The sequence below is a fragment of the Microtus pennsylvanicus genome, chromosome 8 (assembly GCF_037038515.1).
Source record: "Microtus pennsylvanicus isolate mMicPen1 chromosome 8, mMicPen1.hap1, whole genome shotgun sequence".
NCBI lineage: Eukaryota > Metazoa > Chordata > Mammalia > Rodentia > Cricetidae > Microtus > Microtus pennsylvanicus.
In genome coordinates, this window is record NC_134586.1 from 56,368,580 (window position 1) to 56,472,696 (window position 104,117).

At 42.3% G+C, this 104,117-nt stretch overlaps 1 protein-coding gene and 7 pseudogenes across 1 annotated transcript; all 8 read right to left on the bottom strand.

Annotated features, from left to right (window-relative positions):
- Positions 1–1,235: 1,235 nt before the first annotated feature.
- On the bottom strand, positions 1,236–2,791 carry LOC142855327 (vomeronasal type-1 receptor 47-like; annotated as a pseudogene).
- An 18,157-nt stretch (positions 2,792–20,948) lies between these two features.
- LOC142855328 (vomeronasal type-1 receptor 92-like) lies at positions 20,949–22,473 on the bottom strand (annotated as a pseudogene).
- A 9,197-nt stretch (positions 22,474–31,670) lies between these two features.
- On the bottom strand, positions 31,671–33,256 carry LOC142855329 (vomeronasal type-1 receptor 44-like; annotated as a pseudogene).
- A 9,240-nt stretch (positions 33,257–42,496) lies between these two features.
- Positions 42,497–44,659, bottom strand: LOC142855330 (vomeronasal type-1 receptor A11-like; annotated as a pseudogene).
- An 11,005-nt stretch (positions 44,660–55,664) lies between these two features.
- On the bottom strand, positions 55,665–57,187 carry LOC142855331 (vomeronasal type-1 receptor 92-like; annotated as a pseudogene).
- Positions 57,188–73,403: 16,216 nt separating this feature from the next.
- LOC142855332 (vomeronasal type-1 receptor 44-like) lies at positions 73,404–74,379 on the bottom strand (annotated as a pseudogene).
- Positions 74,380–74,626: 247 nt separating this feature from the next.
- LOC142855333 (vomeronasal type-1 receptor 48-like) lies at positions 74,627–75,564 on the bottom strand (annotated as a pseudogene).
- An 8,608-nt stretch (positions 75,565–84,172) lies between these two features.
- On the bottom strand, positions 84,173–85,105 carry LOC142855534 (vomeronasal type-1 receptor 44-like). The gene has a single exon (XM_075982011.1). The coding sequence runs from the start codon at positions 85,103–85,105 to the stop codon at positions 84,173–84,175; it is 933 nt and encodes a 310-aa protein (XP_075838126.1).
- Between the last annotated feature and the right edge of the window lie 19,012 nt (positions 85,106–104,117).

Below are 104,117 nucleotides of genomic sequence, written 5' to 3' on the forward strand. Positions count from 1 at the left end.
GTGTCTTTGACTCTGAAGCCAGAACCACTTGAATGAGGCTGCCAAGTTCTGTTGCTTGCTGGAGCTGGAACATGGCCCCTTTGTTCAATCACATCTTCGCCATCTTTCTGGGTTTGATGGTTTTCTTCGCTGCCTAAGCTTGGCTGTCCTGAAATGTGATCTCATTTAAGCTTTCTTGAACCTCCAAAATGACATGATATTTTGTCACTCTGAATTTAAATACTGTGTGTTCCACCCTCTCTCGGTCAATTTACATAATATTTGTTTTTCTCTCACAGACTTATCTTACTTTGTGTAGCAACTTCATGGTTTGTCTATGTTCCAATATGGCAGAAAAAAAGCAAAGGAAGAGACACCCAAGCTGAAGTTTGGTTGTAATTATGTGTGTAATTTCTTTTCTTTTGGAACAATGACTATTTATGACAAGATATGTTAAATAGATATAACAGAGGAAGTTGAAATATTGAGACCTAATAGAAGTTCTCTACAGAGATAAATTTCTTTCCCAGAAAGTGCCACAGTCATTCAGTCCCAAAGACATACAGAGTCTTATATTAATTATCAATTGTTTTGTCTAATAGATCAGGCTTATTTTTCTCTAGCTCTTACAACTTAAATTGAACCATAATTCTTATCTATCTTTAGCCATTTGGCTTGGTACTTTCTCTCACTCAGGCATTCTCATCTTGTTTCTACTACATCTGGCTGGTGAATGTATCTCTGTTCCTCTTCCCAGAATTCTCTAGTCTGGTATCCCTGCCTATACTTCCTGCCTGGCTACTGACCAATCAACATTTTATTAAACAAATACAAGTGATGGATCCATACAGTGTGCAAAAGCATTATCCCACAATAGTGGTCACATACTTAAAAGTAGTATGGGATATCCCTGGTCATGATATATAAGAGCCTTCTCACAGGACTCACTTAAAGACTCATTGTTATGTATATATAAATTCATATATAGAGAAAGATAGATAGATACAAAGCAATGTTATATATCATGTATATTACATGTATGATATAAGATATACATCTTACCACATCTCCAAGGGCATGTGGTTTAATTTCCTGTTACATATTTGCCACCACATAGCGTAAAGTAAATAATTATAATAGAAAATACACAACTTTATATTTTCCTGTACACCAAACCACAGAGGTAGTATGCCATCATTGACAGCTCTAATGCCATCACATTGGCTCTTCATAAAATAATAGCAAACATTGAATATTTAGACATTTATCAGCCTCTCATACAAGGACATGAAAAATGATCTATGTTTTTCAGTGCTCATAAACACCAAAGGACAGACAGTGCATAGCTATGGATGACAAAGAGTTGGATACAGTAAAATGTTGGATCATCCAGGAACATAGCTCTTGATGAGAAGACGATGCTGTCCAGAATGGACATCAACACAAAGACACTCAGGAGCAGCAGGATGGTCCAGGTGGCCCTTGGCTCTGGAGATGCTGTTGGAGAGAGGCTGGTGCTGTGAAGACGCCGGGACAGCTTCTTGTGCCTGCACAGGAGAGTCAGCATGTACCCGCTGGAGAGGGCCATAAGATTAATAAGAAAGGCTTCCCTGAGGGCCAGCAATGTGGAAAATTTACTTCGCATGACGTAACTCATTGGTAAAGATACTAGAATTTGGTATCATACATATAGTTACCCAAGGTCAAAATGTATGTGGTCGTATTAGATGCTAAGAGGTGATTGCCAATGGACCTATAAGAGACACTCATGGGTAGAAGAGCAAAGAGATGTGAAAGAAAGATTTGTGCTTGACCTTTGCTAAACAGGAGCTTCTGGGACTGAGGATGATAGCCTGGAGGACACTCAACAGGCTGGTGGTACACAGAGCAAGACCCTGAAATTCTGTACAAGTAAACAAGGAATTGACATATAATGTTCCTGTCCCTGCAGGAAATAAAAATGTCTATGGCTACGACTACAGTGATCAGAAGCAATAATATGTGCATTAGGGCCAAGAGATCAATAGGCAGGTCACCAATTACTTGGATGACATATTAGTTGACTCAAGTATAAATACTTTACAAAGAATTTTGATTATGCTTGCCTCTGTAGTAAAGTCTGAGGTTTAGTGAAGGCAGAGGCAGTCTGGGGATGCAGTCTGAGGGCAGGATCACCCTTCAGTTTGAGTACTGGTAGAGGTAAAAGAGCTCTCTAATGACTGGCACCATGCTTCTCTGGTCTTCAGCATTAACACCTATATGTGCCTCTGGATTTTATTATTAATACCAATTAGAATTCATACTGCAGGTGTTCTTCTCTTTCCCTATCTTTCTTATCCATCTAGACAAATTCTCTCATCCAGCCTATTGAGTACCAGAACCCGAGGATCCTGCTATCTCTATATCCTGTTGTTATAGATGCTTATACATGGTCAATACCCAGTGCTTTGTGTAAGCTGCGATATTACACTCTGGTCACTGTCCTCTCACACATGGACAAGAAAAGGCCAATGATATCCTTTTCAGTGCTGATGAACACAAAAGGACTGACTGAGGCATAGCTATGGCTCACATGCAGAAGGATAAAGTAGTATATTGGATCATCTTTGAACATATGGTTTGAAAATATCATAATGCTATCCAAGATACACATGAGCACAAAGAAGCACAAGAGCAGCAGGATGGTCCGTGAGGCCCTTTGCTCTGGTGATGCTTTTGGAGAAAAGTTTGTGATGTGCAGATGCTGGATCTGCTTCTTGTGCCTGCACAGGAGTATCAGCATGTACCCGCTGGAGAGGAACATGATACCCATAACGACAACTTCCCTGAAGAAGATCAATGAGAACATTATGTATTTCATTGGAAAACTGAAATGTACAAGAGAGCAGGATTCAGTAACATACAGTAGGTGTTCTGAGGTCACATTAGGAGTCTTAACCATGGATATGAAAAGGTAAGTGGAAAATGATGAATAGAAGGAACAAAGGGCAAACAAGGACCACAAGTTGTGACATGGGGATAATTTTCTTTTGAACTTTGCTAAACAGGAGTTTCTGGGGCTGAGAGTGATGGCCTGGAGCACACTCAGCAAGCAGGTGCCACAAACAGAGAGACCCCTCAAAAATCTGTATAAGAAGAGAAGAGATTTACATGTGATGTCGTCCCATCCATGATGAAACATGAAAATATCAGTAGCTATGATGCTCGCAACCAGCAGCATCAGAAGGTGGATTACAGCCAAGAAGCCAATGGGCAAGTCAGTGAGTCTGGGCTTGTGCTCACTACTGAGTGTGAGGACGTGGAAGAGGAGAAGGACACTGTTGCCTGAGATTCCAATGCTTATCTCAGAGAAGACAGTGTATCTAAAGTTAGTGTAAGTGTACAGCTTTCTGTTCTGACTCATCTTATGTGGTCAAGAAGCACAGAGTAAACCTTGTGGGGGAAAAGCAAGAGACCCCTCATCTCAGACAGCCTTGATTGTGAATCTTAACCAATGCTATCACCTTGGGAATACATGACAAGTTGAGCTCAGTTCATCCTTCTCCAATGAATCCTCTACATCAGCTCACCCCAACATCAGAAGACACCCGTTGTCCTCATTGTCCTAGTGCTTTCCCAGTGTCGTGTTTCTCTTTCCTTTGTGAGGCTCCCTTGCACATGGGCATTCATGGAAACCAACAGCTGTGCATCACAGCACACACTGCCGTCCCCACAGCTGCTGTGAGAGCATCCCCATGAACTGTCCTGTTCTCCCCTGCAGAGTTCTCATCATCGGGGTCACAAGCAGCTGTTTTGTGGGAATATGAATTAGGAAGACTACATAAACTAGAAATGCTACCTACCTGAGGACAGAAACGCCCATGGGCTGACCTGGTCAGGATCATTTATTTCAGTGCCCTCTTTGTTCTGTTCCTTTACTACCAATATTCGTAATAAAGTTTTATTACAAAAGTTGAAAATTGTGATCCCTAATAGACTACTTCAATTTCTCCCCGTGACCTGCCATTGTCTCAGAGTGTAGCTTTGAGAACTCTGAGGCTGATTTCCAGTCACCTCCTCTAGATCATGTGGACAGCCATGTTCCTGTGTCTGGAGTACATCATCAGTGACATGCAATGAAGTCTACACCCCAGGCATGAAGTGTGTCCAGCACATGATGGTCTCTGTGAAGTGTTGGCTGATGCCTTTCTCATGTATGCCTTATGCATGTAGTATTGGAGAGTGAAGGCAGCTCTGTTAATGCCTGTTCAGCTCCGTCCCTACCTGAAGTGAAAAAGACAGAAATGAGGGAAGAAAGCGAGGGCAATGTAACATCTGCACAAACTTCGACAGAGCTCCAATGTGCTTTCCTTTTTTGAATGCTGCTGTTTCTCTGCTCTCCTTGACCATGTTTAGTACAAGCAAGTTTTTAGTCACTATCAAACATTAGGCACACACAGGTTCTAATTTTTTCTCATTTAGTATGAGAATTTAGAGTGGCTCTAGAGGAATTCAAACAGAATACCATTACAGTACCATTCCATAATGTGGTTCCAGAGGAAGGAAAAGCCCTTAGCATTCTGACGTCATCTCTCCTGCAAGTGAGTGCTGTTATTTCTCCAGACTCAAAGGTCATGAGTCTAAAATTTCTACAGGGAAGGTTGTGAAATGGTCTGCTGGCAGAATGTCTCTAATAGAACACATGTGTTTGATTTCATGTAGCATCATCCATACAGAGCAAGTGATGCAACAATAAAGGACATGTGTGGTGGTGGGCGCTGGTAGGCTCGTCTTAAGGGGTAGAGACAGGAGGATGACAACTTTACACAGTGGATATGAAAGCTTGATCCTGAGTCAATCCTAATATCCATGGTAGGTAGAGAGAGAACCGACTCTACAATGTTTTTCTAGCACACATGAGAGCACTAACATTTTATAGTTTGTCCAGCGAGATGGCATTAAGAGAAATGTCATTGTAAAATTAAGGTTATAGGATGAGGCTATTATATAATATTTTAGACCATGTGACCATAGCATTTGATATTAAGGGGAAGAAAACATATTATAATCCATAAACATACGTGTTCATTGAAGAATTCAGAATTGTGTTAATTGTCAAAAATATTTTTTAAAGACAATATCCAAATATAAAAATTTTATAGTATCACAAGAAAAGTTAATAGATTAGCAGATAAATAGACTGGGTATTCTATATAGCAATAGTATTTTGGGTGAATAGTTTTATTAAATTATTTCCACTCAATTGGGAATGTTCCTATACCATATAAAGGTATTTCTCAGGTCCCAGTCAGTGGTGGAAAAGGGACGGAGGAGAAATATCAATTTTCCCAAAGTAAAGAGAAGCAAAATAATTTTCTGTGCACATATGTTTTGTACAGAATGGATTCTCTTTTGATGAACCTGGGGAAATCACAGTGAAGTGGAATAAAGGTTCCATGAGCCTCCAAGTGGTGACATGTAACACACTGTCACCAGTCCATGATGACCTCTGTAGACTTACAGAATAAATGCTGTGAGTGCAAGCATGTGTGTGTTTGTGTGTTGAAATACATGTAGTTCATGTTAAATAACGCATGCACTGACACGCTCTAAAAGACTAGCTTGAAGGGGGCTGGGAATGGCACGAAGGATAAGAGTACTTGTTGAGGAAGCAGAAGATCTGAGCGTGGGTGTCAACACCCAAATAAAAAGACTAAAAAGCCTGGGAGCTGGAGAGAAGGGTCAGCAGTGAGGAGCACATACTGCTCTAGCAGAGAACACAGGATTAGTTCCCAGTATCTACATCAAGAAGCTTACAACTGCTTCTGACTTCATCTTCAGGGGATCTGATGCCCTACTGTGGACATCTGCACACATGTGAACACAGATGCACGTAATTAAAAATAAAAAAATCTGGGCTGCAGAGACTGCTCAGAGTTCAATTTTCAGTAGCTACATTGAGGCTCACAACTGTCTAGAACTGTAGGCCCATTCAATCTGATGCCCACTTCTAATGAGCAGATGTACATGCAGACACAAATTCCATACACTTTAAAAATATACATAAGCAAAAATAAAAATCTAAGGAGAATCATGTCGGAAACATACACTTTAGCTTTGGTAAGTAGCATGTTATTCCTTTGGAATACCCAGGTTTCCTTTGTTCTTTTTAGCTCATGAAAAGAAAGAAGAAGAGAAGAAGAGAGAAGGGAGAGAAAGAGGCATTAGTGTGAGGAACATTTATTCATACACACACACACATATATATGTATGTATGTATATATATATATATATATATATATATATATATATAATTGTCAAAATCCTGTGTGCTGTGTTTCATTACTATAAAACCTCATGTCCATTGTCACTTCAGAAACCACAGCCCTGAAACCTTAAGCTCTTCAGAAAGCAAGGCAGGGGCAGAGACCTTGAACCTTCAGTGATAATCTCAACATCTTGTCTTCAAGGAACCCTCTTTGAAACAACAAAAAGAGCTTTTCTGGAGGTGAAATTCCACAGCACCAAGACAAAGTTTTCTTTCTTTCTACAAAGCACAGACCAAGGATGGGAACATGATTTCTTATAATAATGGGTACCAGTTTGCCAGGGACAAACAACTCCCTCGAGTTACATACTACGTCCACATTCTGCATGACACACAATTGCATTCATTCAATTACCACATCAAATCATACATGGTGTCAAATTCTCTACATACTACAAAGTAAGTCTTGCAAGGAAAGATGCTGCCATCTTGACTAATGTGTCACTGCTATAGAGAGCATTCTCAGAATTGTGCACCCTTCAGAAAACAAGCTATAGGGCCTCTCGTAGCCTGTCCTACCCTCCCTTATCAGGCCCTTCAGTTTACATCTGCCCTGCTCAGCATGGACTTTGTGGTCAACAGAAACAACTGATATTCTATGACCTCAGCAAGGTAATTTAAGAGGCACTTCTCAACATAGAACTTGAGAGGGAATATGATGAGATAGCTCTGGGCAGACTTCTTGTATCATGCAAAGAGAAAGGGTTGGTGTTCTGAATATAAGACCTTATATAACAGAGAAATGATGGGGCTTTGTGAAATAGGTACCATGAAAGAGGCCACACTAGGGAAGATATTAGAAAGACTTAAAGGACAGAAGACAAGAAAAAACCACACCTGGATGAAGAAATGTCCAGAAGGATCCTGAGCATTTCCTGCTAGAAACAGCTGTGAAGGCTTCAACTGCTCAGGGCAACAAAACTAGAATCCTCTCCCTGTAGTGCACAGAGCCTGGAACTCATGACTGTAGATACCGCATCATTCTAAATTTACCCAAATCACAGACAACGTGAGGTCAATGACATCATCACATAGGGCTCAAACCAGTGACCAGAGGTCAGGACAATGACATAAACTTGTGATCTGGAGGGAAGTGGAGATTGGAAGGGAAGGAAAAAACTTTGCAGTCCCTAGTGCATACTGGTTGCCTACTGCATCCAGGGAGAAGACAGTCAGGAGTAATGTCTGCTTCCTCCTCTATAGCTATAGCACATATACAGCCCACCCATCATCTGTTGCTTAAAGCAAACAGAACATGGTTTATGTCAGGGCTGAGGGATACCTTCCACCCTTATTTTTATGGAATATGCTCTTTATTTTGCCATCACATACAGCTCACCTCTGCTCTTTTTATCTAGATTTAAATCTTCTGATTTTGCCAGTGCTTTCCCTCTTTATCCTCTATGGCTAATTCCTGTCAACTAGCAACTGGTTCCACCTCATGACTTCAGGTTTTCATTTAATTAACACAATCTCAGCTTTACACTATGATCAAAATCCAGCAATGCACCCTTAGCATGTGGTCATTGTTCTCACCCCTGCTGTGAGACAATACAAAATGCATGGGGTGGTCTGGAAAGGGAAACTGCTCCTGCCTCCTACATGTGGGCTTAGGAGGAGGTGAGGCCAGTATCCTCTGTGTGTTGCACAGTTCAACCTGCAAAGCTGGAGCTCTACTAGAGAGATGGTTGGTGTATCAGGAGAGGCAAACCATCACCAAGAAGAATCCAGCTCTGTGTTCAGAGAGGCCATGAAGTAAATCAACATGAGTAATAGGATGCCCAAAATCCTGAGAAGTGACAGCTATTCCTGCAAAACTGCTGAAATTAGCTTTCACGTTTGTTTTTGTAATTAAAATGATTACAGGTCTTCCCAAGGCTCAAGCCTGCAGCCAGAATGTTCACTAAGTATTTGCATACTCCTCCAGAAACTGAGGTAGGGCAGCTTTCCCTTAGAGTGAGAGAGAGAACTCTGCGGAGCCTGGCCACAGATGCCACGCTCAGCTCTGGGAAACTCACATGGGCTGCAGAAGAAGCTGCCGTCCTGACCCTCCCCACACCGCAGTCACAGCTGAGACTGGCTTTCTCCCTAAGTGGCTTTGCCCTCCTTGTCACATGCACTGTGAGTAACAGTAAAAGTACGGAGGTTTGAGTTTATCTCTAGAAAGATGCAGTTTGAAAAATATGAAAGCTATGCAAAGAGCAAAGGAAATGAATGAGATAGTCTGTCCCATCGGCTTCTCTGAAGAGAGGAAGGACCATGAATTTCCCCTAGCAGAGGAATTGGAAGTGATTTTTATTTCAGTTCATAGAACATAAAGATTGATTCCCCCATGCTCTGCACTTACCAGTTCCTGGTTCCTCAGGGTCCAGAGAGATCATCATATTCTCTCTGTGCTGTATTGTTAGTTGTCTGCAGTTTCTCCATGGTCTCCTCCGCTGACATTTTTTTAACTTCTAAAGCCTGGGAAGAGACCAACACCACCAGTTGGCAACTTCTGAAGGTGAACTGAGGAAGAAAAATATAAGAGAAAACTTGGTTATATTCTTTTTTGTAGTGAGACAATATTCTCTAAGAAATGAAATAGGGGATAGACTCATTTCAAACGATCCTGAAATTATTTTTAATTACACTATCTACCGAAGTCACTCATAATACTCATATTTGGGATATGACAACCACACATGCTAAGAGGGTTTAATTGATATGTAAAAAGGAAACATCGATTCTCTTATTTTATATAAAAGTACACACATGAAACATGCATGCTGACACAGCTAGTCAATCTGAAATTTTACAATCAAAAAAGGAATACAGGCTTAAGATTAATGCAATGTAATTGAAAGATTCTAAATTACAGAGACAAACATCGTTGACTGCAAATCCCTCATTCGTGCAGTACACAGTCCCCTGTGCTGAGGGGCTGCCAGAGCTCAGCATCTCCTGCAGATACTGAAAACCTCCCTGAGCCCACTGCTCTTCCTCCTCAGCCTGCCTGGGACCCAACCACCTTCCGAGTCTGCACTGTGTGCAGAGCACTTACCCAGATGGACATGACAGGGGAATTCTCTGCCTGAGGAGATCCTCACAGGCTTGGGTTACTGGTGCCTTTAATGCCTCTCTGAAACCTGCAATTCTAATGCCTCTGTGTGACTAAGATCCCGTTGGGGCCCTGAGAAACATGGCATCCCTGGTGGGAATTTTGTCTGTCTGTTAGTTTTACTCCATTGCATCCTAGAAAACATCAAACTGAGGTGGTGGGGCGGGAGCTGGGCTCAAACTTTCCTCATAAACTCCCATGACACATCTGTCAGAGGAGTGTGAGTGTCACATCACATAGGCGACCAAACTTGGCTCATTTTTAACTTCATACGTAATTGGTCTCTACCAATTTTAGACTTTTTAATTTCTCTCCATTAGCATGAGGGGTTTGGATGCTCCCATGAGTTGTCTTGACTCTGAAATTCCCATACGTTTCCACATAGCTCCTCGTATTTGCCATTCCATCTGACAGTCAGTGTCGGTGCTGCTCTGATGTGTGATTGTGGTGTCTCATTGTGTGTCTCATGCTCTTCACCCAGGGGCATGAAGCAATACTAAATCTTTCCCTTGCATATTTTCCATATGTTTATTTGGGGATTTTTTAATAAATATACTTTCTTTTTGTTTTTGGTGTTGTATCGTTGTGTGTTGGCCTGGACGCACTCCTGTCTCTCACGCTGTCCTTGCTCTCACCACCCTCCTGTTTCCGCTTCAGGGCTACAGACTTGAGCCACCAGGCCCCTCTGCTCACGTGTTTTATGCATCTTACTGCTGTGTGGTTTCTTTCTAGTCAACCACACTCTTGATATTTTAAAGGAACATCACCTTGCTAAACACCATTCCGTCGGGTAACATGCAGGCTGATCTGAACGCTGTGACTCACTCAAAGTGTACACAGGACATGGAACAGACCTCTGGTCTTTCTCTTCCCACTCAACTCTAGGTGTGAATGGGTGCCTCACACTTTTGCTGGGTGAAGTGTGCCTCTGAGTGCGTGCTAAGCAGTGTGAATTGTTTCACTGAGTATATGTTCACCTGTGTGATGTGTTCCTATGAGTCTGTAAGCTGTGTGAAATGTTTGGGTAAGTGTGTCCATCTGTGTAAAGGATGTTCTGAGTGTGTGTTGCGTTGTGTGATGTGTGCCTCTAAGTGTGTTAAGTTATGTGAACTGTGTCTAAGTATGCTGGTCTGTATGAAGTGTGCCTCCCAGGACGTTGATCGTGTGAAGCGTGCCTCTGAGTGTGTTCAGCTGTGTGTGACTGTTTGTGTTCCCCTGCATGAAGTGTGTCTCTGAAGAGGTCCTAGATACAAATATGTAGGCACACTAGAATCTGACAGTTCTCGCTGACTTGTATTGATGTTGCAGCTAAGTAATTATCTATGTCTAATCCAGTATTTAAATTTGTATGTTTTGACCCCATAAAAAGTACTTTGTTCTTTATTTCTATCAATTTGGCTCCTTTAAGCTCTGTCTTTTTTAGTAATTCACTGAGGTGTGGACTCCTGTCTTTCACTGGCATGGTAAGATGTTGAAACTATTCCTTGTGTACCAAAACTAACATTCTTTAGCATTGGGAAACCATGTCCTGGCACCTTAGACAGTGGCTCTTCTACCTTTGAATACGACTATTTTAAATAAAGTTATAGGAGCATCATTGTGCAAATAACAGTATGGTCGTCTGTATATAGTTTTTTTTTCTCCATGCGTATGTGTTTATTGATCATGTAATAATTTATTCTAAAAACAACATGTGGTTATGTAGCTTTTCAAAATATAAACAACGGCAGCAACTGAATTATTGAAACTGTCATAAGCTCTCCCATATTTAAAGTATTGGACTGTGCTGTAGAAGGAGGGGTGGGCTGCCTTCCTGCCACCCATCTCATGACTAGCTTTCCCAAAATAATGACACGGAAACTGTATTCTTTTAAACATTGTATGTTCTATCAGTTCCAGCCTCTTATTGGCTAATTTTCTTTTTTTTTTTTTTTTGGTTTTCTTTCTTTTTTTTAAAATTTATTTATTTATTAACGATTTCTGTCTGATGTGGGAGTGTCATATATCAATCTGTTGATTTCATTGGCTAAGCAATAAAGAAACTGCTAGGCCCATTGGATAGGCCCACCCTTAGGTGGGTGGAGTAAACAGAACAGAATGCCGGGAGGAAGAGGAAGTGAGGTCAGACTCCGCAGCTCTGCTCTCCGGAGCAGACGCAGGAGAGACGCCATGCTACCCGCTCCCAGGCAGACACATGCCATGCCCCAGCTCCGACCCAGGATGGACTTAGGCTAGAATCTTCCCGGTAAGACCGGTGCTCACAGATTGTTAGAGATGGGTTGATTGGGATATCAGAATTAGCCAGTAAGGGCTAGAGCTAAGGGCCAAGCAGTGTTTAAAAGAATACAGTATCTGTGTAATTATTTTGGGGCATAAGCTAGCCGAGCCAGGCGGCTGGGGATTTGGGGACGCAGCCCTGCCGCCGCTCCCTATTACTACATCTGTCTCTTCCCCGCCACCGCCTCCCATTTCCCTCCCCCTCCCCCAATTAAGTCCCCCCCCTCCTCAGCCCAAAAAGCAATCAGGGTTCCAAGGAACCCCCACCTCCATCCAGGTCTAGTAAGTTGAGCATCCAAACTGCCTAGGCTCCCACAAAGCCAGTGCGTGCAGTAGGATCAGAAACCCATTGCCATTGTTCTTGAGTTCTCAGTAGTCCTCATTGTCCGCTATGTTCAGAGAGTCCGGTTTTATCCCAGGCTTTTCCAGACCCAGGCCAGCTGGCCTTGCTGAGTTCCCAATAGAACATCCCCATTGTCTCAGTGTGTGGGTGCACCCCTCGCGGTCCTGAGTTCCATGCTCTTGCTCTCTCTCCTTCTGCTCCTGATTTGGACCTTGAGATTTCAGTCCTGTGCTCCAATTTGGGTCTCTGTCTCCTTTCATTGCTTGCTGAAGGTTAATATTCAGGAGGATGCCTATATGTTTTTCTTTGGGTTCTCCTTATTTAGCTTCTCTAGGATCACTAATTATAAGCTCAATGTCCTTGGTTTATGGCTAGAAACCAAATATGAGTGAGTACATCCCATGTTCCTCTTTTTGGGTCTGGCTTACCTCACTCAGGATAGTGTTTTCTATTTCCATCCATTTGTATGCAAAATTCATGAAGTCCTTGTTTTTTATTGCTGAGTAGTACTCTAATATGTATAAATTCCATACTTTCTTCATCCATTCTTCCATTGAAGGGCATCTAGGTTGTTTCCAGGTTCTGGCTATCACAAACAATGCTGCTATGAACATTGTAGAGCATATACGTTTGTTGTATGATAAGGCCTCTCTTGGGTATATTCCCAAGAGTGGTATTGCTGGGTCCAGGGGTAAGTTGATCCCGAATTTCCTGAGAAACCGCCATACTGCCTTCCAAAGTGGTTGCACAAGTTTGCATTCCCACCAGCAATGGATAAGTGTACCCCTTTCTCCACAACCTCTCCAACAAAGGCTATCATTGGTATTTTTGATTTTAGCAATTCTGACAGGTGTAAGATGGTATCTTAAAGTTGTCTTGATTTGCATTTCCCTGATTGCTAAGGAAGTTGAGCATGACCTTAAGTGTCTTTTGGCCATTTGAAGTTCTTCTGTTGAGAATTCTCTGTTCAGCTCAATGCCCCATTTTATAATTGGGTTGATTAGCCTTTTACGGTCTAGTTTCTTGAGTTCTTTATATATTTTGGAGATCAGACCTTTGTCAGTTGCGGGGTTGGTGAAGATCTTCTCCCAGTTGGTGGGTTGCCTTTGTGTCTTAGTGACAGTGTCCTTTGCTTTACAGAAGCTTCTCAGTCTCAGGAGGTCCCTTTTATTCAATGAGGTCCTTAATGTCTGTGCTGCTGGGGTTATACGTAAGAAGTGGTCTCCTGTGCCCATGTGTTGTAGAGTACTTCCCACTTTCTCTTCTATCAGGTTCACTGTGTTCAAACTGATATTGAGGTCTTTAATCCATTTGGACTTGAGTTTTGTGCATGGTGATAGATATGGATCTATTTTCATTCTTCTACAGGTTGACATCCAGTTTTGCCAGCACAATTTGTTGAAGATGCTCTCTTTTTTCCATTGTATACTTTTAGCTCCTTTATCGAAAATCAGGTGTTCATAGGTTTGTGGGTTAATGTCAGGGTCTTCTATTCGATTCCATTGGTCGACTTCTCTGTTTTTATGCCAATACCAAGCTGTTTTCAATACTGTAGCTCTGTAGTAGAGTTTGAAGTCAGGGATGGTAATGCCTCCAGACGATCCTTTGTTGTATAAGATTGTTTTGGCTATCCTGGGTTTTTTGTTTTTCCATATAAAGTTGATTATTGTCCTCTCCAGATCTGTGAAGAATTTTGATGGGATTTTGATGGGGATTGCATTGAATCTATAGATTGCTTTTGGTAGAATTGCCATTTTTACTATGTTGATCCTCCCAATCCAGGAGCAAGGAAGATCTTTCCATTTTCTGGTGTCCTCTTCAATTTCTTTCTTCAAAGACTTAAAGTTCTTGTCAAATAGATCTTTCACATCCTTGGTCAGAGTTACCCCAAGATATTTTATGCTATTTGTGGCTATCGTGAAAGGTGATGCTTCTCTAATTTCCCTCTCTGTTTCCTTATCCTTAGTGTATAGGAAGGCCACTGATTTTTTGGAGTTGATCTTGTATCCTGCCACATTACTAAAGGTGTTTATCAGCTGTAGGAGTTCTTTGGTAGAGTTTTTGGGGTCGCTTATGTATACTATCATATCATCTGCAAATAACGAGAGCTTAACTTCTTCTTTTCCGATATGAATCCCTTGATCCCTTTATGTTGTCTTATTGCTATTGCTAGAACTTCAAGCACTATATTGAAGAGGTATGGAGAGAGTGGACAGCCTTGTCGTGTTCCTGATTTTAGTGGGATGGCTTTGAGTTTTTCTCCATTTAATTTAATGTTAGCTGACGGCTTGCTGTATATAGCTTTTATTATATTTAGGTATGACCCTTGTATCCCTAATCTCTCCAAGACTTTTATCATAAAGGGGTGTTGAATTTTGTCAAATGCTTTTTCAGCATCTAATGAAATGATCATATGGTTTTTTTCTTTCAGTTTATTTATATGGTGGATTACATTGATAGATTTGCGTATGTTGAACCAGCCCTGCATCTCTGGGATGAAGCCTACTTGATCATAATGGATAATTTTTCTAATGTGTTCTTGGATTCGGTTTGCCAGTATTTTATTGAGAATTTTTGCATCGATATTCATGAGTGAGATCGGCCTGTAATTTTCTTTCTTGGTTGGGTCTTTGTGTGGTTTTGGTATCAGGGTAACTGTAGCTTCATAAAAGGAATTTGGCAATGACTCTTCTGTTTCTATATTGTGAAATACATTAAGGAGTATAGGTATTAGCTCTTCTTGGAAGTTCTGGTAGAATTCTGCATTGAAACCATCTGGTCCTGGGCTTTTTTTGGAAGGTAGATTTTTGATAACGGTTTCTAGCTCTTCGCGACTAACATGTCTATTTAGATCGTTCATCTGGTCTTGGTTCAGCTTTGGTATGTGGTACTTATCTAAAAAAATGTCCATTTCTTTTGCATTTTCTAGTTTTGTGGCATACAGGCTTTTGTAGTAAGATCTAATGAGTCTCTGAATTTCCTCTGTGTCTGTGGTTATGTCCCCCTTTTCATTTCTGATCTTATTTATTTGCGTGTTCTCTCTCTGTCGTTTTATTAGTTTGGATAGGGGTTTGTCGATCTTGTTGATTTTCTCCAAGAACCAACTTTTTGTTTCATTGATTCTTTGGACTGTTTTCTGCGTTTCTATTTTGTTGATTTCCGCCCTCAGTTTGATTATTTCCAGTCTTCTACTCCTCCTGGGCGCATCTGCTTCTTTTTTTTCTAAAGCTTTCAGGTGTGCTGTTAAGTCTCCGATGTATGCTTTCTCTGTTTTCTTTAAGTGGGCACTTAGTGCTATGAACTTTCCTCTTAGCACTGCTTTCATTGTGTCCCATAGGTTTGAGTATGTTGTCCCTTTATTTTCATTAAATTCAAGGAAGACTTTAATTTCTTTCTTGATTTCTTCCTTGACCCAGGTGTGGTTCAGTAGTTGACTGTTCAGTTTCCATGAGTTTGTCGGCTTTCTGGAGGTAGGATTGTTGTTGAATTCTAACTTTAATCCGTGGTGATCTGATAAGACACAGGTGGACACTGATATGTTTTTGTATCTGTGGAGGTTTCCTTTGTTTCCGAGTATGTGGTCAATTTTCGAGAAGGTTCCATGGGCTGCAGAGAAGAAGGTATATTCTTTCCTATTTGGGTGAAATGTTCTATAGATGTCTGTTAAGTCCATTTGCTTCATTACCTCCAGTAGTTCTCTTACTTCTCTATTAGGTTTCTGTCTGAATTACCTGTCCATTGCTGAGAGAGGTGTATTGAAGTCTCCTACTACTAGTGTGTGTGGTTTGATGTCTGCCTTGAGTTTTAGTAATATTTCTTTTACATACGTGGGTGCTTTTATATTAGGGGCGTAAATATTCAGGATTGAGACTTCATCCTGACAAATTGTTCCTGTTATGAGTATAAAGTGTCCATCTCGATCTCTTCTGATTGATTTTAGTTTGAAGTCAGTTTTGTTAGAAATTAATATGGCCACACCTGCTTTTTTCTTAGGACCATTTGCTTGAAAGATCTTTTCCCAGCCCTTTACTCTGAGTAGATGCCTGTCTTTGTGGTTGAGATGTGTTTCTTGCAAACAGCAGAATGTTGGATCCTGTTTTCGTATCCAATCTCTTAGCCTGTGCCTTTTTATAGGTGAATTGAGACCATTAATATTAAGTGATATTAATGACCAGTGGTTGTTTACGCCAGATATTCTTATTGTTTTTGGAAGTAGAATTTGTGTGTCTCCCTTCTTTGAGTTGTGCTAGTGAAGGGTCGCTAGATGCCTGAGTTATTGTAAGCAGTGTTGGCAATGTTGGATTCCTTGGGTTGCGATTTTCCTTCTATTACTTTCTGTAGGGCTGGATTCGTGGCTACGTATTGTTTAAATTTGTTTTTATCCTGGAATGTCTTGATTTCTCCATTTATAGTGAATGAAAGCTTGGCTGGGTATAGTAGTCTGGGCTTGCATCCATGGTCTCTTAGCTTCTGCAGTACTTCTATCCAGGACCTTCTGGCTTTCATTGTTTCCATAGAGAAATCAGGTGTAAGTCTGATCGGTTTACCTTTATAAGTTACTTGGCCTTTTTCCTTTGCAGCTCTTAGTATTCTTTCTTTAACCTGTATATTTTGTGTTTTGATTATTATATGGCGAGGGGATGTTTTCCTTTGATCCAGTCTGTTTGGTGTTCTATATGCTTCTTGAATATTCAAAGGAATATCTTTTTTTATGTTGGGAAAGTTTTCTTCCATAATTTTGTTCAAAATATTTTCTGGGCCTTTGAGCTGTGACTCTTCTCCTTCTTCTATTCCTATTATTCTTAGATTTGGTCTTTTTATTGTGTCCCATATTTCCTGAATGTTTTGTGATGAGAATTTGTTGGCTTTGCAGTTTTCTTTGATCAGAGCGTTTATTTTCTCTATGGTGTCCTCAGAATCTGAGATTCTTTCTTCTATTTCTTGTATTCTATTGATTATGCTTGTTTCTGTAGGCTCTGCTCGTTGACCTAGATTTTCCATATCCATCTGGTCCTCAGTTTGTGTTTTCTTCCTTGCTTCCATTTCAGTTTTCAATTCTTGAACTGTTTCCATTACCTGTTTGATCGTTCTTTCTTGGTTTCCCAGGGTATTATGTACGTATTTACTCATTTCTTCAAATTTTTGGTTATACTTCTCATCCATTTCTATAAGGGCATTTTTCACATGTTGTTTAAGGGACTCTACAGCTTTCATAAAGTCAATTTTTTCCACTTCTTCTGTGTTATGGTGTTGGAGACCTTCTGTTGTAAGATCGTTGGGTTCTGGTGTTTTCATGTTGTTTTTCAGATTATTGGGTGAATTCTTTCCTTGGCGCCTGCCCATCTTCTCCTATCGATGCTATCTAAGGGGTCTTTTAAAACTGGTTCAGGTTCCCCTGCTGGCCAGGGGCTCCTCTTACAAAATGCCCTTGCTCTGTTTCCTGGTTCCTGCCGGGGGCCAAGATCCCACTCACCCCTCAGAAAGGTCTTCAGGAATAGGACCCGGCTCCTCCTTTGCCAGGGACCTCCCCAACCGAAGGCCTACCTCTTTGGTTTAATTGTAGTGGGGTGATCTGTTCTTGGTGTTGCACGCGGTCCCTGCAGCCTGCTTCTGCTGCTGGGACGGTTCCCGCCACCAGCAGCCTGTGTCCTCTGCTGCCGCTCTGGTCCCAGTGGGTCACCGCCGGCTGCGCTGGGCGTCCTCCGGCCGCGTTCCGCCGCCCGGTGTTCTTATTGGCTAATTTTCACAGCTTGCTTTAACCCATATTTACTAATCTGTTCAGCACCACAAGGTGGTGGCTTCCCGGGAAAGATCTTAACCTGTGTCCTTCTCTGAGAGGAGAGATTTGGCCTTTGCCTCATTGCCTTCTTCCCAGCATTCTGTTCTGTCTATACTTTGCCTACCTATGTTCTGACCTATCAGGCCAAGCAGTTTTCTTTATTAACTAACCAATGAAAGCAACAGATAGATAGAAGACCCACCTACATCATTTCCCATTTTTCTAATTAAACAAGAAAGAAAGGCTTTCACTTTAACATAGTAAAATAACAAAACAGTTATCAAGCAAGAATTACAGTTACAATATTTATATATACTTTGTCTTTTATCATAACTAAGGAAAAATATAACTATCTATCCATTCTTCAACTCCATTAAAGACTCCAGATGGATATAATATTACCTAAGTAAACGAGAAATAAGCAACTTCCAAACTCTAGAAAGGACAGAGACATCTCGTTGTCTGGATAGTTATCCAAAGTTTTTTGTACCATTGGGGAATCCATCTTCAGCCTTCAGGCCCACAGTATCCAGCAGACATTTTCATGAAGCAGGAAAATTCAAAGGCAGTTAGTCACTATCTGCTGTGTTCTTCAGAATGTCTCACAGACTCTTTCATGAATCAGGAACCCGGAAAGGCTATCTCACCTTTAGGAAAGTTCAGCAGTCCTCTCTCTGCAGGTTCTTTGTGTCCAGTTTATGCAAGAGTCCAGGCAAGTGCAGTTTCTTGATCAAATGGCTACCAAATTCCATAAGGAGCCTCTTCAATGCCCATCTTCCTCTTTAAGTAGCTAGTGCTGTTAGTAGCAGACGTGTCTCACCGTCATGAAAAGCCCTAAGTTATTAAAACATTTAAAATGCCATCTTCTACAGTCTTTGAAAGATATGAAGAATGCCTATCTGAAATATATCTATGTAATCTAGAAAATCTAACTAAAATGACTACAAACTTGACTATTATCGATGATTATGTATTAACCTATATTTCTTAATTATACATTACATTTTTAAATGAACTATACAATCACATACCTTAATCAAGATCAGAAAAACATATACATATAACAAAATTGACCTTAAAAGCCATACCAATGCAAATTATTCATATCTATATCATATCCCCCTTTAAATGTAAAAGAACATTTAAAAACAATATTTGGGAATATGGGGGCAGTCATTTCTCTCCAAAATGCTTTGTGCTGAATAGGGACACTGTTAATCAGATCTTTCATGGTGTAACCTGTATGCCAGTTTCATCTAAGTCAGCAGTTGAGGGAAATATTTTTTAAGGGCGTTCACAGCAACCTTTCAGGAGGCTGTGGTCTATCGTAGCATATTAAGATAGAAGCAATCCACAGGGTCTCATCCTCTGTGAAAACAAAAGAAGACCCTCTCCAAAACATGATATCCTTAGATCCAAATTGTGAAGTCAAGATACCTTTAGAACATATATGCAGGTTCAGCTTAGCAGCCCATTTACTGAAAAGGTTTTTGTACTTAGCTCCTTCCCAGTCAAAAATTTTAAAGAAAACACAATAAAATACATAATCCAGACCCTCTGCTAATTTTCAATTTTTATGTGGCTTATTTTTCTTTATTTCTTTTAGTCTTTAACTATCTTTACTCTGTCTCTTTAAAGACTTTACCCTCTTTTTTAAGATAACTTTGTTTATGACTCTTTATACTCTTTATATTCTCTCTCCCAAACCTACGTTTATCTAACAGTATGACCCATTTAGAAGTATTTTATGTCAGAATCTGTCCAATTGTGAATCTGCAATATTTTACTATCCAGGAGCATTATATGCTTTGCAGTTCTAAACCACTAAGCATGTAAGAATCTAAGCTATGATATTCACAGGTCAAATATAGATATTGCGGGCAGAGCCGCTTGTGACTGAATCAGTTGTGCCTCTGAGCTGCAGAGTGACAGGCTGCTCTGAATGTTGGCTCCAACTGTCTCCAATTTCAAAATGGAGGATGTACAATTTTACACTAGCTCAGGGGCCACTAGGTAGGAGCCACACTCAGTACTTTAACTCTGAGACTGAGTGTGCAGCCCAGAAACTCTTTTCATCCAAGTTACAGACAAATCTGACAGGCAGAGCACTGTGCAGCCTGGAAACATCTTTCTGTATGGTGGCAGAAATCTGCCATGCACTCCTGCCTGCCTAATCCTGATCCCACAGTCTGCCTAGGCAGCAAGCACAGGCATGCTCTCAGAGTACTTTCTTCCCAATTAAGTCCCTTAAAAGCCATTGAAATGCTTTATAGCCAGAGTTCGCGCTGGCAGCAAAACCCAGGAAGCTGCATTTTAAAATGGCGTGGCTTTTTTCCTGCTGAGGCTGAGTCAGGAAAAATTCTCTGCACCACACTCTAGCAAACAGCAAAAAGCTGTGTTACTCTCTCTCTCCGTTTTTTTAAAGCCCTCTCAGGTTTTTAAGTGGATTTAGTCCATCATGTTGGGTGCCAATTTGTTCCTGCTGCTTGGTCCCGGCCGCCTGGCTAGCTTATGCCCCAAAATAACCATACACAAATTGTATTCTTTTAATCTCTGCTTGGCTCATTAGTTTTCTTTATTAATTAACCAATGAAAGCAAAAGATAGATAGAAGACCAACCTACATCATTGTGCCAGAGAGATGGCTCATCAGGCAAGGATACTGCATCCTAGAACACTCGAATTTGATTGCCTTCTCCTACATTGGGTGGCCCACAATGGCGCATAACTCTAGCTCTAGAGTATCTGATAGCTCTGACATCTATGGGCATCCGCATCCATGGAGACACGCAGAAACACACACACACACACACACACACATGCATTCACACGCATGGACACACACACACACACAAAGAGTTAAAACTTAAAAAGAAATTTTTATTTAAAAATTAAAAGCAATGTGCTAACTCAGGTCAACTGTGAAACACCTCACAGGTCTCCTTGAAAAACCCATGGAGAAATAAAAACTTCAAAAGACAACTGAGGGCAAGGCAGTTAATTTTCTATATATAACCTGCCATCCACATAGTAAACAAGTTCAACAGAAAAATGATGATTTCATATTTTAATTTAAGGCACAGATTGTTCCCACCATGCCACAATTCGCAGCTCTGATGACAGCATATTGTTTATATTAAGGGATCATACCCATCACTGAATGATCAAATATTTATTGTCCTCCAACACATTGATCTCAAAAGGTTAATTATATCCTTTTCAGTACTAATCAGCACAAAGGGACTGACGGTGGCATAGCTATGGAACACAAGAATCTGGATACAGTAGAATATTGAGCCATCCTTGAACTTCATTCTTGAGTGGAAGATAACAATGTCCAAAATGTAGAAAACCACGAAGAAGCTCATGAGCAGCAGGATGGTCCGGGTGGCCCATAGCTCTGAAGATGCTTTTGGAGAGAGGCTGTTGCTGTGAAGATGCTGGGACAGCTTCTTGTGCCTGCACGGGAGAGTCAGCATGTACCCGCTGAAGCGGGCCATGAGACTAATAAGAAAGGCTTCCCTGGGGGCCAGCAGTGTAGAAAATGTACTTCAAATTACATAACTCATAGACAAAAGATACTAGAACTGGGTACCATATGTGTAGTTACATAAGATCAAAATGATTGTGGTCAAAATACACACTAAGAAGTGATTGCCAATAGCCTACAGGAGACACTCCTGGGTAGAAGACCAATGAGATGTGATAGGGAGATTTGTGCTTGAAATTTGCAACCAGGAGCTTCTGGGACTGAGATTGACAGCCTGGAAGACATACAACAGGCTGGTGGTACACAGGGAGAGACAGCTAAAAATTCTGTATGAGTAGACAAGGAATTTACATATAATGTTTTTATCCCCAACAGGAAATAAAAATGTCTGTAGCTATGAATGTGGTGCTGAGAAGCAATAAAACATGGATTAGGGCCTAGACATCAATGGGCAGGTCATCAATTACTTGGATGACATATTAGTTGACTCAAGTATAAATACTTTACAAAGAATTTTGATTATGCTTGCCTCTGTAGTAAAGTCTGCTTTGGTGAAGACAGAGGCAGTCTGGGGATGCAGTCTGAGGGCAGGATCACCCCTTCAGTTTGAGTACTGCTAAAGGTAAAGGAGCTCTCTAATGACTGGCACCCTGCTTCTCTGGTCTTCAGCAGTAACCCCTATATACGCCTCTGGGTTTTTATTATTAATACCAATTAGAATTCATACTGCAGGTGTTCCTCTTTCCCTGTCTTTCTTAACCGTCTAGACGAATTCTCTCACTATCTCTATATCTTGTTGTTATAGGTGCTTATGCATGGCCAAAACCCACTTTTTTGTGTAAGCTGCAATATTACACTCTGGTCACTGTCCTCTCACACAGGGACAAGAAAAGGCCAATGATATCCTTTTCAGTGCTGATGAACACAAAAGGACTGACTGAGGCATAGCTATGGCTCACAAGCAGCAGGATAAAGTAGAATATTGGATCATCTTTCAGCATATGCCATGAAAATACCATAAAGCTATCCAAAATACACATGAGCACAAAGAAGCACAAGAGCAGCAGGATGGTCCGGGTGGCCTTTTGCTCTGGTGATGCTTTTGGAGAAAATCTGGCGATGTGAAGATGCTGGACCTGCTTCTTGTGCCTGCACAGCAGAATCAGCATGTACCCGCTGGAGAGGAACATGATACCCATGACGAAAACATCCCTGAAGATGAACAATGTGAACATTATGTATATGATTGGGAAACTGAAATGTACAAGAGAGCAAGATTCAGTAACATACAGTAGGTGGTCTGAGGTCACATTAGGAGTCTTAACCATGGATATGAAAATGTAAGTGGAAAATGATGAATAGAAGGAACAAAGGGCAAACAAGGACCACAAGTTGTGACATGGGGATAATTTTCTTTTGAACTTTGCTAAATGGGAGTTTCTGGGGCTGAGAGTGATGGCCTGGAGCACACTCAGCAAGCAGGTGCCACAAACAGAGAGACCCCTCAAAAATCTGTATAAGAAGAAAAGAGATTTACATGTGATGTCATCCCATCCTTGATGAAACATGAAAATATCAGCAGCTATGATGCTCGCAACCAGCAGCAGCAGAAGGTGGATTACAGCCAAGAAGCCAATGGGCAAGTCAGTGAGTCTGGGCTTGTGCTCACTACTGAGTGTGAAGACACGGAAGAGGAGAAGGACACTGTTGCCTGAGATCCCAATGCTTATCTCAGAGAAGACAGTGTATCTAAAGTTAGTGTAAGTGTACAGGTTTCTGTTCTGACTCATCTTATGTGGTCAAGAAGCACAGAGTATACCTTGTGGGAAAAAGCAAGAGACCCCTCATCTCAGACAGCCTTGATTGTGAATCTTAACCAATGCTATCACCTTGGGAATACATGACCAGTTGAGCTCAGTTCATCCTTTTCCATTGGAATCCTCTACATCAGCTCACCCCAACATCAGAAGACACCCGTTGTCCCTGTTGTTCTAGTGCTTTCACAGTGTCGTGTTTCTCTGTCCTTTGTGAGGCTCCCTTGCACATGGGCATTCATGGAAACCAACAACTGTGCATCACAGCACACACTGCCGTCCCCACAGCTGCTGTGAGAGCGTCCCCATGAACTGTCCTGTTCACCCCTGCAGAGTTCTCATCATCGGGGACACAAGCAGCTGGTTGTGGTGAATTCGAACTAGGAAGATTGCAAAAACTAGAAATGCCACCTTCACAGGACAGAAATTACATGCGCTTGCCACGGACAGGGTCCTTTATTTCAGTTTCCTCTTTGTTCTGTTCCTTTACTACCAAATATTCTTAATAATGTTTTATTACAAATGTTGAGAATTGTGATCCCTAATAGACTACTTCAAATTCTCCCCGTGATGTGCCATTGTTTCAGAGTGTAGCTTTGAGGATTCTGAGGTTGAGTTCCAAACACCTCCTCTAGAAATGTGGACAGCCATGTTCCTGTGTCTGGAATACATCGTGCGTGACATGCAATGAAGTCTACACACCAGGCATGAAGTGTGTCCAGCACATGATGGTCTCTGTGCAGTGTTGGCTGATGGCTTTCTCATGTATGCCTTATGCGTGTAGTATTGGACAATGAAGGCAGCTCTGTTAATGACTGTTCACCTCCGTCCCTGCCTGAAATGAAAAAGACAGAAATGAGAGAAGAAAGTAAGGGCAATGTAATATCTGCACAAACCTCTACAGAGCTCCAATGTGCTTTCCTTTTTTGAATACTGGGGTTTCTCTCTTCACCTTGAACATTTTCAGTACTAGCAAGCTGTTGGTCGCAAACAACATTAGCCACACACAGGTTCTAATTTTTCCTTATTTAGTATGAGAATTCAGAGTGACTCTATGTGAATTCAAACAGAATACCATTACAGTACCATTTCATCATGTGGTTAAGAGAAAGGAAAAGCACGCAAGCCAACATGAAATGTTGTTTCTGACGTCATCTCTCCTCAAGTGAGTGCTGTTATTTCTCCAGACTCAAAGGACATGAGGCTAAAATTTCTACCAGGAATTTTGTGAAATGTTAGGCTGGCAGAATGTCTCTAATAGAATAAATGTGTTTGATTTCATGTAGCATCATCCATCCATAGCAGATGATGCAACCAACAAAGACATGTGTGGTGGTGCACGCTGGTGGGCTAGTTTTAAGAGGTAGAGACAGGAGGATCACAACATTAGACAGTGGACATGAAAACTTGATCCTGAGTCAATCCTAATATCTATGGGAACTAGAGAGTGAACCGACTCTACAATGTTTTTCTAGCACACATGAGAGCACTAACATTTTATAGTTTTTTCAGTGAGATGGCATTAAGAGAAATGTCATTGTAAAATTAAGGTTATCAGATGAAGCTATTGTATTATCATTTAGACTATGTGACCGTAGCAACTGACATTGAGGGAAAGAAAATATATTAAAATCTATAAACTTATGGATTTAAGAATTCATAATTGAGATGAATAATTGGTGAAAAAAATTTTGATATAAAAATTCTATAGTATCACAAGAAGAGTTAATCAATTTGCCTGATAAAGGGACTGGGTATTTTATATAGCAATAGTATTTTGGGTGAAGAGTTTTATTATATTATTTTCACTTAATTGTGAATGTTTCTATAACATATAAATGTATTTCTCAGGTCCCAGTCAATGGGGGAGAAGGGAAGGAGGAGAAATATCAATTGTCCCAAAGTAAAGAAAAGAAAAATAATTTTCTGTACACATATGTTATGTACAGATTGGATTCTGTTATGATGAACCTGGGGAAATCACAGTGAAGTGGAATAAAGGTTCCATGAGCCTCCAAGTGGTGACATGTAACACACTGTCACCAGTCCATGATAATCTCTGTAGACTTACAGAATAAATGCTGTGAGTGCAAGCATGTGTGTGTTTGTGTGTTGAAATACATGCAGTTCATGTTAAATAACGCATGCATTGAAACGCACTAGAAGACTAGCTTGAAGGAGCCGGGGAATGGCGCCGAGAATAAGAGCACTTATTGAGGAAGCAGAAGATCTGAGTGTAGATGTCAACACCCACATAAAAAGACTAAAAAGCCTAGCGTGGGAGCTGGAGAGAAGGGTCAGCAGTTAGGAGCACATACTGCTCTAGCAGAGAACACAGGATTAGTTCCCAGTATCTACATCAAGAAGCTTACAACTGCTTCTGACTTCATCTTCAGGGGATCTGATGCCCTACTGTGGACAACTGCACACATGTGAACACAGATGCACGTAATTAAAAATGAAAAAATATGGGCTGCAGAGACTGCTCAGAGTTCAATTTTCAGTAGCTACACTGAGGCTCACAACTGTCTAGAACTGAAGCGCCATTTGATCTGATGCCCACTTCTAATGTGCAGATGTACATGCAGACACAAATTCCATACACTTTAAAAACATACATAAGCAAAAATAAAAATCTAAAGAGAATCTTGCCTGAAACATACACTTTAGCTTTGGTAAGTAGCATGTTATTCCTTTGGAATACCCAGGTTTCCTTAGTTCTTTTTTGCCCATGAAAAGAAAGAGGAGAGAGAAGAGAGAAGAGACAGAAAGAGGCATGGGTGAGAGGAAACTTTATTCTTACACAAATATCTCATTTACTATCCAACCTCAAGTCCATTGTCACCAGAAACCACACCCCTGAAACCTTAAGCTCTTCAGAAAGCAAGGCAGGAGCTGAGGTATTGATCCTTCAGTGATAATATCAACATCTTGTCTTCAAGGAACCCTCTTTGAAACAACAAAAAGAGCTTTTCTGGAGGTGGAATTCCACAGCACCAAGACAAAGTTATCTTCCTTTCTACAAAGCACAGATCAAAGATGGGGACATGATTTCTTATAATAATGGGTACCAGATTGCCAGGGACACACAACTCACTCGAGTTACACACTACGTCCTCATTTTGAGGGACACACAATTGCATTCATTCAATATCTATGTCAAAGCATACATGGTGTCAAATTCTGAACATATTACACAGTAAGTCCTGCAAGGAAAGATGCAGCAGGCTTGGCTAATGTGCCACTGCTATAGAGATCATTCTCAGAATTGTGCACCCTTCAGGAAACAAGCTACAGGGCCTCTCGTAGCCTGTCCTACCTTCCCTTATCAGGCACTTCAGTTTACATCTGCCCTGCTCAGCATGGACTTTGTGGTCAGCAGAAACAACTGATAGTCTATGACCTAAGCAAGGTAATTTAAGAGGCACTTCTCAACATAGAACTTGAGAGGGAATATGATGAGATAGCTCTGGGAAGACTTCTTGTGTCATGCAAAGAGAAAGGGTTGGTGTTCTGAATATAAGACCTTATATAACAGAGAAATGATGGGGCTTTGTGAAATAGGTACCATGAAAGAGGCCACACTAGGGAAGAGAATGGAAAGGCTTAAAGGACAGAAGAGAAGAAAAAAACCACACCTGGATGAAGAAATGTCCAGAAGGATACTGAGCATTTCCAGCTAGAAACAGTTGTGAAGGCTTCAACTGCTCAGGGCAACAAAACTAGAATCCTCTCCCTGTAGTGCACAGAGCCTGGAACTCATGACTGTAGATACCGCATCATTCTAAATTTACCCAAATCACAGACAACGTGAGGTCAATGACATCATCACATAGGGCTCAAACCAGTGACCAGAGGTCAGGACAATGACATAAACTTGTGATCTGGAGGGAAGTGGAGATTGGAAGGGAAGGAAAAAACTTTGCAGTCCCTAGTGCATACTGGTTGCCTACTGCTTCCAGGGAGAAGACAATCAGGAGTAATGTCTGCTTCCTCCTCTATAGCTATATCATATATACAGCCCACCCATCATCTGGTGCCAAAAGCAAACAGAGCATGGTTTATGTCAGGGCTGAGGGATACCTTCCACCCTTATTTTTATGGAATATGCTCTTTATTTTGCCATCACATACAGCTCACCTCTGCTCTTTTTATCTAGATTTAAATCTTCTGATTTTGCCAGTGCTTTCCCTCTTTATCCTCTATGGCTAATTCCTGTCAACTAGCAACTGGTTCCACCTCCTGACTTCAGGTTTTCATTTAATTAACACAATCTCAGATTCACACTATGATCAAAATCCAGCAATGCACTCTTAGCATGTGGTCATTGTTCTCACCCCTGCTGTGAGACAATACAAAATGCATGGGGTGGTCTGGAAAGGAAAACTGCTCCTGCCTCCTACATGTGGGCTTAGGAAGAGGTGAGGCCAGTATCCTCTGTGTGTTGCACAGTTCGACCTGCAAAGCTGGAGCTCTACTAGAGAGATGGTTGGTGTATCAGGAGAGGCAAACCATCACCTAGAAGAATCCAGCTCTGTGTTCAGAGAGGCCATGAAGTAAATCAACATGAGTAATAGGATGAGCAAAATCCTAAGAAGTGACAGCTATTTCTGCAAAACTGCTGAAATTAGCCTTCACATTTGTTTTTGTAATTAAAATGATTATAGGTCTTCCCAGAGCTAAAGCCAGGAGCCAGAATGTTCACTAAGTGTTTGCATACTCCTCCAGAAACTGAGGTAGGGCAGCTTTCCCTTAGAGTGAGAGAGAGAACACTGCAGAGCCTGGCCACAGATGCCACTCTCAGCTCTGGGAAACTCACATGGGCTGCAGAAGAACCTGCCGTCCTGACCCTCCCCACACCGCAGTCACAGCTGAGACTGGCTTTCTCCCTACGTGGCTTTGCCCTCCTTGTCACATGCACTGTGAGTAACAGTAAAAGTACGGAGGTTTGAGTTTATCTCTAGAAAGATGCAGTTTGAAAAATATGAAAGCTATGCAAAGAGCAAAGGAAATGAATGAGATAGTCTGTCCCATCGGCTTCTCTGAAGAGAGGAAGGACCATGAATTTCCCCTAGCAGAGGAATTGGAAGTGGTTTTTATTTCAGTTCATAGAACATAAAGATTGATTCCACCAAGCTCTGCACTTACCAGTTCCTGGTTCCTCAGGGTCCAGAGAGATCATCATATTCTCTCTGTGCTGTATAGTTAGTTGTCTGCAGTTTCTCCATGGTCTCCTCCGCTGACATTTCTTAACTTCTAAAGTCTGGGCAGAGACCAACACCACCAGTTGGCAACTTTTGAAAGTGAACTGAGGAAGAAAAATATATGAAAAATCTTGATTATATACTGTCTATTAGTGAGACAATATTCTCTAAGAGTGGAAAATGGGGTGGGACTTATTTCAAAAGATCCTGGAAAATTTTTTAAATACCCTATCTACAGAAGTCACTTATAATACTCATATCTGGGATATGACAACCACACATGCTAAGAGGGTTTAATTGAAATGTAAAAAGAAAACATCAATTCCCTTATTTACATATTAAAAGTACACACATGAAACATGCATGCTGACACAGCTAGTCAATCTGAAATTTTACAATCAAAAAAGGAATACAGGCTTAAGATTAATGCAATGTAATTGGAAGATTCTAAATTACAGAGACAAACATCGTTCACTGCAAATCCCTCATTTGTACAGTACACAGTCCCCTGTGCTGAGGGGCTGCCAGAGCTCAGCATCTCCTGCAGATACTGAAAACCTCCCTGAGCCCACTGCTCTTCCTCTAAAGCCTGCCTGGGACCCGACCACCTTCTGAGTCTGCACGGTGTGCAGAGCCCTTACCCAGATGGACATGACAGGGGAATTCTCTGCCTGAGGAGATCCTCACAGGCTTGGGTTACTGGTGCCTTTAATGCCTCTCTGAAACCTGCAATTCTAATGCCTGTGTGTGACTAAGATCCCGTTGGGGCCCTGAAAACATGGCATCCCTGGTGGGAATTTTGTCTGTCTGTTAGTTTTACTCCATTGCATCCTAGAAAACATCAAACTGAGGTTGTGGGGCGGGTGCTGGGCTCAAACTTTCCTCATAAATTCCCACGACACATCTGTCAGAGGAGTGTGAGTGTCACATCACATAGGCGACCAAACTTGGCTCATTTTTAACTTCATACGTAATTGGTCTCTACCAATTTCAGACTTTTTGATTTCTCTGCATTAGGATGAGGGGTTTGGATGCTCCCATGAGTTGTGTGTGACTCTGAAATTCCCATACGTTTCCACTAAGCTCCTCGCATTTGCCATTCCATCTGACAGTCAGTGTCGGTGCTGCTCTGATGTGTGATTGTGGTGTCTCATTGTGTGTCTCATGCTCTTCTCCCAGGGGCATGAAGCAATACTAAACCTCTCCTTGCATATTTTACATATGTTTATTTGGGGATTTTTAATAATAATATTCTTTCTTTTTGTTTTTGGTGTTGTATCGTTGTGTGTTGGCCTGGACGCACTCCTGTCTCTCATGCTGTCTTGCTTTCACCGCCCTCCTGTTTCCGCTTCAGGGCTACAGACTTGAGCCACCAGGCCCCTCTGCTCACGTGTTTTATGCATCTTACTGCTGTGTGGTTTCTTTCTAGTCAACCACACTCTTGATATGTTAAAGGAACATCACCTTGCTAAACACCATTCCGTCGGGTAACATGCAGGCTGATCTGAACGCTGTGACTCACTCAAAGTGTACACAGGACATGGAACAGACCTCTGGTCTTTCTCTTCCCACTCAACTCTAGGTGTGAATGGGTGCCTCACACTTTTGCTGGGTGAAGTGTGCCTCTGAGTGTGTGCTAAGCAGTGTGAATTGTTTTACTGAGTGTATGTTCACCTGTGTGAAGTGTGCCTCTGACTGTGTAAGCTGTGTGAAATGTTTGGGTAAGTGTGTCCATCTGTGTGAAGGATGTTCTGAGTGTGTGTTGCGTTGTGTGATGTGTGCCTCTATGTGTTTTAAGTTATATGAACTGTGTCTAAGTGTGTTGGTCTGTATGAAGTGTGCTTCCCAGGGCGTTGATCATGTGAAGTATGCCTCACATGATAAACTTTGTTTATGACCCTTTATACTCTTTATGATCTCTCTTCCAATCCTACGTTTATCTAACAGTATGACCCATTTAGAAGTCTTTTATGTCAGAATCTGTCTAATTGTGAATCTGTAATTCTTTACTATCCATGAACATTATTTGTTTTGCAGTTTTAAATCACTAAGCATGTAAGAATCTAAGCTGTGACATTCACAGGTAAAAAACAGTTATTGCGGCTAGAGCCACTTGTGACTGAATCAGTTGTGCCTCTGAGCTGCAGAGTGACAGGCTGCTCTGAATGTTGGCTCCAACTGTCTCCAATTTCAAAATGGAGGATGTACAATTTTACACTAGCTCAGGGGCCACTAGGTAGGAGCCACACTCAGTACTTTAACTCTGAGACTGAGTGTGCAGCCCAGAAACTCTTTTCATCCAAGTTACAGACAAATCTGACAGGCAGAGCACTGTGCAGCCTGGAAACATCTTTCTGTATGGTGGCAGAAATCTGCCATGCACTCCTGCCTGCCTAAGCCTGATCCCACAGTCTGCCTAGGCGGCAAGCACAGGCATGCTCTCGGAGTACTTTCTTCCCTATTCAGTCCCATAAAAGCCATTGAAATGCTTTATAGCCAGAGTTCGCGCTGGCAGCACAACCCAGGAAGCTGCACTTTAAAATGCTGAGGCTGAGTCAGGAAAAATTCTCTGCAGCACACTCTAGCAAACCGCAAAAAGCTGTGTTAAACTCTCTCTCCGTTTTTTTAAAGCCCTCTCAGGTTTTTATGTGGATTTAGTCAATCACGTTGGGTGCCAATTTGTAGAAGGAACATGGGGCTGCGTTCCTGTTGCCCAGCTCCCAGCCACCTAGCTAGCTTATGCCGCAAACATACAAATTGTATTTTTTTAAACACTGCTTGGCTAATTAGTGTTCTTTATTAATTAACCAATAAAAGCAATAGATAGAAAGAAGACGAACCTACATCATTGTGCCAGAGAGATGGCTCATCAGGCAAGGATACTGCTTCCTAGAACACACAAATTAGATTGCCTTCTCCTACATTGGGTGGCCCACAATGAACCCATAACTCTAGCTCTAGAGTATATGATAACTCTGACAACTATGGACATCCACATCCATGTAGACACACAGAAACACACACATGCACTCACATGCACGCAAACACACACACACACACAAACACAAAGAGTTAAAAGTTAAAAAGAAATTTTTATTTAAAAATTAAAAGGAATGTGTTAACTCAGGTCAAGTGAGAATAACCTCACAGGTCTCCGTGAAAACCCCATGAAAAAATAAAAACTTCACATGATATCTGAGGGCGAGGCAGTTAATTTTCTTTATATAACCTGCCATCCACATATAGTAAACAGATTCAACATAAAATGATGACTTTATATTTTAATTTAAGGCACAGATTGTTCCCACCATGCCACAATTCACAGCTCTGATGACAGCATATTGTTTATATTAAGGGATCACACCCATCACTGAATAATCAAATATTTATTGTCCTCCCACACATTGATCTCAAAAACTTAATCATATGCTTTTCAGTACTAATCAGCACAAAAGGACTGACTGTGGCAAGCTATGGGACACAAGAATCTGGATACAGTAGAATATTGAGCCATCCTTGAACTTCATTCTTGAGTGGAAGATAACAATGTCCAAAATGTAGAAAACCACGAAGAAGCTCATGAGCAGCAGGATGGTCCGGGTGGCCCATAGCTCTGGAGATGCTGTTGGAGAGAGGCTGTTGCTGTGAAGATGCTGGGACAGCTTCTTGTCCCTGCACAGGAGAGTCAGCATGTACCCGCTGGAGAAGGCCATGAGACTAATAAGAAAGGCTTCCCCGAGGGGCAGCAGTGTAGAAAATGTACTTCAAATTACATAACTCTTAGATAAAAGATACTAGAATTGGGTACCATACGTGTAGTTACCCAAGGTCGACACTAAGAAGTGATTGCCAATGGACCTATAAGAGACACTCATGGATAGAAGAGCAATGAGATGGGATAGGCAGATTTGTGCTTGACCTTTCCTAAACAGGAGCTTCTGGGACTGAGGATGATAGCCTGGAGGACACTCAACAGGCTGGTGGTACACAGGAAGAGACCCCTAAAAATTCTGTACGAGTAAACAAGGAATTTACATATAATGTTCTTAATTCCACCAGAAAAAAAAAGTCTGTACCTATGTCTGCGGTGATCAGAAACAATAATATGTGGATTAGGGCCAAAAGATCAATGGGCAGGTCACCAATTACTTGGATGACATATTAGTTGACTCAAGTATAAATACTTTACAAAGAATTTTGATTATGCTTGCCTCTGTAGTAAAGTCTGCTTTGGTGAAGACAGAGGCAGTCTGGGGATGCAGTCTGAGGGCAGGATCACCCTTCAGTTTGAGTACTGCTAAAGGTAAAGGAGCTCTCTAATGACTGGCACCCTGCTTCTCTGGTCTTCAGCAGTAACCCCTATATACGCCTCTGGGTTTTTATTATTAATACCAATTAGAATTCATACTGCAGGTGTTCTTCTCTTTCCCTATCTTTCTTATCCATCTAGACGAATTCTCTGACTAACACCACAACCAGACTATTGAGTACCAGGACCCAAGGATCCTCCTATCTCTATATCCTGTTGTTATAGATGTTTATGCATGGCCAAAACTCACTTTTTTGTGTAAGCTGCGATATTACACTCTGGTCATTGTCCTCTCACACATAGACAAGAAAAGGCCAATGATATCCTTTTCAGTGCTGATGAACACAAAAGGACTGATTGAGGCATAGCTATGGCTCACAAGCAGCAGGATAAAGTAGAATATTGGATCATCTTTGAACATATGCCTTGAGAATATCATAATGCTATCCAAGATACACATGAGCACAAAGAAGCACAAGAGCAGCAGGATGGTCCGGGTGGCCCTTTGCTCTGGTGATGCTTTTGGAGAAAATCTGGCGATGTGAAGATGCTGGACCTGCTTCTTGTGCCTGCACAGCAGAATCAGCATGTACCCGCTGGAGAGAAACATGATACCCATAACAAAAACGTCCCTGAAGATGAACAATGTGGACATTATGTATTTCATTGGGACACTGAAATGTACAAGAGAGCAGGATTCAGTCATATAGAGTAGGTGGTCTGAGGTCACATTAGGAGTCTTAACCATGGATATGAAAAGGTAAGTGGAAAATGATGAATAGAAGGAACAAAGGGCAAACAAGGACCACAAGTTGTGACATGGGGATAATTTTCTTTTGAACTTTGCTAAATGGGAGTTTCTGGGGCTGAGAGTGATGGCCTGGAGCACACTCAGCAAGCAGGTGGCACAAACAGAGAGACCTCTCAAAAATCTGTATAAGAAGAAAAGAGATTTACATGTGATGTCATCCCATCCTTGATGAAACATGAAAATATCAGCAGCTATGATGCTCGCAAACAGCAGCAACAGAAGGTGGATTACAGCTAAGAAGCCAATGGGCAAGTCAGTGAGTCTGGGCTTGTGCTCACTACTGAATGCGAGGACGTGGAAGAGGAGAAGGACACTGTTGCCTGAGATTCCAATGCTTATCTCAGAGAAGACAGTGTATCTAAAGTTAGTGTAAGTGTACAGCTTTCTGTTCTGACTCATCTTATGTGGTCAAGAAGCACAGAGTAAACCTTGTGGGGGAAAAGCAAGATACCCCACATCTCAGACAGCCTTGATTGTGAATCTTAACCAATGATATTACCTTGGGAATACATGACCAGTTGAGCTTAGTTCATCCTTTTTCATTGGAATCCTCTACATCAGCTCACCCCAACCTCAGAAGACACCGTAGTCCCTGTTGTTCTAGTGCTTTCCCAGTGTCATATTTCTCTGTCCTTTGTGAGGCTCCCTTGCACATGGGCATTCATGGAAACCAACAGCTGTGCATCACAGCACACACTGCCGTCCCCACAGCTGCTGTGAGAGCGTCCCTATGAACTGTCCTGTTCTCCCCTGCAGAGTTCTCATCGTCGGGGACACAAGCAGCTGGTTGTGGTGAATTCGAACTAGGAAGATTGCAAAAACTAGAAATGCCACCTTCACAGGACATAACTCCCATGTGCTTGCCACAGACAGGGTCCTTTATTTCAGTTTCCTCTTTGTTCTGTTCCTTTACTACCAAATATTCTTAATAATGTTTTATTACAAATGTTGAGAATTGTGATCCCTAATAGACTACTTCAAATTCTCCCCGTGATGTGCCATTGTTTCAGAGTGTAGCTTTGAGGATTCTGAGGCTGAGTTCCATACACCTCCTCTAGAAATGTGGACAGCCATGTTCCTGTGTCTGGAATACATCGTGCGTGACATGCAATGAAGTCTACACACCAGGCATGAAGTGTGTCCAGCACATGATGGTCTCTGTGCAGTGTTGGCTGATGGCTTTCTCATGTATGCCTTATGCGTGTAGTATTGGACAATGAAGGCAGCTCTGTTAATGACTGTTCAGCTCCGTCCTGCCTGAAATGAAAAGGACAGAAATGAGAGAAGAAAGTAAGGGCAATGTAACATCTGCACAAACCTCTACAGAACTCCAATGTGCTTTCCTTCTTTCAATCCTGGGGTTTCTCTCTTCACCTTGACCATTTTCAGTACTAGCAAGCTGTTGGTTGCAAACAACATTAGCCACACACAGGCTCTAATTTTTCCTTATTTAGTATGAGAATTCAGAGTGACTCTATGTAAATTCAAACAGAACTACCATTACAGTAGCATTCCTTCATGTGGTTCCAGAGGAAGGAAAAGCACCCAAGACAACATGAAAGGTGAACTCCTTAGGATTCTGATGTCATCTCTCCTGCAACGAGTGCTGTTATTTCTCCAGACTCAAAGGACATGAGGCTAAAATTTCTACCAGGAAGGTTGTGAAATGGTAGGCTGGCAGAATGTCTCTAGTAGAACAAATGTGATTGATTTCATGTACCATCATCCATACAGAGCAGATGATGCAACCAACCGAGACATGTGTGGTGGTGCACACTTGTAGGCTAGTTTTAAGAAGTAGAGACAGGAGGATAACAACAATAGACAGTGGACATGAAAACTTGATCCTGAGTCAATCCTTAGAACCCATGGGAAGTAGAGAGAGAACCAACTCTACAATGTTTTTCTAGCACACATGAGAGCACTAACATTTTATAGTTTGTCCGGTGAGATGGCATTAAGAGAATGTCATTGTAAAACTAAGGTTATAAGATGATGGTATTGTATAATAATTTAGACCATGTTACTGTAGTATCTGATATTGAGAGAAAGAAAACATATTAAAGTCTATAAATATACGTGTTTATTTTAGAATTCATAATTGTAATGAGAAATTGGCGAAAATATTTTTAAAAAAATTATCCAAATATAAAAATTCTATAGTATCACAAGAAGAGTTAATCGATTTGCCTGATAAAAGGACTGGGTATTTTATATAGCAATGTATTTTGGGTGAATAGTTTTATTAAATTATTTCCACTTAATTGTGAATGTTTCTATAACATATGAAGGTATTTCTCACGTCCCAGTCAATGGGGAGAAGGGAAGGAGAAAGATCAATTTTCCCAAAGTAAAGAAAAGAAAAATAATTTTCTGTACACATATGTTGTGTACAGAATGGTTTCTCTTAATGAACCTGGGGAAATCACAGTGAAGTGGCAATAAAGGTTCCATGAGCCTTCAAGTGGTGACATGTAACACACTGTCACCAGTCCATGATGACCTCTGTAGACCTACAGAATAAATGCTATGAGTGCAAGCATGTTTGTGTTTGTGTGTTGAAATACATGTAGTTCATGTTAAATAACGCATGCACTGAAGCGCTCTAAAAGACTAGCTTGAAGGGGGCTGGGAATGGCACGAAGGATAAGAGCACTTGTTAAGGAAGCAGAAGATCAGAGTGTAGATGTCAACACCCACATAAAAAGACTAAAAAGCCTAGCGTGGGAGCTGGAGAGAAGACTCAGCAGTTAGGAGCACATACTGCTCTAGCAGAGAACACAGGATTAGTTCCCAGCATCTACATCAAGAAGCTTACAACTGCTTCTGACTTCATCTTCAGGGGATCTGATGCCCTACTGTGGACAACTGCACACATGTGAACACAGATGCACGTAATTAAAAATGAAAAAATATGGGCTGCAGAAATTGCTCAGAGTTCAATTCAGTAGCTACATTGAGGCTCAGAACTGTCTACAACTGTAAGCCCATTTGATCTGATGCCCACTTCTAATGTGCAGATGTACATGCAGACACAAATTCCATACATTTTAAATACATACATCAGAAAAAATTAAAATTCTAAAGAGAAGCTTGTCTGAAACATACATTTTCGCTTTGGTAAGTAGCATGTTATTTCTTTTGAGTACCCAGGTTTCCCTGTTCTTTTTAGGTCATGAAAAGAAAGAGGAGAGAGAAGAGAGAAGAAACAGAAAGAGGCATGGGTGAGAGGAAACTTTATTCTTACACAAATATCTCATTGTCAAAGTCCTGTGTGCTTTGTTTCATTACTATAAAATCTCATGTTCTCTGTCACTTCAGAAACCACAGTCCTGAAACCTTAAACTCTTCAGAAAGCAAGGCAGGGGCAGAGGCCTTGAACCCTCTGTGATATTCTCAACATCTTGGCTTCAGGGAACTCTGCTTTGAAATAATAGGAAGAGCTTTACCGGAGGTGGAATTCCACAGCACCAAGACAAAGTTCTCTTTCTTTCTACAGAACACAGACCAAAGATGGGGACATGATTTCATATAATAATGGGTACCAGTTTGCCAGGGACACACAACTCCCTAAGTTACACACTACGTCCACATTTTGCAGGACACCCAATTGCATTCATTCAATTTCTACATCAAGCATACATGGTGTCAAATTCTTTATGTATTACAAAGTAAGTCCTGCAATGAGAGATGCTACCATCTTGGCTAGTGTGTCACTGCTATAGAGAGCATTCTCAGAATTGTGCACCCTTCAGGAAACAAGCTATAGGGCCTCTCGTAGCCTGTCCTACCTTCCTAGATCAGGCTATTTACTTCACATCTGCCCTGCTCAGCATGGACTTTGTGGTCAGCAGACACAACAGATATTCTATGACTTCAGCAAGGTGATTTAAGAGGCACTTCTCAAAATAGAACTTGCAAGGGAATATGCTGAGATAGCTCTGGGAAGGCCTCTTGTATCATGCAAAGAGAAAGGGTTGGTGTTCTGATATAAGCGCTTAAGTAACAGAGAAATGATGGGGCTTTGTGAAAGAGGTACCATGAAAGAGGCCACACTGGGGAAGAGAATGGAAAGGCTTAAAGAACAGAAGAGAAGAAAAACCACACCTGGATGAAGAAATGTCCAGAAGGATCCTGAGCATTTCCTGCTAGAAACAGCTGTGAAGGCTTCAATTGCTCAGGGCAACAGAGCAAGAATCCCCTCCCTGTACTGCACAGAGTCAGGAAGTCATGACTGTAGAAACCGCATCATTCTGTCTTTACCCAAATCGTAGACAACCTGAGATCATTGACATCATTAAATAGACCTCAAACCAGTGACAAGAGGTCAGAACAATTACCTGAATTTGTGATCTGGAGATGAGTGGAGATTGGAAGGGAAGGAAAAAAATTTGTGGTCCCTAGTGCATGCTGGTGGCCTACTGCATCCAGGGAGAAGACAATCAGGAGTAATGTCTGCTTCCTCCTCTATAGCTATAGCACATATACAGCCCACCCATCATCTGGTGCTAAAAGCAAACAGAGCATGGTTTATGTCAGGGCTGAGGGATACCTGTCCATACTTATTATTATGAAATATGCTCTTGATTTTGGCATCTTCATAGCACTCACCTCTGCTGTTTTTATCTAGATTTAAATCTTCTGATTTTACCAGTGCTCTCCTTTTTGCCCTCTATGGCTAATATTATCAGCTAGCCACTGGTTCCACCTCCTGACTTCAGGTTTTCATTTAATTAACACAATCTCAGCTTTACACTATGATCAAAATCCAGCAATGCACCCTTAGCATGTGGTCATCGTTCTCACCCCTGCTGTGAGACAATACAAAATGCATGGGGTGGTCTGGAAAGGGAAACTGCTCCTGCCTCCTACACGTGGGCTTAGGAGGAGGTGAGGCCAGTATCCTCTGTGTGTTGCACAGTTCGACCTGCAATGCTGGAGCTCTACTAGAGAGATGGTTGGTGTATCAGGAGAGGCAAACCATCACCAAGCAGAGGCCAGCTCTGAGTTCAAAGGCCACGAAGCTAATCAACATGAGTAATAGGATGAGCAAAATCACTAAGAAATGACAGCTATTTCTGCAAAACTGCTGAAATTAGCCTTCACATTTGTTTTTGTAATTAAAATGATTACAGGTCTTCCCAGGACTAAAGCCTTCAGCCAGAATGCTCACTAAGTGTTTGCATACTCCTCCAGAAACTGAAGTAGGGCAGCTTTCCTTTAGAGTGAGAGAGAGAACACTGCAGAGCCTGGCCACAGATGCCACTCTCAGCTCTGGGAAACTCACATGGGCTGCAGAAGAACCTGCCGTCCTGACCCTCCCCACAGCGCAGTCACAGCTGAGACTGGCTTTCTCCCTAAGGGGCTTTGCCCTCCTTGTCACATGCACTGTGAGTAACAGTAAAAGTACGGAGGTTTGAGTTTATCTCTAGAAAGATGCAGTTTGAAAAATATGAAAGCTATGCAAAGAGCAAAGGAAATGAATGAGATAGTCTGTCCCATCGGCTTCTCTGAAGAGAGGAAGGACCATGAATTTCCCCTAGCAGAGGAATTGGAAGTGATTTTTATTTCAGTTAATAGAACATAAAGATTGTTTTCCCCAAGCTCTGCACTTACCAGTTCCTGGTTCCTCAGGGTCCAGAGAGATCATCATATTCTCTCTGTGCTGTATAGTTAGTTGTCTGCAGTTTCTCCATGGTCTCCTCCACTGACATTTTTTTAACTTCTAAAGTCTGGGCAGAGACCAACACCACCAGTTGGCAACTTCTGAAGGTGAACTGAGGAAGAAAAATATATGAGAAAACTTGGTTATATACTTTTTTGTAGTGAGACAATATTCTCTAAGAGATGAAATTGGGGATAGACTCATTTCAAAAGATCCTGAAATTATTTTTAATTACCCTATCTACAGAAGTCACTTATAATACTCATATTTGGGATATGACAACCACACATGTTAAGAGGGTTTAATTGAAATGTAAAAAGAAAACATCAATTTTCTTATTTACATATTAAAAGTACACACATGGAACATGAATGTTGACACAGGTGGTCAACATGAAATTTTACAATCAAAAAAGGTATACAGGCTTAAGATTAATGCAATATAATTGGAAGATTCTAAATTACAGAGACAAACATCATTCACTACAAATCCCTCGTTCGTGCAGTACACAGTCCCCTGTGCTGAGGGGCTGCCAGAGCTCAGCATCTCCTGCAGATGCTGAAAACCTCCCTGAGCCCACTGCTCTTCCTCTACAGCCTGCCTGGGACCCGACCACCTTCTGAGTCTGCACGGTGTGCAGAGCACTTACCCAGATGGACATGACAGGGGAATTTTCTGCCTGAGGAGATCTGCACAGGCTTGGGTTACTGGTGCCTTATGCCTCTCTGAAACCTGCAATTCTAATGCCTGTGTGTGACTAAGATCCCGTTGGGGCCCTGAAAACATGGCATCCCTGGTGGGAATTTTGTGTGTCTGTTAGTTTTACTCCATTGCATCCTAGAAAACATCAAACTGAGGTGGTGGGGCGGGTGCTGGGCTCAAACTTTCCTCATAAACTCCCACGACACATCTGTCAGAGGAGTGTGAGTGTCACATCACATAGGCGACCAAACTTGGCTCATTTTTAACCTCATACGTAATTGGTCTCTACCAATTTCAGACTTTTTGATTTCTCTGCATTAGGATGAGGGGTTTGGATGTTCCCATGAGTTGTGTGTGACTCTGAAATTCCCATACGTTTCCACAAAGCTCCTCGCATTTGCCATTCCATCTGACAGTCAGTGTCGGTGCTGCTCTGATGTGTGATTGCGGTGTCTCCTTGTGTGTCTCATGCTCTTCACCCAGGGGCATGAAGCAATACTAAACCTTTCCCTTGCATATTTTCCATATGTTCATTTTGGAATTTTTAATAAATATTCTTTCTTTTTGTTTTTGGTGTTGTATCGTTGTGTGTTGGCCTGGACTCACTCTTGTCTCTCACGCTGTCCTTGCTCTCACCACCCTCCTGTTTCCGCTTCAGGGCTACAGACTTGAGCCACCAGGCCCCTCTGCTCACGTGTTTTATGCATCTTACTGCTGTGTGGTTTCTTTCTGGTCAACCACACTCTTGATATTTTAAAGGTTCTCTCGCATCACCTTGCTAAACACCATTCTGTCGGATAACATGCAGGCTGGTCCGAACGCCGTGGCTCACTCAAAGTGTACACAGGACATGGAACAGATGTCTGGTCTTTCTCTTCCCACTCAACTCTAGGTGTGAATGGGTTCATGTTCGTGATAGTGCCTCACACTTTTGCTGGGTGAAGGGTGCCTCTGAGTGTGTGCTAAGCAGTGTGAATTGTTTCACTGAGTATATGTTCACCTGTGTGATGTGTTCCTATGAGTCTGTAAGCTGTGTGAAATGTTTGGGTAAGTGTGTCCATCTGTGTGTAGGATGTTCTGAGTGTGTGTTGGGTTGTGTGAATTGTGCCTCTAAGTGTGTTAAGTTATGTGAACTGTGTCTAAGTATGCTGGTCTGTATGAAGTGTGCCTCCCAGGGCGTTGATCATGTGAAGCGTGCCTCACACTATAAACTTTGTTTATGACTCTTTATACTCTTTATGATCTCCTCCCAAACCTACGTTTATCTAACAATATGACCCATTTAAAAGTCTTTATGTCAGAATCTTTCTTATTGTGAATCTGTAATTCTTTTCTATCCAGGAGCAATATTGGTTTTACAGTTTTAAATCACTAAGCATGTAAAAATTTAAGCTGTGACATTCACAGGTAACAAACAGATATTGCAGGCAGAGCCACTTGTGACTGAATCATTTGTTCCTCTGAGCTGCAGAGTGACAGGCTGCTCTGGATGTTGGCTCCAACTCTCTCCAATTCTAAAATGGAGGATGTACAATTTTCCACTAGCTCAGGGGCCACTAGGTAGGAGCCACACTCAGCACTTTAACTCTGAGACTGAGTGTGCAGCCCAGAAACACTTTTCATCCAAGTTACAGAAAAATCTGACAGGCAGAGCACTGTGCAGCCTGGAAACATCTTTCTGTATGGTGGCAGAAATCTGCCATGCACTCCTGCCTACCTAAGCCTGATCCAACAGTCTGCCTAGGTGGGAAGCACAGGCATTGTCTCAGAGTCCTTTCTTCCCTATTCAGTCCCATAAAAGCCATTGAAATGCTTTATAGCCAGAGTTCCCACTGCTAGCACAGCCCAGGAAGCTGTATTTTAAAATGGCACAGTTTTTTTCCTGCTGAGGCAGAGTCAGTAAAAATTGTCTGCAGCACACTCTAGCAAACAGCAAAAAGCTATGTTAACCTCTCTCTCCTTTTCTTAAAGCCCTCTCAGGTTTTTAAGTGGATTTAGTCCATCACGTTGGGTGCCAATTTGTAGAAGGAACAGCAGGCTGCCTTCCTGCTGCCTGGCTTTCGGCTGCCTGGCTAGCTTATGGCTTGAAATACCAACACACAAATTGTATTTTTAAACACTGCTTGGCTAATTAGTTTTCTTTATTAATTAACCAATGAAAGCAAAAGATTGAAAGAAGACCCACCTACATCATTGTGCCAGAGAGATGGCTCAGCAGGCAAGGATAATGCTTTCTGGAACACTCAGATTTGATTTCCTTCTCCTACATTGGGTGGCCCACAATGGCCCATAACTCTAGCTCTAGAGTATATGATAACTCTGACAACTATAGACATCCACATCCATGTAGTCACACAGAAACACACACACAAGCACTCACATGCACGCAAACACACACACACACAAAGAGTTAAAACTTAAAAAGAAATTTTTATTTAAAAATTAAAAGCAATGTGTTAACTCAGGTCAAGTGAGAATAACCTCACAGGTATCCTTGAAAAACCTATGGAGAAATAAAAACTTCACAAGACAACTGAGGGCAAGGCAGTTAATTTTCTTTATATAACCTGCCATCCACATATAGTAAACAAGTTCCACAGAAAAATGATGATTTCATATTTTAATTTAAGGCACAGTTTGTTCCCACCATGCCACAATTCACAGCTCTGATGACAGCATATTGTTTATATTAAGATATCATACTTATCACTGAATAATCAGATATTTATTGTCCTCCAACACATTGATCTCAAAAGGTTAATTATATGCTTTTCAGTACGAATCAGCACAAAAGGACTGACTGTGGCAAGCTATGGGACACAAGAATCTGGATACAGTAGAATATTGAGTCATCCTTGAACTTCGTTCTTGAGTGGAAGATAACAATGTCCAAAATGTAGAAAACCACGAAGAAGCTCATGAGCATCAGGATGGTCCGGGTGTCCCATAGCTCTGAAGATGCTTTTGGAGAGAGGCTGGTGCTGTGAAGATGCTGGGACAGCCTCTTATGCCTGCACGGGAGAGTCAGCAAGTACCCGCTGGAAAAGGCCATGAGACTAATAAGAAAGGCATCCCTGAGGGCCAGCCGTGTGGAAAATGTACTTCAAATTACATAACTCTTAGATAAAAGATACTAGAATTGGGTACCATACGTGTAGTTACCCAAGATCAAAATGTTTGTGGTCATAATAAGCACTAAGAGGTGATTGCCAATGGCCTACATGAGACACTCATGGATAGAAGAGCAAAGAGATGTGATAGGGAGATTTGTGCTTGAACGTTGCTAAACAGGAGCTTCTGGGACTGAGGATGATAGCCTGGAGGACACTCAACAGGCTGATAGTACACAGGGAGAGACACCTAAAAATTCTGTATGAGTAGACAAGGAATTTACATATAATGTTCTTATCTCCACCAGAAAAAGAAGTCTGTAACTATGACTACGGTTATCAGAAACAATAATAAGTGGATTAGGGCCGAGAGATCAATGGGCAGGTCATCAATTACTTGGATGACATATTAGTTGACTCAAGTATAAATACTTTACAAAGAATTTTGATTATGCTTGCCTCTGTTGTAAAGTCTGTGGTTTGGTGAAATCAGAAGCAGTCTGAGGATGCACTCTGAGGAAAGGATCACCCCTTCAGTTTGAGTACTGCTAAAGGTAAAAGAGCTCTCTAATGACTGGGACCCTGCTTCTCTGGTCTTCAGCATTAACACCTATATATGCCTCTGGGTTTTTATTATTAATACCAATTAGAATTCATACTGCAGGTATTCTTCACTTTCCCTGTCTTTCTTATCCGTCTAGACGAATTCTCTCACTAACACCACAACCAGACTATTGAGTACCAGGACCCAAGGATCCTCCTATCTCTTTATCTTGTTGTTATAGATGCTTATACATGGTCAATACCCAGTGCTTTGTGTAAGCTGGAATATTACACTCTGGTCACTGTCCTCTCACACAGGGACAAGAAAAGGCCAATGATATCCTTTTCATTGCTGATGAACACAAAAGGACTGACTGAGGCATAGCTATGGCTCACAAGAAGCAGGATTAAGTAGTATATTGGTTCATCTTTGAACATATGCCTTGAGAATATCATAATTCTATCCAAGATACACATGAACACAAAGAAGCATAAGAGCAGCAGGATGGTCCGGGAGGCCCTTTGCTCTGGTGATGCTTTTGAAGAAAAGTTGGTGATGTGAAGATGCTGGACCTGCTTCTTGTGCCTGCACAGCAGAATCAGCATGTACCCGCTGGAGAGAAACATGATACCCATAATGAAAACGTCCCTGAAGATGAACAATGTGGACATTATGTATTTCATTGGGACACTGAAATGTACAAGAGAGCAGGATTCAGTCATATAGAGTAGGTGGTCTGAGGTCACATTAGGGGTCTTAACCATGGAGATGAATAGGTAAGTGGAAAAAGATGAATAGAAGGAACAAAGAGCAAACAAGGACCATAAATTGTGACATGGGGATAATTTTCTTTTGAACTTTGCTAAACAAGAGTTTCTGGGGCTGAGAGTGATGGCCTGGAACACACTCAGCAAGCAGGTGCCACAAACAGAGAGACCTCTCAAAAATCTGTATAAGAAGAAAAGAGATTTACATGTGCTGTCGTCCCATCCTTGATGAAACATGAGAATATCAGCAGATATGATGCTCGCAACCAGCAGCAACAGAAGGTGGATTACAGCCAAGAAGCCAATGGGCAAGTCAGTGAGTCTGGGCTTGTGCTCACTACTGAGTGTGAGGATGTGGAAGAGGAGAAGGACACTGTTGCCTGAGATCCCAATGGTTATCTCAGAGAAGGCAGTGTTTCTAAAGTTAGTGTAAGTGTACAGCTTTCTGTTCTGATTCATCTTATATGGTCAAGAAGCACAGAGTAAACCTTGTGGGGGAAAAGCAAGAGACCCCTCATCTTAGACAGCCTTGACCGTGAATCTTAACCAATGCTATCACCTTGGGAATACATGACCAGTTGAGCTCAGTTCATCCTTTTCCATTGGAATCCTCTACATCATCTCACCCCAACCTCAGAAGACACCCGTTGTCCCTGTTGTTCTAGTGCTTTCAAGTGTCGTGTTTCTCTGTCCTTTGTGAGGCTCCCTTGCACATGGGCATTCATGGAAACCAACAGCTGTGCATCACAGCACACACTGCCGTCCCCACTGCTGCTGTGAGAGCGTCCCCATGAACTGTCCTGTTCTCCCCTGCAGAGTTCTCATCGTCGGGGACACAAGCAGCTGGTTGTGGTGAATTAGAATTAGGAAGACTGCAAAAACTAGAAATGCCACCTTCACAGGACAGAAATTCCATGGGCTTGCCACGGACAGGGTCCTTTATTTCAGTTTCCTCTTTGTTCTGTTCCTTTACTACCAAATATTCTTAATAATGTTTTATTACAAATGTTGAGAATTGTGATCCCTAATTTCTCCCTGTGACCTGCCATTGTCTCAGAGTGTAGCTTTGAGAACTCTGAAGCTGAGTTCCAGTCACCTCCCCTAGATCATGTGGACAGCCATGTTCCTGTGTCTGGAATACATCGTGCGTGACATGCAATGAAGTCTACACCCCAGGCATGAAGTGTGTCCAGCACATGATGGTCTCTGTGAAGTGTTGGCTGATGCCTTTCTCAAGTATGCCTTATGCATGTAGTATTGGAGAGTGAAGGCAGTTCTGCTAATGACTGTTCAGCTCCATCCCTGCCTGAAATGAAAAAGACAGAAATGAGGGAAGAAAGCAAGCGCAGTGTAACATCTGCACAAACCTCTACAGAGCTCCAATGTGCTTTTCTTTTTTGAATCTTGTTGTTTCTCTGTTCACCTTGACCATTTTCAGTACAAGCAAGCTGTTGGTCGCTATCAAATATTAGCCACACACAGGTTCTAATTTTTCCTTATTTAGTATGAGAATTCAGAGTGACTCTGTGTGAATTCAAACAGAACTACCATTACAGTAGCATTCCTTCATGTGGTTCCAGAGGAAGGAAAAGCACCCAAGCCAACATGAAAGGTGAACTCCTTAGGATTCTGACGTCATCTCTCCTGCAATGAGTGCTGTTATTTCTCCAGGCTCAAAGGACATGAGGCTAAAATTTCTACCAGGAAGGTTGTGAAATGGTAGGCTGGCAGAATGTCTCTAATAGAACAAATGTGTTTAATTTCATGTAGCATCATCCATACAGAGCAGATGATGCAACCAACCGAGACATGTGTGGTGGTGCACACTTGTAGGCTAGTTTTAAGAAGTAGAGACAGGAGGATCACAACAATAGACAGTGGACATGAAAACTTGATCCTGAGTCAATCCTTAGAACCCATGGGAAGTAGAGAGTGAACCAACTCTACAATGATTTTCTAGCACACATGAGAGCACTAACATTTTATAGTTTGTCCAGTGAGATGGCATTAAGAGAAATGTCGTTGTAAAATTAAGGTAATAAAATGATGCTATTGTATAATAATTTAGAACATGTGACTGTAGTATCTGATATTGAGAGAAAGAAAACATATTAAAGTCTATAAATATATGTGTTTATTTTAGAATTCACAATTGTGATGAGTAATTGGCAAAAATATTTTTAAAGACAATATCCAAATATAAAAATTCTATAGTATCACAAGAAGAGTTAATCGATTTGCCAGATAAAGAGACTGGGTATTTTATATATCAATAGTAGTTTGGGTGAATAATTTTATTAAATTATTTCCACTTAATTGTGAATGTTTCTATAACATATAAAGGTATTTCTCAGGTCCCAGTCAATGGGGGAGAAAGGAAGGATGAGAAATATAAATTTTCCCAAAGTAAAGAAAAGAAAAATAATTTTCTGTACACATATGTTGTGTACAGAATGGATTCTCTTGATGAACCTGGGGAAATCACAGTGAAGTGGCAATAAAGGTTCCATGAGCCTCCAAGTGGTGACATGTAACACACTGTCACCAGTCCATGATGATCTCTGTAGACTTACAGAATAAATGCTGTGAGTGCAAGCATGTGTGTGTTTGTGTGTTGAAATACATGTAGTTCATGTTAAATAACGCATGCACTGACACGCTCTAAAAGACTAGCTTGAAGGGGTCTGGGAATGGCACGAAGGATAAGAGTACTTGTTGAGGAAGCAGAAGATCTGAGTGTGGGTGTCAACACCCAAATAAAAAGACTAAAAAGCCTGGGAGCTGGAGAGAAGGGTCAGCAGTGAGGAGCACATACTGCTCTAGCAGAGAACACAGGATTAGTTCCCAGTATCTACATCAAGAAGCTTACAACTGCTTCTGACTTCATCTTCAGGGGATCTGATGCCCTACTGTGGACAACTGCACACATGTGAACACAGATGCACGTAATTAAAAATCAAAAATTCTGGGCTGCAGAGACTGATCAGAGTTCAATTTTCAGTAGCTACACTGAGGCTCACAACATACATTTTAAATACATACATCAGAAAAAATTAAAATTCTAAAGAGAAGCTTGTCTGAAACATACATTTTAGCTTTGGTAAGTAGCATGTTATTTCTTTGGAATACCCAGATTTCCTTAGTTCTTTTTAGCTCATGAAAAGAAAGAGGAGAGAGAAGAGAGAAGAGACAGAAAGAGGCATGGGTGAGAGGAAACTTTATTCTTACACAAATATCTCATTGTCAAAGTCCTGTGTGCTGTGTTTCATTACCTATAAAATCTCATGTTCTCTGTCACTTCAGAAACCACAGTCCTTAAACCACAAACTCTTCAGAAAGCAAGGCAGGGGCAGAGGCCTTGAACTTTCTGTGATAATCTGAACATCTTGGCTTCAGGAAACTCTGCTTTGAAACAATAGGAAGAGCTTTACTGGAGGTGGAATTCCACAGCACCAAGACAAAGTTCTCTTTCTTTCTACAGAACACAGACCAAGGATGGGGACATGATTTCATATAATAATGGGTACCAGTTTGCCAGGGACACACAACTCCCTAAGTTACACACTATGTCCACATTTTGCAGGACACACAATTGCATTCATTCAATTTCTACATCAAAGCATACATGGTGTCAAATTCTTTATGTATTACAAAGTAAGTCCTGCAATGAAAGATGCTACCGTCTTGGCTAGTGTGTCACTGCTATAGAGAGCATTCTCAGAATTGTGCACCCTTCAGGAAACAAGCTATAGGGCCTCTCGTAGCCTGTCCTACCTTCCTAGATCAGGCAATTTAGTTCACATCTGCCCATCTCAGCATGGACTTTGTGGTCAGCAGACAAAACTGATATTCTATGACCTCAGCAAGGTGATTTAAGAGGCACTTATCAACATAGAACTTGAGAGGGAATATGCTGAGATGGCTCTGGGAAGGCCTCTTGTATCATGCAAAGAGAAAGGATGGTGTTCTGAATATAAGTACTTAAGCAACAGAGAAATGATGGGGCTTTGTGAAAGAGGTACCATGAATGAGGCCTCATTGGGGAAGAGAATGGAAAGGCTTAAAGGACAGAAGAGAAGAAAAAACCACACCTGGATGAAGAAATATCCAGAAGGATCCTGAGCATTTCCTCCTAGAAACAGCTGTGAAGGCTTCAACTGCTGAGGGCAACAGCGCAAGATTCCCCTCCCTGTACTGCACAGAGTCAGGAAGTCATGACTGTAGAAACCGCATCATTCTGTCTTTACCCAAATCATAGACAACCTGAGATCATTGATATCATTAAATAGACCTCAAACCAGTGACCACAGGTCAGAACAATGACCTGAATTTGTGATCTAGAGAGAAATGCAAATTGGAAGGGAAGGGAAAAAAATTTGCGGCCCCTAGTGCATGCTGGTTGCCTACTGCATTTGGGAGGAAGAAAGTCAGGAGTAATGTCTGCTTCCTCCTCTATAGGTATAGCACATATACAGCCCACCCATCATCTGGTGCTAAAAGCAAACAGAGCATGGTTCATGTCAGGGCTGAGGGATACCTGTCCACACTTATTATTATGAAATACGCTCTTGATTTTGGCATCTTCATACCACTCACCTCTGCTGTTTTTATCTAGATTTAAATCTTCTGATGTAGCCAGTGCTCACCCTCTTTACCCTCTATGGCTAATTCTTATCAGCTAGCCACTGGTTCCACCTCCTGACTTCAGGTTTTCATTTAATTAACAGAATCTCAGCTTTACACTTGATCAAAATCCAGCAAAGCACTCTTAGCATGTGGTCATCGTTCTCACCCCTGCTGTGAGACAATACAAAATGCATGGGGTGGTCTGGAAAGGGAAACTGCTCCTGCCTCCTACATGTGGGCTTAGGAGGAGGTGAGGCCAGTATCCTCTGTATGTTGCACGGTTCTACCTGCAAAGCTGGAGCTCTACTAGAGAGATGGTTGGTGTATCAGGAGAGGCCATGCATCACCAAGCAGAGGCCAGCTCTGAGTTCAAAGGCCACGAAGCTAATCAACATGAGTAATAGGATGAGCATAATCACTAAGAAATGACAGCTATTTCTGCAAAACTGCTTAACGTTTGTTTGTGTAATTAAAATGATTACAGGTCTTCCCAGGGCTCAAGCCTGCAGCCAGAATGTTCACTAAGTGTTTGTATACTCCTGCAGAAACTGAAGTAGGGCAGCTTTCCTTTAGAGTGAGAGAGAGAACTCTGCGGAGCCTGGCCACAGATGCCACGCTCAGCTCTGGGAAACTCACATGGGCTGCAGAAGAACCTGCCGTCCTGACCCTCCCCACAGCGCAGTCACAGCTGAGACTGGCTTTCTCCCTAAGTGGCTTTGCCCTCCTTGTCACATGCACTGTAAGTAACAGTAAAAGTATGGAGGTTTGAGTTTATCTCTCTAGAAAAAATGGTGCAAGTTGGGAAAATATGAAAGCTATGCAAAGAGCAAAGGAAATGAATGAGATATTCTGTCCCATCGGCTTCTCTGAAGAGAGGAAGGACCATGAATTTCCCCTAGCAAAGGAATTGGAAGTGATTTTTATTTCAGTTAATAGAACATAAAGATTGTTTTCCCCAAGCTCTGCACTTACCAGTTCCTGGTTCCTCAGAGTCCAGAGAGATCATCATATTCTCTCTGTGCTGTATTGTTAGTTGTCTGCAGTTTCTCCATGGTCTCCTCCACTGACATTTTTTAACTTCTAAAGTCTGGGCAGAGACCAAAACCACCAGCTGGCAACTTCTGCAGGTGAACTGAGGAAGAAAAATATATGAGAAAACTTGGTTATATACTTTGTTGTAGTGAGACAATATTCTCTAAGAGATGAAATTGGGGATAGACTCATTTCAAAAGATCCTGAAATTATTTTTAATTACCCTATCTACAGAAGTCACTTATAATACTCAGATTTGGAATATGACAACCACACATGCTAAGAAGGTTTGTAATTTAAATGTAAGAAGAAAACATTGATTCTCTTATTTACATATTAAAAGTACACACATGGAACATGCATGCTGACACAGGTGGTCAACATGAAATTTTACAATCAAAAAAGTATACAGGCTTAAGATTAATGCAATATAATTGGAAGATTCTAAATTACAGAGACAAACATCATTCACTACAAATCCCTCGTTCGTGTAGTACACAGTCCCCTGTGCTGAGGGGCTGCCAGAGCTCAGCATCTCCTGCAGATACTGAAAACCTCCCTGAACCCACTGCTCTTCCTCTACAGCCTGCCTGGGACCAGACCACCTTCCGAGTCTGCACGGTGTGCAGAGCACTTACCCAGATGGACATGACAGGGGAATTTTCTGCCTGAGGAGATCCTCACAGGCTTGGGTTACTGGTGCCTTTAATGCCTCTCTGAAAACTGCAATTCTAATGCCTGTGTGTGACTAAGATCCCGTTGGGGCCCTGAGAAACATGGCATCCCTGGTGGGAATTTTGTCTGTCTGTTAGTTTTACTCCATTGCATCCTAGAAAACATCAAACTGAGGTGGTGGGGCGGGTGCTGGGCTCAAACTTTCCTCATAAACTCCCACGACACATCTGTCAGAGGAGTGTGAGTGTCACATCACATAGGTGACCCAAACTTGGCTCATTTTTAACTTCATATGTAATTGGTCTCTACCAATTTCAGACTTTTTAATTTCTCTGCACTAAGATAAGGGGTTTTAATGCTCCCATGAGTTTCTTTGACTTTGAAATTCCCGTACGTTTCCACATAGCTCCTCGCATTTGCCATTCCATCTGACAGTCAGTGTCGGTGCTGCTCTGATGTGTGATTGTGGTGTCTCATTGTGTGTCTCATGCTCTTCACCCAGGGGCATGAAGCAATACTAAACCTTTCCCTTGCATATTTTCCATATGTTCATTTTGGAATTTTTAATAAATATATTCTTTCTTTTTGTTTTTGGTGTTGTATCGTTGTGTGTTAGCCTGGACGCACTCCTGTCTCTCACGCTGTCCTTGCTCTCACCACCCTCCTGTTTCCGCTTCAGGGCTACAGACTTGAGCCACCAGGCCCCTCTGCTCACGTGTTTTATGCATCTTACTGCTGTGTGGTTTCTTTCTAGTCAACCACACTCTTGATATTTTAAAGGAACATCAGCTTGCTAAACACCATTCCGTCGGGTAACATGTATGCTGATCTAAACGCTGTGACTCACTCAAAGTGTACACAGGACATGGAACAGACCTCTGGTCTTTCTCTTCCCACTCAACTCTAGGTGTGAATGGGTGCCTCACACTTTTGCTGGGTGAAGTGTGCCTCTGAGTGCGTGCTAAGCAGTGTGAATTGTTTCACTGAGTGTATGTTCACCTGTGTGATGTGTTCCTATGAGTCTGTAAGCTGTGTGAAATATTTGGGTAAGTGTGTCCATCTCTGTGTAGGATGTTCTGAGTGTGTGTTGGGTTGTGTGAATTGTGCCTCTAAGTGTGTTAAGTTATGTGAACTGTGTCTAAGTATGTTGGTCTGTATGAAGTGTGCCTCCCAGGACGTTGATCGTGTGAAGCGTGCCTCTGAGTGTGTTCAGCTGTGTGTGACTGTTTGTGTTCCCCTGCATGAAGTGTGTCTCTGAAGAGGTCCTAGATACAAATATGTAGGCACACTAGAATCTGACAGTTCTCGCTGACTTGTATTGATGTTGCAGCTAAGTAATTATCTATGTCTAATCCAGTATTTAAATTTGTAATCTTTGACCCCATAAAAAGTACTTTGTTCTTTATTTCTATCAATTTGGCTCCTTTAAGCTCTGTCTTTTTTAGTAATTCACTGAGGTGTGGACTCCTGTCTTTCACTGGCATGGTAAGATGTTGAAACTATTCCTTGTGTACCAAAACTAACATTCTTTAGCATTGGGAAACCATGTCCTGGCACCTTAGACAGTGGCTCTTCTACCTTTGAATACGACTATTTTAAATAAAGTTATAGGAGCATCATTGTGCAAATAACAGTATGGTCGTCTGTATATAGTTTTTTTTCTCCATGCGTATGTGTTTATTGATCATGTAATAATTTATTCTAAAAACAACATGTGGTTATGTAGCTTTTCAAAATATAAACAACGGCAGCAACTGAATTATTGAAACTGTCATAAGCTCTCCCATATTTAAAGTATTGGACTGTGCTGTAGAAGGAGGGGTGGGCTGCCTTCCTGCCACCCATCTCATGACTAGCTTTCCCAAAATAATGACACGGAAACTGTATTCTTTTAAACATTGTATGTTCTATCAGTTCCAGCCTCTTATTGGCTAATTTTCACAGCTTGCTTTAACCCATATTTACTAATCTGTTCAGCACCACAAGGTGGTGGCTTCCCGGGAAAGATCTTAACCTGTATCCTTCTCTGAGAGGAGAGCTTTGGCCTTTGCCTCATTGCCTTCTTCCCAGCATTCTGTTCTGTCTACTTTGCCTACCTATGTTCTGACCTATCAGGCCAAGCAGTTTTCTTTATTAACTAACCAATGAAAGCAACAGGTAGATAGAAGACCCACCTACATCATTTCCCATTTTTCTAATTAAACAAGAAAGAAAGGCTTTCACTTTAACATAGTAAAATAACAAAACAGTTATCAAGCAAGAATTACAGTTACAATATTTATATATACTTTGTCTTTTATCATAACTAAGGAAAAATATAACTATCTATCCATTCTTCAACTCCATTAAAGACTCCAGATGGATATAATATTACCTAAGTAAACGAGAAATAAGCAACTTCCAAACTCTAGAAAGGACAGAGACATCTCGTTGTCTGGACAGTTATCCAAAGTTTTTTGTACCATTGGGGAATCCATCTTCAGCCTTCAGGCCCACAGTATCCAGCAGACATTTTCATGAAGCAGGAAAATTCAAAGGCAGTTAGTCACTATCTGCTGTGTTCTTCAGAATGTCTCACAGACTCTTTCAAGAATCAGGAACCCGGAAAGGCTATCTCACCTTTAGGAAAGTTCAGCAGTCCTCTCTCTGCAGGTTCTTTGTGTCCAGTTTATGCAAGAGTCCAGGCAAGTGCAGTTTCTTGATCAAATGGCTACCAAATTCCATAAGGAGCCTCTTCAATGCCCATCTTCCTCTTTAAGTAGCTGGTGCTGTTAGTAGCAGACGTGTCTCACCGTCATGAAAAGCCCTAAGTTATTAAAACATTTAAAATGCCATCTTCTACAGTCTTTGAAAGATATGAAGAAAGCCTATCTGAAATATATCTATGTAATCTAGAAAATCTAACTAAAATGACTACAAACTTGACTATTATCGATGATTATGTATTAACCTATATTTCTTAATTATACATTACATTTTTAAATGAACTATACAATCACATACCTTAATCAAGATCAGAAAAACATATACATATAACAAAATTGACCTTAAAAGCCATACCAATGCAAATTATTCATATCTATATCATATCCCCCTTTAAATGTAAAAGAACATTTAAAAACAATATTTGTGAATATGGGGGCAGTCATTTCTCTCCAAAATGCTTTGTGCTGAATAGGGACGCTGTTAATCAGATCTTTCATGGTGTAACCTGTATGCCAGTTTCATCTAAGTCAGCAGTTGAGGGAAATATTTTTTAAGGGCGTTCACAGCAACCTTTCAGGAGGCTGTGGTCTATCGTAGCATATTAAGATAGAAGCAATCCACAGGGTCTCATCCTCTGTGAAAACAAAAGAAGACCCTCTCCAAAACATGATATCCTTAGATCCAAATTGTGAAGTCAAGATACCTTTAGAACATATATGCAGGTTCAGCTTAGCAGCCCATTTACTGAAAAGGTTTTTGTACTTAGCTCCCTCCCAGTCAAAAATTTTAAAGAAAACACAATAAAATACATAATCCAGACCCTCTGCTAATTTTCAATTTTTATGTGGCTTATTTTTCTTTATTTCTTTTAGTCTTTAACTATCTTTACTCTGTCTCTTTAAAGACGTTACCCTCTTTTTTAAGATAACTTTGTTTATGACTCTTTATACTCTTTATGTTCTCTCTCCCAAACCTAGGTTTATCTAACAGTATGACCCATTTAGAAGTATTTTATGTCAGAATCTGTCCAATTGTGAATCTGCAATATTTTACTATCCAGGAGCATTATATGCTTTGCAGTTCTAAACCACTAAGCATGTAAGAATCTAAGCTATGATATTCACAGGTCAAATATAGATACTGCGGGCAGAGCCGCTTGTGACTGAATCAGTTGAGCCTCTGAGCTGCAGAGTGACAGGCTGCTCTGAATGTTGGCTCCAACTGTCTCCAATTTCAAAATGGAGGATGTACAATTTTACACTAGCTCAGGGGCCACTAGGTAGGAGCCACACTCAGTACTTTAACTCTGAGACTGAGTGTGCAGCCCAGAAACTCTTTTCATCCAAGTTACAGACAAATCTGACAGGCAGAGCACTGTGCAGCCTGGAAACATCTTTCTGTATGGTGGCAGAAATCTGCCATGCACTCCTGCCTGCCTAATCCTGATCCCACAGTCTGCCTAGGCAGCAAGCACAGGCATGCTCTCAGAGTACTTTCTTCCCAATTAAGTCCCTTAAAAGCCAATGAAATGCTTTATAGCCAGAGTTCGCGCTGGCAGCAAAACCCAGGAAGCTGCATTTTAAAATGGCGTGGCTTTTTTCCTGCTGAGGCTGAGTCAGGAAAAATTCTCTGCACCACACTCTAGCAAACAGCAAAAAGCTGTGTTACTCTCTCTCTCCTTTTTTTTAAAGCCCTCTCAGGTTTTTAAGTGGATTTAGTCCATCATGTTGGGTGCCAATTTGTTCCTGCTGCTTGGTCCCGGCCGCCTGGCTAGCTTATGCCCCGAAATAACCATACACAAATTGTATTCTTTTAATCTCTGCTTGGCTCATTAGTTTTCTTTATTAATTAACCAATGAAAGCAAAAGATAGATAGAAGACCAACCTACATCATTGTGCCAGAGAGATGGCTCATCAGGCAAGGATACTGCTTCCTAGAACACTCGAATTTGATTGCCTTCTCCTACATTGGGTGGCCCACAATGGCGCATAACTCTAGCTCTAGAGTATCTGATAGCTCTGACATCTATGGGCATCCGCATCCATGGAGACACGCAGAAACACACACACACACACACATGCATTCACACGCATGGACACACACACACACACAAAGAGTTAAAACTTAAAAAGAAATTTTTATTTAAAAATTAAAAGCAATGTGCTAACTCAGGTCAACTGTGAAACACCTCACAGGTCTCCTTGAAAAACCCATGGAGAAATAAAAACTTCACAAGACAACTGAGGGCAAGGCAGTTAATTTTCTATATATAACCTGCCATCCACACATAGTAAACAAGTTCAACAGAAAAATGATGATTTCATATTTTAATTTAAGGCACAGATTGTTCCCACCATGCCACAATTCGCAGCTCTGATGACAGCATATTGTTTATATTAAGGGATCATACCCATCACTGAATGATCAAATATTTATTGTCCTCCAACACATTGATCTCAAAAGGTTAATTATATCCTTTTCAGTACTAATCAGCACAAAAGGACTGACTGTGGCAAGCTATGGAACACAAGAATCTGGATACAGTAGAATATTGAGCCATCCTTGAACTTCATTCTTGAGTGGAAGATAACAATGTCCAAAATGTAGAAAACCACGAAGAAGCTCATGAGCAGCAGGATGGTCCGGGTGGCCCATAGCTCTGAAGATGCTTTTGGAGAGAGGCTGTTGCTGTGAAGATGCTGGGACAGCTTCTTGTGCCTGCACGGGAGAGTCAGCATGTACCCGCTGAAGCGGGCCATGAGACTAATAAGAAAGGCTTCCCTGAGGGCCAGCAGTGTAGAAAATGTACTTCAAATTACATAACTCATAGACAAAAGATACTAGAACTGGGTACCATATGTGTAGTTACATAAGATCAAAATGTTTGTGGTCAAAATACACACTAAGAAGTGATTGCCAATAGCCTACAGGAGACACTCCTGGGTAGAAGACCAATGAGATGTGATAGGGAGATTTGTGCTTGAAATTTGCAACCAGGAGATTCTGGGACTGAGATTGACAGCCTGGAAGACATACAACAGGCGGGTGGTACACAGGGAGAGACAGCTAAAAATTCTGTATGAGTAGACAAGGAATTTATATATAATGTTTTTATCCCCAACAGGAAATAAAAATGTCTGTAGCTATGAATGTGGTGCTGAGAAGCAATAAAACATGGATTAGGGCCTAGACATCAATGGGCAGGTCATCAATTACTTGGATGACATATTAGTTGACTCAAGTATAAATACTTTACAAAGAATTTTGATTATGCTTGCCTCTGTAGTAAAGTCTGCTTTGGTGAAGACAGAGGCAGTCTGGGGATGCAGTCTGAGGGCAGGATCACCCTTCAGTTTGAGTACTGCTAAAGGTAAATGAGCTCTCTAATGACTGGCACCCTGCTTCTCTGGTCTTCGGCATTAACCCCTATATATGCCTCTGGGTTTTTATTATTAATACCAATTAGAATTCATACTGCAGGTGTTCCTCTTTCCCTGTCTTTCTTAACCGTCTAGACGAATTCTCTCACTATCTCTATATCTTGTTGTTATAGGTGCTTATGCATGGCCAAAACCCACTTTTTTGTGTAAGCTGCGATATTACACTCTGGTCACTGTCCTCTCACACAGGGACAAGAAAAGGCCAATGATATCCTTTTCAGTGCTAATGAACACAAAAGGACTGACTGAGGCATAGCTATGGCTCACAAGCAGCAGGATAAAGTAGAATATTGGATCATCTTTCAGCATATGCCATGAAAATACCATAAAGCTATCCAAAATACACATGAGCACAAAGAAGCACAAGAGCAGCAGGATGGTCCGGGTGGCCCTTTGCTCTGGTGATGCTTTTGGAGAAAATCTGGTGATGTGAAGATGCTGGACCTGCTTCTTGTGCCTGCACAGCAGAATCAGCATGTACCCGCTGGAGAGGAACATGATACCCATGACGAAAACATCCCTGAAGATGAACAATGTGGACATTATGTATTTCATTGGGAAACTGAAATGTACAAGAGAGCAAAATTCAGTAACATACAGTAGGTGGTCTGAGGTCACATTAGGAGTCTTAACCATGGATATGAAAATGTAAGTGGAAAATGATGAATAGAAGGAACAAAGGGCAAACAAGGACCACAAGTTGTGACATGGGGATAATTTTCTTTTGAACTTTGCTAGACAGGAGTTTCTGGGGCTGAGAGTGATGGCCTGGAGCACACTCAGCAAGCAGGTGCCACAAACAGAGAGACCCCTCAAAAATCTGTATAAGAAGAGAAGAGATTTACATGTGATGTCATCCCATCCTTGATGAAACATGAAAATATCAGTAGCTATGATGCTCGCAACCAGCAGCAACAGAAGGTGTATTACAGCTAAGAAGCCAATGGGCAAGTCAGTGAGTCTGGGCTTGTGCTCACTACTGAGTGTGAAGACACGGAAGAGGAGAAGGACACTGTTGCCTGAGATCCCAATGCTTATCTCAGAGAAGACAGTGTATCTAAAGTTAGTGTAAGTGTACAGCTTTCTGTTCTGACTCATCTTATGTGGTCAAGAAGCACAGAGTATACCTTGTGGGAAAAAGCAAGAGACCCCTCATCTCAGACAGCCTTGATTGTGAATCTTAACCAATGCTATCACCTTGGGAATACATGACCAGTTGAGCTCAGTTCATCCTTTTCCATTGGAATCCTCTACATCAGCTCACCCCAACATCAGAAGACACCCGTTGTCCCTGTTGTTCTAGTGCTTTCCCAGTGTCGTGTTTCTCTGTCCTTTGTGAGGCTCCCTTGCACATGGGCATTCATGGAAACCAACAGCTGTGCATCATAGCACACACTGCCGTCCCCACAGCTGCTGTGAGAGCGTCCCTATGAACTGTCCTGTTCACCCCTGCAGAGTTCTCATCCTCGGGGACACAAGCAGCTGGTTGTGGTGAATTCGAACTAGGAAGACTGCAAAAACTAGAAATGCCACCTTCACAGGACAGAAATTCCATGGGCTTGCCACGGACAGCGTCCTTTATTTCAGTTTCCTCTTTGTTCTGTTCCTTTACTACCAAATATTCTTAATAATGTTTTATTACAAATGTTGAGAATTGTGATCCCTAATAGACTACTTCAAATTCTCCCCGTGACCTGCCATTGTTTCAGAGCGTAGCTTTGAGGATTCTGAGGCTGAGTTCCATTCACCTCCTCTAGAAATGTGGACAGCCGTGCACCTGTGTCTGGAATACATCATGCGTGACATGCAATGAAGTCTACACACCAGGCATGAAGTGTGTCCAGCACATGATGGTCTCTGTGCAGTGTTGGCTGATGCCTTTCTCATGTATGCCTTATGCGTGTAGTATTGGACAATGAAGGCAGCTCTGTTAATGCCTGTTCAGCTCCGTCCCTGCCTGAAATGAAAAAGACAGAAATGAGAGAAGAAAGTAAGGGCAATGTAACATCTGCACAAACCTCTACAGAGCTCCAATGTGCTTTCCTTTTTTGAATACTGGGGTTTCTCTCTTCACCTTGAACATTTTCAGTACATGCAAGCTGTTGGTCGCAAACAACATTAGCCACACACAGGTTCTAATTTTTCCTTATTTAGTATGAGAATTCAGAGTGACTCTATGTGAATTCAAACAGAATACCATTACAGTACCATTTCATCATGTGGTTAAGAGAAAGGAAAAGCACGCAAGCCAACATGAAATGTTGTTTCTGACGTCATCTCTCCTCAAGTGAGTGCTGTTATTTCTCCAGACTCAAAGGACATGAGGCTAAAATTTCTACCAGGAATTTTGTGAAATGTTAGGCTGGCAGAATGTCTCTAATAGAATAAATGTGTTTGATTTCATGTAGCATCATCCATCCATAGCAGATGATGCAACCAACAAAGACATGTGTGGTGGTGCACGCTGGTGGGCTAGTTTTAAGAGGTAGAGACAGGAGGATCACAACATTAGACAGTGGACATGAAAACTTGATCCTGAGTCAATCCTAATATCCATGGGAACTAGAGAGTGAACCGACTCTACAATGTTTTTCTAGCACACATGAGAGCACTAACATTTTATAGTTTTTTCAGTGAGATGGCATTAAGAGAAATGTCATTGTAAAATTAAGGTTATCAGATGAAGCTATTGTATTATCATTTAGACTATGTGACCGTAGCAACTGACATTGAGGGAAAGAAAATATATTAAAATCTATAAACTTATGGATTTAAGAATTCATAATTGAGATGAATAATTCGTGAAAAAAATTTTGATATAAAAATTCTATAGTATCACAAGAAGAGTTAATCATTTGCCTGATAAAGGGACTGGGTATTTTATATAGCAATAGTATTTTGGGTGAAGAGTTTTATTATATTATTTTCACTTAATTGTGAATGTTTCTATAACATATAAATGTATTTCTCAGGTCCCAGTCAATGGGGGAGAAGGGAAGGAGGAGAAAGATCAATTTTCCCAAAGTAAAGAAAAGAAAAATAATTTTCTGTACACATATGTTATGTACAGATTGGATTCTGTTATGATGAACCTGGGGAAATCACAGTGAAGTGGCAATAAAGGTTCCATGAGCCTCCAAGTGGTGACACGTAACACACTGTCACCAGTCCATGATGACCTCTGTAGACTTACAGAATAAATGCTGTGAGTGCAAGCATGTGTGTGTTTGTGTGTTGAAATACATGCAGTTCATGTTAAATAACGCATGCATTGAAACGCACTAGAAGACTAGCTTGAAGGAGCCGGGGAATGGCGCCGAGAATAAGAGCACTTCTTGAGGAAGCAGAAGATCTGAGTGTAGATGTCAACACCCACATAAAAAGACTAAAAAGCCTAGCGTGGGAGCTGGAGAGAAGACTCAGCAGTTAGGAGCACATACTGCTCTAGCAGAGAACACAGGATTAGTTCCCAGTATCTACATTAAGAAGCTTACAACTGCTTCTGACTTCATCTTCAGGGGATCTGATGCCCTACTGTGGACATCTGCACACATGTGAACACAGATGCACGTAATTAAAAATGAAAAAATCTGGGCTGCAGAGACTGATCAGAGTTCAATTTTCAGTAGCTACATTGAGGCTCACAACTGTCTATAACTGTAGCGCCATTTGATCTGATGCCCACTTCTAATGTGCAGATGTACATGCAGACACCAATTCCATACACTTTAAAATATACATAAGCAAAAATAAAAATCTAAAGAGAATCTTGCCTGAAACATACACTTTAGCTTTGGTAAGTAGCATGTTATTCCTTTGGAATACTCAGGTTTCCTTTGTTCTTTTTGCCCATGAAAAGAAAGAGGAGAGAGAAGAGAGAAGAGACAGAAAGAGGCATGGGTGAGAGGAAACTTTATTCTTACACAAATATCTCATTTACTATCCAACCTCAAGTCCATTGTCACTTCAGAAACCACACCCCTGAAACCTTAAGCTCTTCAGAAAGCAAGGCAGGAGCTGAGGTATTGATCCTTCAGTGATAATATCAACATCTTGTCTTCAAGGAACCCTCTTTGAAACAACAAAAAGAGCTTTTCTGGAGGTGGAATTCCACAGCACCAAGACAAAGTTCTCTTCCTTTCTACAAAGCACAGATCAAAGATGGGGACATGATTTCTTATAATAATGGGTACCAGATTGCCAGGGACACACAACTCACTCGAGTTACACACTACGTCCTCATTTTGAGGGACACACAATTGCATTTATTCAATTTCTACATCAAAGCATACATGGTGTCAAATTCTGTACATATTACACAGTAAGTCCTGCAAGGAAAGATGCAGCAGTTTTGGCTAATGTGCCACTGCTATAGAGATCATTCTCAGAATTGTGCACCCTTCAGGAAACAAGCTACAGGGCCTCTCGTAGCCTGTCCTACCTTCCTAGCTCAGGCAATTTAGTTTACATCTGCCCATCTCAGCATGGACTTTGTGGTCAGCAGACACAACTGATATTCTATGACTTCAGCAAGGTGATTTAAGAGGCACTTCTCAAAATAGAACTTGCAAGGGAATATGCTGAGATAGCTCTGGGAAGGCCTCTTGTATCATGCAAAGAGAAAGGGTTGGTGTTCTGAATATAGGGCCTTATATAACAGAGAAATGATGGGGCTTTGTGAAATAGGTACCATGAAAAAGGCCATACTGGGGAAGATATTAGAAAGGCTTAAAGGACAGAAGAGAAGAAAAAAACACACCTGGATGAAGAAATGTCCAGAAGGATACTGAGCATTTCCAGCTAGAAACAGTTGTGAAGGCTTCAACTGCTCAGGGCAACAAAACTAGAATCCTCTCCCTGTAGTGCACAGAACCTGGAAGTCATGACTGTAGATACCGCATCATTCTGAATTTACCCAAATAATAGGCAACGTGAGGTCAATGACATCATCACATAGGGCTCAAACCAGTGACCAGAGGTCAGGACAATGACATAAACTTGTGATCTGGAGGGAAGTGGAGATTGGAAGGGAAGGAAAAAACTTTGCAGTCCCTAGTGCATACTGGTTGCCTACTGCATCCAGGGAGAAGACAGTCAGGAGTAATGTCTGCTTCCTCCTCTATAGCTATAGCATATATACAGCCCACCCATCATCTGGTGCTTAAAGCAAACAGAGCATGGTTTATGTCAGGGCTGAGGGATACCTGTCCACACTTATTTTTATGGAATATGCTCTTTATTTTGCCATCACATACAGCTCACCTCTGCTGTTTTTATCTAGGTTTAAATCTTCTGATTTTGCCAGTGCTTTCCCTCTTTATCCTCTATGGCTAATTCCTGTCAACTAGCAACTGGTTCCATCTCCTGACTTCAGGTTTTCATTTAATTAACACAATCTCAGCTTTACACTATGATCAAAATCCAGCAATGCACCCTTAGCATGTGGTCATTGTTCTCACCCCTGCTGTGAGACAATACAAAATGCATGGGGTGGTCTGGAAAGGGAAACTGCTCCTGCCTCCTACATGTGGGCTTAGGAGGAGGTGAGGCCAGTATCCTCTGTGTATTGCACAGTTCGACCTGCAAAGCTGCAGCTCTACTAGAGAGATGGTTGGTGTATCACGAGAGGCAAACCATCACCAAGAAGAATCCAGCTCTGTGTTCAGAGAGGCCATGAAGTAAATCAACATGAGTAATAGGATGAGCAAAATCCTAAGAAGTGACAGCTATTTCTGCAAAACTGCTGAAATTAGCCTTCACATTTGTTTTTTTTTTTTAATTTTTTTATTGATAAAAGGAGGATAAAGAAAAGAAGAAAAAAAAAAAAACAAATTTCCACCTCCTCCCACCAGCCTCCCATTTCCCTCCCCCTCCTCCCACTCTTCTCCCCCTCCTCCCACCCCTCTCCCCTTCCCCCCACTCCTCTCCCCCTCCCTTTCCAGTCCAAAGAGCTGTCAGGGTTCCCTGCCCTGTGGTACGTCCTAGGTCCTCCCCCCTCCATCCATATCTAGGAAGGTGAACATCCAGACTGGCTAGGCTCCCACCAAGCCAGCACATTGCATAGGATCAAAACCGCGTGCCATTGTCCTTGGCGTCTCATCAGCCCTCATTGTTCGCCATGTTCCGAGAGTCCAGTTTTATCCCATGCTTTTTCTGGTAACAGTCCAGCTGGCCTTGGTGAGCTCGCAGTAGATCATCTCCACTGTCTCAGTGGGTGGGTGCACTCCTCGTGGTCCCGACATCTTTGCTCATGTTCTCACTCCTTCTGCTCCTCATTGGGACCTTGGGAGCTCAGTCCAGTGCTCCAGTGTGGGTCTCTGTCTCTATCTCCATCCATCGCCAGATGCAAGTTCTAGGATGGTATGCAATATATTCGTCAGTATTGCTCTAGGGTAGGGTCATTTCAGGTTCCCTATCCTCAGCTGCCCAGGGAACTAACTGGGGACCTCAGCTTGGGCACCTGGGAGCCCCTCTAGGGTCAAGTCTCCTGCCCACCCTAAAGTGGGTCCCTTAACTAAGAATTGTGGTTCCGTGCTCCCCTATCCAACCTTCCTTTATCCCGATCCTCCTGTTTCCCCAAGTCCACCCTCCTTCCCTTCTACCTTTTCTCTCCCCATCTCCCCTAACCCCCATCCCACCCCACCCCCAAGATCCCACTTTTCCCCCCGGCAATTTTGTCTACTTCCCTTATCCAAGAGGATAACTATATGTTTTTCCTTGGGTTCACCTTCTTACTTAGCTTCTTTAGATTCGCCTATTGTAGACTCCGTGAACCCTATTTATGGCTAGAAACCAATTATGAGTGAGTACATCCCATGTTCGTCTTTTTGGGCCTGGGATACCTCACTCAGGATAGTGTTTTCTATTTCCATCCATTTGCATGCAAAATTCGAGAAGTCATTGTTTTTTACCGCAGCGTAGTACTCTAGTGTGTATATATTCCATACTTTCTTCATCCATTCTTCCATTGAAGGGCATCTAGGTTGTTTCCAGGTTCTGGCTATTACAAATAATACTGCTATGAACATAGTTGAACAAATGCTTTTGACATGTGATAGAGCATCTCTTGGGTAAATTCCCAAGAGTGGTATTGCTGGGTCCAGGGGTAGGTTGATCCCGAATTTCCGGAGAAACCGAAACACTGACTTCCACAGTGGTTGCACAAGATTGCATTCCCACCAGCAATGGATGAGGGTACCCCTTCCTCCACAGCCTCTCCAGCAAAGGCTATCCTTGGTGTTTTTGACTTTAGCCAATCTTACAAGTGTAAGATGATATCTCAAAGTTGTTTTGATTTGCATTTCCCTGATCGCTAAGGAGGTTGAGCATGACCTTAAGTGTCTTTTGGTCATTTGAACTTCTTCTGTTGAGAATTCTCTGTTCAGTTCAGCGCCCCATTTTTTAATTGGGTTAATTAGCATTTTAAAGTCTAGTTTCTTGAGTTCTCTATATATTTTGGAGATCAGACCTTTGTCTGTTGCGGGGTTGGTGAAGATCTTCTCCCAGTCAGTAGGTTGCCTTTGTGTCTTAGTGACAGTGTCCTTTGCTTTACAGAAGCTTCTCAGTTTTAGTAGGTCCCATTTATTCAATGTTGCCCTTAATGTCTGTGCTTCTGGGGTTATACCTAAGAAGCGATCGCCTGTGCCCATCTGTTGTAGGGTATTGCCCACTTTCTCTTCTATCAGGTTCAGTGTTTTCGGGCTGATATTGAGGTCTTTAATCCATTTGGACTTGAGTTTTGTGCACGGTGATAGATATGGGTCTATTTTCATTCTTCTACAGGTTGACATCCAGTTGTGCCAGCACCATTTGTTGAAGATGCTTTCTTTCTTCCAATGTAAACTTTTAGCTCCTTTATCGAAAATGAGGTGTTCATAGGTTTGTGGGATAAAGTCCGGGTCTTCTATACGATTCCATTGGTCGACTTCTCTGTTTTTATGCCAGTACCACCCTGTTTTCATTACTGTAGCTCTGTAATAGAGTTTGAAGTCAGGGATGGTAATGCCTCCAGAAGATCCTTTATTGTATAGGATTGTTTTGGCTATCCTGGGTTTTTTGTTTTTCCATATAAAGTTGATTATTGTCCTCTCCAGATCTGTGAAGAATTTTGATGGGATCTTGATGGGGATTGCATTGAATCTATAAATTGCCTTTGGTAGAATTGCCATTTTTACTATGTTGATCCTCCCAATCCAAGAGCAAGGGATGTCCATCCATTTTTTGGTATCCTCTTCAATTTCTTTCTTCAATGCCTTAAAGTTCTTGTCAAATAGATCTTTCACTTCCTTGGTTAGATTTACCCCAAGATATTTTATGCTGTTTGTGGCTATCGTGAATGGAGAAGCTTCTCTGATTTCCCTCTCTGCTTCCATATCCTTTGAGTATAGGAGGGCGACTGATTTTTTGGAGTTGATCTTGTATCCAGCCACATTACTAAAGCTGTTTATCAGCTGTAAAAGTTCTTTGGTGGAATTTTGGGGGTCGCTTATGTACACTATCATATCATCTGCGAATAACGAAAGTTTAACTTCTTCATTTCCAATTCGAATCCCCTTGATCCCATTATGCTGTCTTATTGCTATTGCTAGAACTTCCAGCACTATATTGAAGAGGTATGGTGAAAGTGGGCAGCCTTGTCGCGTTCCTGAGTTAAGCGGGATGGCTTTGAGTTTCTCTCCATTTAATTTGATGTTAGCTGTCGGCTTGCTGTATATAGCTTTTATTATATTTAGGTATGACCCTTGTATCCCTAATCTCTCCAAGACTTTTAACATAAATGGATGTTGAATTTTGTCAAATGCTTTTTCAGCATCTAATGAAATGATCATATGGTTTTTTTCTTTCAGTTTATTTATATGATGGATTACATTGATAGATTTTCGTATGTTGAACCAGCCCTGCATCTCAGGAATGAAGCCTACTTGATCATAATGGATAATTTTTCGGATGTGTTCTTGGATTCGGTTTGCCAGTATTTTGTTGAGGATTTTTGCGTCGATATTCATGAGTGAGATCGGCCTGTAATTCTCTTTCCTGGTTGAGTCTTTGTGTGGTTTTGGTATCAGAGTAACTGTAGCTTCATAAAAGGAATTTGGTAATGACCCTTCTGTTTCTATATTGTGGAATACATTGAGGAGTATAGGTATTAGGTCTTCTTGGAAGTTCTGGTAGAATTCCGCATTGAAACCATCTGGCCCTGGGCTTTTTTTGGTAGGGAGGTTTTTGATAACAGCTTCTAGTTCTTCGCGACTGACAGGTCTGTTTAGCTTGTTCACCTGGTCCTGATTTAATTTTGGTAAATCGTATTTATCTAAGAAAGTGTCCATTTCTTTTACATTTTCCAGTTTAGTGGCATACAAGCTTTTGTAGTAAGATCTAATGACTCTCTGAATTTCCTCTGTGTTTGTGGTTATGTCCCCCTTTTCATTTCTGATCTTATTAATTTGCAAATTTTCTCTCTGCCGTTTGATTAGTTTGGATAGGGGTTTGTCAATCTTGTTGATTTTTTCCAGGAACCAGCTTCTTGATTCATTGATTCTTTGGATTGTTTTTTGTGTTTCTATTTTGTTGATTTCAGCCCTCAGTTTGATTATTTCCAGTCTTCTACTCCTCCTAGGTGAGTCTGCTTCTTTTTTTTCTAGAGCTTTCAGGTGGGCTGTTAAGTCTCCAATATGTGCTTTCTCTGTTTTCTTTAAGTGGGCACTTAGTGCTATGAACTTTCCTCTCAGGACTGCTTTCATAGTGTCCCATAAGTTCGAGTATGTTGTTTCTTTATTTTCATTGAATTCAAGGAAGACTTTAATTTCTTTCTTTATTTCCTCCTTAATCCAGGTATGGTTCAGTAGTTGACTGTTCAGTTTCCATGAGTTTGTAGGCTTTCTGGGGGTAGCATTGTTGTTGAATTCTAACTTTAATCCATGGTGGTCTGATAAGACACAGGTGGTTAGTAATATTTTTTTGTAGCTGTGTAAGTTAGCTTTGTTACCAAGTATGTGGTCAATTTTCGAGAAGGTTCCATGAGCTGCAGAGAAAAAGGTATATTCTTTCCTATTTGGGTGGAATATTCTATAGATGTCTGTTAAGTCCATTTGCTTCATTACCTCCATTAATTCTCTAATTTCTCTGTTAGGTTTCTGTCTGATTGACCTGTCCATTGGTGAAAGAGGAGTGTTGAAGTCTCCTACTATTAGTGTGTGCGGTTTGATGGCTGCCTTGAATTTTAGCAATGTTTCTTTTACATACGTGGGTGCTTTTATATTAGGGGCATAGATATTCAGGATTGAGATTTCTTCCTGATGAATTTTTCCTGTTATGAGTATAAAATGTCCCTCTCCATCTCTTTTGATTGATTTAAGTTTGAAGTCAACTTTGTTAGAAATTAGTATGGCCACACCTGCTTGTTTCTTAGGTCCATTTGCTTGATAAGCCTTTTCCCAGCCCTTTACTCTGAGTAGGTGCCTGTCTTTGTGGTTGAGGTGTGTTTCTTGTAGACAGCAGAATGTTGGATCCTGTTTTCGTATCCAGTCTCTTAGCCTGTGCCTTTTTATAGGTGAGTTGAGTCCATTGACATTAAGTGATATTAATGACCAGTGGTTGTTAACTCCGGTCACTTTTTAAGTAGTAGGGTTTGTGTGTTTCCCTTCTTTGAGTTGCGCTGGTGAAGGGTCTCTAGATGTCCGAGTTATTGAGGTCTTTGTTGGACTCCTTGGTTAGTGATTTTCCTTCTATTATTTTCTGTAAGGCTGGATTTGTGGCTACGTATTGCTTAAATTTGTTTTTATCCTGGAAAATTTTGTTTTCTCCATTTATGGTGAACGAAAGCTTGGCTGGATATAGTAGTCTGGGCTTGCATCCATGGTCTCTTAGTTTTTGCAGTACATCTATCCAGGACCTTCTGGCTTTCATGGTTTCCATAGAGAAGTCAGGTGTAAGTCTGATAGGTTTACCTTTATAAGTAAGTTGGCCTTTTTCCTTTGCGGCTCTTAATATTCTTTCTTTATTCTGTATATTTTGTGTTTTGATTATTATATGGCGAGGGGATGTTTTTTTTTGATCCAGCCTATTTGGGGTTCTGTATGCCTCTTGAACCTTCATAGGTACATCCTTCTTCAGGTTGGGAAAGTTTTCTTCTATAATTTTGTTAAGTATATTTTCTGGACCGTTGAGCTGCACTTCTTCTCCTTCTTCTACTCCAATTATTCTTAGGTTTGGTCTTTTTATTGTGTCCCATATTTCCTGAATGTTTTGTGATGAGAGTTTGTTGGACTTGCTGTTTTCTTTGATCAGTGCGTTTATTTTCTCTATGTTATCCTCAGACTCTGAGATTCTTTCTTCTATCTCTTGTATTCTGCTGGTTATGCTTGTTTCTGTAGTCTCTATTCGTTTACCTAGATTTTCCATGTCCAGCCGGCCCTCTGTTTGTGTTTTCTTCTTTGCCTCCATTTCATTTTTCAAATCATGAACTGTTTCCATTATCTGCTTGATTGTTTTTCCTTGCTTTCCTAGGGTATCATTCACTGATTTACTCAATTCCTTGAACTTTCTGTTATACTTCTCATCCATTTCTATAAGGACGTTTTTTATATGCTGTTTAAGGGTGTCAATCACTGTCATGAAGTCAGTTTTTTCTCCTTCTTCATGATTAAGGTGTTCATGTCCTCCTGTTGTGAGGTCGCTGGCTTCTGGTGGTTTCGTGTTGTTCTTCAGATTGTTGGGTGAATTCTTGCATTGGCGTCTCCCCATCTCTTCCTTCCAATATTCTCCTATGGATCTTCTTTTACAGGATCAGGTCTTCTTGCCAACTGATGTACCTTCCAAGTGATGTCACTCCCCCGTGATGTTTCTCCTGGAGTCCAGTTCAGATCTCCTTGCTGCTTGGTTAGCTTCCAAACAAAGGCCCACCCTGCTTGCTGCAGGCAGGTTATGGAGACAAAGGAGCTACCACCTTCCCCTTTGCACTCACCTTCGAGTTCAGTCCCAGCGCCCAGGCAGGCTGAACAGGGAGGCACTCTGCTCCAAGAAGGGAGGGATGGAGGGAGACAGGGGGTAGGGGGATCTGGATGTCAGCTGGATGGGATAGGAAGAGAGAGGAGGTACCGGGCAGTGTAGCCCTGTAGGTTGATCAGGAAGTGTAGGCGGGCTGTTCCCGGGTGCCGCAGCACTCACTCACCACAATGATGTCTCACTAGGTGCCCTGATGAAACTCCGTGCTGCTTGGTTCGCTCGCAGACAAAGGGCCCACCCTGCTTGCTGCAGGCGGGCTATGGGGACAAAGAAGCCCCCGAGCTCCCCTTTACCCTACGCTTGGGGTTAGGACCCAGCGCCCAAGCAGGCAGAGCAGGGAGGCTCTCTGCCACCAGGGAAGGGAGGGGGGAGAGAAACAGAGGGTGGGGGGATCTGGATGTAAGCTGGATGGGATAGGAAGAGAGAGGAGGTACCGGGCAGTGTAGCCCTGTAGGTTGATCAGGAAGTGTAGGCGGGCTGTTCCCGGGTGCCGCAGCCCTCACTCACCACAATGATGTCTCACTAGGTGCCCTGATCGAAACTCCGTGCTGCTTGGTTCGCTCGCAGACAAAGGGCCCACCCTGCTTGCTGCAGGCGGGCTATGGGGACAAAGAAGCCCCCGAGCTCCCCTTTACCCTACGCTTGGGGTTAGGACCCAGCGCCCAAGCAGGCAGAGCAGGGAGGCTCTCTGCCACCAGGGAAGGGAGGGGGAAGAGAAACAGAGGGTGGGGGGATCTGGATGTAAGCTGGATGGGATAGGAGAGAGAGCCACATTTGTTTTTGTAATTAAAATGATTACAGGTCTTCCCAGGACTCAAGCCTGTAGCCAGAATGTTCACTAAGTGTTTGCATACTCCTCCAGAAACTGAAGTAGGGCAGCTTTCCCTTAGAGTGAGAGAGAGAACTCTGTGGAGCCTGGCCACAGATGCCACTCTTAGCTCTGGAAACTCACATGGGCTGCAGAAGAACCTGCCGTCCTGACCCTCCCCACAGCGCAGTCACAGCTGAGACTGGCTTTCTCCCTAAGTGGCTTTGCCCTCCTTGTCACATGCACTGTGAGTAACAGTAAAAGTACGGAGGTTTGAGTTTATCTCTAGAAAGATGCAGTTTGAAAAATATGAAAGCTATGCAAAGAGCAAAGGAAATGAATGAGATAGTCTGTCCCATCGGCTTCTCTGAAGAGAGGAAGGACCATGAATTTCCCCTAGCAGAGAAATTGGAAGTGATTTTTATTTCAGTTCATAGAACATAAAGATTGATTCCACCAAGCTCTGCACTTACCAGTTCCTGGTTCCTCAGGGTCCAGAGAGATCATCATATTCTCTCTGTGCTGTATAGTTAGTTGTCTGCAGTTTCTCCATGGTCTCCTCCGCTGACATTTTTTTAACTTCTAAAGTCTGGACAGAGACCAACACCACCAGTTGGCAACTTTTGAAAGTGAACTGAGGAAGAAAAATATATGAAAAATCTTGATTATATACTGTCTATTAGTGAGACAATATTCTCTAAGAGTGGAAAATGGGGTGGGACTTATTTCAAAAGATCCTGGAAAATTTTTTAATTACCCTATCTACAGAAGTCACTTATAATACTCATATCTGGGATATGACAACCACACATGTTAAGAGGGTTTAAATGAAATGTAAAAAGAAAACATCAATTTTCTTATTTACATATTAAAAGTACACACATGGAACATGCATGCTAACACAGGTGGTCAACGTGAAATTTTACACTCAAAAACAATACAGGCTTAAGATTAATGCAATGTAATTGGAAGATTCTAAATTACAGAGACAAACATCCTTCACTACAAATCCCTCGTTCGTGCAGTACACAGTCCCCTGTGCTGAGGGGCTGCCAGAGCTCAGCATCTCCTGCAGATACTGAAAACCTCCCTGAGCCCCCTGCTCTTCCTCTACAGCCTGCCTGGGACCCGACCACCTTCCGAGTCTGCACGGTGTGCAGAGCACTTACCCAGATGGACATGACAGGGGAATTCTCTGCCTGAGGAGATCCTCACAGGCTTGGGTTACTGGTGCCTTTAATGCCTCTCTGAAACCTGCAATTCTAATGCCTCTGTGTGACTAAGATCCCGTTGGGGCCCTGAGGAACATGGCATCCCTGGTGGGAATTTTGTGTGTCTGTTAGTTTTAATCCATTCCATCCTAGAAAACATCAAACTGAGGTGGTGGGGCGGTGCTGGGCTCAAACTTTCCTCATAAACTCCCATGACACATCTGTCAGAGGAGTGTGAGTGTCACATCACATAGGCGACCAAACTTGGCTCATTTTTAACTTCATACGTAATTTGTCTCTACCAATTTTAGACTTTTTAATTTCTCGGCACTAAGATAAGGGGTTTGGATGCTCCCATGAGTTTCTGTGACTCTGAAATTCCCATACGTTTCCACAAAGCTCCTCGCATTTGCCTTTCCATCTGACAGTCAGTGTCGGTGCTGCTCTGAGGTGTGATTGTGGTGTCTCATTGTGTGTTTCATGCTCTTCTCCCAGGGGCATGAAGCAATACTAAACCTCTCCCTTGCATATTTTACATATGTTTATTTGGGGATTTTTAATAAATATATTCTTTCTTTTTGTTTTTGGTGTTGTATCGTTGTGTGTTGGCCTGGACGCACTCCTGTCTCTCATGCTGTCTTGCTTTCACCGCCCTCCTGTTTCCGCTTCAGGGCTACAGAATTGAGCCACCAGGCCCCTCTGCTCACGTGTTTTATGCATCTTACTGCTGTGTGGTTTCTTTCTAGTCAACCACACTCTTGATATTTTAAAGGAACATCACCTTGCTAAACACCATTCTATCGGGTAACATGCAGGCTGATCTGAACGCTGTGACTCACTCACACAGGACATGGAACAGACCTCTGGTCTTTCTCTTCCCACTCAACTCTAGGTGTGAATGGGTGCCTCACACTTTTGCTGGGTGAAGTGTGCCTCTGAGTGTGTGCTAAGCAGTGTGAATTGTTTCACTGAGTGTATGTTCACCTGTGTGAAGTGTGCCTCTGAGTCTGTAAGCTGTGTGAAATGTTTGGGTAAGTGTGTCCATCTGTGTGAAGGATGTTCTGAGTGTGTGTTGGGTTGTGTGATGTGTGCCTCTATGTGTTTTAAGTTATATGAACTGTGTCTAAGTGTGTTGGTCTGTATGAAGTGTGCTTCCCATGGCGTTGATCATGTGAAGCATGCCTCACATGATAAACTTTGTTTATGACTCTTTATACTCTTTATGATCTCTCTTCCAATCCTACGTTTATCTAACAGTATGACCCATTTAGAAGTATTTTATGTCAGAATCTGTCTAATTGTGAATCTGTAATTCTTTACTATCCAGGAACATTATTTGTTTTGCAGTTTTAAATCACTAAGCATGTAAGAATCTAAGCTGTGACATTCACAGGTAAAAAACAGTTATTGCAGGCAGAGCCACTTGTGACTGAATCAGTTGTGCCTCTGAGCTGCAGAGTGACAGGCTGCTCTGAATGTTGGCTCCAACTGTCTCCAATTTCAAAATGGAGGATGTACAATTTTACACTAGCTCAGGGGCCACTAGGTAGGAGCCACACTCAGTACTTTAACTCTGAGACTGAGTGTGCAGCCCAGAAACTCTTTTCATCCAAGTTACAGACAAATCTGACAGGCAGAGCACTGTGCAGCCTGGAAACATCTTTCTGTATGGTGGCAGAAATCTGCCATGCACTCCTGCCTGCCTAATCCTGATCCCACAGTCTGCCTAGGCAGCAAGCACAGGCATGGTCTCAGAGTACTTTCTTCCCAATTCAGTCCCTTAAAAGCCATTGAAATGCTTTATAGCCAGAGTTCGCGCTGGCAGCAAAACCCAGGAAGCTGCCTTTTAAAATGGCGTGGCTTTTTTCCTGCTGAGGCAGAGTCAGGAAAAATTCTCTGCAGCACACTCTAGCAAACCGCAAAAAGCTATGTTAAACTCTCTCTCCTTTTTTTAAAAGCCCTCTCAGGTTTTTAAGTGGATTTAGTCAATCACGTTGGGTGCCAATTTGTAGAAGGAACACGAGGCTGCGTTCCTGTTGCCCAGCTCGCGGCCACCTAGCTAGCTTATGCCGCAAACATACAAATTGTATTCTTTTAAACACTGCTTGGCTCATTAGTTTTCTTTATTAATTAACCAATGAAAGCAAAAGATAGAAAGAAGACCCATCTACATCATTGTGCCAGAGAGATGGCTCATCAGGCAAGGATACTGCTTCCTAGAACACTCAAATTTGATTGCCTTCTCCTACATTGGGTGGCCCACAATGGACCCATAACTCTAGCTCTAGAGTATATGATAACTCTGACAAATATGGACATCCACATCCATGTAGACACACAGAAACACACACATGCACTCACATTCACGCAAACACACACACACAAACACAAAGAGTTAAAACTTAAAAAGAAATTTTTATTTAAAAATTAAAAGCAATGTGTTAACTCAGGTCAAGTGAGAATAACCTCACAGGTCTCCTTGAAAACCCCATGAAAAAATAAAAACTTCACATGATATCTGAGGGCGAGGCAGTTAATTTTCTTTATATAACCTGCCATCCACACATAGTAAACAGATTCAACATAAAATGATGACTTTAAATTTTAATTTAAGGCACAGATTGTTCCTACCATGCCACAATTCGCAGCTCTGATGACAGCATATTGTTTATATTAAGGGATCATACCCATCACTGAATAATCAAATATTTATTGTCCTCCCACACATTGATCTCAAAAACTTAATCATATGCTTTTCAGTACTAATCAGCACAAAAGGACTGACTGTGGCATAGCTATGGGACACAAGAATCTGGATACAGTAGAATATTGAGCCATCCTTGAACTTCATTCTTGAGTGGAAGATAACAATATCCAAAATGTAGAAAACCACGAAGAAGCTCATGAGCAGCAGGATGGTCCGGGTGGCCCATAGCTCTGAAGATGCTTTTGGAGAGAGGCTGGTGCTGTGAAGATGCTGGGACAGCTTCTTGTGCCTGCACAGGAGAGTCAGCAAGTACCCGCTGGAGAAGGCCATGAGACTAATAAGAAAGGCTTCCCTGAGGGCCAGCCGTGTGGAAAATGTACTTCAAATTACATAACTCTTAGATAAAAGATGCCAGAATTGGGTACCATACGTGTAGTTACCCAAGGTCAAAATGTTTGTGGTCGTAATCGACACTAAGAAGTGATTGCCAATGGCCCTACAGGAGACACTCATGGATAGAAGAGCAAAGAGATGGGATAGGGAGATTTGTCCTTGAACTTTCCTAAACAGGAGCTTCAGGGACTGAGGATGATAGCCTGGAGGACACTCAACAGGCTGGTGGTACACAGGGAGAGACACCTGAAAATTCTGTACGAGTAAACAAGGAATTTGCATATAATGTTCTTAATTCCACCAGAAAAAAAAGTCTGTAACTATGTCTGCGGTGATCAGAAACAATAATATGTGGATTAGGGCCAAAAGATCAATGGTCAGGTCATCAATTACTTGGATGACATATTAGTTGACTCAAGTATAAATACTTTACAAAGAATTTTGATTATGCTTGCCTCTGTAGTAAAGCCTGGTTTGGTGAAGACAGAGGCAGTCTGGAGATGCAGTCTGAGAGCAGGATCACCCTTCAGTTTGAGTACTGCTAAAGGTAAATGAGCTCTCTAATGACTGGCACCATGCTTCTCTGGTCTTCAGCAGTAACCCCTATATACGCCTCTGGGTTTTTATTATTAATACCAATTAGAATTCATACTGCAGGTTTTCTTCTCTTTCCCTATCTTTCTTATCCATCTAGACGAATTCTCTGACTAACACCACAACCAGACTATTGAGTACCAGGACCCAAGGATCCTCCTATCTCTATATCCTGTTGTTATAGATGTTTATGCATGGCCAAAACTCACTTTTTTGTGTAAGCTGCGATATTACACTCTGGTCGTTGTCCTCTCACACATAGACAAGAAAAGGCCAATGATATCCTTTTCAGTGCTAATGAACACAAAAGGACTGACTGTAGCATAGCTATGGCTCACAAGCAGCAGAATAAAGTAAAATATTGGATCATCTTTGAACATATGCCTTGAGAATATCATAATGCTATCCAAGATACACATGAGCACAAAGAAGCACAAGAGCAGCAGGATAGTCCGGGTGGCCCTTTGCTCTGGTGATGCTTTTGGAGAAAATCTGGCGATGTGAAGATGCTGGACCTGCTTCTTGTGCCTGCACAGCAGAATCAGCATGTACCCGCTGGAGAGGAACATGATACCCATAACGAAAACGTCCCTGAAGATGAACAATGTGGACATTATGTATTTCATTGGGACACTGAAATGTACAAGAGAGCAAGATTCAGTCATATAGAGTAGGTGGTCTGAGGTCACATTAGGGGTCTTAACCATGGAGATGAAAAGGTAAGTGGGAAATGATGAATAGAAGGAACAAAGGGCAAACAAGGACCACAAGTTGTGACATGGGGATAATTTTCTTTTGAACTTTGCTAAACAGGAGTTTCTGGGGCTGAGAGTGATGGCCTGGAGCACACTCAGCAAGCAGGTGCCACAAACAGAGAGACCCCTCAAAAATCTGTATAAGAAGAGAAGAGATTTACATGTGATGTCGTCCCATCCATGATGAAACATGAAAATATCAGCAGCTATGATGCTCGCAACCAGCAGCAACAGAAGGTGGATTACAGCTAAGAAGCCAATGGGCAAGTCAGTGAGTCTGGGCTTGTGCTCACTACTGAATGTGAGGACGTGGAAAGGAGAAGGACACTGTTGCCTGAGATTCCAATGCTTATCTCAGAGAAGAAAGTGTTTCTAAAGTTAGTGTAAGTGTACAGCTTTCTGTTCTGACTCATCTTATGTGGTCAAGAAGCACAGAGTAAACCTTGTGGGGGAAAAGCAAGAGACCCCACATCTCAGACAGCCTTGATTGTGAATCTTAACCAATGCTATCACCTTGGGAATACATGACAAGTTGAGCTCAGTTCATCCTTCTCCAATGAATCCTCTACATCAGCTCACCCCAACCTCAGAAGACACCCATTGTCCTGTTGTTCTAGTGCTTTCCCAGTGTTGTGTTTCCCTGTCCTTTGTGAGGCTCCCTTGCACATGGGCATTCATGGAAACCAACAGCAGTGCATCACAGCACACACTGCCGTCCCCACTGCTGCTGTGAGAGTGTCCCCATGAACTGTCCTGTTCTCCCCTGCAGAGTTCTCATCGTCGGGGACACAAGCAGCTGGTTGTGGTGAATTCGAACTAGGAAGATTGCAAAAACTAGAAATGCCACCTTCACAGGACAGAACTCCTATGCGCTTGCCATGGACAGGGTCCTTTATTTCAGTTTCCTCTTTGTTCTGTTCCTTTACTACCAAATATTCTTAATAATGTTTTATTACGAATATTGAGAATTGTGATCCCTAATAGACTACTTCAAATTCTCCCCGTGACCTGCCATTGTTTCAGAGCGTAGCTTTGAGGATTCTGAGGCTGAGTTCCATACACCTCCTCTAGATATGTGAACAGCCATGCGCCTGTGTCTGGAGTACATCATGAGTGACATGCAATGAAGACTACACACCAGGCATGAAGTGTGTCCGGCACATGATGGTCTCTGTGAAGTGTTGGCTGATGGCTTTCTCATGTATGCCTTATGCGTGTAGTATTGGACAATGAAGGCAGCTCTGTTAATGACTGTTCAGCTCCGTCCTGCCTGAAATGAAAAGGACAGAAATGAGAGAAGAAAGTAAGGGCAATGTAACATCTGCACAAACCTCTACAGAACTCCAATGTGCTTTCCTTTTTTCAATCCTGGGGTTTCTCTCTTCACCTTGACCATTTTCAGTACTAGCAAGCTGTTGGTTGCAAACAACATTAGCCACACACAGGTTCTAATTTTTCCTTATTTAGTATGAGAATTCAGAGTGACTCTGTGTGAATTCAAACAGAACTACCATTACAGTAGCATTCCTTCATGTGGTTCCAGAGGAAGGAAAAGCACCCAAGACAACATGAAAGGTGAACTCCTTAGGATTCTGACGTCATCTCTCCTGCAATGAGTGCTGTTATTTCTCCAGACTCAAAAGACATGAGGCTAAAATTTCTACCAGGAAGGTTGTGAAATGTTAGGCTGGCAGAATGTCTCTAATAGAATAAATGTGTTTGATATCATGTAGCATCATCCATACAGAGCAGATGATGCAACCAACCGAGACATGTGTGGTGGTGCACACTTGTAGGCTAGTTTTAAGAAGTAGAGACAGGAGGATCACAACAATAGACAGTGGACATGAAAACTTGATCCTGAGTCAATTCTTAGAACCCATGAGAAGTAGAGAGAGAACCAACTCTACAATGTTTTTCTAGCACACATGAGAGCACTAACATTTTATAGTTTGTCCGGTGAGATGGCATTAAGAGAATGTCATTGTAAAACTAAGGTTATAAGATGATGCTATTGTATAATAATTTAGACCATGTTACCGTAGTATCTGATATTGAGAGAAAGAAAACATATTAAAGTCTATAAATATACGTGTTTATTTTAGAATTCATAATTGTAATGAGAAATTGGCGAAAATATTTTTAAAGATATTATCCAAATATAAAAATTCTATAGTATCACAAGAAGAGTTAATCGATTTGCCTGATAAAAGGACTGGGTATTTTATATAGCAATGTATTTTGGGTGAATAGTTTTATTAAATTATTTCCACTTAATTGTGAATGTTTCTATAACATATGAAGGTATTTCTCACGTCCCAGTCAATGGGGAGAAGGGAAGGAGAAAGATCAATTTTCCCAAAGTAAAGAAAAGAAAAATAATTTTCTGTACACATATGTTGTGTACAGAATGGTTTCTCTTAATGAACCTGGGGAAATCACAGTGAAGTGGCAATAAAGGTTCCATGAGCCTTCAAGTGGTGACATGTAACACACTGTCACCAGTCCATGATGATCTCTGTAGACTTACAGAATAAATGCTGTGAGTGCAAGCATGTGTGTGTTTGTGTGTTGAAATACATGTAGTTCGTGTTAAATAACGCATGCACTGAAGCGCTCTAAAAGACTAGCTTGAAGGGGGCTGGGAATGGCACCAAGGATAAGAGCACTTGTTAAGGAAGCAGAAGATCAGAGTGTAGATGTCAACACCCACATAAAAAGACTAAAAAGCCTAGCGTGGGAGCTGGAGAGAAGACTCAGCAGTTAGGAGCACATACTGCTCTAGCAGAGAACACAGGATTAGTTCCCAGTATCTACATCAAGAAGCTTACAACTGCTTCTGACTTCATCTTCAGGGGATCTGATGCCCTACTGTGGACAACTGCACACATGTGAACACAGATGCACGTAATTAAAAATGAAAAAATCTGGGCTGCAGAAATTGCTCAGAGTTCAATTTTCAGTAGCTACATTGAGGCTCAGAACTGTCTACAACTGTAGGCCCATTTGATCTGATGCCCACTTCTAATGTGCAGATTACATGCAGACACAAATTCCATACATTTTAAATACATACATCAGAAAAAATTAAAATTCTAAAGAGAAGCTTGTCTGAAACATACATTTTCGCTTTGGTAAGTAGAATGTTATTTCTTTTGAGTACCCAGGTTTCCTTTGTTCTTTTTAGGTCATGAAAAGAAAGAGGAGAGAGAAGAGAGAAGAGACAGAAAGAGGCATGGGTGAGAGGAAACTTTATTCTTACACAAATATCTCATTGTCAAAGTCCTGTGTGCTTTGTTTCCCTACCTATAAAATCTCATGTTCTCTGTCACTTCAGTCCTGAAACCTTAAACTCTTCAGAGAGCAAGGCAGGGGCAGAGGCCTTGAACCCTCTGTGATATTCTCAACATCTTGGCTTCAGGGAACTCTGCTTTGAAATAATAGGAAGAGCTTTACCGGAGGTGGAATTCCACAGCACCAAGACAAAGTTCTCTTTCTTTCTACAGAACACAGACCAAGGATGGGGACATGATTTCATATAATAATGGGTACCGGTTTGCCAGGGACACACAACTCCCTAAGTTACACACTACGTCCACATTTTGCAGGACACCCAATTGCATTCATTCAATTTCATGGTGTCAAATTCTTTATGTATTACAAAGTAAGTCCTGCAATGAAAGATGCTACCATCTTGGCTAGTGTGTCACTGCTGAGAGCATTCTCAGAATTGTGTACCCTTCAGGAAACAAGCTATAGGGCCTCTCGTAGCCTGTCCTACCTTCCTTATCAGGCTATTTAGTTCACATCTGCCCTGCTCAGCATGGACTTTGTGGTCAGCAGACACAACAGATATTCTATGACTTCAGCAAGGTGATTTAAGAGGCACTTCTCAAAATAGAACTTGCAAGGGAATATGCTGAGATAGCTCTGGGAAGGCCTCTTGTATCATGCAAAGAGAAAGGGTTGGTGTTCTGATATAAGCGCTTAAGTAACAGAGAAATGATGGGGCTTTGTGAAAGAGGTACCATGAAAGAGGCCACACTGGGGAAGAGAATGGAAAGGCTTAAAGAACAGAAGAGAAGAAAAACCACACCTGGATGAAGAAATGTCCAGAAGGATCCTGAGCATTTCCTGCTAGAAACAGCTGTGAAGGCTTCAATTGCTCAGGGCAACAGAGCAAGAATCCCCTCCCTGTACTGCACAGAGTCAGGAAGTCATGACTGTAGAAACCGCATCATTCTGTCTTTACCCAAATCGTAGACAACCTGAGATCATTGACATCATTAAATAGACCTCAAACCAGTGACAAGAGGTCAGAACAATTACCTGAATTTGTGATCTGGAGATGAGTGGAGATTGGAAGGGAAGGAAAAAAATTTGTGGTCCCTAGTGCATGCTTGTGGCCTACTGCATCCAGGGAGAAGACAGTCAGGAGTAATGTCTGCTTCCTCCTCTATAGCTATAGCATATACACAACCCACCCATCATCTGGTGCTGAAAGCAAACAGAGCATGGTTTATGTCAGGGCTGAGGGATACCTGTCCATACTTATTATTATGAAATATGCTCTTGATTTTGGCATCTTCATAGCACTCACCTCTGCTGTTTTTATCTAGATTTAAATCTTCTGATTTTGCCAGTGCTCTCCTTTTTGCCCTCTATGGCTAATTCTTATCAGCTAGCCACTGGTTCCACCTCCTGACTTCAGGTTTTCATTTAATTAACACACTCTCAGCTTTACACTATGATCAAAATCCAGCAATGCACCCTTAGCATGTGGTCATTGTTCTCACCCCTGCTGTGAGACAATACAAAATGCATGGGGTGGTCTGGAAAGGGAAACTGCTCCTGCCTCCTACACGTGGGCTTAGGAGGAGATGAGGCCAGTATCCTCTGTGTGTTGCACAGTTTGACCTGCAATGTTGGAGCTCTACTAGAGAGATGGTTTGTGTACCAGGAGAGGCAAACCATCATGAAGCAGATGTCAGCTCTGTGTTCAGAGAGGCCATGAAGTAAATCAACATCAGTAATAGGATGAGCAAAATCACTAAGAGATGACAGCTATTTCTGCAAACTGCTGAAATTAGCCTTCACATTTGTTTTTGTAATTAAAATGATTACAGGTCTTCCCAGGACTAAAGCCTTCAGCCAGAATGTTCACTAAGTGTTTGCATACCCCTCCAGAAACTGAAGTAGGGCAGCTTTCCTTTAGAGTGAGAGAGAGTACTCTGTGGAGCCTGGCCACAGATGCCACGCTCAGCTCTGGGAAACTCACATGGGCTGTAGAAGAACCTGCCGTCCTGACCCTCCCCACAGCGCAGTCACAGCTGAGACTGGCTTTCTCCCTAAGTGGCTTTGCCCTCCTTGTCACATGCACTGTGAGTAACAGTAAAAGTACGGAGGTTTGAGTTTATCTCTCTAGAAAAAAAAGGTGCAGTTTGGAAAAATATGAAAGCTATGCAAAGAGCAAAGGAAATGAATGAGATAGTCTGTCCCATCAGCTTCTCTGAAGAGAGGAAGGACCATGAATTTCCCCTAGCAGAGGAATTGGAAGTGATTTTTCTTTCAGTTAATAGAACATAAAGATTGTTTTCCCCGAGCTCTGCACTTACCAGTTCCTGGTTCCTCAGGGTCCAGAGAGATCATCATATTCTCTCTGTGCTGTATAGTTAGTTGTCTGCAGTTTCTCCATGGTCTCCTCCGCTGACATTTTTTTAACTTCTAAAGTCTGGGCAGAGACCAACACCACCAGTTGGCAACTTCTGAAGGTGAACTGAGAAAGAAAAATATATGAGAAAACTTGGTTATATTCTTTGTTGTAGTGAGACAATATTCTCTAAGAGATGAAATTGGGGATAGACTCATTTCAAAAGATCCTGAAATTATTTTTAATTACCCTATCTACAGAAGTCACTTATAATACTCATATTTGGGATATGACAACCACACATGTTAAGAGGGTTTAATTGAAATATAAAAAGAAAACATCAATTTTCTTATTTACATATTAAAAGTACACACATGGAACATGAATGTTGACACAGGTGGTCAACATGAAATTTTACAATCAAAAAAGGTATACAGGCTTAAGATTAATGCAATATAATTGGAAGATTCTAAATTACAGAGACAAACATCCTTCACTACAAATCCCTCGTTCGTGCAGTACACAGTCCCCTGTGCTGAGGGGCTGCCAGAGCTCAGCATCTCCTGCAGATGCTGAAAACCTCCCTGAGCCCCCTGCTCTTCCTCTACAGCCTGCCTGGGACCAGACCACCTTCCGAGTCTGCACGGTGTGCAGAGCACTTACCCAGATGGACATGACAGGGGAATTTTCTGCCTGAGGAGATCTGCACAGGCTTGGGTTACTGGTGCCTTTAATGCCTCTCTGAAACCTGCAATTCTAATGCCTGTGTGTGACTAAGATCCCGTTGGGGCCCTGAGAAACATGGCATCCCTGGTGGGAATTTTGTGTGTCTGTTAGTTTTACTCCATTGCATCCTAGAAAACATCAAACTGAGGTGGTGGGGCGGGTGCTGGGCTCAAACTTTCCTCATAAACTCCCACGACACATCTGTCAGAGGAGTGTGAGTGTCACATCACATAGGCGACCCAAACTTGGCTCATTTTTAACTTCATACGTAATTGGTCTCTACCAATTTTAGACTTTTTAATTTCTCTTCATTAGCATGAGGGGTTTGGATGCTCCCATGAGTTGTGTGTGACTCTGAAATTCCCATACGTTTCCACAAAGCTCCTCGCATTTGCCTTTCCATCTGACAGTCAGTGTCGGTGCTGCTCTGAGGTGTGATTGTGGTGTCTCATTGTGTGTTTCATGCTCTTCACCCAGGGGCATGAAGCAATACTAAACCTCTCCCTTGAATATTTTCCATATGTTTATTTGGGGATTTTTTAATAAATATTCTTTCTTTGTTTTTGGTGTTGTATCGTTGTGTGTTGGCCTGGACTCACTCTTGTCTCTCACGCTGTCCTTGCTCTCACCACCCTCCTGTTTCCGCTTCAGGGCTACAGACTTGAGCCACCAGGCCCCTCTGCTCACGTGTTTTATGCATCTTACTGCTGTGTGGTTTCTTTCTAGTCAACCACACTCTTGATATTTTAAAGGTTCTCTTGCATCACCTTGCTAAACACCATTCCGTCGGGTAATATGCAGGCTGGTCGGAATGCTGTGACTCACTCAAAGTGTACACAGGACATGGAACAGACCTCCGGTCTTTCTCTTCCCACTCAACTCTAGGTGTGAATTGGTTCATGTTCATGACAGTGCCTCACACTTTTGCTGGGTGAAGTGTGCCTCTGAGTGTGTGCTAAGCAGTGTGAATTGTTTCACTGAGTGTATGTTCACCTGTATGAAGTGTGCCTCTGAGTGTGTTCAGCTTGTGAAATGTTTGGGTAAGTGTGTTCATCTATGTGAAGGATGTTCTGAGTGTGTGTTGGGTTGTGTGATGTGTGCCTCTAAGTGTGTTAAGTTATGTGAACTGTGTCTAAGTGTGTTGACCTGTGTGAAGCGTGCCTCTGAGTATGTTCAGCTGTGTGTCTGTTTGCGGTCCCCTGCACGAAGTGTGTCTCTGAAGAGGTCCTAGATACAAATATGTAGACACACTAGAATCTGACAGTTCTCGCTGACTTGTATTGTTGTTGCAGCTGAGTCATTATCTATGTCTAATTCATTATTTAAATATGCATGTTTTGACCCTATAAAAAGTACTCTGTCTTTTGTCTCTATCAATTTGACTTTTTGTTAGTAATTCACTGAGATGTGGACTCCTGTCTCTCACTGGCATGGTAAGATGTTGAAACTGTTCCTCGTGTACCAAGACTAACATTCTTTAGCATTGGGAAACCATGTCCTGGCACCTCTAGACAGTGGCTTTCCTACCTTTGACTATGACTATTTTAATCCAGTTATGAGCATCATTGTGCCAATAACAGTATGGTTGTCTGTATATAGTTTTTTCTCTATGTGTATGTGTTTTCTTGATCATGTAATAATTTATTCTCAAAACAACATGTGGTTATGTAGCTTTCCAAAGTATAAACAACTACAGCAACTGAATTATTGAGCTGTCATAAGCTCTCACGTGTTTAAAGTACTGGACAGTACCAGAGAGATGGCTCAACAGGAGAGAATACTGCTTCCTAGAAGACTCAAATTTGATTGACTTCTCCTACATTCCGTGCCCTACAATGGCCCATAACTCTAGCTACAGAGTATCTGATAACTCTGACCTCTATGGGCACCTGCATCCATGTGGACACGCACACTCACACTCACACGCACACACACACATGCACTCACACACTCTCACACACACAGTTAAAACTTAAAAAGAAATTTTTGACCCACTTTTTGCCAGGTCCAAAATTTCCTTTTAAGTTTTAACTGTGTGTGTGCGCATGTGTGAGTGCATGGGATAAAACCAGACTAGCTGAACATAGCGGACAATAAGGACTACTGAGAACACAAGAACAATGGCAATGGGTTTTTGATCCTACTACACATACTGGCTTTGTGGGAGCCTAGGCAGTTTGGATGCTCACCTTACTAGACCTGGATGAAGGTGGGTGGTCCTTGGGCTTCCTACAGGTAAGGGAACCCTGACTGCTCTTCAAGCTGATGAGGGAGAGGGACTTGATCGGGGGAGGGGGAGGGAAATGGGAGGCGGTTGCGGGGAGGAGGCAGAAATCCTTAATAAATAAATAAATTTAAAATAAAAAAAAAGAAATTTTTGTTTGCTAACTCAGGTCAAGTGAGAATCACCTCACAGGTCTCCTTGAAAAACCCATGAAAAAATAAAAACTTCACATAAAATCTGAGGGCGAGGCAGTTAATTTTCTTTATATAACCTGCCATCCACACATAGTAAACAGATTCAACAGAAAAATGATGACTTTATATTTTAATTTAAGGCACAGGTTGTTCCCACAATGCCACAATTCACAGCTCTGATGACAGCATATTGTTTATATTAAGATATCATACCTATCACTGAATAATCAAATATTTATTGTCCTCCAACACATTGATCTCAAAAGGTTAATTATATGCTTTTCAGTACGAATCAGCACAAAAGGACTGACTGTGGCATAGCTATGGGACACAAGAATCTGGATACAGTAGAATATTGAGCCATCCTTGAACTTCATTCTTGAGTGGAAGATAACAATATCCAAAATGTAGAAAACCACGAAGAAGCTCATAAGCAGCAGGATAGTCCGAGTGGCCCTTAGCTCTGGAGATGCTTTTAGAGAGAGGCTGTTGCTGTGAAGATGCTGGGACAGCTTCTTGTGCCTGCACAGGAGAGTCAGCATGTACCCGCTGGAGAGCGCCATGAGACTGATCAGGAAGGCTTCCCTGAGGGCCAGCACTGTGGAAACTGCACTTTGTTGGGAGTAGCTCATGGGTAGAAGTGAGCAAGACTGAGTAACATACATAAAGTGTTCCGAGGTCAAATTGAAGGTGGCAGTGATTGATACTAAGAAGTGACAGCTAAGAGACATATAGAGGATACAGAGGAAAAGAAGGCCACAGAAGACATGATAGGGAGATTTATGTTTGAACTTTCCCAAACAGGAGCTTCTAGGGCTGAGTGTGATGGCCCAAAGGACATTCAGCAGGCAGGTAGCACAAAGTGATAGGCCCCTCAGAAACCTGTGCAAATAGATAATGGATTGGCATGTGGTGCAATCCCATCTCTGCTTAGGTATAAACATGTCCACAGCTATAAGACCCATAGTGATGAGCATCGTTAGTTGGATTAGGGATAAGAAATCAATGAAGAGATCAATGGGCTTAGGTCTGTGCCCATCAAAGAGCATGCAGAGGTGGAAAAGAAAAAGGATGCTATTAGCTGAGATCCCAACACTCACTTCAGAGAACACAGTGACTTTTAGGATTGTGCTAGTGTGGAGTGTGTTAGCTTTATTCATTGTAGGTGGATAGAGAACAAATAGTCAAAATCTGTGGAAAAAAAGAAAACTATTCCTTACAGATACCATACACAAATACTGCCTTGTTCACAAATGCCAAACAGCATCGAGCTGGACCAAGAAGTCAGTTCATCCCAATTCTGCATCATCCAATTAGAACTCAGCTCCAGCTCACAGCCCCTAAGCATCCTCACTGTCTCCATGGCCCTAATGCATCCCAATCAAGGCTGGATTTGTATTGTGGGGCTACTTCAGAATATAATCTTTCTTGTACATTAATCATTTCCATGAGTTATAAGAAACATTTCCTCTCCCAATCCATGTCTTTGGTTTATTCTGGGGACAGAGCTGCATATTTCTTGGTTTTCATCTGCATCATCTTGATTGTCAAACAAACAATAGCTCTACCTGTTTGCTGGATTTTAGTGGAGACTATTGCAAAAAACCCCGGAAGATTAACTTCCCAGAGAAAGTGTGCCGTGGGGTCCACGTGAACAGGGTCACTTTCTTTCGGTGCCCTCCTTATTTTGCTCCTTCACTGCCAGTCCAAATCTTGTTCATAAATCTCAAGAACAAATGATTAACTCTGAATCAAGTTCCACCCACCATATGCCATTTCTTCAGAGTGCAACTCTGAGGCCAAGTTCTCGTCACTTCCTCTGGAACATATGAACAGTCGTGTGCCTGAGCCAAGAAGACCCTAGGTATGGAGCAAGACATTGCATACACACCAACCATGGAAGTGTTTCTGGTACAGGCATGTCAGCTGCTGGATTTCTTGTACAGTTCCTGTACATGTGGCCCCAGGCAACTTAATGCAGTTCTGTTCAGGACTGATCAGCTCTTTCCCAGCCTGAGACAGAAAAGACAAAAATAACCCACACAGTAGAATGCTGGAGCAGAGTTCCCTTCCCAAAAAGTTTGAAATCTAGGTCTTTCTTTGAATTCTAAGTGACTCTGCGACAGGCCTATGACTTTAATCTCCTGCACAACGAGCGGCCTCTGGAAAGAGACCCAAGAATCTGATAGCATTGTGAACATACTCTTACTTTTTTCTCTTCTGAGATGTAAAATCAGGGTGGTAAATAAAACTACAATTATAATAGATTCAGGGCCATTCCATTCTAAGGTCATAGTTAAATGAGAAATCTTCACCCTGTCATGAAGGATTGGCTCCACGGGACTCTTAAGTTTCCATCTCTTTCAGGGAGCCCGGGAGTTCTCCTGACCTCAGATAAGCCAGCACAGAGTAAGTGCTAAAACTCAGTGAGTATTTCTTGTAATAATAACTCATCCTTCCCTTTAATGAACTATCATACATATGAGGTACACAATACTGCAAAAAAAAATCCCAAGAAGCATAGTAAAGTATTATCAACTGAATATCAAGGGTATAGGGTGAAATAATTTTGTAATTATTCATACTATTTGGTACTGTAATGTAATAAATTAACAAGAAACAAAGATGTTTAAAATGTTCTAAATATTTGTTCTGATATCTGCAGATAAGTATACTTCTCATGTCTCATCAAGAAAACTTCTCTGTGCAACAGACCGAGGCCATTACAGAAAAACTTGACCTATCAACATGTAGAGTTGTGGGTCTCAGTCTCAGTGGAACCATCCACCAAAGAACTCCTGGAATCAAGGCTCAGAGAACACTGTAGAAGAGGGCTTGGAGAGAGCAAAGAGGTCAGGAAAAAGAGGGAGTGCAAAGACTAAAGAGCCAGGGGATCATAGCTTGGAGGGGTGGGAAGATTGAAAATCCAGGGGATCGGGGACTGTGTTGTAAGATTGTGCCTCTTGGTAGTGTTAAGATGCTACATCAATAAAAATCTTACCAACATAACTGTCAAAACTTGAGTTTAACAAGAACAACAATAGTTAGGCATGCCAACGTACAGGAAAGTCTACTCCTCAGCCCTACACAGAGAACTATGGGAAACTAAGGAGTGCTAAGAGCAGGAGAAATAGTCTTCTCCAGGGAAGAGCACACCAAATGGCTGTCCAAATGATTAGCCCTGAAAACGTACATAAAAGTAACATTATACAGACTAATCAGGTTGTATTCATGCATTTAAGAATATATATGTATGTAATAACAATTAATAAAAAAGAAGTCATGAAAATGAAAGACAGCAAGGAGGACTATTTGGAAGGGTTTGGGAGGAGGAAAGGGAAGGGAGAAATCATATAATTATAATCTCAAAATAACAAGGAAATATTTTTGAAAGCAAAAGGAGTAAATATTAAAATTCATAAACACTGGACATGATTTAAGAATTTAGGGTAGAGATGGATAGTTGGTAAAATATTTAATAATTTGGGATTCCCAAAACAAAAATTCTATAGTATCAGCACAAAAAGCTAGTCTTTCAAAAGATCAATGGCCATCGGTCCCAGAGAGTGAGAGTCTTAAGTTCTACTGAATTTTACTCCTGTGAACTGTAAAATTCCCTATAATACAAGGGCTTGTCCCTGACCTCAGTCTCAACAAAAAGAAGTCATGGGCTGGGGAGAAGTATGGACAAGGGAAAAAAGAGGATGGGGCAGAAGTTCAGTTCTAGCAATAAGGTGAAATAACAGCCTATAGCACACAGACCATAGGCTTGAGTTTGTGCCTTGGTAACCCCAAAATGAGAAACAGTAATCGAGGCTCTAGCTACCTTCAAGATGCAAGAATAATGATGCTCATTGGCACTCACCCTGGATGTCAGCTTATGACCTCTGCACACTCGTAAGGGGAGGCATGTTTTTACACACAAATTTCATGGAAGATTAAGTACACACTAGTAAAGTTTTAAAATCTAAAAAACGTGAAATATATACATTCACTAGCGGATACTTAAAAATTAGGGTTTTTTATTTATTTATTAAAGATTTCTGCCTCCTCCCCGCCACCGCCTCCTATTTCCCTTCTCCTCCCCCAATAAAGTCCCCCTCCCTCGTCAGCCCGAAGAGCAATCAGGGTTCTCTGCCCTGTGGGAAGTCCAAGGACCACCCACCTCCATCCAGGACTAGTAAGGTGAGCATCCAAACTGCCTAGGCTCCCACAAAGCCAGTACGTGTAGTAGGATCAAAAACCCATTGCCATTGTTCTTGAGTTCTCAGTAGTCCTCATTGACCGCTATGTTCAGCGAGTCCGGTTTTATCCCAGGCTTTTTCAGACCCAGGCCAGCTGGCCTTGGTGAGTTCCCAAAATGGAAGAATGGATGAAGAAAGTATAGGATATATACATCTTAGAGAACTACTCAGCAGTAAAAATTAGTTTTAAAATACGTTTCTCTCCAACCATTTTTTGAAGTGCAGGTCTTTTTTATAAATATAAAATAAATAGCTGAATTCAGAGAGAGAGACAGAGACAGAGAGACAGACAGACATGCACACAAAGACATCACACTGTCAAACTCCCCGGGTGGGGTATTGTCTTCCTCTGTAGCATGGGGTGCAGGCTGTGCTACTTTTAGGGTCACTTCAGCAACTAAAGCCCTGAAAACTGTATATCACTTAGGGAACCCAGGCATTTTCAGGGTCCAGGGATCTTCAGCAATATTCATGGCATCATGACTTCAGAAGATCGTTGCTTTGAAGTCACTCAAGAACCTTCTGAGTATGGTGGTGAAACTTCACAGTCTCTTCTTCTGCGGAAAAGGCCAAGGACAGCGACACAATTTCATGTAACTGTGAGCGCTTGTCAGGAGAAGCACAGCAACAGCCTTGAACGGCTTGCCAGCTCCAGCCTTCACAGCGCACCCACCAGTGCCTGTGTAAAAGGATGCAGAAGATTCTGGGCTAATGCATCTTCCATATACAAAGAATTCTGTGACTATGGACCCTTTGCAGAAATTAGCTGAAAGTTGTTGCCTCCCTGTCTTTCTAGTTGTTCCCTGTCACACTTATAAGCACCTAGCACAGCATAGGAGGTCAGACGATAAGAGAACAATTTTTCACTATCAGCAAAACGACTTACGAGATGTCCAGGTTGCAACAACCGTGTGTGTCCCTGGGATCCAACTGTACCACACCCTAACATTTCCTTTTACATCCTGGTCCATCCGGGTGCCTCTAGAGAGACTTGATGCTGTGGAACATAAGGAAATGGCATGGATTCATAAATTAGGTCCCATATGAAGAGGCCACATTTGGGGAAGAGGAAGGAAAGGCTTAGATGGCAGAAAACACACCTGGAGAAAACCTGTCCAGAAGATTCCTGAGTATTCCTTGTTAGAGTTGCCTGTGGAGCTTCAGCTGCTCGGGACAACAGAGCTAGAGGCCCTTGTACTGCAGGGAGCTGAGAAGTCATGTGGACACTGTATCATCCTGCACTTACCAATCAATCATGCTCAACCTGAAATCTATGGCGTCACTAAATAGGCCTCAAACAATGGCAGGTGCTCAGGACAAAGACCTGGCCTTGTGATCGGGAGGGAAGTAGAGAGTAGAATGGAAGAAGGAAACCCCTCTGCACATGGCACTGAGAGCGCTGGGAGCTCATAGCCTATGGGTGCACTGCATCCACGGAGAAGAAAGGGGGAATGATGCCTGTTTCCTCCTCTGCACCATGGAGTCACCTGCCCATGTGCTGCTGTTGAGATGTGTAAAGAACACGGATTCTGTCAGGGCTGAGAAATACCGGCCCATGCTTATGTTTATGAAACTGTGTTTGTGTTCGTCATTTTTACACAACTCACCTTTACCAAGTTGGGATAACCCTCATCCCTTGCTGTGTGTTCAGGTACAATGAACACAGGGGTGTGGAGGGTGGGACTGGTTCTGCTTCGTGAAAGTAGGTTGTGTTTATAATTGAGTTACAATGGGCAGTAGTCTCTATTGAGTTTAGAACTGAGTTACTATGGACGGTATTCTTTGTCAATTCTACTTGGCAAAATCAGAAGACAGTGGGGAGAGGCTACTAGTGCCTGCTGGCAGGAAAACCATCAAGTATGTGTCAGTCCTGTGTGCAGAGTAGCTGTGACACAAAGGAAATGTAGGAGTTGGGGCGGGAGCATGAAGAATATTTGGGTTAAGGAATGGCTGAAACCTTTTTTGTTGTTCTCAGGGCTTGTCCTTTCAGCTAGACTGTTGCTGTTCAAAACACATCTTCAAAACAGCACGAGAAAATAATGCACATTGGCTGTGAGGGACGGGAAGTCCCAGAGGAGCCTTATCACAGAAAGCTAACAAGAGTTTTGTCACAGGTACCTGCGGTTACTACAGAGACCCCCAACTGTCCTGCAGGAGTTTTGCCTTCCTGATGGGCCTGTGATGGGACACGGATTTGGGATTTCTTGCCCTCCTGCTTTAGTAATTCCTTTGTAATAAAAAAGGGATGCAGATTTCCATTTATCTATTCCTATCTCCATGAGAAGATACAGTTTGAGGAATTCTGAGAGCTAAGAACAGAGACCAGGTCTAGAGAAAGAACCAAAATCCAAGTATTCTCAATATCTGAGTGTTTTGCAAATGTTTCTCCCAAGCCCCAGGAGTAATGGGTTCTTGCACTTAGGACCTGGGGAGGGGAAGCCACCACAAAGTTGACATGAATGTGATATGTCATCACTGGCAACCGCGACCCTCAGCTGAGATACCATAGTGGGCAGAGCCCGACTAAGCAAACTCTGAATATTTTAGTATCTAAAGATGACCAGGGAGTAAACATAGCCCAGTGTGGCACTTTGAACCCACAACCTTATTTCCTTGTAAAGATTCAAATCTCCTAATTATTCAAACCACAAAAGTAGTGTCATCAAATAACAGTTCCAGACAGATACAGAGTCAAGGGCACTGCATTAAGCTGTGGGTTTAAGCTTTGCTTAATCACATGAGAACGTGTATAGGAAAGGATAAATTAGAAAAATACAGTGCAAGTTCAGTGCTAATGCACAAAGTCCTTTACTTTAGAAATAATAAATGAAAACCAGAGTGATCTGTTGATATTCCCTATGCAAAACTGATGCATTTTAGGAGCTTAAGGAAATGAATATCCTAAGAAAAAACGCACCCTTTACCCATGCAGAACACAGTCCCTGTACCGAGGGGCTGAGCTCAGCGTCTCCTCTGAAGATACTGAAAACCTCCCTGAGCCCCACTTCTCCTCCTCCCACCGCCTACCTGGGACCCGACCACCTTCTGAGCCTGCACTGTGTGCAGAGCACTTACCCAGATGGACACGACGGGGAGGACTCTGCCTGAGGAGATCTGTACAGGCTTAGGTAGAGGGGGTTTTAATGCACGTCTCTAGTTTTAAGTTTAGTGTCTGTTGTATTCCCACTGGGGAACACAGAAATGTGGCATCCCAGTGCATCATCTTCCCTTCCTGTCTACCTCACTCCCTGCATCATGGATAACAGCCACCTGGGGAGAGCTGAGCACAAACTATCTGAATTCCCTTGCCACAGCCGCTGGACGGATCAGAAAGTTTACACCAAATAGACAGTTCTAACTTGGCGTATTTTGAACTTGGATGTGATCAGTCCCAAACCATTTCATACGTTTTGATGAGTCTGATCTGGGGCAGAGACTCCTGGTGCTTACGGCTCTAAGGATCTCTCCCTACAGTGTTAACAGGCAGCCTCTCCCTGAGTGGGTCCTCACATGGAGCACCTAGTTCCCATGTAGTGTTGTTCTGTGTGCCTCAGTTTCAGGACTCAAGTTGTGAGTGGCATTTATAAGTAAATTTAAAAAGAAATAATATGAAAAGTTAGAGGAAGAGGGGCAAATCTGGAGGTTTAAGCGAATGTGTATTATTTGACCTTGGCTTGTCTGTGTCAAGGTCCAATGCCTGAGACCCATGGTAGGAGCAAAACCTTCTCTGAGGCACAGTGGGACGGCACAGCCTTCCTCTGAACCAAGTAGGAATGTTGTGTGTGCAGAAAATGTCTGTCCCTGAGATAAGACTGCTCCCCTCCAGAGACCACTTCTGCTGTGATTAGCTACAATTGACTCCTTGTTGCACTGTATGAAATAACTTGCATCTTTATGTCTGCAATAACACCACTTCCTTGTTCAACTAAATATAAAAAAACACACTGAGCTTCTGGGGTGCGGTGGCTTCTCCATCAGAGATCTCAATCCACCTAGACCCAGCTTTTCTGAATTTGTGTGTGTGTGTGTGTCTTTCTGTCTGTCTGTCTGTCTGTTTGTCATTTCCTCACACCCCTAGTCTTCTCCAACCCAAGCTGTATAATGATGAGGCTCGGGATGAGGTTCAGCATCAGCAGAAGATGAGGATTCACTACACACAGCAACCTTTAAGCATTTGGTTATCAAACCTAGGGATGAAAGCAAAGTCACAATGAAGAAGAGTCAGGCTACTCCCCACCTAGTTAGAGATGCTGAGGCTGCATCTAGTAAGTAACTAGCCAGAGATCACAGGTCTGAAAGTCAGTAAGGATGAGCCCTCCATCATAATCAACAGTTTGTAAAGATCCAGAACTGAACCTGAAGAATGTTAAGTTGCCAAGCCATGGAATTTCCACTAAGAAACAAACCAGAAGACAGAGACCACAGTGGGGAGTTTTGTTAGAGCCCAGGGTTGGGATGATAGGATAAAGAATGTCTGTCTCAACCGACAGGAATCCACTTTACCTAAGGGAAATATTTCCGTGGGTTTATGGGGGTAAGAGGTAGAATATTCCAGCACTTGGCAGTACGTATGTCTTCACCCTTTCTTTCAAAATCAGCTTTGAATCTCACGGCATGTGCCCTGGTTAGCACACTAATTTTAAGGAAGGGAAGAATAGCAAACCTTTTCCTGCACAGAATTAAACACACACAGGCACGCATGCGCACACACACACACACACACACACACACACACACACACACAGGAAAAGATAGACACAGAGCAGATAAAATGAAGGATGATGAAGGTATCAGGGTTTCACTGAAGCCCAGCAAATGTAGGTTGTTTCCAGCTGGTGCAGTTGCCTGTTTTGTATATGTATTTTTACTTCCTTTCTGTAATTATTTTCAAGATGCTATTACACATCATTATTTCAAAATAGTGAGCTACGAGAGGCACATCTGGCCCTGCATGGAGACGCGTGTTTCTGAACAGCTAGTAACTGTCATCTTGATAGATTCCCAACTACCTAAAAGGAAGTAATCTGCTAAGGAACAAAGACGTACTATGATCCCCTTCCTTAAGAGTAGATACAAGTGGGCATGTCAGCACTATGAACAGAAAAGAACCCTCAGGAAAGCATTCTGTTGCAGACACTTTGGGAAAGTATAAAGCCTGCCTCAATATGTAGAGCCTAACGACGGGCATCCTGGACAGATTTCCTCCACGATGGACTCTGGCCTTTGCTCATTGTTGCCCTTGAGAATACCTCATGGTATTCTGTAATAAACTCTTGCTGTCTTCTACACTATGCTCTGTGTGAGGTCACTCAACTGAAGTCACAAGGTTCAGGGAGCCCAAAGAAAACCACAGTGAGATCCTGGAAACACATGCTCCACAGTATGTACGGCAACCAGACAAAAGGTGAAAGACAAAGCATGGAGCCTTTGAACAACGTGAGATGCCAGAGAGCACTAACTGACAGGACTTTATGCACACTTAGGAAAATGCATTTTTCCAGAGGATACAGCTTTCTCTAAGACAAACATTCGATGGGGCTGCAATTTACATCTCCATAGATTTTTAAGGAACATATATCACACTCTATGTCTTCACTGACCACTACTGGACAAAATGAGGAATCAAAAATGGCAGAAATTCTTAAAACTCCACAGGGATGAAAAACAGTAACACAAGCTTGAAGGACCAATGATGAGCTGGATTGATGGCTCAGTGCTTAAGGCGATAGCTGCCCTTGCAGACTTCCCAGTTTCGATTCCCAGCGCCCATGTTGCAGCAAAGAACTGTCTGTAACTCCAGGTCCAGGATATCCTATGTCCTCTTTTGGCCTCTGTGGTGTCAAGAGTGTATGTGGTACATAGCCATACATGCAGGTAAAATACTCATACATGTATTCTTTTAAAAAGCAAGGAAGGAAGGAAGGAAGGAAGGAAGGAAGGAAGGAAGGAAGGAAGGAAGGAAGGAAGGAAGGAAGGAAGGAAGGAAGGAAGGAAGGAAGGAAGGAAGGCAGGCCAATGTTTCCAGTAAAAAAAAAAATTCTGTTTGGTACGAAGGTCAGCACAGACATAACTTTAGTTTTTCTGCATTTCAAAATAAATTAGACCACACATAGGAAAGGGAAATGGATTTACTGGCAGGCTGAGCAGAACTGGAAATAGTTATTCGCAGCTTCTCTCTCCCTTTCCTGTGGCATGTTACAATTTTATGCAACCAAGACTTCAGACGAAAAGAAATGGCTTCTAGCAACTATGACCTGTGACTTAACTGTCTGCTGTCTTTGAAAAGAACCTTCTCTTCTTTCCTGCCTGCATTTAAATCTTCTTTCATCTCTATGAAGGTGTTGGGCTCATGGTTGTTCTGGAACAATAGCCCATTCTGTAGCCCAGAGTGGTCTTGCTTCTGCCAGTCCTCCTGGCTCAGCATCACCAGGTGGCTAGGATCACAGGCTTGCAACACCACACTAGGGTAAGAGCATTTAAAGTTCTTTTTACCACAGCCATTATTACCCCCCCCCAGTATATTTTTCCAGTGTTTACTTTGATCATTGCCTTCCACATGGACATTTTGACCCAGAAAAAAGGGAACAAAATTAAACACAAATGTGGACCCCCACCATCTCACACAGAGCCCCACCTGGCTTTCAGTTTTGACATTGCACACTGAAAGATTCATTTCTGTATTACAGTGGGTTTTTATCACAAAGGGGTTTCTATGGAAATATTTCCTTCAACGGTAAAGGTCAGTGTTAATTCTTCCGACATCTTTTCTGGCTGCAGTATTGTCTGTGGAAAGCAAATAGAGACCCCCAGCATCATTCAGGTCGCCCCTGTACAACTGCTTTTCTGTTGCTGTGAGAAAGCGCTGTGCCCAAGGCAACGTGGAGAGGAAATCGCTTGTGTCAGTTTATAAGCTACAGCCCATTCGTGAGGGAAACCACTGCAGCAGCCCAGGCAGGGACTGAAGAAGAAATCACAGAGGAAGGCTACCTACCAGCTTTCTGCCCTGGCTTTCTCTGCTACCTTTCTTATTGAGACTCCTTCAGATGACGCTGTCTAGACTGTCTACACTTAACAACTGATGCTAACTAGCAGATTTCCTTTGCATCTCTTCAGAGCGTTCTGCAAGGTCCCTTAGAGTATGCAGTGGCATGTTGCATTGTTCTGCTGGTTGATTTTTATCAGCATGACACATGCTAGAGACATCCAGGAAGCAAGAACCTCAATCCGACATCAGATTGGCTTGTGAGCAAGACTCTGGGACATTTTCTTGATTAATTATTGATGTGCATGGTGCCATACTTGGGCTGGTGGTACTAGGACAGTGGTTCTCAACCTTCCTAATGCTGTGACCCTTTAACAGTTCCTCATATGGTGTTCCCCAACCATAAAATTATTTTCATTGCTGCTTTATAATAACAATTTGTAAATATTTGATATGCAGGGCAGCTGATTCAGGACCCTGTGAGAGGCTCAAGACCCACAACAAGCCATCAGAAGCAAGCAGTAAGCAGTGTTCCTCCATGGCCTCTGCTTTGATCCCTGCCTTGAGTTCTGGCCTAATTTTCTTCAATGATGGGCTGTGATGTGCAAGGATAAGCTGAAAAAACCTTTATCTCCCCAAGATGCATTCATCACAATAGAAACCAAACTAGGGCACCTGTCAACTGCAGCAGCTGACCAGGCACGGAGGTGTGGAAGGAATCTGTCTTTCTGTCTTCTGGGTCCATTCCGTTTCCTGAGTGAGATGTGGGCGAGATCTGCTGAGTCCCATAGACTCATAAGGCACCAAAGTCACAGCCAGGGAGGGCCTCAAAGGGACATGGGTGCCTCACTGGGGTTCCTCTTCTCTTCCTGCTAACAATCACTTTCCATCTCTGGAATTTAAGCCAAACCCACTGTCCTGGCCCATAGTGAAAAGCCATGGTTTTTACTAAGCCACGTTGTGTACACTTTTCCTCCAATAAAAAGCAACATGGTATTCACAGAAAAGGTAGTGGTTAAAAACCCCTCAGGTTGTAAGCTGCTTGACTGTTTTTGTGTTCATGTTGTGGGGTACTCAATCACTCACTCAATCAGCCACCAGGGATAATTCCAGAGAGCATTTGGGGTGTGTTAAATGCACTTCCAAACAGTCTAGCACCTTTAGCCAGTCACCCTCGTGATTTGCATTGGTGCCCGCTGTAGTAGGTGCTAAGATGGGGCCTTTCCTAGCTTGTTACTGGGTATGTACAGTTCATGCCACAGACAGCCTTGTTGGCATGGGGCAAACAAGATACAGCGCAGAACTGAGCCTGCAGATGCCAAGGAAGCTTGTGATCTGTTTTTACAACGGATCTGCAACTAGGTTTGCATAGGATTGGCCTAGGCATGTTTGTTGTAAGAGGGGAATTCCTACACCCTAGACTCTAGAATATTCCATGATTGGGCAGGAAGCATTTCCCACAGGTGAGAAAATCCGAAGTAGCAGGACCTGGAGGCAGGGGTGAAATCGCTAACTAAGTATATCCTCCATGACACTTAGGATCCACTAGGTCAGCTGGGGACTCCCTTGGGCCGCTATTCCCTGCAGCGTCCTGCTCCACCCACTAACCTCTTCCCGACTCAAATCTAGCGCCTTAATTTCTCTTCTTCATCTGCCTTCTAAGATGGCTAAGGAGTAAGGAAAAACCAAGAGTTAGATTCAAAAGGCAGGAGTCGTAGCACAGGGCTGTCAACCCTGTACTCTGGAAACCGGGTCAGGAGGATTTATACGTGTTCTAGACAACAGTGGTTCTCAAACAAAGAGAGCGTGTAGGCTTATGGAAGAAAGGGAACGTGCAAGACACCTTTCATTCCTTTCTTCGTTCCCTGAAATATATTTGTAACACACACGGAACTTGTGACGCAAGAAAAAAAGTCTTTACAAGTTTTCGAGGAAAGCTTGGTGGGTGCGGACCCCGCACTCTCCCACACCGTCGCTTCCCAGGTCTCTGCTGCGGCACCTGAGCTCTGGAGATCGAGTACAAACCGCCTACAGGGCGCGAGCCGGAAACCTCTGGCCTTTAGACCTGGAGAGTTAATGCGACAGCGCAGGACAGTGCAGGACAGGTTCCGCCATTCAAGTCACGCCACGACGCTGACTTCTCGGGGCGGCGCAGAGACGTCATTGCTTTCCAGCCTTTCCCTCAGGTTTCCTGCGCTCTGGAACAGCGAGGGCCCTGTACGTCACCAAAACGCGCAAGGCGCGGGGCATTGTGGGAGGTACGCGATCCTATCAGGGCAATTCCTTACCGTCCTGGAGTAGGTGAGGAGAACCTGTCTGTCAAGAAACTTTGTCACATACATGCCTAGAACTCAGGTTCCTAGTGGATGTGGGATCCTATGAAATTGGCAGTATTCGCCATTACACCCATGCCCAGTACACGGCTGCTGGGCTGTGGCAACAATGACAAATCTTGTCATCCTGAACAGCATTTGTGGGATCTAGATACAGTACTCAGTAGAGCCCCAGGAGCCCAGGGATCTTGGTCTTGGGCGTTTGTACAAGAGATTCACTTTCTGCTCGTGAACCTTCTGAGGAGTTAAGAGCACCTTGCATAGGCTCATGGCTTGGAAGAGAACAGAGCAGGTGTGGTTCCTCTATCCCAGCCTCAGGGATCCAAAGAGGGAATTAGTGAGACAGATTTTTCCAGTGCCTGAGCACAAAGAACAGGAAAAAAGGGCGATGAGGAAATCGAATGCCTGGTAACCTTTCACTGGGGATGGTGGGGAGGTCGTATGCTAAAACTTAGAGGTTTTCTTTGCCCTGTTAGAATAATCCCTGAGGTGGGTGGTGTGGACTGCCATGGTGCACACCAGGCCTCCATGGACCAGAATCCTCTGGTTCTATTACAAGTTCTTACTCAACACAGCTCTACAAGTGGAGGGAAAAGAGGTTAAACCAAATGTTGGCTTCCATAGAATTCTCAAGGATAAGAACCATCATGGCTACTTCAGCCTGTAGAGAATGGTGGTAAATGTAGTTTTATGCACAGACAGAAAATAGCTCTTCACAGTAACTGGTATTTGCTCCTTGCAGCTTTTTCTGCTTTGACAACATCAGCATTCACTCACAGATGTCTGTTTGAGCTGTCGTGGCCAAGCACACAGCTTCCTTCTGGGTGTCCTCTGGTGAAAATACACAAGGTCTGTCTTCCCTTGGCTTCCTTAGGGAGCACTCATTGTGTGCAAAATACAGTCTACTACTTCCTTAATTCCCTGGGAAGTAAGCATTTCCCTCCCAGTTTGACAAGCCAGTAACAAAGGTTCTCTGAGGTTAACAGTGTTCTCAGTCCTATCAGCACATAACAGAGCCAGACCTAACATCCATCCTGCCCTATTCTGGACCACTGGCCATTGAAGAGAATTCCAGACTAGTGGCTACACCCTAGTTTCTAAGAGACATTAAATATCCTCAGGATATCTTAGTTATTTTACAGAGGTGGAGCCCAGGAATCTCTGTGCAGCACATATGTCTCAAAAGGAGAAATCACGATCAATCAATCAATCAATCAATCAGACAAGACTTTTGTGAAGGTCTAACAACTCTTCATGATAGAAGCCGTAAAGAGACATGAAGACATGAACATACCTTGACTTAAAAATTGCTATATTTGACAGACCTATAGTCAACGTTATACTATATTGAGAAATACAAGCATTTCCACTAAATTCAAGAGTGACAAAGGGGTGCCCCTTTCTCTACTTTTATTTACTACAGTCCTTCAAGTATTAGTAAGATTTGAGAATGCAATAGGGGATACAAATGGGAAAGTCAATCTATTTGAAGATAACATGACCCTCTATGTGCATATGAGAACTTTTTGGTGACAAAAATCTCCACAAAGTAGCAGGATGCACAGTGTTGGGGGGGGGGGCTCTTCTGTGCAGCCATAATAATGTGTTGAGAAAGAAACAATCTCATTCACAAGAGCCCCAAGTACATGAATAAGGAAACAAGTAACTGACCTTGAAGTAAACCTAACCAAGGAAGTGAAAGACAATGAAAATTTTACAACCGAGTAAAGAAAGTGCAAGAAGAAAAAGAAATCCTGCGTGCGCCTGGACTGGCAGAATTAATACTGTGAAAATGGCTATGCTATCAAAAGCAATCCACGGGTTCAATGCAATCCCCATAAAGATTCTAAAGACATAACTCACAGAAATAGGAAAAATATTCAGAATTTATATAGAAACACAAAATACTATGCACAGTGAATATGTAGCATAAAATGTTTGGATGCCAGGGATTGTAGATAAATTTCAGCAGTTGGGAGCACTGGATGCTCTTTTGGGGAACCCAAGTTTGGTTCCTAGCACACTTTTGGGTGATCTTAAACATTCATGGCTCCAGTTCCAGAGGATCCACTACCTGGTTTAGACCTCATTGGACACCAAATGAGCATGCGATGCACTTCCATACATGCAGGCAAAACACTCATAAAATAAAAATCTGCATTTAAAAACTCAGAGAAATGAAAAGTCAATAAGGCGAACTCACACAAGTTTACGGTGTGTCTGGAATGTGTGTCTGTATCTCTTCCCCTCTCCATGAGGAGTCTTCTAGAGAACAGTAGCTTTCATAAAGTAGGGGAGACAAGGGCCACATCATCTGCCAGGCCAAGCCCTCTGCCACTCCAGCCCCAGAAGACTTCAGAGAACAAGATGACAAGTGGGTGGCGAGAGAATAGGACAGAAGCCCAGTGTACTCGGGACAGAGTAGGAGCGTTGGATGCACGTTTTCCGGTGCTCTCCATCTGTGGGCTTCCTCCTCTGTCGGAGCCTGCGCCATCAAAGTCAGGTGGGGTATCAGGAAGGAGGCACGAGGTTGAGGAAATGGCAGATTGAAAAAAATCAAGACAGAAAACACAGGACAGATTCGGGAGGTCTGTTGGTGAATACCAACCAGCCCCGAGTTTATTTCTCAGCCAGCAAATATACTAATTACAGGCAAAAACAGATCAAAGAACAGTATAATCAGTTAACCACCTCCCTGCATGGTCCCTGAAAGAAAGAAGCAAGTAGCCTCATTATCTATCCCGTGAGTCCTGCCAGCAGCAAAGTTTCTATTTAAAAAAAAAAACTGGAAGTGCCTTTGGCTGCTATTCAACAGCCTCTGTCTTACTAGGTAATGTGTTATTTCTCGTGGGCAAAATTCTCTTTCCCATGGGCTTAGTCAGAACTTTTTCACAGCCTTCAAGAATACTGGAACAAGCAAAGCAGGCAAGTTTGAACTCAAATTACTTCTTTAAATCAGAACTGACCCCAGATGGAAACTGAGTGTGCTCCCACGCTCCTCTCCAGCTGAACTCTGCCTGTGGTGTCATTAAAGTACTCATGGAACCACTGTGACAGCAACTGGATGCCCCCCGCATGAGTTGAGCATCTGTTAGAGGGCTCCACCCCTGCCCCGGTACCTTGTGTGGTATCTTAGACAGTAGATGTTACAGTGCTTGCTTATTTGTGTCTGCTTAGTTCCTGGAGTCTCCAGTCCTCTCTGGAAACAGCAGAGCCTTCATCCTTTGCTCCCGTGTGACCTCTGACATATTGAGCAGTTATTACAAAGAGCTGTCTTCTAACTCTGAACAGAAGGACGTCAGCCTTGATGACGAGACTCTCTTCTAACTGTGGGTCTGGGCTCTGTCTTGTCTGGAACTTCATATTACTGCATTTGTTCCCAGGGCAAATAAGTAAGTTTGGGTTTTCTACGTGGTGTGACCTGACCCCTCCCGCAGATGTGTCAAGGGAGCTCAGATAAAGTTTGCACCCAGCCCTCCCCAGATGCCTGTTATCCAGCACAGAGAAAGTACCGTGACAGGCAGGCATGGTGCTCCACCGGGATGCCACATTTCCGTGCTCCCCAGCGGGAACTTGTCACCTTCAACAGACACTAAAATTACAAACTGCAGAGATGCATTAAAAACTCCCTGTACCTGAGCCTGGGCAGATCTCCTCAGGCACAGTCCTCACCTCCCACGTCCATCTGGGTAAGTGCTCTGCACACAGTGCAGACTTGGAAGGTGGTTGGGTCCCAGGCAGGCTGTGGGAGGAGGAGCAGTGGGGCTCAGGGAGGTTTTCAGTGTCTGCAGAGGGGATGCTGAGCTCTGACAGCCCCTTGGCACAGGGATGGTGTGCTGCAGGGCAATGAGGGTGTTAAACTACAATTACTTAATTTTTTCATAGAATGCCAGTTAATGTCATGCTTGATTTATTTTTCTGAACTAAACTACCAAATTTACTCTGTCATCCACATGTTGTATTGTATCATTCTAGACTTTTCAAGAATTGCTCATTTGTATGCAACTTCTTGAGGAAGTGATGCTGTAATTTCATATTTTAAACAAATAACTTAATTTTGCTTCCGGTGGCTATGCCCCTCACATGGAATGATTGCTGATGTACTGACTTTTGTAGTGTGACTATTGAGATGTTCTAAAAGTCTTTTAAAAGAAATGGGCTGTGTGTCCAAAATTAATCTCACAAAGAGCTCCTCACTGACCTGTATCTACTAGAATTTTCTTAAGTGCCTTTGAATTCCCTGTTTAATTTCACAAATTACACATTAGTGGTGTCAGCCCTTAGTCTTACTCTGCCTGCTGAGAATTGTCCTGAGCCACTGCAATGTTGAGGTTCCAGGACACTGATTAATAGACAGTGAACATGATTCTAAAGGAGGTGATACTTACGTCCATTAATATGTTCTGTGTTCTATTCATTAAATAAATATTCCTTACAAAATTTTAAGATAATAGAAATTCCCAAATATAATTTTGTTTGAATAAAGTTTTGGACAACTGAACCCCATCCTGTCCTACTGTCTCTACTTGGTTTTTAGATTTTCCCCAAATTTTGTCCTTTCATGAATCTTTGTGAAGAGATGAAGGGAAGATGCTCACTTCTCTTGTCACCGAGCCAACAGCACACTGGCAGGGAGGTCAGAGGTGCTTAGTAGAAAACCAAAGCTCTCTTATCAATCATCCCTGGGTCATCAGGTTGTGCCACAGCGTTGTACAGGATCCAGTGTTGGTGGCTGGAGACTGCAGAGAACTCCTCTAGGGCTTCTTGTTTCTCTACTTAAAATATATATTTCTTTCTACTGAATTTATGGAGAGAATTTTGATACTGGCTATTATAAATATTCTAACTGCAGATGTGACCCTACGCTGAACTCCACCATTCTGTCCATGCACAACTCAGTGGACAATCCCTAGCTGTTTTCAGAGCCAGCAGCCAGTCTTCACGAACCCTCCTGTTCATTCACAGCAGTCCTGGACAGCAGCTGCTTCACTGCATGCCTGCATAGAGCATCTACACCTAGCTGATGCCTGCGTAGAGCATCTACACCTAGCTGATGCCTGCGTAGAGCATCTGCACCTAGCTGATGCCTGCGTAGAGCATCTGCACCTAGCTGATGCCTGCGTAGAGCATCTGCACCTAGCTGATGCCTGCGTAGAGCATCTGCACCTAGCTGATGCCTGCGTAGAGCATCTGCACCTAGCTGATGCCTGCGTAGAGCATTTGCACCTAGCTGATGCCTGCGTAGAGCATCTGCACCTAGCTGATGCCTGCATAGATCATCTACACCTAACGGATGCCTGTTTTGCCCTCAACATGGTGCAGCCATGTCTTCCTAGTGTCCCTACTTTTTCAAGCAGAATGGCACCATAGGCAGGGCAGGCCACATTGAACTGCAGTTCAAACCCAACCACATAAAAAGCAGCACCAAGTTGCTCCTGAGGTCCAGCCTTCGCTACTGACTCTCAATGAAGAATGTGCAGATTTTCTTTGCTACTTCTTTCTACTTTCTTTGCTACTACAGATTTTCCATGTTGGGCATGCTTTATAATCTGCCTGCATGGAACCCCCACCCCTGTGCCAATACATGAAATTCCCAGACATGGATTACCCAAACGTGACATTTCAGAAACTCGTGCTCTGTCCCCATGATCTGCTTCCTTGCCTTCAGAGCAGCAAAAGCAGAAGAGTGAGATTTTCCAATGTGTAAAATGTAGTCTTAGCCCAGGGCATATGGCTATGCAAGGGCCGGCTCAACAATTCATCAAGCAAGTGACACATACACATAAAATAAAGTTTTAAGTCATTTTTTAAATTGATGAATTAGCTCAGAAATCATTATATGCCTTTCCTTTAATGATCCATGATATTTGCATAAATGAGCCATGTTTGCTTGAGGGACATGATTGCTGACCATCTGTCTGTGTTGGAGGACTAGTAGGATGCCAGTCTGTAGCCTCTCCGGGTGCTGTACCGAGGAAGGCAACTTGGTGCCCACAGTGGCATCAGAGTATTCTGAACTTTACTCCAGAAAAAAGGGCTAGTTTTTTCCCTTATTGTCTCTTTGGAGGAAAAGCTTTGCAGTGGTTTTAAAGCAATTACAAAATAAATCCACAGACAATGGTCATTATGGTAAGTTCACAGAACCCACGAAACCCTTTCCCTTAAGTTAGTCACATCACACAGAAAATGACAGCATTCAGCCCTTTTGATTCATAAGAAATTAAAGCTTGGTGTTGGGTAAGGTTTATATTGCTTGGTCTGTAAATCTCGTGTATTTAAAATAAGGCAAAATGCAGAGAGCCTGTTTTTCTCAGAAGTAATATGAGTAGAGGAAGTATTAGAATTAAACATTGGTTATATTTTACAGACCCAAAGTTACTCTCAAGATATTATCAGTGTATAATATATACAATCAAGATGTTATCAATATATTTACCTTTTATTAAACTAATGTACTAAAATAGATGCATGCCATATATATATAGCAGTGTCACAGAGTAAGAGATGGGCCCGTGTCCTAGTGATCAACCATGCCCCATTGAAGACTGGACACAGATGAACATCTTTGATTGACATCTTTGCTGGGCTTTTCATGGGAGCAAACCCACTTCAC

Bases quoted from the DNA above. Each gene is read 5' to 3' on its own strand.
- LOC142855534 (XM_075982011.1), bottom strand. From the start codon at position 85,105: ATGAATAAAGCTAACACACTCCACACTAGCACAATCCTAAAAGTCACT.